The 123,942-nt window shown below is 37.9% G+C and overlaps 2 protein-coding genes across 2 annotated transcripts; both read right to left on the bottom strand.

Annotated features, from left to right (window-relative positions):
- Positions 1 to 4,020: 4,020 nt before the first annotated feature.
- On the bottom strand, positions 4,021 to 76,274 carry CYFIP2 (cytoplasmic FMR1 interacting protein 2). Its single transcript, XM_088133886.1, has 31 exons — positions 76,097 to 76,274; positions 58,593 to 58,733; positions 55,968 to 56,057; positions 55,781 to 55,858; positions 54,516 to 54,617; positions 52,478 to 52,659; positions 52,051 to 52,147; positions 50,684 to 50,812; positions 48,669 to 48,773; positions 47,843 to 47,934; positions 44,005 to 44,122; positions 42,525 to 42,644; positions 42,106 to 42,231; positions 41,627 to 41,793; positions 40,374 to 40,521; positions 38,449 to 38,602; positions 37,904 to 38,060; positions 37,068 to 37,164; positions 36,858 to 36,934; positions 35,915 to 36,023; positions 34,599 to 34,718; positions 33,819 to 34,018; positions 32,825 to 32,912; positions 29,099 to 29,242; positions 27,821 to 27,911; positions 25,311 to 25,441; positions 20,285 to 20,357; positions 19,811 to 19,905; positions 10,735 to 10,973; positions 10,345 to 10,492; positions 4,021 to 9,347 (listed from the first exon to the last, which is right to left on the bottom strand). The coding sequence occupies exons 2-31, from the start codon at positions 58,707 to 58,709 to the stop codon at positions 9,180 to 9,182; spliced, it is 3,762 nt and encodes a 1,253-aa protein (XP_087990012.1). The 5' UTR covers positions 58,710 to 58,733; positions 76,097 to 76,274; the 3' UTR covers positions 4,021 to 9,179.
- An 866-nt stretch (positions 76,275 to 77,140) lies between these two features.
- On the bottom strand, positions 77,141 to 119,240 carry ITK (IL2 inducible T cell kinase). Its single transcript, XM_007427902.3, has 17 exons — positions 119,013 to 119,240; positions 103,191 to 103,295; positions 101,652 to 101,733; positions 100,635 to 100,763; positions 99,328 to 99,359; positions 98,618 to 98,769; positions 98,175 to 98,240; positions 97,493 to 97,547; positions 96,408 to 96,487; positions 92,746 to 92,882; positions 92,023 to 92,097; positions 91,454 to 91,625; positions 89,992 to 90,208; positions 87,222 to 87,286; positions 85,912 to 86,030; positions 80,875 to 81,032; positions 77,141 to 79,591 (listed from the first exon to the last, which is right to left on the bottom strand). Exons 1-17 carry the CDS (start codon positions 119,148 to 119,150, stop codon positions 79,520 to 79,522), a joined length of 1,854 nt encoding a protein of 617 aa, XP_007427964.1. The 5' UTR covers positions 119,151 to 119,240; the 3' UTR covers positions 77,141 to 79,519.
- Positions 119,241 to 123,942: the final 4,702 nt, after the last annotated feature.

Raw genomic sequence — 123,942 nt, 5'->3', positions numbered from 1 at the left:
GAGCCAGTTTAAGAAGCTTGGCTGATAATTTAGAGAAGAAATTCCTGATCCGACTGGGCCACCAACAAAAGATTTCAACAAAGTGTGAATGCCTTGTAAAGTTGAAATACAGATGCCAAATGTTACCAAAGGCTCATTTTATAGTCTTGATTTCACATATTCCTTTATTTACATGTTTCTAATGCCCACCTGAGTATTTCCTTGGTGGCCTTAAATTTACTGGATGATTAGTCCATATCTCTTGAATTAAATAGGACTCCATTAAGAGTGAAACACTTTGAATTTTAATTCAACTCAAAATGTCAACATAGTCTGAAATGTTACATCTCACCTAGCCATAGAAAGGCAAAGCAGATGACACAAGTGTATGACTGGCATAATTAAGCTGTTGGGTTGGTTACAGCTGTGCCCATACATACACAAAATGTTTTCTTCTGTTTGTTCAGCAAATCAGGGTGAGTTCATCCCTTATACTTTTAGTGATACGAACCCCAAGGGAGGACAAGAAATAGGTGAAAATTTCTTTCATGCCTCAAATGTTCCTTTAATTAATAATAAATATAATAAATGTTCAAATATTCCTGTGAGCAGAATATAATTCATAATAACTCTGTCCTAATCTGTGATTTTGATAGATTTAAGTGCATGTAATTCTGGGTTGGTAGCACCTTTTCTGACTAATTTTATTAAAAGGCATCAGCTTTCATGAGCTGCAGTTCACTACAGTTCACTACATCACATTCACTACCAGACACCTGATTTTTGACATACTGCTACATAGTTTCATTTTTCCTTTATACAAAGCCAATCCCTGACTTTTGTAGTCTGTACTTTGTCCCTTTTTACTAAGTATTAGAGCATCTTATTTCTATACCCAGCACCTCCATCCAAGTCAGTCTACCTGAGAGTGGATTCGATTCAGCATTGCTCAAAGTTGAGGGGAAAAAAAAAAAAAAACACAACCCACACACAACCACACCAACTCGTTTAAGATCTTTTGAAATGGACTGATTTTAAAACTCCCTTTGAAGACACCCAATTAAATTTAATTAACTCTGACTTTAACTTCTTGAAAGGATGTAAAAGGCATTTACATAAAGTAATATAAACACTAGGTCTGATTGCACAATAGTTTTGAAATTAACATTGAGAGATTAAGACAGAATAAGGAGCTGTTACTTTTTCAATCTATGTAATTAGGGCGGCTGGTTCACATAAGCCTAGTAAGGTGCCCTTTTACTCAGCTTTTAGTCTTCCTAAAGCATTCTAAGTTCTTAGAATGCTCCAATTATGCTTGCTTACTCTCTGTCCCTTCCCTTCTTCGAAAATTTAATATAAGGTAATTAACGGTAAGTATTTTATGATTTATGACTTTGACTGTATAGATATACAGTGGTACCTCGGGTCACGAACGCTTCTGTTCACGACCAATTCGGGTCACAAACAGCACTGTTCGCAAAATTTTGCTTCCGTTCGCAAACGCCGGATCGGGTGACGAACAGGATCCGCGGCCATTTTCCCTGCCGTGACACGTGGTCGTGGCTTCCTGTAGGGAGAGGGACTCTCCCTCCAAGCAATAACCGCTTCCCCACCCGCCTTCCTGTCCTCCACGCCAGAAGTCGCGTCGAGCAAGGTTAGCGTTCTCTCTCTTCGTAATGTACTTTGTGTCATATTTTTGTGGTTTAAAAAAAAAAACATTGGTTCAGAACGGATTAACCCTATTTACATTGAACCTTATGGGAAAATTTGATTCGGGTCGCGACCAATTTGGGTCGCGACCAGAGTCGCGGAACAAATTAAGTTCGTGAACCGAGGTACCACTGTACAAGCCACATTATTAGTAAAGAAGTAGACAACCCATGACCCATTGGTCATTGTTTTAGAGATATTTCCTTACCTAAACAGAGAAACAGAATGACTAGGGGCAAAAAAGCAGTGGGAGTATGACCAAGTTACGACTTGCTACCGGCTTCCCCATTGTCTTTGCTTGTGGGAAGCTGGCAGGGAGCATCAGAAACAAACCTTCCTTCTTGAATATAAGGCAATTAACAATAAGTATTTTTTTAAAAAAAACCTTGCGAGAAGAATCTTATAGCAATGCCCAACTTTTTTTTTTTTTTTTTTTAAATCAGCTCTATTAGATATGCTGGTTGCACCACTTCTTGGAAAACTGGTCTAGCAAGTATCAAACACACTTTTGTAAGTACAGAGACTAATTATGTACAATGTGCTGTTTGTATGGTTTAGCTTGAAGACAATTTAGAGATTGGTGCTGAAGCAAAATGATAACATCTCAATAGTATGACTCAGAACATATAGTATATCCAGCCGCTATTTGTTTCCAAACACATTTTATGGTTGTTGGCTAGACTGGAGCTTAAAAAATATCCTGGAAAAAGGGTGGATATAGCCACAAAGTCAAGCTCAACTCGAGGGTATTTGTGAATGATCTTGGAACAAGGTTCTCCACAGCAATTATCTGGGAGAAAGTTTTCTTTATGAAAAGCAATTGTATTGACCTCGTTCATATTTTATCTAGCCAAGAAGTCTGTAAAAAAGCATAAAGTGTACTCCCAGTCTTGGGCCATTTCCTCAGAAAGAGATACTTCTTAAGTTTGTAAGAAGGCAAATAATTTCTTACTCTTAAATTAACATACTACAGTTTCATAAAAAGTATTTGATTTTCTGAATGCATGTATATGTTTTTCAATTAATGTAATCTCATCTGGCTACTAATATATGTATGCTGTATGAATGAAGAAGTAAAACAAAATTTGGGAGATATTGCATATTGGATAACTTTATGAAATAAAGAAACCTGCACAACATTCTGGTGATGATTTGTTCATTTATCAGGTAAATGAACAAATAATTTACCTGCATAAATGATTCAGGTTCATTTATGCACATAAAGCTCTGATAACATTCAGCAGCAAAGTTATGCAAAAGGTCAGGAAATCCAAAGAGGGGGAAGGCAAATACTTTTTCACAGAACTGCATTTTATTATCTAAAGTGCATTGGTTTGCTGTTCTTCTGTGGTCGCTGATGGAATTTTTGCAATACCGTTTGATTTCAGAAAGCAGCTTTATAGGATTGATTATAAACTGCAATTATTCTTTTTCTGTGTGTACTGAGCTAAAGGGCATATTGGGCCTTCAGAGTATTCCTGCTATTGTCAGAGCACTGGAGCATTTTTTTTTCCAAATAAAAGTTGACAATCAATAGTGGATAGATAAAAGAATTAACAAATGCCATTTTCAGTTTTCTGATCTTCCAGTCATACTCTCATACAATGTATCACACAGCAGAATTCTTCTTCACCATCAGTAGACCATTATCTGAGCATTAAAGAAAGTAGTTGTACTTCACTTACACTTCAAGGATGTACAATCTGAAGCCTGAGGGCCAGAGAAGGCCACCAAAAGCCTTCAAGGCTGCCCCTAAAACCTCCCCCATGGTTGTTAGTAAATTGCCTTAATGTGGCGCAAGCAAAATTAATGCATGTATTGGAAGTGATGCTAATAATGACACTAATTAACTAACTTAAATTCAAAAAATACTATTCTGCCACATTGATAATAAAAACTGCTATTTCCTAAACAGTGAACATCCTTGGTCAGGGCAACAATCATCCAGGTTTCACTCTTTTGTCATGTAATCACCCATGAAAAAGGATTGGATCATGGTCTTAAACTTGCCTAAGAGACACAGAGGTGTCTCCTGTAAAATTAGGAAAATGTGTTTATGGCCCTTCCCTACCACTGCTTTCTGTTGAAACAGAGACCTCCTGTTTATGCTCCCCTTCTTGGGAGCTGCAAGCTAACAGGCTTATAAGTGGCAATGTTTCAGCGTTGCAGATATAGCAGCTTTTACCTGGGGCATGAAACAGCAGCTGGAATACCCAGATTTATTTGTAGCATCAAGTGATTCTGAAATGCTCCAATTCAAGTAGATTCATCTTATACCCTAAATCACAGCCAAACCCATGTGCTACTGTCATTTCTGTACCCTTCTGCTCACACACATTTATTATTTCAAATGTCCCCCTCTTGCTAATAAGATTCATCCCAACTTTATTGTACACATTGTTTGAAACTGCAATACAGGTCATCATCATGTCATCGCACAAGGTATCTTATTATTAGAGAAGCATTTGGAACAGCAACAAAAACCTCTGTTGACCAATGATGAAAGAGCAAAAAATATAAAACAATATATACCATTTTCTGCTGTTTAGCAAATATGATTCAAACACTATAGCCAATCACTGCTGTAAACATACTGCACCATAAATTAATGTAGTCATTGTACAAAAAAACTTGGACAATTTTCATACAAACAGAATACATTTGGAAGAATTACACAAAGATTTTCCTTATATTTTCCTTTTAAAAAAAGATTGTATTTAAGTTCTCAAATATCCAAATACTAATGAAAAGCAGAGTAACACAGAAAAGCGGGGGAATTACTATGGGCATAATATATCTGACAAGTGCTGTTGGGGAAAGGAATAGGGTTGAAGTGCACGTCTCATTTCAAATCACTTATTTTTCATTTCGAATCTTTAAAACCAAAATGATAGCAGTCTAATAGAGCCAGAGGGAACCAAAACTTATTGAAGAGATCTCTGCTCTTTACTTTTCTTAGTTGGAGCACTTATAATGTATTTTTGTAGCTTGCTAATTCCCATGAGGAATGATTACCAACCAAATTACGTGTTAAATACGGTCGTATAGTTTAATGCAGCAAAACATTTTTCTTTTGGTCGAAAATTAACCTTAAAGGTTGGAAATAACTGGAAAATTGGTAGTTGAGGCCTCTCAATCCCAATTCTTCCTGCTGTTTGCCTATTGAAAATCATTTTTCCTTCTTACTCACAAGAAAAGGAAATAAATGGTTTTGTACTTAGATCAACATCAACCAAACTTCCAATAAGTGAAAAATACCATTTTGTATAAAAAAATAGGTGCACATTTGAACTTCAAAAACATGCTTCTAAACACTCCACAAAGGGAAGCAATTATGCTATATGTCTGTATGGGGACTAATGTAACATGGCAGAATGCTTGTGAAGTTACAGATAGCTTTATATTGCCTTTTTTTTTTTTTTTTTGAGACAGCAATTGTGTTCTCATGAACTTTGGAGTATCTGAGCATATAGTTTGGGATGAGTAACTTACATTTTAAAATTCTGTTATGTATCCGACAGCAGGGAAAACTAGAACAGCATTCTACAAAGTCCAATAAACACATGGCAAGTCATTCACAGAACAAAATCTCAGAGAAAAAACTTTCTAGCAGTTGGATCAATGTTGGGCAGTATTATTTAAACAAAAACCTGAGGGAAATATATTTGAACTTACTCTGAGGTTCTCTTACACTCAGTGACTAGACTGATTACCCTCAACTTAATCCTGCTTTTCTTTTCACTACCAGCACATACAGATATTTAGGATTTCCCCACAAATAGCACTGATTTTTTCAGGGACTGACTGAGAACTCTTTTGTAATAGTAGTACAAAAGTATAATCTGTGAGCAGACCTCGACAAACCTGAAAATGACTGAAAAAGCTCATTAGAATTACCCTCCTCTTGACACTTCTTCAGAAAACAAGATATACAATGCGGTACCATTCCTACAGCAGGTGCATTGGGATGACATTTGTTCTGAACATTCGTGGAAAATTTAGAACTGTAATACTATCCAGCTCTGATGGGTAACTGTATTTTTATTGATTTTATTATATTTAAGGAATATTGTAAGAACAATAAAAAAGAAACAAATGAGGAGCTGCCTATCTCATCAAGTGAATTCAAAATCAACCACAAGAATATATTCATGTTTGATGGGGTTTTGTAAGTTTGAAATCAAGGCTTACTACAGTAAAAACAGTGATGTAAAGGAACCTGGCAGTGCTGTACTTGCTTTCCATACAAATTACAAAACACCTGAACTGTTTCAGCAGAAATTTAGGATTGAATACAGTAGAGCATCCCCCCTCCCCTGAGCTCTTTTGTTCACCATTGCTGCCTGCGTAAGGCGTCTGCAGATTAATTCTATGAGCCTTTCATAATTCCATCAGTAGAAGAGAACCCTATTTAACCACCACAAACCCCTTGCATGAATGTTGAGGATAAGCCCAGCTCCAGCATCACACCTGGGATACTCAGACACCTGCATATACAATGTACTGTTTTGAAAAAGTTTTCATACATACAACCATGCACATGTTGACTTCTACTCAGCCTGGAATCTGGTATGGCAGGGCTTGAGCTCACATGAAAAGCAGCCTATCGACAGGTGACTGTGTGAAGATCTCCTCAGTCCCAATAAGCAAACTGTGTGTGTGAATATCTGCTTTGATGCTCTTGGGAAGAGGGCTTATTGTTGCTGATACTGTGGTTTTCTGTTGCATGAAAAACCTGAAATATCTTACTGTTTGAATAGCTGCCTCGGTACTTATAAATGGCAAACAGATATGATATGTGACAACAATATTCTATCAACCTCTGTATAAAGAGATGTCAATGTTTAGTGGAAAGAAGGCATTTGAGAAGGGCCATGTACTTAGCACTAATAATTTTATGCTGCTGCTGTTCTTAAGATGGAATGTTCTTCCAGGATTGAAGACAGAGAGCATTAAACTATTCTACTTCATGTATTTTTATCAAATAGAAAAATGTTAGTAGATTCTGGCTCAATAACACCTGGCACATTTGTGATGAACAGTAATCAAATATGTGTTTTATGAGAAAATAAAGAAGAAAAAGCACAGATGAACATTTCTGAGATCTAAACAATGGAAATAATCTTAGCCAGATTGCCCCAACTTGGCATCTTCCCATCAGGGCTGGGGCCAAAATTCTGGAGGGCAGCAGATTTGGCAAAACTGGTCTTGAACAAGATAAGGTCGAGAACCAACTGTTCTGGAAGAGGCTGGAACAACTGTTGAATGTTTTGGGAACGTCCAACACTGGAATAGCCTGGCTTTATTTTTTGCAGGCTAAAGATCAGGGAAATACTCCCACCTCCACCCCGAGAATTTCACAGATCATTACCTTAAGGTGGCACCAACAAAAAATTACCAGGATGTTCTACTGATCAAGCTTCCATGAGATGAATAGAACATAAGTATTGTCTTGCACTACTCTCATTCATTGTACATAGGGGAACATTTTAATGCACTGTACCCTTTGCAGTTCTCAACGAAGGAAAATGTACCAAATCTTTAATATTTTTGACCCTTAATTTTGAAACTGTAAGCAACTGTAGAGCAACTCATTGTATTTTCTTTGCAGAAATCTGAACCACTGAAATATTAGAGGACTTCAATTCTGAAATCCCTCTTTTTGCCCTCAAGTTACAGGGGAACTTGCTTGATGAATTTTATCAAGCCCTTATAGTATACCAAAAGAACTCAGAAATAAATTATTCTCTTTTAGAGATCTCCCTTTCCTTTTATAACTTGATACATGCTTGCACTTTGGTAATTAAACTACTTCTGCTTGGGTAATTAGACTTGCTCAACTCAGTGGTTTTTACCTTCAGAGTCTATTTTACTGTCGTATTTGGAGTCACAAAGATCTTCTCACCAGATAGAATAGTGGTGACTGATTTAATAGTTCTGTTTCTCTTTCATCATCCTTGCCTGATCTTGTCTCTCTAAGGCATTCCTTCTCCTATACACATCTCTTGTGGAAAGTATCTGACTTAGTGTTCTCTCATCCAAATTACCTGGACTTATCTCCTGGATGCACAGATGGTAAGGGATCTATTATGAAGTGAGGAGCACACATGTGTTCTCAAATTACTTGTCCCCTTCATTCTACAAGCTTATCAATTTTTTATCAACTATTGGAAATCCATATGTCACCGGAACCATACATATTAAAGGAAGACGAGCTGTTGCTTAGAACAAAGATTTGTTGCATGTATTCCTAAGAGTGTTTCCTTTTGATTACTAAACTTGGATATATAATCTTGAACCAGTTATCAACCATTTTCAGGAATACAGGTAGTCCCGATTTAAGAATGAGTTCCACTCCCAGGATCTGTTCTTAAGTCAAATTTGTATGTAATCCGGAACAGTATTATTGTATAATACTGTATAAGTAGTATTGTGTAATGAACTTGAATAACTGTGTATTTAAGTTGAATTTTGCTACAATAGGCTCTGTTCTTAACTATGGGTCATCTGTAACCTGGGCATTCTTAACCTGGGGACTACCTGTACAGAAATGTAATTATCTCATTCTTCTACTAAAGAAAAAAAGATGCTCAGCTCAATACATGTACCACATTTCCAATCAACTTTCCAAGAAGATGTAGCCTGTTAACTTCACTGAGGCCATTACAATGTTTATCATGTATAGACAATGACTGTCTGTAATACTAACATTAAGAAACAAATATTAGCTCAGATGTAATAATGCCAAGAAAGAGATTGAAAAGAAGGCATTACTTTGTTTTCCTCTGCTCCACAGCAAGCTCAATCAATGCAAAAACTGAGAAAATTTGTTTATTAATATTCCACTGCTAAACTAACTCCAAATTTGGCTTAGCAAAGTTAAATAAATCTAGAAGGAGAAATGATGATAATAGCAAAAACCTGCTAATTCCAGGTAGACAATTATATGCTATTCTGAGTCTAAAACAACACGATGCTTGCTCCATATCACCTGCAGTGGGAGAAACTCATTATTTCAAAATGTTTAAGCACTTATATCACAAAACCAAGGTTTTATCAAGCAAAACTATTGTTGTTTCACTGGGCACCAAGTGGAAGATTTGCAACATTTTGAAATGTGGGTTTCTTTAACTGGAATCTCCAAAATAATGATCATTTTAAGGAATGCAGATTTTTGTGCTTCATCAGGTGATTATGGGTTGTCATGAAAATAGAAGAAACCACAGGAGAAAAGCCACTTTCTGCTTCTTCTCACCAGTTTCAATACTATAGGTAAAGCCAACCAGAAAGATATAGAAGAACATGCATTCAAATGAGTCTTCTAGGAAATGCATCTTTGTCTACTGGATCCATCCACATCTGCTTTGTTGAGAGACCTGTGTTTGCAGCTGTTTGGCTTCCAGGTCTTTGCTGGAGTCCAACCACTTCTTTCTCACCAATATCCAGTGGAAAGACCCAAATCTCCACATTGTATTTCCAGGGCTGAAAAACTAACATGTTGTGGCCAAGGACTGATGGATGGGGGGCTGGAAGCAACGCACATGCTCAACTGTTGAACTGTCTGTTTCCACTGATTTCATGTATTTGTTCAGGATGGCAAAAATCTCATTGTTCAGAATTTGGTACTTCCTGATCCTGTCAGCCATTTTCTTAAGTGGCTGGAGATAAAAACAAAAAACAAACAAAAAACAAACAAAAAAACAGGGAATAAGAAAATATGAACACTATCACCACTAATTTTATAGCTATCCTGTTGTCAAAAGAACCAACAAGGCCACAGGATAAATAAATATCTAGAATAGTTCTCTCCTACCTCTAAATGGAAAAAATGTTTCAGACTCCCACTGACATAACTTGACCTATTTCTTAGGCATCATAAATATAACATCTCTCTTTATGCTTCCACAAATGAGCTGGAAGATAACACATTTGTCTTAAAATTAATAGGACCAAATATTTAGGCAAAGGGAATAGCTGCTCAACCTACAGCAACACTGCTCTTAAGAGAAGTGGCCCTATATCTGTTGACTTCCTCAAGTCCTTCTTTTCTTCTTTTTCATTCCCTCACTCCCAAACAGCTAAATGTATACAAATTCTTTCTAGCTTACCCCTCCTAGCACTTCTTTGTTTACTAATACAGGCCAGCAGACCCTGTATTTATTATAAAGCATCCACATCAGACATGACCCTGTTCAGTTGGGAAGGGCTATTTGCTGTTTTGCTGCTCCTTTATTTAATTCTCCTACATCAAAATGTAAAATCCCCAAAATACAGGTTGTACTAATCTGGTAGTTAATTGTCTGCTCTCCTTAGTATTAAAAAAAAAAAAAAGACAATTTCAGGAGAAAGTCCATAGCTTAGTGGTGAAGCAGATGCTTTGCACAAAGAATGTCAAAGGTTCAGAACTTTGTATCTTCATGGCTGGAAACTCATTTCACTAAAACTCTGGAAAACAGATTCAGTGCAGTGCAAAAGTTCTGAGCTGAAGTTTGACATAAAACAATTTTTAAGTTTCCACCTAGGATGTATAAAAATTCTGTTTAAGCTTTGGGGAACCACTGATGTCAGTGCATACAGTGTATACTCAGCTGGTGGAACAAATCCTACATCTGGTAAGATGGCAATCTATGTCCATATGCTCACTCTCACACTTACCACATTCTTTATGATTTCATCCTTCCCATCCTGTCTCTGCACTTTTAACAGGTGATAGCAGAAGTCAAAAAGATCAAAACGACGCTGTTGCCCCAGAAGAACTATGACTGAACAACCAGCCCAGTTTAAACCATCTCCAAAACACTGTCTAGAAGGAAAAGGAAGAGGGAAGACGTTATTTGGAAAATAATTTCTTCTTGCTTGATTCTGTGAAGAAGTAACATGTTCTGAGAGGTTCGTAGAACAGAAAGACAGGATTGTGGCCTTTGTTCAAGACTGGCCTCAAAGATATGGAGTCCAATTTCTAACAAAGTACCCATGTTGTTTTACATGTAATAAAATCTCAGCTATTTGCAGATTGGTTATAGCCTTCAGAACAGGCCTACTCACTCAGCAGTGAATTCATTTGTTCCAACAGGAATGCAGTACACAAACTGCATGGCGCTCCAGAGCCGGTGAAATTCAACACATTCATCAACATGCATGACGCCATTGGTTGGGGGAGGCCCACGCCAGATGGGGTCTTGGAGGTAGCTCCGAATGCGGGTCAGGATAACCTCAAACATGGACAGCCCACAGCACAACCTCTCCTTGGTCAGCAAGTCTCCTTCACGGGCTATGGCTATTTGCTGATGGAGAAGAAAAGCCGTATTATAAAATACCACTTTCTCCCAGAATCTCCATACTGATCTCCCCACCCAGCCCTCCAATAATGTTTGGAATCCGTTAAGATATTTAAGAAAGGGCTTAGCCTGGTTAGATTTAATTAAAATCTAGTAAAGTTTTGCTTGAGAACACTGAGTTTTGTTGCTTAGTTTAAGGAAGTAACTTTCTAACACATCTTTGAATATTTTATCCAAATACTTATTACTTTACTGATACTTTTGGAATGTTATGGTATTTTGGAAAGAGCCAAAATTTGCTTCTCTATTAGGATTTTTTAAAAAAATCAAGATTTTCTGCGTACGGTATTGTTCCTGCCAACTGAACTCCTGACAGTGAAATATTGGAGTGGTTCGCAATAATGGTTTCTTACTGTAGTAAATATTCAACTTCTATGAAGTGTAATTTGCATAAGATCATGTATTTTATATGTGCATTTGTTAGTGGTACCGGCTTATTATAAATTATTCATCCAGATCTGCATATCTATATGTATTTAGCATTTGCTGCTTAGGATGATCTTACATACATGATTACATGTTTAAGTTTAATCTTGACAATCTGTAATGCAAAATTCATGAGCAACTTAAAATGTGACAGGTAATAGAGAGATCCAAGAAAAAAAATATGCCACTGTTCCAGTAATTTTTCATTGTGTATTTTAGTTATGATGACAAGAGAAGAAGCATTTTTGAATCAACATAAGAAAAACAATTGTTTTTCTCTGCTTTGATCTGAAAAGACAAATTTTAAAGAAAAAGATTCCTTTTTCCACCCAATTTTGTAGAACTCAAAACAAGTGGTAAAATATAGTCAGAAAATAACATTTTACAATACCAATAACTCAATATTTTTGGAACTCTAAAAAGCGTGAGTCATTCGCACGCAGAAATGAATGAGGGTTATACATATTATTGCCCAGAGAACTGCACTTGTAAATTTTGTACAGTTTCACTTGAAAGAGAACAACATGATGAAAATACAGATATGTAGCACAGAAATGGGAGGCAGGATGGCAGAACGAGATGGATTAGCACAGTGAACAACTAAAGGAATTTCAGCCATCACAGAGCTATGCCATTTCAATCCTTTGATGATGCAGTTGCAATCACAAAAGAGCACAGCTGGACGGACTTTCCCTCTTTGCTTCACAAAGATGCTACAGCACCTTCATCAGGACACGCTGAGATACTCAAATATTGTTTATATTTTACATTCAAGAAGCTCCTATTAAAGATCTATCCATTACTTCTAGTGGGAATCTAAAGTGGAATATCTAGTATGCAGAGGAATAATAATGGACCAATCCATTTTTATACCTTCAGGCAGTGAAAGCTAAAAGGCGGTACAGAAAACGATGACTTTAGATACACTTTTCCAAGGAGTAAATCAATATATGCAGACGAGCTCATATTAGGAATCACTGAAAATAATTCCAACTCTATACATTGTAATTTTTTGCGTATTGAAGATTCTTAGATTGAGATTTTACACTGATTTCCTCTCAGGTAATTTCCCACTAAACTCAGTGTGAATTACTTGCGGATGGTATAACAGCAGTGGTCAAATATAGACTTGGGAATGGAGTTAAATACTTTTCATTACATAACAGTTGTGTCCTTAACTGATTTATTCAAATCAGATGTTGAGCAAGAGGTCATTTCTAGATATCAGATTTCTTAATTTATGTAGACATCATGTCTTTAAAGTTAAAGGAGCAGAACATCCTTTGAATATTGGCACAATAGTGGCTAGAACTTATTTTTTTTTCTTTTTCAAAAGCTATATTACCTCACTTATATTCCCAAATGCCAGCTGGGGCAATTGGAAAAAATAACAAGATTTCCTAGGATAATCTGATGCTTAATGACTAGACTACTAAAATATACAGTACTCTATACGTCTTCTGCTTTTGAAGACAACTCAGAAACTGCTGTTGGTCCAAAATACAGATGCCTAGTAGCTAACACCAATTAGTATAAGCACAATTAGCAGTACACCACCAATATTTTTGCCACTGCATTGGTTATCAACAGGTTTCCAAGTCCAATTCAAAGTATTGGAGATTACATATAAAACCCTACAAGACTCAGTCCCCACAGGTATCATCTTTCCTGGATATATTGTGCCTATCCTATGCATTTCTCTTCAGGAAGGATGCTTAGGATCCCTGCCTTATGTGAAGTGAAGGGGATGGTGGCCCAGAGGTGGTCTCTCAGTGGTAGCTCCACGTGAAGGGACCAATCATCCCCCTGAAGTTTATGAGGTCCCAATCTGCAGCCATCCAGAACTCTGTGAGGAGTATCCTGTTCTGTTAAGCACTTGGCTGCTAATAGTGGAGATGAGCCCTGATCTTGACAGGACTGTTGCTGCTGTTGTTGTTACATTACCTTTTATGGAGTATTTATTTGGATGGTGATTGTTCATGGTGGGATTGGCTTTATCATGCTGTTGCACTATAGATTTTATAAACTAGTGTCTTCACAGTGGACAGTATATAAATTGATGTACACATAAATGAACGTACAGCTCTTCAATGAGCAAAAGAATTAAAAGGGAATACAATATTTTAAGGCAAAACAAGAGAATAAAGTTCTTATCCTTATGGAAAGCTTATTTAAGAGTTTCTCAAAGTTTCTAAATAGATTTGTCAAGATTTTCCCCAGATGTTGGTGCTTTTCCTTCAACATCTTCTTTGTGCTACCCAGTGAATATACTTACATAATCAATGCACTACAAAAAAAAAAAAAAGCGCCTGTGTGGCATCTAGTCAATGACGGCTTGCATTCCCTGGAGAAAGAGCTATTGTGGGGTTAAACTAGCCAGTACATTTCCCCATTCATGCATGACAGAGATATGATTTTCCCCCCATATATCCTTCAGGGCACTGATGAAGGTGTCCTCTGATTTGGATCCATTGTGTATTTTCATTTATTATTTGGTCAATTTCTAAGGCTTGCTTGTCTCAGTCATCAGCCATACAGAACTCCCATATGAGCAGGGGATTCCTAATATATTACTGGGAACAATTTTGTGCAGGCACAGTGGGAAAGCTTGCAGATTTATCTACAACAGTAAAGCCAATGGAGAAACTTGTGATTGGGGATGAGTTGCAATTGGGTCACGAAGCCTGTACAAATTAGCGTTCCTCTCTTCTCTTCAGGGTTTTACTTTCAGGTTAATGTAGGAAGACTAATCTGAAATGAAGTGATATGCATAAGCAATGCTCATGTTATTTTATTTAAAGCAGGTAGTTGTTTCCTTAACTGACATTAGTGTTTTAGTCTCTTCTTTTTTTCTTCTTTTCTTCTCTTCTCAAATAATTTTAATGCAGATTATCGTCATCTAATATCAATAGCAACGCAATGTTTCTTGATAGTTTCAAAGAGTTGATTAGGAAAGACTAAGTCCAAATTTGTTTCAAGTGGCAAATTTGAGATTAGGAGTTCTACGGTTGTTATCTAAAGTACAGAGTGACAAGGACATTCTGAAGGGGAAGAAAATAACTCGCAGAGAAAATGCAAAGGAATGAAAATCAAACTATTGTATAGAGAGTTTATGTATTTTACATTTGGGAAGCTTTCCTAAACTTAACAACACAATTAAAGAAAAATAGTTATTTTATTGTTTTCTTGAGACTAACATGACATATCTCTTAGAACTACATTGCTTTGCGCCCTGCTGCTTTGGTGTTTCCCATAATAATCATACAGAGTGCTGAGATACACATGGTTCTCCACTAGTGTATATGCTTGAATATTAAGGAACGCCTATCTGTTTTTCAGAGAAAGGGCACAACGTGGTACAACTCAAAAGGAAATATTAACCTAGAAACAGAAGCAAACTCAGTGGGATCCCACCTAAATATGGATAGCTTCCCCAAAGCCACGACTGCCTCTGTTACTCAGAAGCAAACAATCAGAGAGCAACAAGGCCCATGGCTTTGCTGTGCTAGGAACAAGTGAACATCATCTGAGATCACTGAGAGTACAAGTGAGCGTGTGCTAACAACAGTGTGCATCTCACTCTGGGCTGGTTTATATCCTTTTCATCTCTAAAAGTACCACTTTCATACTGGATGTGAGACAGCTGACAATATATATAACTTGTGAAGTGGGAGCTTCATGTGGAAATCAATTTTCCATAATCTTTCCGATCAGGTGATTTGTTTGGTGGTAGGAATTATGGTGACAGGTATATATGGGAACTGATCCTCATGAAAGGACATACAGTGGCCTGAAAGGAAAAAATGTACTGTGATTTAGCTCTTTGAGAAAATATTACAAATATATCTATCACCTAACACTTAAGGTCAAGACACACTTGAGTCAAACTTGACTTCTGTGACTACATTGTTATGTTCATGCTGTTTGGCAACATATGATATACAGATAAAAAGAACAGATTGCACAACATACTATTATTTGGTTTTTGTGTTGGGTTCTTCAATGTCTCAAAACATTCTTACTATGTATATAGAGACTGGAAACATTTCTAGTCAATAGTGGTAAATGTTTTGGGAGTATCTGATAGTATATTACAGACACTGACTAGTGAGTAGTGTGCCTTCAAGTCAGTTTTTGACTCCTGGTGACTGCCTGGACAAGTCCCTGCAGTTTTAGTAACTCTGAGTTATTTGAAAAATGAGCAAGGTATATTAGGTAGTCAGCAAATATTAAATTCCAAGATTCAACCAGAAGAATCTACAATTTAACTTGACTTTCCAAATAGGATAGCTGATCCAGTTTGAATAATTGTATTAGAGGCATCCAAACAGATTCAACTTGAACCATTCAGATGCACATGAACATTTGTGTTTTTATAGTACTAATCAATCTGAACTGATTCAGTTGAATTTAAAACATCAGGAGCAATTTGCGCATCCATAGGATGTATAAGAAGACTGAATAAACTATCTCCTTAAGATGTAGAGTAAAATCTAAGTTGATAATGGGATGAGGAAGATTTGCAGTTGGAATCTGCTGTGGGGTTTGTTGCTGTTAATTTGTTAGCAGTTCATGCAGCTTCAGGCTAGTTATGAGGATTTAAAAAAGGGTTCAGCAAAGAGGGCTGAACATGCTAGCTCCCTTCAGCACTACCATGTGGGACTGCTAATTAGGTTTTTAATTTTTTTAGGAGAAATCTTAATTTTGAATTTCCTACCATGTCACATCTAGGTAGACTTTAAATTAAATGTTCTTGCGTGCCACTAACTGCAGCTAATACAGGCTTGCAAATCTCTCACTGAAATCAGCAGGAACAATGGAAGTAAACCAATTTATCTGGACTGTTGCTGTAGGACAACTGATCAGACTTGGGAACATGGATGTCCGACAAAGAGCAAAGCATTACATACAGAGAAGCCCCCAACCACAGAGACAGCACCTCCCAGCCTGGCACTCCCCAGCTGTGTAGGGACAGCAGCCTCCAGGATCTGGGAATTCTGTGCTGTCTTCACACATTTCCAGGGGGCTAGATTGGAGAAGGCAAATACTGATGAATACTTATCACAAACCTCCTTGTATTGCCTCATTTTGTCCTCAACAAGGGTAAGTTCAAAATGAGCCCATGAAATGAATTTATATTTAAATTTCATGATCCAGAACAACCATTGGAATGCTGGGACTCATAAGACAGACATAAAGCTCCTGCTATACTGGTATTCTGTCTTTTTTTAATTAAATGTCAACATGTGAGTGGTTTTTGAAGTCATAATCATAAAAGGAAAGAAAACTAGTGTAGCTGATTGCTTCAAGGCCAAGTCCTCTATTAAAAAGAATTAAATCATAAGCAAAGAGCAGGTGTGCAGCAAAAAAGGGCCTTGCCAAGCAGAAAGATCAAATAACTCATGCAAGTGAGCCAAGCCACAGAGTATAAAAGCGGGGAGGAAAACCAACACTTCTGGGATTGCAACCAGTCTGGCCTGGCCATTTTAAGCATACATCCAAAAATGTTTCATGTGTGTGTGTGTGTGTGTGTGTGTGTGCGCGCCTGAAAAAGAGACAAGTAATATAAATGTCAAAACATGTATTATCATTAGAGAGCCAGGATTGATTGCAGATTCTTGCGGGGGGGTGGGGTGTACACTAAGTGGCATGCAAAGCTTCTTGGTATGGAACCATATCCCCCTCTTTCCCCTTTCCTTCTCCTGATAAGTTGGGATGAGGATTTAGCCCCAGACAGGATTCAATATCTATGTTTTGGGGCACATATGGACCAACAATAGTGGTTTAAAAGTTTTATTGAACACATTGCTAAACAATCTAGTTTAAAATTCTAAACTGTTTAAAGTCACATTTGTAATGATAAAACAATGATTGGTAAAACGTGAACCCTTAAGTCTCTCTCTGGCTGCAAAAAGGAAGGAGAAGACCAGGGGGTCAGAAGGAAATTGAAGAATTCACTTGGGTTTACATAGTACCAAATCTTCAATTTAGTGCTATGTGCACCCATCTAAGGGCTGAAGCTCACAAGGGAGAACCAACCATGTTTGGGCAAGGCAGAACCATGGAATGGATATCTCCAACACTGAAGCCTGGGACAAGAATGAGCAACAGTCTATTGGTTCGAAAGGGTCAGATGAAAAGTTCTAGGATTTAAACCCAATGGTGAGATAGATACATATGAATCCTGTGTTCTGCACTAAGCAGATCTTCTGGTTATATATGACTTTCCTTTGATTGATTAACTGATTGAGTGCCATCAAGGCATTTTTGACTCCTAGTGACTACACAGACAGTTTTTCTCCATGACAACTTCTCTACTATCTGTAATAAAGCACATTATTGTTATCTGTTGAGTCTCTGAAGCTTTTGCTCTAAAGTTGTTACAGAAAGTGGGCTTGTTCTGGGAAATTCAAGATTTCCAATTAAATAAATAAGTCCCCTGTGATTGTTTTGTTATTTGCTTGGTAGCCATGTTATATTTGGTATTTATAAATTGCATTGCTTATTATTATGTGCTTTTTTCCTTTGATTTATTGTCTGTTTTTGTGCGGTACACTGCCCAGAGTGACACTGGTTGAGTTGGGCAGCTTTATAAATCAATCAATCAATCAATCAATCAATCAATCAATCAAATAAATAAATTGGCCAATGTCCTGAGCAAGCTAATGTTAACTGCAAACCAAGTCAAAGTGTGAAATAGTTCTGAAACTCAAGGTGCACCATCAGGAGTACACATTCTTAAAGATTTTAAGCATTCTGGGTGTCATTTTCAACTCATGAAGATGACAGTGACATGCTGTTACCTCTTAGACTACTGTAATTCACTCTACATGGGGCTGCCCTTAAAGGTGAACCAGAACTGCAGCTGGCACAGAACGCAGCTGCCTGCTTGCTGAGTGATGCTCGCTGGTTCAACAGAATCCTTATTTGATAGAACTGCAGTGGTTGCCAGTGGGTTTCCAGGCCTAATTCAAGGTGCTGGTCATTACCTATAAAGCCCCACATAGCCTGAGCCTTTGTTACCTTTGGGACACTCTTCTCCAGGTAGAAACTGCCTATCCTACACAGTCTAGCCAGGAGAAAATGGTGCAGGTGTCCACTCCCAGAGTGACTAAGGTTGGCAATACCCAGAAAATGGCACTGTCAGTTACAGCCCTCATTTTAGACCAGCATGCCCCCAGAGGTTCGGTTAGCTCCTGCTCCTTTATCCTTTAAGAAGCAGGCATAAATAATCCTCTTCCACAGGGCATTTGGTGAAGAAATTTTAAAAAGAGATACAGGTAGCCCTTGCTTGCTGACCCCTTGTTTAGCAACTGTTCGAAGTTACAACAGCAACAAAAAAATGAGATTTACAACTGGTCCTCAAAGTTGCAGCCGTTGCAGCGTCCCCATGATCACATGATTGTGATTTGGGTGCTTAGCAACTGGCATGCATTTATGATGGTTGCAGTGTCCTGCGGTCATGTGATCACCATTTGCGATTTTCACAGCAAGCTTCTGACAAGCAAAGTCAATGGGGAAGCTGGCAGTAAGCTGCAAGTCGCAATCACATGACATTGTGCTTAACGACTCCGTGGGATTCACTTCATGACTGCAGACAGAACTGACATTCTAAGTTGGCATGGTCATGATGACATTTCACTTTATGACTGTGTCACTTAGTGATGGAGTTGTCAGTCCCAATTGCAGTCGGCAAGTGAGGACTACCTCTATTGGTTTTATCACTGGACATTTTAACATATGAATATTGTTAGCTGCCTAGAGTTGTATGAGTGGGTGGTGTATAAATATCTGCAAACAAACAAACAAATAAATAAATAAATAAATTGATTCCCACAATTAATGTGATAACTGCAGCTGTGTATTGCAACAGAGTACCAGTGAAGATATAGAAAACTTGCCAGAGAGATTCTGGGATGGGTAGCCTGGTCTTATTCCTTCCCATGATAGATGCAAGGGAAGAAATACTGTAGCCAGGGTGTAGGATGCAAGTATGATTCCATGACCATTTTGAAACTTCAGGGTCTGTTTATGGGGACAAGTGAGTGCCTTGCCTGAAAGTTCTTGTGAATGAAAAAAGCACATAAAATAATTCAGATTCAGGCCAATAATGACAAACTGATTGTCTCTGAGGCACAGAATGATTATCAGGGACACAACTACATAAGTATCACATCAAATTTCACTAATTTTGCTCAGGCACGAGTGAAGTTTGTGTTGATATTCTGGGACGTAGAATTGAAATCCAGCAAAAAAACTAGAAAGGCTTCCTGGGCTCCAGGATAATCTGGGGAGGATCAGGGCTAGTGTGACATGTTGGGTCACCCAGTCAATGTGGGTTTCAATGTCATCCTTACCTGAGGAGTTCCCAGCCTCTCTATTAAGGGAACCAGGTGAAGTGGGGCATATTTGGCTTCGAGACGCTTCATGCGTACCTCCAAGCGTTCTCCTTCTGTTAAGCGAGCAGCAAACAGTGAAATGAGAAAGCAAAAAGAAAAAAAATCTAGCATTTCAGAGTCATCTCCCAACCATTATCCAACTCTGGGACAAGTATGACATAAAACCGTGGAAATGCACTGTGAGGAAGGGACTCTACTTACAACTGACACCAAATACGCTTGTAAGAGGATCTTGTTTTCAAAGCAAATATCTTGCTTTGGCTGACAGGGCACCCTTTCTTGTGGAGTGGCTGGTAGGGCCCCTGGTCAACTTCAGGCAATGAACAGGCGACTAGCTCTAAGATTCTTTGAAAGCTGAAATATCTGCAACTTCGAAGGTACTACATAGCTTGGGAATAATAACTGATATCTGCGCATCTCTTCACTCCTTACCTTTGATGTAGACCCTGGGCAAAATATTTTGGAAGGGAGCAGCATGCAGCAAATCACACACTTCTTCCTGGGACTGAGGCAGGAGGAAGAAAAATAAAAGGTGTTAAAAACTCCCTAAGGAACTGACTGTTCAGCTGTTAATAGACCTGGGAAGGGCAAAGTGATCTATTTGCTTTCAGAAGGATATTCAATTATAGCTCAATATCCAGGACCACAGAACTGGTAGACAATAACTTGTGTCAAAAATATGTTTATAATAATCTTGTTTTCTGTAAAATTTGGGGGTTCTAGTTTGTTACTTCTTCTGATTCAGCAGCAGGATTTCTTGAACCCTGCTGCTGAATGGTGTAATACTCTCCCTACAACCATAATAAGGTCTGCTGATAATTAACCAAGCTCCTCCTCCTCCTTTATGTGATCTGAAGTTGTCAGGTACTGCCAAGGACTGTGAGGGTCTGTGCTGGTGTATCTTGAATAGTTACCATTATCCCACACAAGTTTATCCACATACAGGCTGCTAACAGACATATTGAATTGACTTGTCCCCACCCACCCGCCATTGTTTCTTTTTTTCTTTTTTCTTTTTTTAAAATTTTTTTAAAAATCAGCCTTAAGAAGAATTCTCCAAGTGATTTGTTTAGATATGAACTATAAAGACACTCTGGAAATTTCATCCAGTTTCAATGGCAAAACATTTGGTATGTCTCGCACTAACAGGAAAAACTCCAGAATGTACCAGAAAGAGCTCTTCCATCATTTTTACCAGGTGGTGACCTTAATTATGATAGAACATCTGGACTTGGTACTGAACATCCCCATTACAAAAACTTACAGTGTTATGCACACATATGTGACAGACACTGGTTGCATTTAAGCCAGTAAATTCGAGCAATAAGCCAGAGCCTATGAGAGAAAATGGGCTTAGTTTATATTGCACCCACTTTGACAAGGCTTTACCTTGAAAAGTAGTAAGAAAATATAAATTAACTTAATATAGTGGGGTTATTATCTCAACTTGCCTTTTAAAGAGAAAAAGATGAAAATCTGCTCATCTCTGGCTATGTTAATTCTAAGTGTGCATCAACAAAGACTCAACATTTGGCAAACCAAAAGAACAGGATGGAAAGTAGCAAGGGCATAGCTATAGATAACTTTTTCACAGAGCCTTCCTTGGCCATGACGACAATGGGACAATTATTGGTCTAATAGATGTGCAGTCAGAATTTGGAAGTTGGAAAGGTTGATCTAACACCTGGGCGCCAAGTATTCAACTGCACTTGGAATAGTGTTGCAAACCATTTTATAACTTCTAAGCAAGATGTTAGCATCCTATGGGCCACATAGAGCTCCAGACTGAGCCCCAGAAGTGTGCTTCTAAAATTCAACAGCAAATCTCTGAATTATGGTTTCCTTCTTGTTGTTGTTTTTCACAAGTAAGTAATAAAATAAATGTATCAAGTACATCTGTTTTACTGAGGGAAATGCCCAAAAATATAAAAAAGGGGGTCTGAGAATTCTGGCACTGTCCACTCTGATGATGTCACCACAAAATGGCTCTTTGGCATCATTTGACAGAGGGTGTCTTCCCGGGTGTCTTCTTTTTTAATCAACTTCATTTGGAATCAATTGGTAGCAAATTAGAGATCCAAACTATAGTCTACAGGAAGCAGAAGAAGAACCAGACTGGGGGCCAAAGTTGACCCAACCCAAGATCTTCTACGTCAGGTTTCTTAGGAAGTTGTTGCTGTGTTTTTCACCTGAAAGCAGCCATGAGAGCTGTGTGACATTTGGTTCAGGACTGTGCTGCCGGGGAAGGAAGACTTAACTGATACCTACATGCCAAATGGGGAAAAATACAGGATGGCACAAAGGAAGGATCAACCTCCTGCTCATACAGACATAGGCCAGATCCAAATCTCCAGGACCTGCTCTTACTTTTAAAAACATGGGAAATCTTGATTGGCCTTCAGGCTCTAGGTAGCTCTAAGTATACAGTGTATAATACAGCTTTTCTATCCCTCCATGTATGTCCAAACCTAAGTTTCATAGTATTCAGAGAGGCTTGAGCCTTTTGCTGGGATATTTCCTGTGAATTTTTATTCACTGCATGTTTCTTGGTATGGACCACCCTAAAAAAAAGACTCTGTGATGTAAGTTGCATATTTTCCTGGGAATAAAGCCCCAGTGATCTCAGGTCAAGCTTATTTCCAAGTAGCCATACTTAGGACTGAGCTGGAGGAGGCTGAGAGAGGAACCACAAAATGAGAAGAAACTTGAAAACACACACAGAGATCCAGAGTTAATCTAAACTGCAGACACACAAAGAGGCAAGACCTCAGAAGCAGGAATGTTGGCAGAGACTTGAGAAATGGTTACAGCAAATTCTGCATGACTCTACATGGCGGTATAGCAACAGAGTAAGCCATGATAGCTGCATGCAAGGAGGCAAGACACTGCAAAAGGAGGCGGTATCGATACATCCCTGTGTGAAGACACGTTTGGAACGTTGTGATCAATTCTCCCATTTCTAGCCACGCGTTATATGGCCCAAAACATGAGCACCGGTCCCTTATCCAAGCCTCGGTGGTTTACACAACATCTGTACATCTTTGTAGAGGAGTCTTAAGTAGTTGGTGTCTTAACTTTTACTGCAATGTTTTATAGCAAGCAATGCATTATATAATTAGATATAACTGTTTCCTGTTTTATAAAAAAGCCCACATTTCATCCTTTGGAAGTCCAACATAGAGGGGAGGTTCTAGCTGCTGAATGCAGCAAAGGGATTTCCACCAGCATGTGAAACCAGAGTCCTCTTCAGGCATTCAAGAAAAAAAAAAAAAGGAGATATACTGTCCCACCCCATCTAATCTTTTTATGTGAGAAGAGAGTCTGTACCCACTATGGAAGTTCTGTATAATCAGGGACTGTGCTCTCATGGAGTCTTAGAACTATGGTCAGCCCAATGGAGCCATTCCTATAGCCAGATTTGCTCCCTCCTCATAAAGAAGCTAAAGGGAGAAGGAGCAGATTATCATTTTTTAAATGCCAGAAGATGGCTTTCTTCATACCTAGAAGGCAAGGAAAAGTGCACATCTTTTTTACTGCATGACAGTTTAGAAACATCCTAAACATCTACTTTAGTTAATACATTAGTACATTTGTAGATTATTTTGCCCTTGAAAAAGAATCAATATATATTACTATATAACTAACTAACTATATAGTTAGTTAGTTAGTTAGTTACATTATCATGTACAGGAAACCATAAATGTTGAAAGTCTTTGACAAAGACCATTCCATTGTGAGTTAACATCTCAATCCTCTGGACCTCTGATTTAGAATAAAATGTGCTGTTCTGAAACAGCCAACAGAAGAAAAATAAACTTATGTCAAAATGTTCTCTTTGAGTCACAAGCAAGAGACAGAGTCTCAATGAAGAAACATTTATAAATAATACAATGTCCTCAGTAAACCATATTCTGCATACAGGATGCTTATCTTTATGATCATCAAAATGAAGAAGAATTATTTTAAGTATGGAATCAAAATCTTCATTTAAGAACCGAAAACTGCCAGGGAAATTCAGTAATTTGGTTATGGATACAATAAATGCAGTTTCTGTTTTTCCCAGAGCACTTGTTCTTGGCATATGATTCAGAATGCTTACCTCCATTCCACCTTCGGCAGTCTTTCTACTGCAAATTATTATTGGCCCTACAGTATTGGCACAATAAATGATGGGCTATTATTATGTGAAGCAATTCAAAGAACAATATGCCCAATAAAAGAGAGAACCTATTGTGAACTTTCAAGTACAGTTTAGATACTATGCAAATTAGAAGGATTGGCCCAGCAACAATGGGAATAGGTAGTATTCAAGAGAGTCATTATACCTTTAAAATTGGCAACTATGTTTTTCATCTTAATGGAAGATGGGAAACATCAGAAAAGCTATAAACTGGTCCAAAGGTAGGCAACCTGTGGCACTCCAGAAGTTGCTGAACTACAATTCAGAGCATCCCTAAAATATATAGCAAATTATGAAGGATGCTAGGAATTGTAATTCAGCAACTGGAGTGCTATAGTTTGTCTATTCCTTGATTGGTTATTAAGATATATTCTGATAGAAGCTTCACAGCCTTTTCATTTGGAGCTGGATGTTATCCCAGGTATGCAGGAAGCAATATTGAGTGCTACCTTGATGAGCCAAGCTCTGTTTTTGCAGCTATTAAGACCAATTTTATGCAAAATCAACAGCATGCACTACAATCATTACTGCTGCCACACCTGAAGTGGGACTGACAGGCAAGGGGTCATTCCATATTTGAAAAAAATAAATCACATGCATCATGATATCGTGGTGTGCATGTTATTACTCTGATATTATTGTGGTTTGTTAGAGAGGCAGCTGACCACAGTCTGCAATGAAGTCTGAAGGCAACTGCGCTTTTTTGCAATAAGAAATGGAAATGCGAGCAAGTAAATAAACAAAACCTTATCAGCTCAAAACACACAAGTCCTTTTGGATTTGGAAATGAATCATAGCCCACCTGACTTCCCATTTGATTTCTATGTTTTTACATTCTGATGTAACGAAGCTCTCTTTAAGCACTCAGAATGCATCAGTGTGGACAAGCACCTCTGCTTCTGTCTTTGTCCCTCTGCTTCACTCTGCCAGGCCCTTGGCAAGCCACTGAAGAGGACTGGGACTAGTAAAGCCAATCTGCAGCACCCTTCTCAATCTGGGAGCCTTCTGGCTGTGCACTGAATTTCCTGGCCAGCATGGCTATTGCTGGACTCTGAGAGTTGACATCCACACATCTGGAGGGCATCCAGGTTGGAGAAGTCTGCTGTGCAGGACTGGGAATGCAAGAGTTCCTGAACTAGGATGTTCTATAACCAGCTTAAATAGATCACAACTAAATTTACATCTAGTTGAACACAGATAGCTCATTTGTTTGTTCCTTTGTTTCACATATAATGATTTAAAGTCAACTGTTTTTCCAAATAATTCATTTTAACTCACCAGGGCCTGTTCTATGAGAAGGCAGAAAAGAATGGCATTACCCACTTCTCTCAGACTTTGGAATACATCAGTCTTTAGTTCTGCATATTCAATTATGTCTTTCAGCTGGTGATGGAAAAACTCCAGGATTCCTAGGGAGAAGCAAGATATAGATAAAAAAGTGAAGTACAGTAGATGGCGTTAGGGTGGGACTTTCCCTGTCCCACCCCAGATCACACTGCATTCCAGACCATATTGCATGCCTCTTGATACAACTAGAGCAGTGTTTTTCCAACTTGGCAACTTTAAAATGTGTGGACTTCAACTCCCAGAATTTCCCAGCCAGCATGCTGGCTGGGGAATTCCGAGAATTGAAGTCCACACGTCTTAAAGTTGCCAAGTTGGAAAAACACTGACCCAGAGTGTTCAGATGCTTGTCTTTTAGGATTGCTTTTTCAGCCTTGACACTTCTTTTCTCTTTCAAGTAACCTATCTCTGGCTGTTTACTCAATCTCTCCACTGTTGCTTTATTTCAGTTTTTCCTCAAAGTCAACTCTCAGATGACTGGTGGTACAACTCTGGGACAGAGATCTTCAACTAGTTTTTAGCACAGCCATCTTGCGGGCCTTAACCTCATTAAGAAACCAAAGCTCTCAGACATCTCTTTGGCTGAAAATGGGTATTCAAGCTTCGGTATTTGTACATCAGGGCAAGTGTCAAATCCTTCGCTAGTACATGCTGTCCTTTGCTCTCTCAGATTATTGCCACTTGAACTAAATACTGAGTCCTTATAGCCAGCTGAAACTGTACCTCTTCAGAGAGGGAAAATTCTTACTATAATATAAACATGATATACAAGGCCAAACAAAGGTGAGGTTAGCACAAGCTATGATAAGAAAGAATGGCATAAACAATGATGAATAATTTGGCACTGACAGATGCCTTAGAAACTCTGTAATCCCAAATGGCAATCTAATACTCAGTCCTTATTTTCTATCAAGCAGCCTTGGTTTCTACATTGGGCAAACTACTCTACTCTACTCTTCTCCCCAATGATTTGCCTCCTAGTAGTGACTGCCGGCCAATGCAGGAATTCTCTCCAATGCCTCAAAGAGGGCCCCAAATACCTACACATACTGTGGCACACTGTGCTGTATTGTACTATAGCATTATTTAACTATTTTAATAATTATGTAATTATTCCCATATCCCTGGGCTGGACAATGACACAGTTCACTGAGCAAGACAACAGAGAGAGTTAACACTGGAGTACGGCAAGGGATTTTAAGACGGAATTCCTAACAAATTCTTTGTCAAGAGTTTGTCCTTGGTTAACCTAAGAGCCTAGAAGTGAGCAAGGGAAAAAAAAAAACCCTTTCAACTAGTGATTACCCTAATGATATTAAAAAGCATTCATCAGTGGCTGCTCATCAAACTGGAGAGAAATATTAAATAGGTGCCACAAGGTTCAGTCCTGGGTCTTCAATTCTTCAAATTTTTTATTAATGGGTAATAAAACTGAAAACAATCTGGGAAAGCTTGAAAATGGGCTGAAACAGAAATAAATTTAACAGAGACAAGTATAAAACTCTTCACTTAGATGTGAAATCAGATGCACAGGTACAGGATGGGGATTCTTAGCTTGGTAATAGTACTTGTTAAAAAGATCTTATAATAGCAGCTGATTGCAAACAGTGTGATATGGCTGCAAAAAAGGCAAAGACAATTTGTAGGCTGCATCAAAAGAAAAATATTTTCCAAGTCATGGGAAGTAACTGTTTCACTTTCTTCTGCTTTGATTAGATTCCATTTTAAATATTGTATCCCATTCTGAGTATCATATTTTAAGGATTCAGAGCAACTAGAATGGGTTTACAGTAGGGCAAAGAGAACGATCAGGGGACTGGAAACTAAGTCCTATGAGAAGAGACTGTAGGAGTGTGAACATTTAGCCTTGAGAAAAGATTGGAGTGGGTGGACTATTATAGCACTCTTTAAATACTTGAAAGGATGTCATATCATGGAAGCTTAAAAACGTTCTCTTCAATTTTGGAGTGCAGGAAGAATAGTAGTTTAATTTACACAAAAACTGAATCTGATTTAATGTTAGAAGAAAATTCCTAACAGGAAGTTTGTCAGTGGAACCAACAGCCCAGATAAATTATTGGGTGTGTCTGGAGTGCCTTAATTTGGATTCTGCACTGGGCTCAACTCTACGATTTACAGTAATTCTTACACAGTAACTAGGTTGTTTCTACAACTCTGTTAGTTGCTAGATTGAACCTCTAAAATATTAATTTTTAGAGTATATTTCTACATGTCTATAGCACAAATTGAGACCAAAGAAAATTGCTACGTGTGTGGATAAAATGGAGTGGGTACTGCAATGAAAACCTTAAAACAGTATAATTCAAAATAAGTCATTCTGGCGATTTTAGAGAAAGGACAAGAACACACAAATGTGATGAGTAAAGGTTCTGATTATGAAGAATCAATTTAAAATAATCTCATCGTGCAAACCAAGTACCGACCTGGAGATCCATACTCATGTCTTGGCAGGCGGCAAATCTTCGGCATCACTTCTATCAAGGTCTTCACATACTGAAGGATGGTTCCTTGCAACTATGAGAAGCAATGGGAGATGAATGTGAGCTCTGGAAAGTAGACTCAACATTTAAAGCTTCTTCATTTCTACAAAATGGCCTGGAACTGCAAATTTTGGCTCCCTTCAGCCAATGTATGCAGTCACCAGTAATCTTGATCCTTTCTCAGTTTAGAGGAGAAGGAAGCCTCAAGTGTAATGACTTATTAAACAAAAGTAAACAGACGTAGCAATGCCAGATGCTTCTTCTGAGTTCAACAGTCTGGAGGAAGAAGCTGAGGCGTTGGAAGTTCCAAAACCCAAAGGGAATCATTTGCCAAATTAAAACAGATGATTGAAATTGACAATTGGGTGTGCAAATTTCTGGGTCTCTGGAAGCCTCCCGTTGTCTTTCTGAGTTGGGATCCAAACAAGTACTTCATTGTTGTTGTGAACTGTCTTGAGAGTATTTATATTAAGAACCAAAACAGAAATTACTTTTAAGTGGACTCAAATATTTAGATAGATCCAAATGGCTGTTTAAAAGTCTTTTTCTTTGAAAAGGAATCCCCATCCCTATCACAAATGTTTACAACCCAAAATCTGTTTTTTAAAAAATGAATGCCTGCCAGGGGATGGGGTGGGACTGATGACTTCTGTCTAGGGAAATAAATAATAATCAGAACACGGTTTTAAAAGTTTATACGAACCCTACTAAAAGCCCCAAGCAGACTTTTTTGTATTTCAATGCAAAAAGTACTTTTGCTTTTTTCCTTTCGCTACTAAGAAGTCCATACATCTTAGTGACAGAGAAATTATGTACACTGACCTGATACTTTTGGTATATGGGTTTCTGAACACAGGTTTACTTCATCATGGGAGCTCCACTTCTGCCAGAATAATTACAGATTTGTAGCAGAATTACTGGCAGCTGTAAAAGGCTTCCTCAAATCCCATGCAGAAAGCCACATCTGGAAAATTGATTAAAATATGCCTTGCAATCTTGGGGCTATATCCGATGAGGCCTGAATCAACTTCTATTCACACAACATGAGTTTTCCTTCCTCTCTTCCTCAGCAGCCTACTTGCATCCCTCTCAAATCTTGTCCAGAAAGTCCCTCAAATTTCTGGAGCAGATTTTGGGAAACTATCAGGAGCTTTAGGGAGGAGGAAGAAAAGGAGAAGGAAGAGGAGGACTGCAACTAGTGGGTTTATTTATCCCCATTACCAAGCTTTTGACAATCTTCAGCAATTCTTCCATCACAACAGCAATCCCTTGGTATCCAAGGAGTCGGCAGATTGTCTTGAAGTGGGGAGGTCCCACAAAGTTTCGGTAGGAGCTATAAATGTGGCTGTACGCAATGTTGAGTGGCTGAGAATAACAGGAGTAAAACATTTATTTAATAAGAAGAGTAACATATTATGGTTAGGGTAAGGTCTATATGTTAATACTCTACCAATATTGGTAGATATTTTAATCTTTTCTCCTCTTTTGGTCTTAGCATCCAAAGAACTCGGTTCAGATTCTTTTTCCCTTTTATCAAGCTTCCAAAATGGGGCTGCACAGAAGCCCTTACCGTATTAACATTTTGGGGTAAGAATCTGTGCCCGGCTTAACATTAAATAAATAAAAAAATAAATAACTTAAAAGCAAACCTACTATCCCCATTTAGCCAACTAAAACTTAGCCAATGTCTTCCTTCCCTGCTTTCTACAAAGCCATATGTAACCATTTCCCTTATTGTAAGAACAAATATTCTGCCAGATTCTGCAATGGGAAAAAAAATTCAGAATGTATTGAATAGCTATGGAAATCACTTGAACTTTGCAGGTAACTAACTAAATTAAGTTACAGAACATAGTGCAGAATAAATTTCAGAAATGAAGAATAGGATAGCTTCTTCCCCTGAGATGAATTCAAGATATTGATCTGGTTTGTTTTTTTGGTGGCTAGTTAGGCAACTCCTATGCATGTACACTTCAAGTTGTTGGCCTAGAAACCAGGAGATGGTGAGTTCTAGTCCTGCCTTAGGCATAAAAAAACGGCTGGGTGACTTTGGGCCAGTCACTCTCTCTCAGCCCAACTCACCTCACAGGGTTGTTGTGAGGAAAACAGAAGGAGGAAGGAGTATTAGGTATGTTTGCTGCCTTGAATTGTATATGAAAAGAAAGGTGGGATAAAAATTAAAAAAAAAAAAAGAAGCAGCCCAAAGGAAGCACATGAGTTGACATGGGTTCTTTTTTAACAAGCTTCCTTTCCGGCTTTTGTTTAGGTCAATGCCCTGGTTTGCATATATTGGCTACAGAAACCAACCATGGCCAGATGGTTTCCAGCCACTGAGTACCTTAGCAATTAAACTGTTCTTCAGTGGCTATCCCAAATCAGCGCAGCCAGTATAAACCCACAACTACTTAATCTTCCTTTAATGATGCCCAACTGCCCCAGGAGTCAAGACCAACTAATATGCCAGACAGATTTCAAATAAGAAAACAAAGCATGGTGTCAAGGTAAGTAAAAGCACAGTTGTTGATGCTCAAGTCTCAGAAACAAGGTCCATGGACCCTTCGCACCGTGCATACATATGTACTGCTTCCCCCATCACTACTATAAATTCATGGTAGTTCATTTGCGGATTCTAAATTGTTTTGTTGATTTCAACCATGGTCTTCTTCTATCTTTCCTATTACAGAAATGTAGTGACAGTAGGTAGTTGGCTATTTAATTTTCTTTACAGAGCATAGGCTTCCGTTGGAAAGACTACTGCTATTTACTGTGGCCACCCTAAGGAGGCATCTGCACACTGATCCCCGTGGCAGCTTCCTACTATTGCAGATGAGTTCTTGTCATTGCTTTATATATGAAAAATCCTTATGACAGCGGCAGAGTAGCTTCAAAATTATCATTGATGTGGCACTGAGAGGTATAAAGACTTTGAGAAACAGAAAACAAATGCACTAAGTCTTATTATACATTATGTCAATTTTCCCCAATTTAGCACCTTGCAGCAATGTTGAACTACCCTAATTTCCAGTGTAACTTTCAGTCATACTTGGTAGGTATTATGGGAATTGCATTCCAACAAACAAGGGGGTGTCAAGATGGGAAAAGCTGTAGTAAACATTTTTCATTTTTTTCCAATAGATCTGTAGATGGAATCTTGTATGGATGAGATTTAGTATGAGCCAGAATTCATAGCATAATCTGTTACTTACTGCAAATAATTTGCGGGGGGGCGGTGTCTCTTTGAGTTAGTGGCAACTGCCTGACAGGTCTCTGCAGTTTTCTTGGCAAGATTTTGCCACTGGATATGGTTTGCCACTGCCTGCTTCATAGGGCTGAGAGGGTATGACTGGCCTAAGGTCCCCCAGCTGGCTTTGTGCCTAAGGCAGGTCTAGAACTCATGGTCTTCTGGTTTCTAGCCTGGTGCCTTAAGCACTACACCAAACTGGCTCTCAGAAATAAAATAGGGGCATCATTTTTTTAAAAAAATGGCATTTCAAACAGCTATAAAGGAATAGTGCATTGATTCACAAGCTTTACTTAAAGATAATCTAAACAGCCCTAGAAAGTGAATTTAGGATTACAGGGTAGAAGCTATAGTACTAGGGTTGCAATCTGAGCTTTGTTATTACTGCTGTAATATTTTCTGATGCCAAAAAGATAAGTTTAGTTCACTTTAGAAAGTTGCATGTCTCTCTAACAGTGGGAGCTGCTCCTAAAAACAGCAACAAAGCTCTGCTATGTACAATGTCTTGTGTGTGTATATAACATCTTGGGCTTCAGCATAATGTGACTCATTGATAACAGTGAAATATACGTTGGGGGGACATCTGACCTCTTAAAACTCCAGAGATACTTTGACACAGACAGAGAGAGCTACAGAACATGCACCAGTTTCCTTTTGCTCAGAGTTATTATTTGTTACACTACATTGCACTGGCATTATGTGGAGAATTCAAACTCCTTTATTCTGAAGTGATAAAAAAGCAGATTACATACTATTAATTATTCCTGCCAAGTGTTCTATAAAATCATGAGCATAGGAATTCAAAAAGCCATATCAGCTGTAAGGGGATCTAGATAGAAATTCTTTCAGTAGTAATAAATCAGCCGACCACTTCATGGCAAATTTGTTAAAAACAAACCTGCCCACAGGTTAAGTCAAACTGATACTAATAATGCACAAGTTATAAATGAGGCACGTCCTTCTGGTTTTCTAAACGGTGAGAGGATTGAACATAATAAATGACAACTAAGTCAGGGATCTGTAAGTAGCTTATCCATCCTAGTGTGGAATATAGCAGGATGGAATGCTTAAACTACTGACGAGGATTCCATAAAATTACTAAAATTATATGACATAGTATGTTTGCCAGAAACTTGGATCTCAGAAAACCAGACTGATACAATTTACTTAGCTGGTTTCAGATCATGGGTCATTCCAGCAAGGAAATTACATTCTATGGGCTGCCCTTTTGGGGGTTTGGCTATCTTGTTAAATAGGAAGTGGAATCTGGAGGCAGTGCAAATAAATCTGAATCTGTAATCCCTCTTTTCTTATAGTGAGATTTATGATAACGAATAAGATTACTCTTATTAAATGTTTATGTGCCTCCCAGAAGTGCTAAATCTCAAAATCAGGACCACTGTGCTACACTTGAAAATACAACTGAAGCTCTAGTGGACAAATTCCCACTAGATACTATTATCATAGTGGGCGATTTTAATGCAAAAATAGGGGGTGATAAACCAAAATAACAAAACAGTTGAAACTTGACACCGATGAACTTTATCTTACTTTTCCTTACTTTGAAGGACTTTAAAGTAAACCTGGAAGGGCTTAAACTTCTAAATTTACTTTACAAATTGAATTTTTAAATTCTGAATGGCTCTTGTCCCAGATATTCTCCTGGTATGGGGATCTATGAATAGCAAACATGACTTTTGACTCACCTTTGAGCCATAAAGATAATATGGCTGAACATTGGCTGGTTTATCTCTCTGGGGTTCTTGAGTGAATGGAATTGCTGTCCGCACAAATCTAATATTTGTAAAACAAAAAATGGGGAGGAGGGAGGAGAAGGGAGATGGAGAATATGGATTTGCCACACTCATTTTGAATCAGCTATGCCATGTTTTACATGCAAAACCTCATTCCTGTTGCTGAATTGACTAATTTTTTCTTTTAAAAAGTGGTTACTTTATTAACATTTTCAGTGGAAATAGTTTGCAAAATTGTTTCCACCTGCTAAATATTGTGGACCTTGAAACCTTTTATTTTACTTACTAAAAACAAGATTCCTAACAATAATATAATATGTTAGCATTTTCAGATTTTATTCTTATAAATGCTTGCGAAAAAGACAAATACTGTTTCATAGCTGAAACTGGAGGAGGAGGGCTATATTGGTCTTCCTATGCCACCTGTGCCACAAAATAGCTATGTTTCGATTAGCCACTACTTTCCGATTAACACTACTTACCTTCTGATCCTGACTGATTCAAGTAATATGTCTAACACTTTTGCATCTGTAGTAATCAGTTACATGGAATTCATTATATAATGCAACCTGATTTGGACCACAGAATAGAAAGGAGCCATTTAGGCCACTGAACCCAAAAGCATCTATTGCAGTATTTAAAAATTGCAGTAATTAAATTAAAATTTAATTTAAGTAAACAAATTAAAAAATGCAGTAATTAAAAATTAAATCATCCCAGACAGATGACTGTGTAACCTCTGTTTGAAGACATCCAGTGAAGGCCACTGTCTCTCTGGGCAATTAGTTTCACTGTCAAACCACTCCTTCTGTTAAGAAATATATTCTAGCATTTAGGAAGATCAAGGAACACAGGGCTGCAAAAATAATGCAGTTATTTACACCTAGCAGCTTAGTGATTTATATCTAGCCTTCAGAGAGGGAGATTTTTGACATTTTATTTGTACCTGTTAGTAGACCCATTGTAGCAGTAATTAGGTAGAAAGTCAAAGTTTAGCTCCCAGAAGACATGCAGTGTGATGCGCCCATAAGGAGCTGAAACATTATGATTGGCCTCGCGGAACATGGCATCAAAACTGTCCAAGGTCATGTGGTTGCACAAGAGTCTATGTGTCAAACGATTGATCTCCAAAAGCCATTCAAGTTCCTGCACCAAAAAAACCCAAAAACAAAAACAAAAAAACTGCTTTGTCAGGATCAAAACTGAAATTCCTTATATATCAACATTTATTTGTCCCATATTATTAAATTAAACCAAACACGAACAAATGCATTCCACCTATAAACTGCATTTGAGGAACAGAATACAGGGTTGAATCATCAAGCCCAATTTTTGCTTCTTTCCCAACCCAACATCCTGCCAATTTCTGGGAACCCGAATCTTGCACATATTTTTAATAAGTGTCAAAATGCTTGATAATTACAAGGTAATATTGATAATTCTTCCTTGTCTGGAAATAAAATCATTAAATGCGGGCAGTTGCCAAAAGTTGTATGCAGGATTGACATCACCTCAACATACTTGTGACCATAATAGAACTTACTGTAAACATACATACTGCAGATGCATTTTTTATTTTATTATCATATTGGTAGTAACACACTTTAATAGAGTTTGATAGAAAAGAACAGAATGTATTGATGGTTACAATTGTACTAGAGATGCAGTATTGTGTAGTTCTAAGTATTTCTCTTGATGCTGTTCCTTGTTTTAGTGCAATACTTACCACTATGGATGTCAGATCCTCACTTTCAAAGCGACTAATAGCCTGATCTAATGATTTGTACATCGCAGCTGAGATACGCTGGGTGATAAGTCTGTTCAAGTCAATTGACCTGCCCAGCAGCTGCAGAAGACACAAACAGGTAAAGCAAAGAAATTGATTATTAAAAAATAAGGCCAAATTCAAGTACCGAGCCAGAATGGTATAGTGGTTAAAGTTTTGGACTGGCACCAGGGGTGTCAAACCCCATGCAGATGAGCAAGACCAATGAAGCAAGAGCTACACAGCTTCCAGTAAGGTATCTTTAATGTTCACCTGGGGTAAATACAGAATCTTGAAAAATGTATCAGGAATTTCCCACCCTCATTTACAGTGAGTTAATTATGGCAAAGTCTCTTTGAATACTTTGAAATGCTTTTTTCCCAGATTTCTTCACACCTGGGCTGAGTTGTTCTTTATAAGATAAACTGCCAACTGACTTGGCCATCATCTCTTCCCTTCCCTCCCCAACCTTTCCACCATCTCTCATACAGGGAGACCCAGGGTCAAATCCACCCTCCAACATGGAAGCTCCCTGGGTGCCTTTAGACCAGTTATTTTCTCTCAGCAAAACCTACCTCACAGGAAAAAATGGGAGGGAGTAAGCCTCTTGGAGCTTCTGAACAAAAAGTGGGCTATCAACCTAACAAATATATACATAATAAAGTACAGAAAGAAATAATTTGGGTTCCAGGAATGGATGCTGGCTTATTGTTACCAAAAAGGCAATCTGGATTTTTGCTCATTCAATGGAAGAGAGCGATCCCTGTTTGCAGAGTAAAAAAATCAACTTGCTCTATTGTAGTGAAAAATGGCTGAGAGCAGAGGAACCTCAATGGAACTGCTGACTGGGGCATTCAAGTGTGTGAACAAGAAAAAGAAAGAGAAGAAGACAGACAGACAACTTCCATAGTTAAAATCATACCATAAACAAATTAGAAGAGAATATAAGAACTACTGTACAAAGAAACATCCAAACTTTGTGATTTCATTAGGGTTACAGACCATATTGAGAGCACTTTTTTGTATGTTCCAAAAATATGTCATATCTATGATGCCTTCTGCCATATACAGGAGCACAGGTGAAGCCACTACACATGTACCTTTTGCTAGTACGGTTATCTGAGATATGATCCTTACAAACAAGCATTTTAAGCCATGGAGGAGTATGCCATGCATACTAATTCCCCCAGACCCTGGCATGGAAAACAAATCTCTGAATTTGTCTTAAAGAACGGTCCATAAAAAAGACCAAAGAATTTGCTAAAATGAAGCTGTACCTGGACATGTCTTTGTTTGAGCAATGTTTCATAGCGGTTGGACGGTGGATAAGGGATAATCACTCCATAATTTTTACATTCAGCCCGGAAGCGTTTATCCAATAAAACACTGCAAATGAAAAATACTCATAAGAATCTTTACTTGATTGCCTCCTCACTAGCACAATTCATTTATTATCAAGACTTCAGTGAAAAGAAGAGCTATATAATAGGATCTAGTGCTTGCATTAGGGGTTAATGAAGAAAAAAATAAGAGAGAGAAGGCTTAAGTTAGAAATTGACACGGAAGCTACTCTTGCTTTCTCTTCACAAGTTTTCAGAATAAGGTTACAAGACCCCATATCTTATATTTTTTTCTACATGTTCTTCATACAGTGTTAATATGAGAAGCTGGACAGTCAGAAATATTATTACTATTATCATCATAATCAAAATCTGTAAACTTGAATTTCTGGTTGTGGAAAAACTGTTTCTAATGTCTAAGATAACTTGTTAAGCTATCTTGGGAAGGTATCTGTTGGTTAGCAGAAATCAAAACCAGTAATTCATCAAGACAATGTGAATTGCCATATTAATTACGTGAACCATCCATGGAAAGATAAAATATTCTGGAAGCAGCAGCTACCATTTTGATAGTAAAGGAGATTGATTTCCCTGATGCGAAACAGAGTTTAGGTGATATTATTCAACCAGATGATTTTCAATTGATGAAAAAGTATTGATCATTCAGTAATAAGCAATACTATGCACAGGTTTGCCATGAATAACTATTGTCATGTTTGAGTTTGAACAATCTTCTTCCATCATTTTCCAGTAATATCTACCTCTTGTGTTTTCATTACATGCACAAACCATATATTCTTCAGCTCAGGAACTAGTTTGTCCATATAAAAGTATACAATAGCTGATGGAACACTCCCAAAACCAAACAGAGCTCTCATACCTGCCGGCCATTGCTTTATAGTAAGCAAAGATTTGATCTGCCAGTTTATACACAAACTGATCAAAACACAAGTTCACCTGGTAGAAAAAGAATAAATAAATGGGCTTTAGAATAGCACGCATAAAAGTTGAAGTGATGTATAAATAAAATAAAATAAATAAAATCCTTAATATTGATTATTAACAAAAAAGTAACGCAGAGAGAACTCACTTCTGCTTCAATTTCATCATAGAGAAACTGCTTTTTAAACTTGGTCAAAGCATAGTATGCGCTATCGTTGTAGAGATCCAGTGGATAGAGCACATACCTGTAATTAATGAAATAGGTTCATTATGTTCCAGCACAGACGTCTTTGTGTAAACATCTGTCTTAGCTATTGTAGAAATACTAAAATACAACTTAATTAAAAATAACGTGTTTCAGGAAAGCGTGCATAAAAATTGATACAATATTAAAGCAAGCTTTCTTAATTTTGTGCATTAAGAATCAATATTTGCTCATAGTTAGAAATGCAGTACAGTATCTCTCTGGCTCTATACACAATTTCTTCATGTATAAAACTGGATTTCATAGGACTGCTTACAACAGAATCTCACCAATCCCACACTGCCATGAACTTTCATGAATTCATTCATTTGCAACATTTCTATCAGCACCTATCAAGCAAGTGCCCATCTACTATCCACTTCATAAATTATTTCCTATCATCGCTTTTTTCTTATATCCTTAAAAATCCAAAGGAAAAAATAAAGATGTTATACAAATCACTTCAGAATTCCTTGACACTGTGTGAAACAACTTGCCATTTAAGAACATCTTCAGCCCTTCACTCCTCTTTGTGAGGATACCACTAGACCATATGCAGTAAATGAAAGTAAGTTATCTTGCAAAAGAGGTTGGCAGATACAGAGCAGAATCTGATCGTGGAGAGTAATTACTGCTCCCTGTCACGAAGCAGAAAGCTGAATTTAAATCAAAACAAATTCCTTCAAGTATTATCACAAAGATATCCACAGATACATTTCATGTCCTACTGGAGCTCTTACTCCATCATGGAGGGTTCTTTGGTATCCAGGATGTGATCGGTTAGAATCCAGGGCATAGACATCTCAATGGGGAACTGGATTCGACGACCCATGGTCAACTCCAGAAAAAATTCTCGGAACCAAAGTTGGGACAGATCACAGCACTGTTGGAGGGCTTCTGAAAACACACAATATTTCCCCAATATAAAGTGCAAGAAAGGTTTAATGCATATAGCATAAAGAAATCTATTGCACAGTATGTCAATACAGCAATTCCATATTGTTTTATTAACATAAATTACAAAACATTATATAGAGAAAATATAACAGCATATTTGAATTGATAAAATTGAATATACAAAACCAAACTGTCCTTTTCTTACAACAATATGACCATAAATTATTAAACAATCTAAACAATCTAGGCTACCATTTCTTAAAAAGTTCACACCCAGTTCTAATAGTACTTTAATATAAATTACAGTGAACTGAACAGATGTCTGGCTAGTCTCGACATGCTAATTATGTCAATGTGTACTTATTTCAGACTTGAGTTTGCTACTTACCACTTATATTAAGAAGATGTGTAAAGAAGAAGGACTGTTTATGGAATTCTTCAATAGCCAGAACTATTGGTCCATCCAGACTGCTCCTGAGAGTCTTCTTTGAACCACTCTTGTCTGCAATGAGGGATTCTAGCATGGTTCTCACCATATAAAGCTGAAAAGACATGTTGATGATTGCTATTAGTCCTTTTATAAATAATAATAATGCATAAATATTACTTGTATAATAATACATAGTTCATGGCTCTGCTGCAGCTCAAGAATGAATTAAATTGTTGTTGTTGTTTAGTCGTTAAGTCGTGTCCGACTCTTCGTGACCCCATGAACCATATTGTGCCAGACCTTCCTGTCCTTCACTGCCTCCCTGAGTTTGCTCAGTTTCATGCTCATTGCTTCAGTGATGCTATCTAACCATCTCATCCTCTGCCGTCCTCTTCTCCTTTTGCCTTCAATCTTTCCCAGCATCAGGGTCTTCTCCAAAGAGATCTCTCTTCGCATTAGGTGACCAAAGTATCTGAGCTTGAGCTTCATTATCGATCCTTCCAATGAGCAATCAGGGTTGATTTCCTTTAAGATTGACTGGTTTGACCTCCTAGCAGTCCAGGGGACTCTCAAGAGTCTTCTCCAGCACCACAGTTCAAAGGCATCAATTCTTCGGCGCTCAGCCTTCTTTATGGTCCAGCTCTCACAGCCATACATTACTACTGGAAATTAAATTGTACTCTATCTTATATAAAATGCCTATAAACAAAAACCTTTTCAAAAACATTTAACACCTTCCCTGCATACAAGGTAAAAGATGAGGGAGGTCAATTTATCAGACTGTGCCTGCTTTGCAAGTGATTATGAAGGGGTACTTCAGAATGTGTGGCAGCATAGCGTCTCTTTAAATCAGCTGCTGTACATCTTCTCTCGCACTTCTTTGGGAGCCTTAAAAAAAGATGTGGCTGTTTTAATGCGTCCACACAGATCCTGCTGTGGAAAGGACAAAAATCCTGAGGCATATTGAGCATCTATGTCCTGCATGCAATACTTTAGTACTACTGATTGAATTTTCAGTGCATTAGCTCTGACGGGTGAAGGGGGTTAACCACATTACCAAAACTCCTAAGATGTGTGTAGTATTATGAGAGCTGACCAATGCTGAGACCTTATCTTATTATCCTATTATATATTCACATTCAGTGGAAACTGAGCAGAGAGGTGGTTATCAGTCCATATAAGATATTCCACAGGTGAGGGTGTACCATTGAGAAGGCCTGCTCAAAGGATCAGTGAAGATGGAACTCACTTGGAGATGGGAATTTCAGGAGGACTTCTCTCTTTGATCTCATTGGACAGGCAGATTGATTTTGGAGCAATCTGCCCAACAAGTAAGACCAGGGAGAGAAGGCCTGCTACTACTACAATTACAACAATCTCTTTTAAGGAGATAGGAAGCCCCTGATAGGTAAGCATGGATAAATAATAGAATAGTGCACACAAGACTATTTGCATCATGGCCAATGTGATCAGGACTGAACTGAAAGCCACAACATACAGCACGACAAATAATGCTTGAAACTGCAGTGTCCTACTCATGCAAATACTATAGTAAAAACTAGTGTGAAATATCTCAGAAGGTGGCAATGCCTCTTTGACCTTGTCTGTGCTTGGAAGCTAAGCAGGGTCAGGCCTTATTAGTGCTTGAATGGGGGACCTTCAAAGAATACCAAGGCTGTAGGCTAGACTGGAATAAAAAAAATCCCAGAAAAAAGCAATTACAAACCACTTCTGTACTGCTGCCAGGAAGTCACTGGGAGTTGAACTTCTTGGAGGAGACTTTACTTACTTTATTGGTGTGAACCTGAACAGTATAATAAAAAACTGTTCTAAACATTTGGTTGATAAATTAACCTGCATCTTCTTAATGAAGGAACACATACCTGTGTGCTTGAAGGCCCAACAGCTCGCCGTGGGACTTTGATATCAAAGCCACCTTTGGGATCTTTCTCCCCTCTCAGACAGGGATCATTTGGAGGCTCACGTCCTCCCTCCCAATCACAGATTGTCTTTCTAATTGCCTGAAGAACACTGGGAAGATGAAGAAATTTGACTCAGAACACCACTCTATCATTGAGCTGAGTTGCTGTCTTTACACTTAAGCCTAAATAGCTAATTTAAATATTAAGTGCAAACTTAACTATATAAATCCTGCGTGAGGCTTTATGGAGGAACAAAATGTTCTGATAGTTTATTAAATGCCAGCTGACAGAAGCTAGAGAAAAGTAAATGTCAAACTGCTCTCTTGAAGAGAGATCTTCAAGAACACTGAGATATAGCATACACAATTGAACTGGAACAGCTAAAGAGAGGAGAGTGTCCTTCCTTTGGAAACTTTATGCGAAGCGCCCCAGAATGTTTTGGAAAAGCAAGAGGAAATACAAAGTCTCCATGTACAGAGACAGCTAATGCTCTGTAGCCTAATTCTTAATCCTGCCAGTGTCCCACAACAGCAAGGGACTTTTTGGCTATGAGAGACATGACTGCAATCCATGTTCTATCTGGCACAATACCTTCTCTCTGAGAGCAATTACTGGCCAAAGGTCCAGCATATGTAGATGCCATCTGGAATGCTGATTTTCTAAATACAGATTCTTGGCGACAGTGAATATTGGAAAATGCCATGCCTTGCAGGCCACTATTGCTCCATCTAGCCTAGCACTGTTTATTCTTCCTCCAGTTTTCTACAATTGCAGCCTGAGTAGTTTCCAACCTTTCTGTCTTTTTTATTGGCAACACCAGGGATTCAGCCTGGCATTTTCTGTAAGCAATGCAGGTAGTCAATAACTGAGCTATAATCCTGGGAGCAGGTATACAGAAAAAAATATTAAGTCAGTGCATTTACAAAACTTCTAGGAAGTGACACTGAGTGAGATTAAGTTACTGTAACTATACAACCTTCCTCAGGATCATGATTCTACATACTCAGCAGCATTCCGGAGCACATGGGGCAAGATACTTTTGAAACATGGTAGCTTCAGAAGCAGATGATAAAAAGTTCTGTGTTCTGTTCTGCTGTTCTTAGCTGCCTTAGGAGCAAAACACTGGTGGACAGGGAGACTACACATTCATTTAAAAAAATCTTCTACCCCCTAGGGTACATGATGAGGTTTTGCTTTGAGAAGATCTGATTCACCTGATGAGGACATTTTTCTTCTTCCTGACCGCTTGCCTCAGCGGCTCTCTCAGGGTCACCTGAGCAAAGTCCTGTAGAGCAGCGTAGATCGTGTTCCTGATAGCCTGGTTGAAGACGCTCTCCATGCGGCCCATGAGTACTTGCAGGCCCTTGATCATAGCAATAACCTGAATAGTATAAAAACAGTCAATACACCTCTTTCAACTACACCGTGCCCACTCACATGCAATCCCAGGACTGAGAGTAAAAGTGCATCCAGATGGAGCTCTTCCAGTGCTATCCTGGAAGCCCTGGATTCTAGTGGATTTTCTCTGCTAAGAAAAACAATACAAGAACAAATGGAGAAAACAGGGCAGTTGTAAATGTAAGACAGCAATGTCTGGATCCTCCAATATTTCATTTCAACACAATGTTGTTTCAGTCACCCATTCAATATGATTTATCTACTCTGGGCAAAAATAAATGATTTAGCCACCTACCTCCACAAAAGCAAACTTTTCCTCACTGGTATAATTGTATCTTGTAGCTCTCTCATACTCTTCAGCAGTGCCTGGGCAATCTTTGTTACAGAACTTATCAGTGGGATGGACCAGCTTCCAAGAATACTTAAAGGAGAAAAGAAAAACAGAAAAATCCAGTTGCCAGCATACTGATTTCTTGAGAAAACTAAATTTGGCCTATAACATAATTTCTCCAGTATATGTAGAATCTGTTTTCTTTAAGCTAGGTTTCATAAACAGTACTCAAGGATGCACATCTCTAAATAGCACTTTGATTTTTGCCAGCTTTAGATGGAAAGTAAATTAAAACATATTCAAGACTATGGCTTATGCTGAAGGCAGGTTTGCCTTAAAAAGCAGCATGTAAATACTTGAAATCAGAAAAAAAAAATACTTACCACTTCCATCACATGTGCACTCCACTTGGACAAAAGTTGAAGTCCCCGTAAAGCCAGGTCAAAAAGTTCCCTGTATTCTTCATCTGACTTCTGGCTGTCCAGTCCTGAGCCAGTTACAACCTGGAAAAGGGCCATACAACTGTCTCTCTTAGGGATCCTTTTGTGCAGTTGCTTAATGTAGCAAATGCTACTATTTCCATTAACTGAGCAGGAAACTGTAAACATTAATCAACAAGAGTCCATTGAAGGACAGGGAACCAGGGAGAGAACTCAAGAGTTGCTGGGAAGTTGCTGAGATGCGATACACTGATGGCTGCCATCAAAATGACATGACCCGTCTAACTTAATTTCGTGTTCCAGTCCTTCACCAATGTATCCCAAACAATGTATTTCAAAGGTAGCACTCAACTATCTAAATTATCTAATCTGATCCACTTTCTTGCATGTTCAAATACAGCAAAGAAGATCTTCAAACAGAGAAAGATGCAGAAGTACAGAAGCCAGAATTTCTTTACAATTGCAACTTTCACTGAATTCTTTTGGAGACACTGTGACCAATAGTGAATATCTAGCTCATATGAAAGAGTAATTCAAGGATAAAAATCTCCTTTGGCTTCATATATGCAATTATATAGTATAGTGCCCTCTATCTTGCAGGAGATCGTCTGCCCACTGACTAATTGTGAATGTTTTTTAACTTCAGAGTGGTAAAGGCTGTAATCTATACAGGTAGTAGGCTGAAACAGTGTTGTGAGTCATCTGAAAGCACTAAAAGCATGACACAATTTGGAGTTTGGGAGGCCTATGAACTAAGGGTGCTTAATTGTTTTCAGAAGGAGGGTCATACTTATTCTTCAGTGGTATACTGGATCCACAATCCAAATAAGTAGATGGAGCTTGGACAAAGACTAAAATTGATTTGGTCTAACCAATATTTAAGTTTAGTTGAAATGAAATCCATTAAACAGAGTTACAAGGATTACTTTCAATGACAATAATTTTTCCCTACCATCTCATTTTAAAAAATCACAATTTAAAGGCAACCTTTGAAAAAGTTTAGAGGTAGCACTCTGGGCATTCCAGGGCTGCACGTGGCCATGAGACCTTGCATTATGCACCTTGCTATGCAAAACAGCAATTAAGAGTTGAATAAGAAGAACTGCAAGATATCCATGATATGGAAGAACAGAGAGAGCTTCATAGTTTTGAATGAGGAAAGTCTCAGTTTCAGTCAGCTAAAAGAATCCAGCAGGACTAGTAAAGAACCCTCTTTCCTGAGTCTCTGGATAGCTGCTGTTGGTCAGAATAGACAGAATTGGACATTCATCATCTGAATCTCGAAGAGGCAGGCTATGAGCATTCCAATGCCATAATCAGATGGAACACAGAATCAGAGTAATCATGACTTGTCCACAGAGCACACTCAACATTTCTTCTTTCATACATGCATTGGGCAGCATACGCCTCCATGGAAGCTTACCTCACTGTTGCTGTAGCGAGCAAGTTCAGAGATAAACCGGATATGATCGTCTCGGATCTGTACCATCTGCTCGCATATGTTATACTGTGGACTGATGCTGCTCTGAGTGCATGTCCACCTGGGCGGAAAACCAATGTCTTTAAGTTAACACTCATTCCTGAATCTATGGTTATTACTCAAGATAACTTTGCTCCACTGGTCTACTAATATCTCATTTTGCCCAATGTCTTTTAATACGATGCATCACCCAGTTACTGACATCTGAAAACTACAGTTGTTGGAGTAGACATGTTACTCACTCAGGATATCCATGTGTGTTTTTTTAATTTCATAATTTATCCTACACCTATGATGTATTTATTTTGCATTTGTGGTAAAAGTAGCAAATCCATAGACAGAAAACTGAATTATTTGCTCAGTAAGTGCATGATAGAACTCAAGGACTGGTCTTTAGGAACTAGTATATAAAAATGTCTAGAATCAAAAACTCAGGGTCTATTTAGCCTACATTTGTAACACTCTAGGCCTATGCCAATACAGAACAACAACAGCAAAAATGTTAAAAACTGAACTGGGAAATAATTGCAGGGACAAAAATGATTTGATCCATCTGGCAACCATAATAATAATAGCAAACCATAGTTTTCTTTTCCTGGGTCTCAGAGCAAGGTCTATAGCTACGATTCATCTATTCAAATAACACACAAAATCATAGTGAGTAACAAACTAACAAGTGGTTGATAAACCCTCCAAATGAGAATTTCTAATTCTGGTTGAGTACTTAGCTACATATTCATAGTTTCTCAATATAAGCATAAGATGACATCAATAATTACATATATTTAACATGGTTTTCCATGATGTTTGAACAAAGCCATTCACTCCTCCTTTTTTTACATGACTATGAATTATTCTCAAATGTAGCAAATAAACTTGTTTTCTAGGTAAATGTCAGTCTGAAGTGCCGACTTTGCTATTCAAAATCTGCTGCTTATATTGTATGTGAAGGAGTAGGATATTTTAAAATCTCATTTCTGGGACTAGATTTCCTTGGTAATATTGAAGTAGACACAATTCTCTTAATTATGTTGACCATGATGATTAGGTCCTATTATATCTCCAGATGTCCAGAAATCCAATACTTCACTCTTACCCTTTCAGTGTACTGCTTTCCCCAAAGGAATCGACAGGTTATCAGTGATGATCAGACATTTTGCTGTGCTAGCCCAGCCTGCCACATACAATCTACTCCATTACACAAAGTTAAAAGGCCATACAAGAAAAAAACATAGTTAATTGCATCTCACCACAAGGATGGAAATGAATTAGGGAGACGAAAAGGAAAAGAAGGGGATGAATGTGCAGGAACATAAAAAACCCCACAATTGTTGTGCAGCCAAGCTAGCGTTCAAAATCTCTTCTCCAAGGAAGGAGAGAGAGGCACAGGATGCGATACTGTTCTGTTTAGAAACTGAATAAGAAAATAACTGTTAGTAAGTAAAGATGACAGGAAGAAATAGTTCACAGTTTGTTTACTGGAATGGAATAGGATAGATTAGAAATGGGATTAAACACACACTTCGTTAAATAGTTTCTGTCAATGGAGGGTTGTTCTAGCTTCCATGGACTGAGACGAGTTTAAAATCCAACATATTTTGGCAGTAGAAAGTAAAGGTTAGAACGATTAGTGAGAAACGTATTATACATTTATGTTAGCATAGAAGCCATTAGTCAGTTACCAAAAAATGAAATAAATATGCACCCAAGGGACACCATGAACCCTATGAGTCAAGTTCAGTTATAACCTTATTTCTTTTTTGCAACAGTGACTGTTTATTAGCAATAATTCTGCAACTGCTGGCCTTCTGATCTAAATCTGAGCAGCACCAGCCATTTACTTGGTTTGCATCTGGGCAATTCGCAAGTATCACCAAATAAAACCACCAAGTTGTACAGTGAAATGGAAACTGAAGGTGCTACCTGAGAGGCGTGGAGCAATGCCTTCATCAAGCTGTGACCTTGGCATAGTTGAGCCACCTTGGAATGGGTCTTGCAATAGAACTGCAACACTTACCCTTCATGCCTAGAAATAGCTACAGGGGTGGCTGCCTGAAATACCGTTGGGCAACTCTGGTTCCTAGGATTCCACATCAAGAAAGGTGGCCATAATTTAATCCTTAACTGTGTCTCCATTGACAAGGATCCTCTCTCAGCTACCACTGAAAAGGTTCCCCAAGATCCGTATTAGTCCCTATGAACAATTCCATTGAAAACAATTCTAGTTTGAAATAACTGGAGTTTATCCTACATATCTTTTGCTGTCCTGCCTAAAAACCCTATTGGAGAATCCTTCTGGACAGATAGAGTGCTGTGTTCATGCTCTGGAGGATTTTCTATCCAGTTGAAAAATGTGGATAAAAACTACCCAGAGCAGGCACACTCAGTCACATTCATGTTCACAGCACGAGCATTCATACCTACATTCACAGCTGCCAAGCATGAAAACGTAACACATAACAGCCAACATACAAGTACAGACACTGAATTTAATATATGCAAATATATTCCCAATGTATATTATCACTCCTATATAGTAACACCCGTATCCATTTTTCTGTCATGTAAGCGTACTTTACATGTACATATTTGCACGGATCCAACCACTCATTCATTTCCATCCTCATGAAGACCTATCAGTCAGACATACTTCCTTGTACACACAGGCATTCACATATTGGCCACCATGCATACACATAACCTCTCAATGCAAATTACTGATCTGCGCTCAGTTCTAGCAGTCATCTCCCTATATCCCCAAAGACACATCTTAATGGCTCTAAGTTATGAACAATTTGCTATTTAGAGGTATTCAGCCAAGCCTGACTGGTTCAGAAAGCATTCAGTTTGAGGGAAATAATCTACATCCTGCTTGGAGTAAACAGAGCCTCTAATGACAGAGCATCTCTCACTAGCAGAAGGTTTGGATGAGGTTTTAAGCTGAAATTAAGAGGGAAATAGCAAGGAATAGGTAGGAATGTTGAAGAAGTCAGGAACAAAATCTGCCTGGCCTAAGGGAAAACTCTAGAAATGCAGGAATTTTGAATGGTAGCCAGAGCTCACTGAGCTTAAAAAGTGTCGGTCAGTTGTAAGACAGAAAAGTCTTCAATGGGTGCATCCCTGGATTTGCTATCAGATGGCAGTATCTCTGAGCAGTCAAGCAGAGAGAGATCCTAAAGGATCTGAACGGTCACCTCAACGGCAGAATAAGACATCTGGTTTAATTGCACCCTCAGAGCAACTCTGGAGTTATTCTATCTTGAATTGATCCTTTGGTAAATAGAAGAAATAGGGGCTTTTAGGCACTCAGTCAATTCAGAATCACAGCCTGAGATGTTGGGATGTCTAAGAACTGGGAAATACCAGGGAAGGGAGATTAAGGCTAAAGAACAGTTAATTCCAAAGATGGCAGTACTTGAAATCAACATTAAAAAACAGCACTCTGTATGATTTATCTTTCCATTTCATTTTTGGGGGGCTTACTGGGAGAACTGCCTGGGGATCAATGAAAAAGGACAATCACCCATTTATTTCAGGGAGCTAAAGTACACTTAACTGTACAGAATTGGTTGAATCAGTGTCTTTCAAGGTACAGAAAATAAAAAAAGAAAATAAGAAATCATGTTCTGACATACCTACTAACCAAAAGCACTCATCCATATGCTCAGTCATGCAATCACTTGGACACAGGCTCACAGGCAGTCATGCAGAGAGCTTACACACGAGTGGAAGAGTTGACCAAGACACACCAAAGCCAAGAGACATTATGGCAGGCACTCACTTGGATTTGTTCTCCTCATAGTGAGCACTGGTCTTAATGTATCTGGCCAGCTCTATCTGCATATCGCCGAATAAAGGAACCACCTGCAGCTGCTGGAAGAAAAAACAAGAAATGGTTTAAATGAGGTAACGAGGCTTCCTTTGGCATGATTGCGATACATGGAGTAAAGGAGTATTTAACCACCAGAGGGGGCCAAATGTCTGGGAAAGTATTCCTAACAAAATTGGATGAGCAAAAAGCTTTGTGAACTTCCACTGTGAAGCCGAGAAATATGTGTTATTACGATGATTAGAATCAAGTCAGCACAATTTTTTAGCTTGCAATTTCATTATCATTTTATATGGGCATCAGTCCTGAAAACTACCTTTGCAAGATTTCTGCGTGCTATGTCTATTTGAAAACCATACCTTCTCTTACCGCACAGTACACTGGAACTCGCAGGAATCACTAAATGGGAGGGACGCGTTGAAAAAGAGATACTAATTGATGGTCTTGAGAAGGTTAATCCTTCTCAATGATATATACTAGAGAGAAGCAGCCATGTTCCACATGGTCTAGTGTGAGGAATAGTACTGTACTATCATGTGAAAACAAAACAGTAGCTCTAAATTGTCTGGCAATTTAATTTAAACTGTCTGGCACACAGAATAAAACCCCTGAATTGCTTAATTTTCAGTAAAATATTCAGATTTTTGTGATTCAACCACACCTTTGGTTCCAGCATGTCACTTCTTCTGTGCTTGCTTTATCCCTAGACAGTACCAATACAGATAGCTTTGGCTTCCTCTGGAAATAATCACGAGCCAGAGCAAAGCCAGACACTGACCTTGAAGAATTTATCAATTTTACTGAGGTTGATTCTCTTCTTGGCATCTAATTTGTAAATATTACTGACATTTCCATCCATCAGATACAGACCAAAACCCATCACCTAAAAGAAAAACATGAGCACCATCTGAAAGTTAGTCACAATCATTTAATAGTTACTGCTTGAAAGGAGGAAAAAAGTTATCTTTCATGCACAATTTTATTTTCAAGACTCTTAAGAGAAACTAATCCTACATAATGTTTAAGACTACATTTGCTTTGTGATTAACCATAACATACTTCTGACTTCTGAAATGTACGAACAATTATAGATAGCTCCCTTAAAGTGGTTCAAACTATTTGTTCAGTTGACTCAATATTTTCCACTCAAGACTGGCAGCAGTTCTCCCAGGACACTAGCACAGAAAGGTATTTTACCTTGGCTTGCTTATACATCATCCATGTACATTGGAAATGCCAAATACTGGATCATGTGCTTTCTATATACCAAGCCTGTAATTTATAATTGAGCAATGCTTTCTCTACTAATCAGATTTGGTCTCTGTGATGAAGATTCTTCCTATATATAAACAAATAAGTGATGTACAACTGCATTAAAGTGCTCTAACGTTTACCTACATAAAGGTATTTCTATGTGGAGCTTTGCCACTGTTCTGGGAATAGCACCACACCATTCCCATGCTAGTCTTGTCTTTGGGAAGACTAGGTCATTTTTCTTTCTCCTCAGCTACCTAAAATCTTGATCTCCGTGGAACTTGAGAACAGGCAGATTTCCCACTGGTGGGACTATGGTCAACATCTATGGCTCTCCTCTTCCCACCACTGAAAAGAACTCTGAATCTGCCATTTTAACTGTAGAATTGCCATTGGTTAACTGAAGCTGGGTTGGGGGAATCATATATGAATTGTATGTATTGATGTTATCACTTCATTGTTATACTGTAAACAGGCACAGAGTTGCAATCCCAAACCCATCCCTTTTGTAAATGTGTGAGACACAGCTACAAAAGGGGTAGGACTTAAATTACATTGCTGCACTTACTATTTTTCAGATTTTATCCTTCCCCTCATCACTGACTATAAAGCACTGGAGGTCTTTTGAGGAGCCCAGTGCTAAATAAACACCCTAAGGAAGGAAGGAAGATCTGGCCAGGCCTATTTTAGTCCAACACTTTCTTTCTCACAGTAGCCAACCAGATACCTCTGGGATGCTTACAAGCAAATGGTGGAGACATAGGCCTCTCCCACCATTGATCTCCTGCCACTAGTATTTGGAGGAAGCTGCTCCCCACCCAGAGGTAACACTGAGTCTTCAAGGCTAATAGCTGTTGACAAACCTGTCTTCCATAAGTTTGTCTTAACGACCATGGGTGTGAGATGGAGTATTTAGTAGACATAAACAGGCAACTCTTTTAGAAATCCCTGGCTGCACTTAAAAAAAAAAAAAAATAGATGAGGGCCACAGTCATGGTATTCACACAGTGATATCACCTTACAAGACACAGCTGAATATCTGGTCTGTTTTTGAGGGTTTGGGTATATTTTAAATAAAACATAACTCTTTTGAAGGGTTATTTTGGTTATTTACAATTTTTTTAAAATATGGAAAATTGTGCTGCTGAACTGCAGCATTCTGCTGCTGAATTAGGCCAGCATTATCTGCAACACTTTGTAGAATGCATAAAAAAAGGAGTGGGGGCTTTCTATGGCCCACAGGCTTCCCACCCCTCATATAAAGAAAGAAAGATTTTCAAGCTGACTCTGAAAGACTTGCAGGGGTTTTTTAATGTATGTTTTCTTTCTTTTAATAATTTTAAATCTTTCTTTTAATAATCCAGAAGTTGTCTTTTCATGGAGAGGTTAAAAATTAAATCTGTACAATGTAAAAAGAGAAAAGATGCAAGAAAAATGACAACACCAGGGCATGCATCTTGAAAACAGGTATTGCAAAGTAATTGGGAAAAACTGAAAGTTGGATAAAACAGATATTTGTGGACAGTTGAAAGATGTTACCTTCAAGAGCATATGCTTCTCGCTGGGTGTCAAGTACATCTTGTTTTCATAGTAATCCACACAGATGTTGACAATATCAGCCAACAGTTCTTCATAACCAGGGATCACTTCCAGCTGCTGGTGCAGGCACTAAAAAAAAATTCCCACAAGACCTTCACTAATTTTCAATGGGAACAAAATGAAAAGTTGTAAAGCTTATTTTAGCATCTTCAGCGTATAGGCAAGGAATTAATTTAAGTAAGTATTGCTTACATCAGCAATGCCTTTGCTCTTAAAGTTGTACGCAGTGCTGGACAGTATAAGAACATCTAGAGGCATGAGCACATATCTAGGCAGGTGCAAATGTATATAAGTGAGGATGAGCCTTGAACTCCCCTGCAGCAACCTCAAAAGCATCAAGATTGCTAGAGACGGGAGCTGCATTTCCCCCAGGAGTCTCAAAGCAACTAAGCTGGTATAGAAAAGTTAAACCTCTCCTTTCCTATAGCTATCCTATTACCTGCCTGTACCTGAGGTACTTCTGCTGCAAACCTCCTTTTTTAAAAGGCAATGCTTTTGACTTCTGCACTAGACAATTCTACACTTACTATCTTGCAAAAGATAGTTGCTAACAATGGCTGCAAAAACAGTAATTTAAGGGTTAGGGTAAAGAAGTGGAATAGAGCGGAGTTCTTGGTGCTCTGGGTTTCCCCATCCCCCATCAAGCACGCCCCCCCCAAAAAACTGGCAGAGCAAGCTACTATACATAAAGAGGCAACAAACCCCACATTCACTTGCACTGATGATGTTACCTAGTTGGGTAATGAAATGTCTGCAAGCAAACAACCAAGCTCAGAGAGCACCAAGGACTCCACAGTTCAACCCTGAGCTACAGATATTCTCTACTGAAATGGAACAGACAGGGGAATCAGCAGATTATGCCAAAAGATTAGCAGGGCTTATACCTGACTCTATGTGTGTGTATATATATATGTGTATGTGTTTGTGTGTGTATGATGCGATATGATATGATGTGAACTCATCTGTTATATAGAATAAAAATCCACAGCATTTGGTTGCTAGGGGAATGTGATTAAAAGCCTTGCACAGTGTTTGCTATTTCATAGAATTGTACATAGTTGTACAAGTTCCACCATTATTTCATAATGCCTAGTGCTTCATAAACAGTCAAGCTGACTGATTTCCTAGATAACAACTTGCATTTAGTAGGACCAAAAGTCCCAAATACAGATTAAAGCTTTATGGTGGTAAATATTCCTTATGATGACTGTGTCCTCAAAACTGGAGTCCAAAGCATACATGTTAGGTCAAAGTAAATGTATTTACATATCATAATATATAAGAAAAGATAAAAGAGAATATTCTACCTGGGTGATCCTATTATGGTTTGCCAGAAACATGGAGAGGTTCTGTGATTCCTGAATAGACTGAGGATCAGCCATTTTTCTTAAAAACTGGGCTGCTCTGAAAAACAACAGTAACCCAATTGCGTCAGTATATTGGAACACCATGCCAGTATATGACTGAGTAACAGAGACTTATAAAAGGCGCCAGTGCCACAAAATGAATATAGAAATGCTGTTTCATTAACTTTATTCTACTGGAAATATATTTTGACACAAACAGGATTTAGAAGCCTTTGTTCCAGGACTAAATACTATTAATTCCAGGTAAAGCACTGGCCACATTTTCAAGGATCCCAGCAATTCTGTCAGCTAATAACAGAACTAGAGGAAGGCTGTGACTGGTATGGCCATAAACCCTATAAAATACATCCATACATATTAATCTCACCTTTTGTAAGCAGAATGGTCATTTTTGACACTGCACTTCATGTTCTTCAGTTCATCCAAGACCGCAAACATGTTGATAAACTTTCCCAATGTCAGTAGATATGCTTCTGAAACAAAGTCTTTCCTTCTCTCTGCATGGCACAAACGCTTGACCTCACTACAGAATCGTTCAATGGCTTTTCTCTAAGAAATAGCAAGACATCAATAATTTAAAGAAGAGGTAAAAGGGGAAGCATTGCCAGTAATTGCTGAGAAGTGAGTTTTTATTAGGATCATGGGACTCCACCAACTCTTGGCCAAACTTGAAGCTGCCTTATTTCCACCTCCTGAAGAGTCAAGGGAAGTTGATGTTTATTTACCCAGTTGATCCGGTATCCTCAACATAACTGGCCCCGTGAAGCATTCTAAGAAACTAAAAATGGAGATTGGCCCAATGTGACATCCAGAAAACAATCAAAACAAGCTGGGGAAGTACTAGGAAGCATCCTAGGACTCTGGAGGAAGGAAAAAGAAGGGACTCTTTTGGCTGTGCCAAATGTATCATTGCGACGTATTTGTTTTTGTATACCAGGTCTTATGTCTGGTTTTTCTGCATGGATGTGTGTGTGGTGGCTGACTTGCATCTTTTCCTGGTTTTGCTTTTGGCATGATGCATATTTTGCTTTCTTTGTTTCTATTTTGGTAGAGAGTATATGTTCTAAAGAAAAGAGATATTTTCTTTAGCATCAACCGTTAGTCGGCTGTCCCCACACTGTGGGGATGAATTTACATTTAACATAAGGAGCTTTGGCCTTGATTCTGCTTTTTTCCTTTTTGGTAGTTGGAAGATTTGCTTTTTTTTTAGCCTCACCAAATTATCTGTTAGAAAACAGGCATTTTGTTACTCACCATGCCTCTAGAGAATGTGAGTAAGAAAATGCCCTCCTCAACTTCCACCTCGTGAAAGTGTCCATGACACGCTGTCAAACTTTCAAGTAGACCCACCAACCCAAAAGCTTTGGGGACACCTGCATTTTCTCCTCTGAGAGAAAAATAACTGAATGGTGCCTTTCTACCTGGCAGTCGCACACATACTTTCATTTCCTGATAATTATACTAAAAGAACAGCTGGATTCAAGTGATGAGGGAGATTCAGGAAAAAATCTGTATTCTCTTTTTATTTCTTTTAAAACCTGTCTGTTTTCAGATATGCTAACGGATAAACAGACATAAATTAGAAACGAAAATGAACCCATATCTGAGCAGGATAGGACTTCATGTGGCATAATTAAACAATCAGTGGCCACCACACTTGACCATAATATCTCTATTCTATTGTATTCCCTAATTGTGTGTTTATGTACTTTGAACAGACCACAGCTATGATGTTGTTAAGTTTTAAGTATTTCCACTGTTACTTTTAGCTTAGTCTGATTCTATCATATTATCTTCCACCTCAGAAGGCTCTCATTATCTGGGGTCATGTCCTCTGGCTTGCTGATTTGGACTATGATTTGTGGTGCAGTTAAACATCTTTCAAAACCTACCACAATGAACCTCACATTAGACTAGAGAACAGTTTTCCCACATCTGTGTAACTAGTCTTTTTAGGCAAGCAGAAAGAAAGGTCAGCCAATATTGACAAGAGCTTGAGTACTGTCTGTGTTGCATCCAATAACATTCATTTGTGGGCAAAATGACAAGTGGACTGAATGCTTACTTTTCCCTGACACTATCAAATCTACCTCTGGAGAATAGAGATGTCTTTCAAAACAAGCTTGGGAGGTGCACAGATATATGTGGGTGGGGATGGGTGCAGTCTGCAGAAATTTGTTCATATAATTTTAGATACTGCCCTCTGTTATAAATCAAATCAAAACAAGATACCATGTGGGGGACAAGAACAACGTTAAGCACTTAGCAAAGCCAACTTACTGAGGTAAGTCTACCACAAAAAATGGTACAGTAAACTAAGAAACAGCAGAAGACATATTTTCAACAATAATGGGTGAAGGGAACCAGAGTGAAGCATAGGAATTTGGAGCATATCTAACACCTACCTGAAAATACATGAACTTCATGAGCTTTGTGACTTCTGGCTCTAAGACTTCCACTGTCTTCTCATAAATCTCTACTCGGTTTGGCTGCTCATTACACTTTACCTGAAAGTCAACATAACCATTTGGTATTAATAGTCCTCATGGACACCTAAAGGAGTAGTTGTCTGCTGTAGCAAGAACAGAGAATCTTGAGGCACTTTACAGATGAACCCAATTTAGTATGGGATGGACTTTCATGGACAAATGAAGTATCATCGTTTGTCAGCTATAAGGCTTCTAAATGAGAAAAATATAAAGATTGTCAGAAAGTAATTAGTACCAGGAATGATATTCCACCACATACATGATCATCCTCTTACTCAATTTGGTCTCAAAATCAGAATGAACCAATGCTTACTTCATTTATTAAATTAATTTACATGTCACCTTTCTTGCCAAAGAATGGCATTCATGAGCTCTTCAGATGCCAAATACTTTTATTTCTTTTATATTTAGCTTGCTGAAAACCCATCTCTTCATTCCAGCCTTCTTGATATGAATGTTGTGTGTGAAAATATTAGCAATGCATTTAACTTACTATAATTGTTTTTCTTACATATTTTATTAACTATGCATATTATTCTGGATACACGGAACACTATAACACAACATAAAAATAGATGATGATGATGATGATGATGATACCACCAATGATTATCCTGAGCCAATCAATTGCAGGATGAAAGCCTCTTTACTAAAAAATTATGGAGTGTAATCTATACACTGGTCCAGTGTGAGTTTGTAGAGAAATGTTTTTCAACTTCCCAGTCTAGGGATGACTGGCCCAAAGTCACCCATCCAGATTCTGTGCTGAAGTGTAACTAGAACCTGTGTCTTTGCACTCCTAATCCAGCACCACACTGGCTCTGTAATCTAAAAATAGGTTAGATAAGAAATAAAATAATAATTTGGGTGAATGCTCATTTGCCAGTGATTTGTTCCTTTGGACGTTCTGGTAGTCGAAAGCTGGTCATAGTGACCCAGGATGGCACTAACATAACTTGATTATTATTCCTTGGGTGCTATAAGTTATTAGGAATTTGCTGAGAAAAAGAAGAGAAGCTTATAGCATTCTTAGAGTATCCTGGGACCCATATCAAAACTCCTTATTCCAAGACTTTATTCTCAGTTTTCTACCATTTTCTTCGTTCTTTCAATTTCTTCTTGCTAGCAGACAGAAATTTCTCTCTGACTGAAGTAGATTACAATTCAACTGCACATCTTACCTGGGGAATAGCTCTGGAGCAGCTCCTCCAAGTATAAAGCATTACTGCATATTCATGCCCTTCCTCCAACATCTCATTCTGAAACACATTGGGACAATATAACAGTGCTAGTTGTCACATAAAAGTACTTAGAATTCCACAGTATCCCGTGTCCCCTTCAATCAGCTGTGGATCATCTGATACCTACCATGCTAGAATGCACTGTTGCTTGTTCAATGTACCTAGCAATGCCAGTTACAAAAGCATTTCGGTCTTCAAAATTAGTATCAAAGTTGGCCTGAGAACAAATAAAGACATAGTCAGACATTCCTTTTATTTAGATTTTCATTTCATTTGTTTTCAGAAATTTTCCACTGTCCTATAGTAAGAGTTAATTTAGCAATGTGCAATCAGTTAAAACAGAGAAAAATAAAACTTTATAGAAATAAAGCAGAAACAAATTAAGCAGGTATAAAACAGTTATCAGGTTATAGAAAGTAAAGATCGATCTATCTATCTATCTATCTATCTATCTATCTATCTATCTATCTATCTATCTATCTCAATATTAAAAAAAACTTTCAGAGTAAACAGCACTACTTACACTTACAGAGTAAACAGCAATACTGTTAGAAGATAAAATCAGAACCAAGAATAAAAATGGCAATAAATATTAGCATAAGAGTGATTTAGTGATTTAGCTTCTCAGAATTTTGGCTAAGATCAAGTGTATATTACACTATTCATATGGTAACTGCACATATCATTTGATCACTTGGGCATATACATAACTACAAAACCACCTTTTTAATCCCTCTATGCAGGTAGTCAACGCAGGACGCAGAGGGGAAAGTTTTAAAAAACTGTCTGATGTGGTAATTCACTATGGGATGGCTGATGCAAAAATTTGGGATTGTGAATTTATGCTTCTTAGATCTCTGTTGTGGTGAGAATGCAACTCTGTCAGCAAAATATATTTTAATACAGAATGAACAGGGCAGCCAAAGAGTCAGGGCTGCCTATGAAGGATAGTCAGTGAATGAGAATCTGGCTAGAACTTGAAATACAGGGAAGTGATTCATAGAATGCAATGAGAAAAAAGTTGTGAAAGGGAACTGCTGAAAATTATATAAAGGACTTATCTGTTGTAAACTCTCTTCCACCCCAGTTAAATACACAATCTAAATAGTAGTCCTAAATGGTAGAAATAAAAATAACATATGGCATAAGACTAATTTTTTCTTATCCTTTCTCCTCATCACTTCAGCCTCCTGCTTAGTTGTAAATATTACAGAAATGGAAACCCTAATTTTCTTATGAAAGAAAAAACTGGCCCATAGCACTTACAGGATAAGAATCTTTTATAAAATTTGGGTGGTATAAACATCGACTAGTGCAGCATTGGCAGCTTGCTGTAGAAGTATACACAATGTTTGAATGAAATTTGGTAAGAGGGGTGAACCGAATTATGTTGCTTCATGAGCTGGCAAAATATTATTTTTTGTTTCTAAATTTACTTTTTTCCATAAAAGAATCAGGGGTTCTGATAGATCAATGTTTCTTAAACTTTTTTCTCTCAGGACCCCTTCCTGCTTTTAAAAATTATGGAGGATCCCAAACGACCTTTCATTTCTATGGATTATATTTATTGATATTTACCTTATTAAACATTAAAATGGATGCATTTGCTGCCACTACCACTTCTCACAGTTGTTTGATGGGATTTGAATACTGTATTATTTTCCAGTATAGGCCGCAAATAATTTTGATTTCGTTAACTCCTGAGAGGGTCTTGGGGAATCCCCAGGGGTCCTAGGACCACACTTTAAGAAGCACTGCTATGGATTATATTAATATACACATTTTGCTGAACTTGAAGAAACAATATAACTGTTTCACAGTTTGTAACAATATAAAGTATGGGTTGGGTTTATCATAACACTAAAAAAATATTTTGACATTAGGAGCATACAGTAAGTTTAGCCAAGCTTGTATACCTCTTATAATTCCATTGTGAAACAACCAAGGGATCAGAGGCTTTTTTGAAAGTACAGTGTCTACACTGTGGTTAATTTTAACTGATTTGTCAAAAGAAGCCAATTCATATAATGTGGCTTATTTCCACTAATCTTTCTAAAGATACTGTTTGTCCAGATTCAACCAAGATAGCCTCATGCTAAATTAAAAAAGAAAAGAAAAGAAAAGAAGCAAAAACTTCCAGACTCCTGAAGGAGGGAAAATATGAGTGCAAGGAAAAATTAACTTGTTCCCATGCCACTAAATGATGATACAGCTTTATAGCCAAACTATCCCTTGATTAGTATTCTCTTCCTGCTCCTTTACTTGTCCTCTTCCACATTATTCTATCTGTCTCTTGGGACTGTCCTCTATTTTCCCCATTGACAAACTTTCTTATCTTCAAAACATGATTGATGAGTTACTCTAAGAAAGTGACGGCCAACCTTTGGGGCTTGGCATGTCAAAAATTCAGAAAATGCCTAACTTGACTCTGCTGGTGTGTCACACCACCATGCCCCCCGAACAAAAGAGAAACAATTCTTTACCTATTCACTTATTAAAAAAAAAATACAGTCCAATCATGGGTGGTGCTATACTGTATATTATATAAAGAAACGTCAAATAATTACAAAAATGAAATATGAGTAAAACAAATTCAGTTTCTTTTCAGTAACTCAAACAGGGAGAATAGTTGTTGTCGGGTGTTGGTGAATGCTGGCATGTCACCTAAAATGTGGTGTGTCACCTTTCACACACATGTCATAGGTTCACCATCACTGCTCTAAGGTATGATGTCTAAGGAAGTATTGGTTACCTGGTACATAATGGATGATGGAGGCGGCTCGATGCATGGCTGCTGATCTGGTAATGGCAGCTCCTCCAGCAGGTCCACATTGGACAGAGCATCCTCCAGTGTTACGTGAGTTGTCATGATTCTCAGCTTTTAGACTCGCCACTAAAACAATAACAACCACAAATGCTTATGTTATAGAACTGAAATAGAAATACAGAACCTCAGAATGACTACTGAAGGAAATCAAGCAACAGCAACATGCAATTGTGTTTCTGCTTAAAATCAGTGGGAATTAAGTATGAGGTAAGTATTATATTACAGCATTAAGAACATATTAATGTGTGCATATATTTAGGAGTAAGTTCCAGTGGTTCAAGCTGTACAACCTTAGTCATATGACTGAAGAGGAAGAACGATAAGATATTCTTTAGTAATTAGACAGTACAGGTAGTCCCCAGTTTAAGAACGAGTTCCGTTTCCAAGGTCTGTCCTTAAGTCAGATTTGTATGTAAGCCGGGACAGTATTATTGTGTAATTAACTCAAACCATTGTGTCCCAAACCATTAACTCGAATCATTGTGCATATAACTCAAATTTTGCAACAATGGGCTCTATTCTTAACTATGGGTCATCCGTAAATCGGGCTTTCTTAGCCCTGGGACTACTGTATTACTAATGGTTCATGCTTTTATATGTTTGTTTATTGATCATGCACAGGATATTGCTGATTAAATTCACTAAACTAGGATAATGCTGATTGAAGCCACATGACAATACTCCAAAGTTCTTCTCTGATACTCTTCCCTAAGATGTCCATCTCCACAGAATATAGCCTTCTCCAGTTGGGTGCCTTCCAGATATGTGTGGTTTTCAACCTCCAGTTATGGGAACCATAACGCATCACATTTCAAAGTCACCAGGTTTGGGAAGACTGTTATAATACACTAAAGTAATGGTCATATATACATATATAAATTGTTTAGGGTTATTAGAGAGTGTTCCTGTACATAATTCATCCATCTCAGTCTGGCTTTATTAAAAATAGATAAGTATTAGATAATTTACTGTATGTTTATTAATAAGCATTTTGAATATAGCTCAAAAAAGATTGACTTTACTGTACTAATATCTTCAGATGCTGAAAAAGCTTTTGATATGATTCAGAATAATTTTTCATAACAAGTTATGTTGGGATATGAATGCCTACTTTCTTTTATTAACTAGATTAAATGTACTATTTGCAACCAACAGCAAGAGTAAAAACTAATTTCTGGACCAATTGAGTTATAGTGTGGCACTCATCAGGGTTGTCTATCTTCTCCATTGCTCTTTGACTTAATTCTTGAACCATTAGCAGTTTGTGTTAGGCAAGCTCATGATACCATTTAGGACAACAAAAGCCTTCAGAGAGAAACTGATTAAGGTCTGGTCAGTTTCAGGCAGCAGAGAGAGCCAGCCCAGGCTTCATTACTTCTAATCAACTAATGAAGATCACAGAGCTGAACTTGTTAATTTTCCCTTAGCATTTTTTAGGGAAGCCCTGTGCTGGGGAGAAAAGCAGCTCAGGAAAAGATACAGTAGCTTGTTTAAGCAATCTTCCACCCTGCAAGGGGGCAAAAAAAAAAAAAAAGGAAAAAAACAGATCAGGCATGGGACACTGTATGAGAGGACTTTATCTGAATGAGATGGCAGCAACCAATGATCTTCTCAGCATCTCTCTCTCAGTCACACATTCACTTAGCAACCATTTCTCTTAACAACCAAGTGAACAGAACTCAGTCACTAAATGAGGAGAGGGTGTAAACTAAACTACTAATAAAAAAGAAAGAGCAAATATACAAATCCAAAGGCTTATACCAAGACTTTATCTCCACCCGATTATGCACTTGATAATAACTGTAAACAGATAATCTAAGAATTGAGATAATTTATGTGATGTGCTTTGAGCTTTTAGAAAAAGTGCTGTATAAATGCTATTTTGATGATTATTTTATTATATATATAAAAGCAATAGACAGAAGGGAACACAACGATACATGGAAACTAGGTGGACAAATGTGCTTGTCCACAGAAAGGGGACAAAGATCCAAAGATGAAGTTTCTAAAACAATTTAATTGTACTTCTCAAACTATGCCAAAATGTTTCAAATCAGCATGAATCCCACGCAATTATACATTTGTGCCAAGGGTGTCAATCTGCAGTGCTTCACAGACTGAAAATTCTACAATGTACTGAAAGGCTTCCAAAAAAAGGAGTCTTCCCCACTGCAATTTGCAGCAACAAACTAACCTTTGGTGATCTTGAAAGAAGCTAAGCAAGATCAGGACTAGTTAATACTTGGATGGGAGATTACCTGGAAGTCCCAAGGCAATAGACTGGGAAATCAGGAAAAAAAAAATCCCCAAAGAAAGCAACACAAACCACTTCCTTCCTATTGCCAAGAAATATACAGTAATGTATCCAGACACAGGAGAGACTGCCTATAGAAATCACTTGTTTTTTCTTTTCCCCCCTCCTTGCAGAGTGGAGAGATCGCATAAACGGGGGGGGGGGAGGAGAAAAAAACCCAAGGAATTTCTGTGCCTGACCTGTTTTTTTCTCCCTCCCCCTCCCACAGAGCAGAGAGATTGGAGAGGAAGGGATTACAAGAGAATAAGCAGGTACACAATAGGGAATACACCAGGCTGCTTGCATAGTGTGCTCCTGGCAGCTGTGCCACCACATTGCTTTCAATGTGTATTCCCCACCGTGTGCCTGCTTACTGTCTTGTAATCCTTTCCTCTCCAATGAATGTAAATACAAACATTAATTCCCTTCTTGCTGGCTATCCCAGCATGAGGTGAGCATTCCAAAGGTGGGGGGAGTGGTTAGGAGGCAAACAAAAGGGGAAGGTATGAAACTGATTAGTTCTATCAGTTTCAACTGGCTAACCTAGTGCCAGGGTGAGCATCCAAAGGGTGGGGGAGTGGGGAAAAGGAAAGCATAGTGGCAGACACATGATTTCCCACTTAATGACTGCTTCACTTAACAACAGAGCTGCTGGTCCCAACTGTGGTTGCTAAATGAGGACTACCTGTACTTTTTACCCATTTGGTACTGGAAGGAATTTATTCACTAAAGATGTATTCACAAATAACATTAATAAAACATTTTCCCACTGCAAGGTGGCTTTTTATATCGTTCTCGCTACCTTTTACTATTTTGAAATTCACATCAGAAAAATAAATAAGCATAAATTCTGTAAAGTGATAATCTGCAAATCTGAACCTTGAAGCAATCAGTACAAACTCTGCAAAGCAAACAAATATACATCAATTACTCAATAAATTTAGGTGAAAGGGGCATTCCTGTCTTGTCTTTTAAATTCTCTTTCACCAATTCATCATGTAGCTACTATCGATGTAGAATGAAGGTCCACATTGCCAGGAAATCTTACAATATTTTCATAATAGCTTGTGAAGATCTGCATGCTTCTGAAGAGCTTTTTAGACTTAATCAAATAACATGTTATATTGCTCTTTTAAGGGCAATTTCACACCATGAAATCTTGTGAACAGAGTATAAAATATATGGAAAAACATTAATGGTAAGGAGGGGATTGTGAAGTATGCACATGTATCAGATTAATATCACATACCAAGATGCATCTCTTTTTCTGTATCTCTCAGTGGTTGGTGGCACCTGGAAAAGTGATGCATTCTCAGAGGCCCTGTGTGCTATAAGCTAAGGTCCAGAAAAGATGACAGATGGACTCAAAAATCAGATGAGGTAATTCTCCAAAGATTTCTATGACAAGTGTGATAAACAACCATGAGAGCAAAGCAGCTGCTTACCTAGCTTCATGAACATAATAGCACAGAGTAAGAGAGTTTTAGGAAGATGACATATGGGTTCCCTCTAATTTTGTGTGAAAGGACTTAATTTGAAAGTTCTTGCACATCGATAGAACCTAAAACCTTGAATTTCACTGCCAAGGTAGCAACCTTAAATATAAGACCGCAATTACCTTGAAGAATTACCTCCATTATACTAATATTTCCTCAAAGGTAATGAATTGATGTTTATCTCACAGCAATCTTATCTTATGCATTACAGGGGGTTTGTACTTGCAGATGTGCAAATTAATGTGGAAACTGCATTCACAGAAAAGCAGTCTCTTTCAACTGATATGTGAGGTAATATACAAGCTCTACTATTTTACTGCATCTTAGATATTAAGGGTAAGCAGTTCAAAGAGCTCAGCTGTTTCATCAAAAGGAAAGTTACAATGCTTGACATGATCTACACGCATACATCTCCACAATATATGGAGGGTTTGGAAACAAACAGAGAAGTCTCCAGAGGGTGGGTGGGTGCCAAAAAAGTCAAGATAGTGGCCATCACAGTGCAGCCAGAGCCCTGACCCTCTTCATGTGTTGCATGTAAAATATTGTCCTCAAATATTATTGTTTGCAAAAGCATACTAAAATTGGAGTTGGGAAAAATACACTTTTTCTTTCTCAAACTTCACAACAGAATTCTGATCTCATGTATTCTTTTCTCATACAAAATTGTTTTTTAAAGAAACAGTGAAAGAAAATAGACACAACATCCATAATTGGAGGTGTCAGCTTTTTTTCCCCCACTAGCCTCCTTAAAGTTTTAACAATTTTAAAGACATACAAAAATGTATTGGTGGAACTTTACAAGTTTCTTATCCTCTGCATCAGAAGTTTTCCTTCTACGTTATTCCCACAAGGAAGCTGTGTTCAAGGCACAGGGACATGGACACGAAACACACACTCACACTTGGCAGTCCAACAACCCTAATAAAGAAACAAATCAGATATCAGAATCTACAAGTTTCTACTGATTAGACTAATAATTTTATCGTTGTCTTCCCAATTCTTGATTTCTAAAAAGCAACTGAGTTGCTGTAGCAGTAGATCTACCCAGCTTTCTCATATGAATCAAGAACATCTGCCGGTTAACGTTAGAGTCATTATCACAAGCAATCCAAGCCAAAGAAATTTCCCTTTTTGCAAAGCTACAGCAGTGGGTTCATGGGGTCACTGATCAAAAGGTCAGCATGAAATATTAGCCAAGAGAAACCATCTGTGCCTCCTCCTAGGCCTAAACCTGGCAGGATTGACTGAAGTGAGAGCTCCAAAATGAAAAAAACAGGATGGTGGGGGAGGGGGGATTGAGGAAAGGCAAATAAGCTGTTCGTCTGTGGTTCATATATAAGTGCAACACTTCCTGCATCATCACGCCTAAGGGACAGCAGTTGCAACACCAGATTCTCAAGATGTAACTGCTGGATACCAGAGGTGGATTATTCAATATCAACAAACTTGAAAGAGGGACTTTTGAAAACCAGGCTGTTCTACCTTTTATACAGGAAATACAAAAACACAGAAAGCTCTATCTCTGTACAATCTGGAATGATTTATTGCTTCATTCATTAAAAAACAAATCCATGGCCATTTTTCACCTTTTTTTTCGTAGAGATAAACATGTATGCATTTCCAGCCACCACAAGACAAATGAAATCAGTAATATGCTAGGATCTCTGGAATGAATTTGCTCCCTGATGAACACAGAAGAGCTAGTTAATTGATTTGGGATCCTTTCTTTCCTAAATGTACAGTTACTATCTTCTGGAGATTCACAGAATACGTAGCTCAGATGTACTTCAGATATTAATCTAAGACAGCAGCATCTTCAGTGAAAAAATACCTTAAACTGGCTTGGTGACATCTGAAAAGAACTATATGGGTCTGGAAAATCTGAATGCTTACATATTCATTTGCAGATTTTGGTTGGTCATAATAAAAGAAGTACCCAATTGTATGGAACTCATAATTTGATTATGTGATTCAAAAGCTGAATCTGTTATTGATTTGGGATTCTCCAGGTTATTTTTATTTATTTATATATTTTTCTTAATTGGAGCATGGAAAGGCTAGGGGCATAAGGGAAAAAAAAGTCAGAAAGAGTCTGGTAGCACATTTTCTAACTAAGAAATATTATTAAAAGGCATAAGCTTTTGTGGGGATTTTTGGGGGAGGTATGGTGAACTGAAGATGGCTCTGCAAAAGCAGAGCTGATGACTGCGGCAAAAACCAAGGAACCAGCGAGTAAACCGGTTCCTTGAAACCTCTCCAGATAAGGAGAGGATGGGAGATTGCCCACATGTGCTCCAGATAGCTGCCCCCTGCAAGGAGACCACAGGACAGCAGTTTTCCATGGGTTTGAGCACCGGGAGACAACAGGATTAATCATCTTGCTCGAAACCGCGGCGGAGACTTTTCAAGGACACTAAGTTCGCAAACTGTTTAATCACTTTTGGAAATTGCTCATTAACTACTTCTAAGCTATTAGAGACATTCAGAATGACAATTTTGAAAATGTCAGGTGAATCTGCCTTTAATCCTGAATGAAAGAAAACTTTAATTATAAGCTTAAGAATTTAAAGAATCTGAAATAAACAGCAAAAAACTAAGTAAGATTTTGATCTTAGAAAGTTATAAACAGATCAAGAGTCCAGATAAAATTGGACTATTGAAACTTTTCAATAATATTTTGGAATTGGGCTGCCTGAGTGATGCTGTGGATGTCCTATCCCAGTGCCTGGAGGCTGTAGGGGCCTGGATGGGGCTTTGGCTCAACCCAAGCAAGACTGAGCAAGACTGAGTGGCTTTGGGTACTTGGGCATTTTGGTGTCAAGGTTTTTCCACATTTGGTCCTGGATGGGATGGCACTGCCTCAGTTGGACCCAGTATGCAATCTGGGGGTCCTTCTGGACTCACAACTCCTGCTGGAAGAGCAGGTGGTACCTGTGGCTAAGAGGGCATTTGCACACCTCAGGTTGTGCACCAGTTGCACCCATTCCTGGACCAGGAGGCTTTGCTCACTGTCACTCATGCCCTTGTGACCTTCCGTCTGGATTACTGCAATGTGCTCTATGTGAGGCTGCCCTTGAAGAGCACTCAGGAGCTTCAGCTGGTGCAGAATGCAGCTGCATGGGTAGTAAATGGTGTTGGGTACTCAGGACATGTAACACTATTGCTTCATGAGCTTCACTGATTGCCAGTGTCTTTCTGTGTGCAAATCAAGGTACTGGTTGTCACCTTTAAAGCCATTCATGGCTTGGGACTGGATAATCTGAGGGACTATTTTCTCCCAGTTGTTTATACCCATCCAATCGAGTCTGGCAGGATGGCATGCACCAGATCCTGTCAGCCAAGGAATGTCAGCTGGCGGGAACTAAGAGGCATGCCATTTCTGCCGTAGTACCTGCCCTCTGGAACACTCTCCTTCCAGAGATTAGAATGGCCCCGACCTTGTTGGCCTTTCATAAGGCCTTGAAGACCTGGCTATGTGCCTGGGTTTGGGGTCCCGAGTGTGTGAAGGGCCCCATTTCCTGGTTATGTTAACATTTATGGATTTTAATTTTCTCAGGTGCTGTATTTATTTATTTTTCTTTTTGTATTGTGATTGTAATTTGATTTTAATTGATTTTATGATTGTTCGTCACCCAGAATCACTTGTTTGAGATGGGTTGCCAAATAAAATGAATGAATGAATGAATGAATGAATGAATGAATGAATAGTTTAGGCAGAGGAAAGATATATAGGCCTGCAAGATGGTTATGTCAGTAAAAATACTGAAGGAGACTTCTGAAGAATGGAATCAGAAAATAGTAGCCACTATATCAACAGTGTCAGTAATGATGTCTGCTTCTATGGACATACTATGTCCAAAAGAGGTTACTGAACTGAAAATGTCAGATACAGAACAATTTTTAGCTGACAAGATAGAGATGGTATCAAAAGTGGATTTACAACTGAAAGGCAAGAGAATTATTTAGAAAAGGATGTTTCACTGGATGTACAAAAGAAATTGGCTGAGGTTTTAAAATTTAAGAGACTGTGGTAGATAATTTTTTCCTAGTGGGTTTCCAAAATAGGCTTGTTAAAGCCTTGAAGAACTGTGCGATGGGACAAAGAAGAAATGAAGAGAAATCAAATCCTACAATATTTCAATGGACTAAAGATTAAGACTGTTAGAAATAAAAGGAAGGAATATAAAGTTGATTTATTTGATCAAGGTTAAAATAAGATATGTTGTTACTTCTGGCTACCCCTTTTGGACTTTCTACTGATACCTGGACTGAAAAGATGACGTTTTATGGATTTGTTTATAGCTAAGAGATGGGATATGGGAAGAAGAAATAAATGTTTATAATTTTAGAGAGGGTGAAGAATTACTACATTTGTTTATACTTGTGATGAAAGTTGGAAGTTGCTTCTTTATATATCTCTTTTCTTTATTATATTCTTACTTTTCTCTTTCTTCTCTTTTTCTTTTTTTTCTTTTTCCTTACACTTTTTACTCCTCTCTATTCTCTTTTTTTAATTTAGTTTGTATTATTTTGATTTATTATCATAATCAAAATTTTTAATAAAAATTATATATAATATATATCTTGAATATATTCATCTTGAATATTTTTAGTTTTTTATGTATAGGGTTTGTTTTATATAGCCTGACTTTTTAATTAATTAATGTGGGTGTTTATTTTTTTAACAGTTTTTGAGTTTAACTCTAATTGTGAGCCACCCAGAGTCACCCTCTGGGGAGATGGGCGGAATACAAATTTAATAAATAAGCTTTCGTGAGCTGCAGCTCACTTCATCAGGTGCATAGAATAGCTAGATTGATAGGAAAGTGTATGTTTACATGATTGTTTATTCATTTATTTATTTACAGAATGTATATGCCTACTCATCACACTGAGTAGATAGGTGATACAGGTAGGGTGAAAAGGTGCATGTGGAATTATAGATAGTGGGATGAAGATCATGAGACAGAGCAAGTGAAGACGAAAGACTGAATAACAGTTGGATTATACCTGGCAGCATGAGGAAGCAATGGATTTTGGAAGAATTGCAGCCTGTAGTTGGCAAGAAGCAAGAGAGGTGAACAAGAATAGTGCATAGTGAGATCTTTGGCAGTGCCGTGTCTGTGGTCAGTGAAGACAGGCTTATTTCATGGCAGCTGCCATTGGAGAGCTGGTTGGAAGAATGTCAACAATGAGAGAGTGGACTTGGTGAGGTGGTGGAAGATTGAATGGGCACCAGGCCACAATGCAACCTCAACTAACTTGGCAAATTGCTGGAAGTGACAGTTGTAGTCGGCTGTTCAGGTTGCCAGGAAGGACTGATAAGTAGTGGCATCAGTAGAAGACAGAGGTAGAGGGACCAGGACTTGAAAGAGTACCTGGAAGTTCACTGGATGAATTCTGCAGCCTAGGGAGGTTACCAATGACCACAGGTGTCTGGTGGACTGGTGAGAACCTATTCACTGCCAAGGAAAGTTCACTGGTTGGTTTATTATTGGGGAGAATCAACAATAGCCAGGCCATATCCTAGGCCCTGGTCATAGGAGCAGAGTGACTGCCTGAGTGACCAGGAAGGATAAGTGGCATGGTGTGATGGGAGTGTGATAGGATGGTTATGTAATGGGTGAAATAGGAGGGAGTTACCAGATGTGGAGGAAGTGTTGAGGGGGTTACTCCAATGATGGGAGAGGGAGTATGGGAGTCTCAGGAACCTAATAACAGGGTGGAATATATTCCCACTGCCACGGTCTGTGGGAAATGTGACAGGAGGCTTTGCTGAGCCATTCCAGAAGAAGGAAGATCAGCAATTTTAATGCAGGTCCTAGCTTTCAACCTCATCCCTCAGGCCAGGGGGCAGGATTACTAGGCACCATAGCCTCAGACTGCTTTTGGGGAACACCACATTGGTGTGCAAAAAGACCTAATTCCTCCACAACATTGTGGAAAACAAAAATGTGGATCTGACTTGTACCACAGGACTGGATCTGACTTGCATCACAAGACACGGTTGGGTGAGGACAGGGATGTAACCATGCAAGCCTCAAAACTCTTTCTAAAAGCCATACAGAATTATTACCTTTTCTGATCTAGAGAACAATCCTTCCCAACCCAACCATCTCTCATGGACATGAGCATTATATTGCTACCATCTTCCATGACAAAGGGAGTTTTACTTGGATATAAATTTTGTCCACTCTGACCTTTGTTGCCACTGCCCTTCTTATCATACAGGAAGACCAGGAAGGGGGAAACAAGATATGGAAAAACATAAGGAGAGGGGAACTACTATACATCACTCATACAGTCCACAACTATGACATTAGAACAGAGACCACAAAATCAACTTTCTACTGGTCTTGGATAATAATAATATAGAAATAAGAGATGCAATCAATTAGAAAAGCAGAGAAAAGCATTACAGATTTTAAATTGTACACTTAGGTAATCTTAAATATGTTCAATTAAAAATAAATCACACTGTGTCATATGGGGTTTACTCCTAGATAAGCAGCATAGGAGTGTCATCCAAATATGTTTAAAATGAGAACTAAGTCTTTGCACATTCTTTTTCAAGAAGTATCATGATTAAATACTTATGAAACTATTCTAAGTTTCTCAGTCCCTACAAAGTCAATTTTGCCTTTGGAATTTGTCTTTCCTTTTAATTTCTGATTTGTTAACATGAATAATACCTGGAATTTTGTTAAAGTTACATATAACTAAGACCTGAGAGAAAGAGGCTTCATCAAACTTGATTTTCCAATTAATTTCTCAGTTGCTGAAATATTCTAAGTTAATATATAAATGGAAGAAGTAATTTATTGCTATTCCACCTATCTATCTATTCTAAGATAGCAACATGACATCCATGCCTCTTGTCACCTCCCTTCTATAGCTAAGACACCCCAATCTTGCAAGGTGTTATGGAAGAATGCCAGTTCAGCAGTCTCTAGGGCACCAGCAGCCATGGGGGGTGGGGGGGTGTCAGAAAAGACAAGACAATATGGCAATTGCAGGAGCATGATCAAAATCTCACCCCATTCTATACCTGTGTGACATTGACACACCTACAAGAGGGGTTAGGACCACTCTGCACTGCCTACCACCTTGCCTTTTTTGATCGCCACTGTGGGTGCCAGTGCTTTGTCATTTGTTATGGCCCCTGGGGTCTAGCGAGGTGGTTGTCCCTTGATCTACTTAAAAGAATCCTGTTCCTTCCTTGACTGAGCTCAGGATAGTTTACATGCAATTTCCTTCCTTTGACCGCAATTTCGTGCACACTTGTTTCAGACTAGAACTTACTGAATTCATATTCTTCTTTCTTACTGTATAGTTCTAAACTGAGCGTACGAAATTCATTTAAAATTCAGCTTTTCATAAACTTTGGAGGCTATATGGCTTTTATTCTTATTGAATTAACTGTTACTGAATAGATTGTTATTGTGGCTTTGTTGCCCAGCTTTTGAGTATGTTTACTTTGAACTGTGTGGTTCTACTCTAAACAAATGCATTTATTATTTCTCTATCACTTGCTATACATAATGCCATTCCTTGGGTCCCACTACCTCTCAGACACAGTCCAAAAACTCTCACCCATCTACTCCAATTCTTTTAATTGCTTTCAAGAACAAATATTGGCTATTATCAAATTCCAGTGGGAAAACATTTTCTTACATTTGAAGAAGAAATATTTGAGATGGAAATGAAAAAGAGCTTTGCACAAAAGCCTCAGGGAGCTGCATGCCTTTTCCTGTAGTGAGTTATAGTGCCACTGAGTTGGCAAAAAACACTCATATGAATTTACCAATCTTTTTCCTGCCTCAGTTGTCTCTGTTCCTAGTCACCTGACTTGCCTCTAAGGTAATGGGTGAGAAAATCTAATCGATTGTATATATCTTGAGGCTGCCCTTGGATAGTGTTGGGAAAAGGAGGAAAGTACAACTAGTACAGTGCTGTAAAACTAAGGACAACCTGCCTCATTCATGAGTTGGGGACAAAATAAAGACAATGTTATATGGCAGAAAAAAGATGCTGTCAAGGGATGTACAAGGAGGGACACTGCCACAGAAAAGCCATTGCCAATTTGGTGACCTCCCAATGTATGCTGACTGTAGCTCCCAAAATTGCATCCAGCACAGCCAAAGATCTGTTGCCAAGTAATTCTGGTAGTTATTGTTTCAATATGTGTGGAGAACAGGATGAGAAAGTTTAATAAAGGTAGTCCTCACTTAACAACTGCCCTCTTTAGCGACCATTCAAAGTTATGATGGTGCTGAAAAAGTAACTTTACAACCAGTCCTCGCACTTATGACTGTCACAGCATCCGCACGGTCACATGGTCAAGATGTGCAGGGACTTTGCAACTGGCGGGCATTTACGACCATCAGAGCATCCTGTAGTTACCATTTGCACGCTTCACAGCCAGCTTCCAACAAGCAGGGTCAATGGGGAAGCCGGCAGTAAAATCACAAGTCATGATCACATGATGTCTCACTTAACAACTGCATCACTTAGCAACTGAGTTTTTGGTCCTAACTGTGGTTGTTAAGCAAGGACTACTTATAGACAGTGAGCTGACACGCTGCAAAACAAAGTGTCAGACTTCAGAGTCACCTTTTGAACTCCAAATGGATCCTATGAGTTTATTGATGGTCAGGGCCCAACACTTCATCAACAAGTGTGCCTACTTGCTCAGAGAAAACACACAGATAAACTGGGGTGGTATGGAGGGGTGATGCATAAGTCTTTTAACTGGCTACTCACCCCCGGGAAGTTATTTTGCAAATGGACAAGGCTCCCCAACAAGCATTTTGTAAGTTTTCTTAACATTTTCTTAACATTTTACATATGCCTAAGAAGACACTATATTCCTAAAGAATGGAGTACTATTTTAAAAAAATCTTGTTATGAATAAAATCAGATGTTAGAAAATAAAAGTAAAAGTACTTCCTCTATAAAAGTTCATACGGTCTATAAAGAAAAAAACTTTCTCAATCAGGACAACTGAAAATTACTAAACATTAGCCAAACTATTTGGTTATATACTTTGCTGGTAGGTACAAGGTTTAACAATATTTTTTTCATAGCAAAGAACAAATTTATCAAAGACAAATATATTACAATGAAAAATCCAACAGATGTCTAAAAACATATTCCATTAACCATCTTCAGGTTTCTGAGTCAACTTTCCTCTCTTCTCTATGTAGCTGCAAGAAAGAGAATACAGAGGTAGTCCTCAACTTGTGACGGCAATTGGGACTGGGATTTCTGTCACTAAGTGATGCAGTTATAAAGCACAACTGCATCGCTTAGCAATGGCAATCCCTGCAGTCCCAGTTGCCATCATTTTCTTGCTGGTTAGGCAAGGCAAATTCCTGCCAGCTTCCCATAACTAAAGTCAGTGGAAAAGCCAGCAGGAAGTTGCAGATCCTAGGCCCACAGGCAAGTAAATGGCTGCTGCCAGGTGGGGGAAGAGCAAGGGGGTGCACAGGGGTACGGGTTAGGGTATGATAGGGTGCACAAGAGGCACAGTGTGGCACAGGGAGGGTATGCAAAGGTGTGAGGGAGGGTTGGGGAGGGTGCAAGGATGTGTGTGAGAGGTGTGGGACTCCTCAGGGTGGGTCAGGGAGGGTGTGGGGGTGTGTGAGGGTGCAAGGAGGGTGCAAGAAGCTCAGCACAGGTTGGGAGGGTGTGCGACAGGCACTGTACAGGTTGGGGAGGGTGTGCAGGGGTGCAGCACAGGTGAGAAGGGTGCATGGGGATGTGAGAGTAGATGATGTGGTGTGAATGCAGAGGGGCTGGGGGATGGTGTGCAGGTGGGGAGACTTACCCCAACAACTTGCATCCTTCCCTGCTGGCTTCCCCACTGACTTTCTGGGGAAGCCGGCATGGAAAGTTGCAAATGGCGATTGTGATCGTGGGGCACTTGGCAACTGGTCGTAAGTATAAATGGGTTGCCAAGCTCCCAGATCACAATCATGTGACCACGGCGGTGCTGAGATGGCCAGAACCTCGAGGACTTGTTGTAACCACCATTTGTTCAGCGCCATCATAACTTGGAATGGTTGCTGACCAAATAGTTGTAGGTCAAGGACTACCTATATTTCCATAAATAAAATTATTCATTTTTCTAGGTTCATTTTACACTATACTGTAAAATATTTTATTCTTATGCAATAACCCACTAATTATGGGTATGTAAATCCACTTTTTATAACTATTATGTATGAACTAGTCATTATGGCTTATTCACTGTCAACTTGTTCCATTAGTCCTCTTTAGTCAAAGGGGCAAAAAGAACTTTCAATTATATCATAATTCCCAGGCCTTTTTTCTCTTCCCCTCATCCTTTTAAAATTGCTTTTTTATCACTGCTGAGATTGAGTTGAGTCTTCAATGTTGTTGCATGTATTTGTACTTTTCTTTTGTTGACTTGTTCAGTGTCAGCAAAACAAAACTTAAAAACTATGAAAAAATTAAAGTCCGCCATATATTTGAATACAGACTGTTTAGTCTTAATCATGGTTTAGGAAAGCAAAACAAAATCAAATTGTGATGTATAATCCTGGTTTGTTCATGATTCAGAAAAGCAAGACTGAAGTAAGAGTTTAATCTCTTCCTCAAGGCCATGCCAGAGAAGGCAGGGAACAAGCCTAAGGTTAAACCACAGTTTAATACAATTTCCAAACCAAATCAATGATTCATCTTTCTTTGATGTTTCTCCTATATCAAATGTTAGCTATAAGCTTCGTTCGGCAGAGCCCTGTCCTTTTATATTCTGTAAACCTCCAAGCACAAAAATGAACTATATATAATAACAATCCAGTTTGGCACAATGAACCTCCTTATGGTGGATTCAATGAAAATTTATTTTAAAACTTACTATAGATCTCTTTCTATGTGCTATCAAGATAACTTTGACATCCATATAGTTAGAGTAATCATGCAGCAAGTTTTTAGTCATATGAATTTACCCCCTAAGAAAGCGACTTGAGAAAATGTGGCTGTACACCAAACAGTTCCGTGTGTGTGTGTGTATATACACACACATATATAAACATAGTATTTTGCATACTACAGTATATATAATTTTCAGTGTGTGTGTGTGTGTATACACACATATATATAAACATAGATTTTGCATACTATGGTATATACAATTTCCCATTCTGATTTTGATTCCCACTTGGAGCCACACTAAAGGGTTTTCAACTTTTAGAAGTGGCTTTTAACTCTTGACCTAATATAAACCTGATCTTTTTATCAATGTTTTCTCACAAGGAAGAACCACTGATAAACGTGTACAGTCTGTAGATAAAACTGAGTTTTTGGCTCTTGTAGTGAAATTTAATTTCACATCTATTTTTTATTCATTATAGTATAAAAAAATATCTTTGGGGCTTTCCTGATTGTTTTTAATTATTGGAAGTAGCCTTGGAGGTCAGCTTGGCCCCAAATTAGGGTAAAATATATAAAATCAAAAAGAGACAGAGAGTTACTTAAAAGTAAATCTTCCTGAATTCAGTGAGTACGATGTAAATATGAATAGGTCTGCAGCCTAAAATGGCAAAGAAAAGCATTCATGGGCAAATAAAAGAGATTCCAAGAAAGCAAAACTGACTTGAAGAAAAAGGTGCTTATATAGTATACACAAACGCACACACTGAAAATTAAGTTTAATTGCACTAATCTGGAAGAATGTCGTTGGTAGGTTGGTTATTTTCTTGGCCACTGGGTTGAAGAATTTCTTTTTCTTTGAGAGCTGGTATTAGCTGAAGCTTTATTTCAACATAGATTAGAGTCAGCTGATTTTTTGTATTACACCAGCCAAAAACACTTTATATCCACAAAGGTCCAATGTTTCTTCTAATGAAACAGCCTAGGAATAACACCAGATCTCTGCGTGCCTTTCTTTCCATTTCCTGTAGTTAATTCAATCTCATTACTTGAGATTTTTGTGATGTGAAATCCCTGAGCCACCATAGTGACAGCAGCAGATGGCTCAGGGGGCCCTTCAGTTTCACTAACAGCAATGTCTTTTTCACCTGCAAGCTCCAAAGTCTGGATTGTTAACTTTCACGAGGCCCATCTTAAAACCAGCCCAATGAAACTCCACTAGGCCATCTCTTTCTATCTGTCCTTCTCCTTTTGAACCCAGAGTTCTCAGCTGTCAACACAATTCTCTGCAAACCCTATTTAGCTAGTGCTTGGCACTAGGAAATAGCTAACTGATTTCCAACCCACTCACACTTTATAGGCAGAAAAGTTTGCCTCAGACGCTTGATGCTATATAGTATTATTTAAGGCATCCTCAAGGATGGAATATGGATGCTGATTTAGATGACATATAGAAGAGGAGGGCTGAAAAATTAGCTTTGGTTTATTATTGTTTAATCTGAATTAGCCACATTTCGGATTCCAAAGCTGAAATTCTAATCCATAATTCCTAGTTAGTCTAACCCTTTCTTTCAAGAATCCATTAGGACTAAGGTGGTAGAAAAACTGCCCAAATAAGTATGACTTAGACAAAAGATATATATTTTGCATATTTAACCACACAACCATCTTTTTGTATTTTTCCAGTTGATGTGCACTTGCTGTGATTCCATTTCCTTTTGAGCATTTTCTATTCACCACCCACACCCAGATGTTTGTTCCTATGCAGTTCCTATGCATCACACCTTTTAGTTTGAAAGAAAGAGAGAGAGAGAGAGAGAGAGAGAGAGAGAGAGAGAGAGAGAGAACCTCTTCTTACTAAAGTAGTGGTCATCTCCCTAAATGTATGAGAACTAGAATTTAATCCCCAAAGCCATCACTTAATTCAATCTGAGGTGTGTGTTCACAAAGATCCAATAAGCATTTCATTGCATGGAAACCCGGAGGCTGATCACATATGTTTTTCATGCAAGACATCAATGAAAAGCTTGATCGCACGGCAGTTGCTTGATGCACTCTAACAAACAAGGAGGCCTCAATGCACAGCATAGGTATCTCTAAGCATTCTGGGATATCGCCTGCAAGGTCCTTCCCCGGGCCAAGCAGGGCCCGCTCTCGCGGCAGAACGTCAGCCGCACCTGCTCGTGCCGCCCTCCCCCTCGCCCTCGCCCTCGCCCTCGCCCTCCCCGCGAGCCGGGGTCTGGCTAAGAGCCTGTTGCAGAAGGGCTTGAATGAGGGCAGCGCTCCGCCGCTCAGGCTGAGCCGCCCCGCAGCGGCAAAGCTGTCACCGCCAGCTCTTGGAGGCAGCCGCCTCCTCCTCCTCCTCCCTCGCACCCGTCAACCCACCCGAGGCCGACCGAGCCCAGCGATCGGAAGAGTTGCGGACGAGGCCACAGGCGGATTAACGAAGGGTGGGCGGAGGAGCGGAGGGAGAGTCCCGGTTCCAGCGCCCGGCTCCTGAAAGCTACACCTGCGGCTTTGCCCCTCGCTTTAGCGCCGCCCCCCCCTTCAGGCATTCGCCCCTTCCCCCGCTCCCAGCCGGGCTGCAAGCGTGTCTCCCGCCTTTCATCAGCCCGAGGAGCACCCGGCTTGCCCGCCGCTGCCGCCGCCGGAGCAGCACTCCCGACCCCTCCGCCTCGTGCTCGATGGTGGCTCCCCAAGCCCTCGTTACCCCAGAACGGCGAGGAGCCCCCGCTGCTTACCTGGCGGGAGAGGAGAGGATGCTCCCGGCCTCTGCGGCGGGCTCAGCGCTGGATACAGCGGCGAAGGAGGCAGGGATGCTACAGCGTCGACGCCGCGGCCACCGCTGCTGCCACCACTCGGCAGTCTCCACCTCCGCCGCCGCCGCCTCCCCCTCCCTTTATCGCTGCTGCTTGAATCTATTTGTGTCTCTCCCGCACACGCAGAGCAAGAGCCGACGGGGCCGTAGCCCGTGCTGACTTCCTGAGCTCTTGCGCTAAAACGACTCCTGCCCCCGCCCGCCGAGGGAAGGAAACCCTCCGTCCGCCTGCTGCACGCCCCGCCAAGCAGCGACGCTCCCCTCCCCTCCCCTCCCCTCCCAGCCGAGCAGTTTGCACCTGTTAGTCAGGCGGCAAGGATTCGCTCGTACTTCTTTTTTTTTAAATACATATGCATATACATACACACACCATTGCCTAACTAGTGGAAAATCTTCGGGCTTCCCCGTCCTCGAATTAAAAAGAATTTAAGAAGAGAGTTACCCAGATTGGCTGATCCTTGTCATTCCTACACCGAGCAGACTTGTATTTTACATGTGGGAGATGAGCTGACTGCCCTCTTTAAAACTGGCAAAAGTCCCCCCCCCTTCCTTAATATAATTGTTTCTCTTCTCTATTCCTTTAACCAAGCATGTTATAATTACTACTTTGGAAGGAAATTGGTTCTGAAACTCTGTCTGAAAAAAGCTGAAACTGCAGCGTCTCTATGACTACTGGACAGGGGGAACCATGGTGCTCCAGTCCGATGTCTTCCAGAGATGGGCTGTGACTGCAATCCCCAACCATAACCTTCTGCTATGTTGGAAGGGGTTTATGGGAACTGAAGTTCAACATATCTGAAAGGCATAAGTTGGTGGACTACTTCAGTGGGTTGTGCACAGAATTCTCTCCGAGGACATGACGGGAATTGCAACTGGATGAGTGATGTAACACGGATGAATCAGGAACATTTTAATTAACAATGCACACAGCACAAACACTTTAGGTACACAGTCAGCTTGTACATCACATCATTTATTTTAAAATGCTTATTTTAGGGTTATTCATCAACATAGAATTAAAGGAAACTTTATACAGATGACTTTAAGTGCCCATCTATACTGTCACATTTTATAAATATATATAAAACGATTACCAAGGAATCGCTGTTACTGCTCAACAGTTAGCAGCCTATAAATATTTGTTCTTATCTCTATCAGTATTTTCTTTTCTTTTGTTTTCATTATTTATTTCCTGACCTTTAAAAAAAATCCATATTTTACATTCTAGCAATGCTCAAAGTTTTTAAAATGTAAGCACAATATAAAACATAATCACAGCAGTTATCTACAAAATCCTTCAGTAGCAATGCCTTTCAAATACAGTTCAATCATTTTAAACCATCACTAAAATAACTAGGATAAATAAGTGTACATCGCCTATCAAATGGTTACTAAACAAAGAGCTTTAGTAGACCTATTTTGGCACAGAGTTATATCAGGTTGATGCCACTAAGGAAAAGTCCTTTACTGATAAATATAGTATTTTATGAAGCAGCGACAATACTATCAAATATACCTGCATGGAACTAACTTGGAAAAATAATGCATAGTGCAATTAGCCTTTATAGATAGATATAATGGGCACCTTGACATCATTAAGCAAATAACATGACACAAAGTATGTAATTTATACTTTGCTTGATGACATCATGATGCATGTGACATCACTTGCTCCCCTGTGGACACCCATGCCTTTATAACTGATTAGTGGGAACTGGAATTGTCTATTTTCCAGCCTGCAACAAGAAAACCAGAAGTGTATAGAAAGTGGACTAGACTTCTTCCATTATGTTTATCTAACCTTTAAATACATCAAGCAATTTATTCTATTCTGGAACAAAATACTTTTCCATCTAATGGTCAGGTTTCTTCAAGCTCAGGGTCTAGGACAGTTGTCCTGAGAAATGGAGGCACAACCTGAGAAGCGCTTTTCACAACTTTATTTCTTTGGAATGTTAATGTTCTACAAACATTGCAATTAATTCCTTTCACTGTGTGCTGATATATGTGTGTGTGGTGGAAATTAAATCTTAATTCAGAAATCCAAAGATTTATGTGGTCCACAATCTCCAATGGTTTTCACCTTGAAAGAGTGAGAAGTAGCGTACTCCAGAGAAGATGAATTCAGCCAGATTTCAGGCCCATAAGTGATTTACACTAGGCAAAGTTACATACTGCTTATTTTTTAAAGAAATTGTTGAAAATATTTTCAATATATTTCTGGCAAAAAAAATGAATTAAATTTGCAGGCCCAAACAGATCAGACCTACCTACCAAGTTGCATAAGAATAGTTCAGAATTACTTCACAAAAGCAATCTTTACACTTGGGGCAATTCCACAAAAAGATGATTGGATGCCTTTATATATTCATAGCAACTTTTAAAGAAAATGAGAAAAAGCATAGCAATAACCTTAGCTTAATGAACTAAATTTGTGTTCAGAAAAATACATACAATATTTTTGTGGGAGTTTTCAACACTTTTTTTTTTTGCATCAAACAATGGTGATTAGCCCTAGAAAAATGTAGTTTTTAAAAAGACCTGGCTAAAATCTTTAATTGTTGATTGAAAGGTGAAACTATCAGTCATTCACTTACAATCACCTTCCTCCTTCTCTTCTCTCTCACACCTCTCTGTCTTTCAAAATATCCAAATTGATAAAGCTTCAAGTGGCCTCAGATAATGGATTCAACTGTACTTCAGTTCAGATATCTCCTGAATCTGTCTATAATAGTGTAATCTGGAGCTGAACAAAGGATCAGGTGTATCTGATGCAAGGCCTAAATAATTTCTTTCACCGCATCCAAATTAGGATGAAGATCTAAGAGTGTCTATTCCATTCTCTCAATCTATTACTTACGACTAGAAGCAAATGTTCTACTCCTTAAGTTTCAGAACAAATAACCAGCATTCCTAACCTTCCTATTGTTGTATTTTGTCTCACCAATTAATCCATGCAATCTGTTGTTGAAATTGTTCATTTACAAATAAGCTGAATATTTTCTTTCAGCTTTAAACAAGCTTGGAGGATCTGTGTCATAGATTCATGAAATATTTTCCTGTGTCAGGCTCTAACAGATCTCTTCATCTTATGTACTGCTATTGTTATCATTATCATCTCTATCATCACAATTCCATTATTTGAAATGGAAATAGGCTCCGGAACAGCATATCAGACTACTAGATACAGTTCTGTATCTTGTACTATCCACTTTCTTGGTTCACAATTCTCTCAGAAGGCCAAGAGTCTTCTTAGTATCTCAGTTACAGCTTGGTTAGTCCTTCAAAATATAGATAATGATCACAAAAATATATATTTTTCATATCTTCTCAAATCCATTAATCCTTACAGATCAGATTCAGAAATTTCATTGAGATGGTAGAGCAGGTGGGAGAACGATGGTCTGTCATTTTGCTTCTGAAGAAGAAAAAACAAGGGAAGAGAATTAAGTGCTAACTTGTGAATCCACTAGAATGGCAATAATGAAAAACAGTCTATAACAAAATAACATTGTTTAGGTGAGCATAGCGTATTCATGAATGAGGTCTTCCAATGGCAAATTTATTGATAATTTCCTCCCTCCTGGAGGTGAAGCCATTTGAAACTGATGGGAAAAGTCAGAAGGGAAATCTGTAACAAAGCACTGTGCTACTAGATGAATGGTTCAACTTTACAAGAAAAATATTTAACCCTATTTTTAAATAAGGATAATTTTAAATCCAAATATAAAATGGCACATTCTAAATAATGTTTATTTTTAAAAAAAAAATGGTGGGCCATGGTTATAATATCTTCACGTTGAAAGTGAAGGTGAATATTTGCATCCTTTGGGCATTTCCCCACTGATGGAAACTCTTTTGACAAGGGATCACAGATTCTTGTGATTTAGATACTAAATAGTAACATTATACATGATCCTCATACCTTAGTATGTACAGTTGAATAATTACATTTTTTCCAGTAATAAAACTTTCAGACAAGCCAGTCATGTCCTAAAAAAGCTCTTGGTAATATCAGCTAATGCTCTTAAATAGAGATATTCTGCCTATGCAAAGGTCCACCTGGTGCTGTGATCTGACAATTGTTTTTGTTTATTTTTAGGGGAAAGTAACACATTGAAGCCTTGTATTCAGGTATCACTGAACATCTTCAAGGGTAGGGCAACTTAAGGAATCTTGATGGGTATCCTATGCTGTTACTGTAATTCCACTCCAGTTTAGCTTTATATTTGTCTGCTCTGCCTCAAGCTCCAGTAAAATTATATTTTGCAAACAAAATGTTATAGATTTTTAAAACTTCTATTATATTTGACTAATTAAAAATTCAATATGCAGGCTGTTTTTCTTAGAAGTATAAAATACACTTTAATCTTCAAGTTAATTGATTTCCCCCCCACATTTTCCAGTAGTGCTATTTAGAACCTCTTTGAAGAGCAGCTTTCTAGGTGGCAGCTCCTAGCCAGTTCTAAAAGCTAAGCTCAGTTAAATTCTCTGGGTTGCATGAGAAACAACTAGAGAAATACCAAGGCTATAGGCTAGATGGGAAGTCAAAAAACGCATCTTTTGAGAAACCTTTTCTCTACTGATGTCAAGAAAACTCCAAGGACAGGTCCATGAAGTCACCAAAAGTTGGGTTTAACTCAATGAAGAATATATTACTTCTTTCTTACATCTGTCTTGCATGAAATAAGCTGCACTAACCTCATTCCAACAATGTTGCATAAGTTTATAAATGTTATTGGAAGCAAGTCTGGGTTTATACAAACGGAGGCCAGCACTGACTTCTTCTACCACCTCAGCATTTGTCCGATTCTCATAAGGAGTTTTGCCTTCAGTGAATACCTCCCACATCAACACTCCTGAAATAAAGCAAGATATATAATTTATAAAGATAGTATAACGATGTCCACTGCTCTGTCTTTCTCAAATATCTTCATGTTCTGATCCATTGCTTAAAACAGAGATTTTTTTTTCAGTGAGATTCACAATATAATCCTATATTCTCTATATGACTAGAGAAAGTTGCATTAAGTTTAAAGGGACTTCCTCCAAGATTAAGATGTAAGATTGCGGTACTGGTTAGTCATCCTATTGAAATAACATTAGCAGGCTACAGATTGTCAACAGATTGTGAGTTTGCTTCTGACTATATATTTGTATGTTGTTTGTTCACTGTCACTTACTATTACTACACTCTCTCCCCCCAAATCCTGTTGCTCTGCCTCATTGTGGTGGAAGCAGGGGGGTGTTCCTGGGTGGGATGAGTGAAGAATGCTGGGATTGTATGCCAAAAATATATAATCCTAGAAGGGTCATCCAAGGCATGGGGGTCATCCTGGCTGCCCTGCTAAAGCAAGCCCGCCCCTATATTGGGCAGCAGTGATATACGAAGATGCTAGAAGCAGATGATCACTTTAATGACAACAGCAAAGGTATCATTTCATACTGGTGGGAAAAGGCAATTATAAACCACTCGTGCATTTTATCAAGAAAACTACATGGGTAGACACTATAAAGTGGTTGACAATATAGTGCTGAACAATGGGCCCCTCAAGTCAGATGGCACTCAACACACTATTGAGGAAGAGCTGAGGGCCTTTCAGAGTACTAATGACTAGATTCAGAACATTTAGTTGCTGATATTTTCATGCAAGAAAATAAAATCTGAAGCTGCAAAGACAGAATTACAATGGGAACATGAAACGTAAGAAGCATGAACATGGGAAGGCTGCACATAGTGAAGGATGAAATGAATCAATTACATACTGACATTTTAAGTATCAGCAAATTGACACTTTCAGTCAAAAGATTATACTACAGGTAGTCCTTGTTTAGTGACTGCCTCATTTAGCAACTGTTCACAGTTACAATGGTAATGAAAAAGTAACTTTGTGACCAGTTGTCACACTTAACAACCTTTGCAGGTCTGTAAAGCAAAGGAAAGCTGAACTAAGATTTTAAAATTGTGATGTTTCACTTAGCGACTGCTTTGCTTAATGACCGAGTTGCCAGTCCCAATTGTAGTCACTAAACAAGGATTACCTGTATTTATAATTTTTCAGGACACAAAAAAGAAAGAAGAAATGGCATTGCTTTCATAGTCAGGAAGGAACTAGCAAGAACAGTACTTGGCTACAGTGCAATCAATGACTGGATAATATCAATAAGATTCCATGTTCAACCTTTCAGCGTGACATTATCCAAGTTGATGTTCCAACCACTGATGCAGAAGAAGAAGAGTTGATCAGTCTTAAGGTCAAGTTCAATTTGAAATCAACAGAACATGCAAACAAAATATGATGCTTGTAGCTAGAGACTGGAATACTAAAGTTGAAAATATTGAGGAAAACATAGTTTGACTGTATGGCCTAGGAAACCAATGTGAAGCAGGAGAATGACTTATTAGTTTCTGCCAATCCAATGATTGCTGCTAACACAGTCTTCAAACAACCAAAATGAAGCCTACTGTGTATATATGTACACCACCAAATGGAGTGCAATCAAACTGGGTATATTAATGGTAGAAGGAGGTGGAAGACCTCAGCAAAGATGTGGCTAGGGGATGACTATGGAACAGATAGAAACTCTTCATGTTCAAGTTCCAAGTTAAGCTAAAGTGGAAGAAGAAAGCCAACCAGTTTCCACTATATGATCTTGACTATATACCCACCATTTTCAAGGAGAACATCAGGAATCACTTTGAAGTCCTAAACCTCATTGATAAGGAACCATAGGAACTGTGGAATGAAATCAAAGAAGTTGTTAAGGAAGAATATGAAAAGAGACTGCCAAAGACCAAGAAACAAGAAAAGAAAAGAAAAAGCAAACTGGATGTTAGAACAAACAGTGAAAACTGCCAAGAAGAGAAGAGAAGACAAAACCAAGACAGACAAAGATCTCAGGAAGGAACTTAACAAAAACTTTCAGAAAGCTGTTAGAAGAGACAAGGAGCAGAATTACAACAATATCTGTAAAGACACTAAAGATGGAAACAGATATGGAAAAACAAGGAAAGCCTTCCAAAAGATCTCTGAACTCAGGAGGTTCCAACTTGAATTGGTATGATAAAAGACACCAACAGACAGACAGTAACTGATTCCAAGAAGGTCAAACAAAAAAGGAAGGAGTATACTGAAGTTCTGTACAGTAGAGATGTCAACATCCAAGATATCTAAGAAAATATTCTGTACCTCTAGTATTAGAAGATGAAGTTAGATCAGCACTCTGCTCATTATCAGTTTGGAAGGCTACAGGAATTGATGGAATATCTATAGAAATCCGGCAAAAACAGAAAAAGATGTGGTAAAGGTTCTAATCAAACTACATCAGCAAATCTGGAGAATGACACAGTGGTCAACAGATTGGAAGAGGTCAATCTTTATACCAATACTAAAGAAAGGAGACTTAACAGAGTGTGCAAAGTATTATACACTATCCTTAACTTCACATCCTAGCAAAATAATGCTTAGGATCATCCAATGAAGATTAGAGCCCTACATGGAAAAGGAGATGCCACATGCTCAAACTGGCTTTAGAAAAAGCTGAGGAACATGAGACATTATTAGATAATTGAGAAAGCCAAAAAATATCAACAAGAAGTCAATATGAATTTAAATTGAATTTATGAGATTATAGAAAGGCTGTTCATTGTGTTGATCATGTCAAGCTGTAGAATGTGCTTGGAAAAATGGAAATCCCAAAACAACCCCTTGCCCTCATGCAAAACCTATACAAAGGTCAGGAAGCCATAGTACTGGCAGACTAGCTTCAGGTTGGCAAAAGAGAGAGACAAAGGTATATACTCTTCCCTTATTTATTCAACCTATATGCTGAATATGTATTGAGGGAAGCTGGATTGGAAGAAGATGAACATGGGTTTAACAGTGGAGGAAGAAACATCAGTAACCTACACTATGCTGATGACACTAGTTTGACAGCTGAAAATGCAAATGATCTGCAAGTTCTAGTAATGAAACTAAAGGAGCACAATGAAAACATGGGGTTAAGATTAAATATAAAGATGGCCAAACTAATGACAACAGGTACAATTGACAATGAAGATACTGAAGTGGTGGATAGTTTACACCCTAGACTAGCACTTGGTAGAATAGAAATGAAGGCCTGGAAGATATTCAGATGCTGTGATGTGTCTATACCTACAAAGATCAGAATTGTGCAGGAAATGTTTTTCCCTGTGACATTCTATGAAAGTGAAAGTTGGACTCTGAAAATACAGGACAGAAAGAGTATTGATATTATGAACTTTGGTGTTGAAGAAGACTTTTGAGAATACTACAGATAGCCAAGAAAACAAACAAATGGGTCATTGAACAAATCAATCCCAGAGTTCTCACTCAAGGCACAAATGAACAGGCTCAATTTGTCATACTTTGGACATATTATGCAAAGATCTAGCTCTCTGGAGAAGTCTATAATTCTGAGTGAATTGGAAGGAAAGAGAGGAAAAGGCAACCAGCAGCAAAGATGGATGGACTCAATTACAATGGCAATGGAAGCACCATTGGAAAACCTGATGGATTAGATTGGGGACAGATTTTTTTCTTCTTCCTAGCATTTTTCCCGCATGTGCAGGGTCCGCTTTTTTCAGATCAACCAAATGTTGATCCATTGGTTGTGACAGGATTTAACCTGTCGCCTGACTTGTTGCCCGAGCTTGACGTTGGGAGTTTGGGGACAGATCATCCTGGAGAAAATCAATCACTCACTATCACTACTATCATAATTTTAGAGAAGTACAAAATAATAGCACTGATTCACCTGAACAATCTTCTGTGTACTTTTCTTAACTTGAATCAAAACCTGTCAATCTGAATCAATCTGCTAAATGACTGGCTTCAAAAGGGCTTGTCAAAAGGAGGAAAGGTGGAAGAAAATGAGAAGGAGAAAGAATGAATCTGACACCATCCTTGACATGTAAAATGCTGATCTTCCGTATGACTGGAAATAACAAACCAGATTTGTTATTTGATATTTGGGATCCTTTCAAACCTAGCAAAGCTGACTTCATTTTCAATTTCTTTAACAAAAATCTTAATTGCAATAGAAAATGAGGAACCTGTTTCCCTCTATATATTGCTGAACTAACACTCCCTGCATACCTTACCACTGATTATGACAAGAGATCCCAAATCCTCACTCCCTGTGCTAAACAATACTAGCTTTTAACCAAAGGAATGGTTTTGTGATTCAGTTATTGTAAACGTATTTATATGTTCCATCCAAGATTCCTTTTTAGCTGTTTTGAGTTGTTCAAAAAAAAAAAAATTAATAGTCTTAGATAGTTAGATAGTTAATAACTTTTTTTGAGTTGTTCAAAAAAAAGTTAATAGTCTTAGATATATGCTCATTTTTATTTCTGGATTATTCTGATGGTTGATTGGTTTGACAATCCAGTAAAGGATATGAAACGGGCTGAGAATGGCAAAGCAGAAAAGCTCCTTTTATGCAAATCATGTGATGTGGAGTGATAATAAACTAGGGACAGCTCTGATGTTTTGCCAATTTTTTGTCGTCCTATGCTGTTACAAAATTCTAAAGTTAAATATGGCTTCAAATACTTTACACTTTAAAAATGATGTTCAAATATCTTTAGAGATCATCTAAGCCAAAAACATGGTCAAATTTCTTGTCTTGTTAAGATGAACAACGAACAACTTTTTAACCATAAGAATTTGAAGCAATTGTGTGACTAGGATATTTGTTGTTCATGACTCTTACCAAATGACCATACATCAGACTTGGTGCTGTAGCGGTTATAGGAAAAAACCTCTGGTGCTGACCACCTGATGGGGAATTTAGTACCCATGGAGCTGGTATATTGATCATCAAGCACATACCTAAAACAGATAAACTTGTTTAAGGTCATTAACCAGTAATTCTAGTGTTATAGCTTATGCATGGCAAACAAAAGATTCAGGTCTCAGAATCTTATTGAATCATTAATTTGAAACCATCTGTTATAATGATACAGTCAGATGTACCTTTTCATATACCTGGTCCACCAGTACTAATAAAACAGGAATATGTACCCAGATTGGAAGTTACACAGCTTCACTTTCATTCCACATTATCAAACACTGTAACCATTCTATAGACATATTACTGTTTAACTGTCAGTCCTATGGAAGTGATTGAAATAAGATAGACAGTTTTTTGTTATGCTACAACCAATGCCTTCACTGATATTATGAGTACCATTATTCTTTCACCTCCTGTTCTTTAGAAAAGCAGTAATGTCTGTGGAAAGGGACTGACTTCAGAAGGCCAATAAAACACAGTTGGAGGTGTGTTATATGTCTGCCTGGTAAGTGGTAGAAAGGTGTCTGCAAAGTAGGAAATGATCCTAGAAAGTTATGCATGATGGGATGTTGGGTGTTTCTATGAAAGGAACATTTAGTAGGTGAACTCCAATAACATCCTATTGAAGAACTTCTACCAGCATAACTATGAGCAGGTAATTTCTCTTCTGTTATGAAGTTCCTTGGGTACCTTCAAAATCTGCTCTGCAAGGTTTAAGGGGAAAGAAATTGCAGGGCAGAACTGAGGAGGTAACAGTCCCATTGAGCAAGCAGAGCTGTTGTATGATATAGCACTCCAAGTATGGGCTATAGCTGCCTTCTCCAATATAGTAGTGCCCTGCAGATGGGTTTGGCTTGGAATGTTGGGAGTTACAGTCCTAACCCATCTGAAGAGTGCCTGGTTGGGAAAGGCTATACTATAGACCTTACTGTCTTCATTCATACTATTTACAGGTTTGCATAGTACTTCAAAATCCAATAAAATCTATTTGATTGGAGGTGAATAATGGGAAAATACAAATGATAAACACATACAAAAATGCATCAAGATCCTTTAGTTCTCTTAAACTGGCTGTCAAGGAAGAAGTAGATAAAAGAAATTGTAGCAGAAATAGAGCAGAGGTGAGTTTTTGCCACTACAATAAGTTTGAGTTGGATACAATTCAAAAACTTTAGTGGATTTCCACTTATCAACTAAATAGCTAATAATGTATAAGAGACCTCTATTACCGTGACATTCCAAAATCTGACACTTTGACAACTTGAAGTTCTCCCACCAAACAGTTCCGAGCAGCCTATGGGAAAGGAAAGACAAATATATTTGTAGAGCTAATTACAAATTACTTGGACATATGGGTGAAGATCTATGGCAGACTAGACATTCCCGAAGGAGCAGGATGGCATTGCGGTGGAGATTGGCAGCCAGATGGTGAATTCTGGCCGGTGCAGTCTTTCTGGACAAGGAGAGATCATGAGATCGCCCACTTGCACTCCAGAGAGCTGCTCCTCATGAGGAAACTGCAGGAACTGAGGTTTTTGCAGTTGACTTATGAGTCGAGCAGCTGGGAATTGAGGGATTTCAATCAAGCTCACAGTCGTAATGCAGCCTATATGGACACAAGTTCGTATAAGCCTCATTTTCTTAACCACTTTTGGATGTAATCAATTTACAGCTAAAGAGAGATTTTCTGAGTGGCAGGATAAGAGAAATCCACTTGATGAGTCAACGTTCTTTCTGGATTAAAAAAGGAAAAAAAGGGTGGGCTTCAAAGATTTAAAAACTTTTAGCAAAAAACTTAACAAGGATTGGATATAAGAAAGTTTAAAATGGATATAGGGGATAGTAATTTTGAAAGATTAATTTTATGGTGCTTTTGAACAATTTGGAATTAAAACAGACAAACAGACTGGACCTTTGTGAGAATGTTACTCGTTTACTATTAAAGAGTGCAGAGAATTGGTGGAGTTTACAAAACAAAAGCTAAAGGTAACATGAGCCAGACTGTACAATATCTATGTTTATTGCTGACTGGAAACCCCTTATGGACTTTTTGCATAAAACAGAAAAAAATGAACTTATGATTTATGGTTTTGATGATTAGATAGGATAGATTATAGAAAGAAGAGAGTCATGATGTAACTGTATGCATAACTGCTGTAAGGAAGATTGGAAGCCACTTCTTTGTATCTTTTTTCTTTCTTTTCTATTTTATTTTCTCTATTTCTTGCACTTTTAGCTCTCTGATTTCCTTCTTTTTCTTTCTTCTTCCTTACTCTATATTAGTTTGTATTAGTTTTTCCCTTTGTTTTTGAAACTTTATATCTATCTATCTATCTATCTATCTATCTATCTATCTATCTATCCATCCATCCATCCATCCATCCATCCATCCATCCATCCATCCATCCATTGTTTTTTCAGGAATATTTTTAGTTATTTTGGAAAATAAAGGCTTGTCTTACTCTTTTGACAACTTTACAGAAAGAGCTATGAAATTTTTGGCTATTCTTTTATATGTTCCAAACTTCTCTGTTCCTCTCTTTCTTCTTCACAACTATCTGCCATCACAAAAACTAAGTAATGGTCAGTTTGTTCTTCGCATTAGCTGGGATTATGAATGTGATGGATCCATGAAATTCTGTTCTCATTCTCATTTGATGTTTTCTTTCACTACTTTTATCATGGAGCAAATGTGATTGGCTACAGAGTCATCTATACATATACACATATGATAATTCCCTAGCCAATCATCCTTAGGTCAATCTCTAGCCTTGATTGGCCAAAGCCATGATAGGTGGGAAAGAGTCAATATTTATGAGCCCATGTGGTGAGGTTAGCTAGATAATGATTTATTTTTTTAATATTTTATTTAATTTCCTGAGCCCTCACTCAACACACAACTCAGGGCAGTATACATCATTAAATAACAATAATAAATTCCATGAAATCCATTATAAAAGTGTTTGGGAAAAAAAAGAAAAACAACCCTCATCTAATAGGTTATACTGCTCCCAGACCCAATGCCTAAGGAAAAAAGCAGTCTTTTAATAACTTGCAAAAGGCAGGCAGGGTTAGAGCCAGCCAGATCTCTGGGTGTGGTGGGGGGATGCTGTTCCAAAGGGTGGAATAACAACAGAGAAGACAGATCTGAGTCCTGCCAGATGATATAGCCTAAGCAATGTGACCTGGAACATACCATCAGATCTTACTGGGCAGGCAGAAATAATTGGAGATAGGTGGTCCCACAAGTAGCCTGGTCCTATTCCATGAAGGGCTTTATAGGTAAGAACCAGATCCTTGAATTACACCCAGAAGTGAACTGGTAACCAGTGCAGCTTACAAAGTAAAGGTGTTACATGGACATATCAAGATGCATCCATAACTACTCATACTGCTGTATCTGGACCAGCTGAAGTTTCTATCAAGAGCAGCCCCATATAGAATATGTTGCAATTGTTCAATCACGAATGACCAGGACATGAGTGACCATAAGCAGGGCATCCTGATCCAGGAGCAGGTAAGATTCTGCTTTTTGAGCAGCAGCCATGAGTCTAGAAGATTCTCTAAACTGAGCACTGGCTTTGTTTGGGGCAATGTTATCCCATTCAGAACCAAAGATGGAAAATCTCTGGATCCAGGAAGTCCCATAATCCACAGCCAGTTTTATGAGGGTTGACTCTGAGCCTGTTCTCCTCCATCCAGTCCTTTATAGTCTCCTCCATCCATTCCTACAGACAGAACCTTGGTGTGATATGATATATTATCATACCCAATAACAATAAGAAGATAGCAAACCATGAGGACATTAAATCTTCTTCACACAGAAGACTACTGGGCACTACAAGATGAAACAAAATCTAAAAAAGATTAATACTCTGACATAGAAGGATTAATCAGAAATATATTGCACAATCCCCATTGCTGGTCCAGATACTGAAAGACTTCTCATACAATGTTACAGATTTCTTTGCAGGGAAACCAGATGTGATCCAGACATACCAGATCTCTATGAATGACAGATGCCTCCTCCAGATAAGCCATTCCATCACACACATCTTGACACATTCCAAGGAGCTCTTCCTTTGATAAGCTTCCACGTTGCCTCTTCAGATAATCAGATAAACATCCAAATTCCATGAACTCGAATACAAGGTATATAGGAGAACTTTGCATGCATACCCCATGCAGTTGGACTAATTTGGGATGAGATAGTTTCCTGATGATACAAAAAGATAAATCAGTGTTGACAGATAGCATATTCAACAGAAAATAAGGTAAACTATACAAAACAAGAAACCCAGATATAGGAATGGTATACTAAGAAATAAAGAAAAAGGGGGAAAAAATGTTGTTCTTGGAAAATACCATGCAACATTTCCCTCATTTACTGTGAATAATTCTTGAAATGGAAACCAATTCTGAAGTTACTTCTTTCACACATATACAACATTTCACTGACATTTTTTTCTGTTTGCTGAAAAATAAGAATCTTGTTAAATATGTGTCCATAGAGTCACCAGTAATAAAGTTCACCTCAAGGAAGAGTAATATTTTTAAAACCTCAGTTAAAAACAAGGGTGAAGAATCAGCGCTTGTGCTGTTTCCCCAGCAAAGCTTGTTTCATATCTTTGTAATTCAGTATCAGAGATCAGATTTTGTAGAACTTCTAGCAATACGGCTTTTTCAACCAAGATCCCTATGGTTTAGTGCCTGATCATGCCAGTCATGTTTAGGAGACAGTCATGTTTGTGAGACACAACAAAACAGTGTAAATAAGATTTTTTTTAACCACAAGGTGGTCATGTCTTTAATGTTTCTTTGTGAGCATCAGGGATAGGAACTATTTACTACTTCAAAAATAATATATAGCAAACATTCTGAAGACATCTAAAAGGAACACTAAACCAAACCAAAAATTGACTACCATTCTTTAATGCATATTGTTTTAGAAGCTTTATGCCATTAGAATTGCCTAATGTTAAAAATGCCTGTTGTCAGCTTGAGACTAAAGAGCACTATGAGTTTGCTGATACTCATTCATATAAACATGTGTATATAAATGTAAAATACCCCCATTCATTTGATAACTCTAATTCTTCCAGTAAATATTCATTATATGAATGCAGAAGAGATGCAGAAGAGAAAGTTGATCACATAGGTCCCATATTTTATAATTTCATCCTTGATGCACAACATTCAGTACAGTTTTGAACAAACAAGCTAGAAGAAGATTCTGAGTTTAATTACAAAAATAATCCAAAAGTCTGTGTGGTCCAGCTTATGGAAATTATTTAAAAGCTGAGCTACATAAAGTGATTAAAGCTCATGTTACTGCCTTATTCTCTACATCGTATATAAGAAAATGGGAGTTAAGTTTTATACAATGTTATGTTCACAAAACAGTGCTTTGAACTTTACATTTGATACAATGTAGATGTCAGTAGGTATTTACACTGCTTACATCATGACTTGGGCCTCTTCAATAAAGTCTTCTTCTGACATTGCTCCTGTGCGAATTGTCTTTATGGCCACTTTCTTCCGATCAAGCCAGTAGCCAAGGTGAACCACCCCAAACTCACCAACACCAATCTCCCGCTCAAATGTTAGCTCTTGAGGATTAATAATCCATTTGCCTAGGAAAAAGCAGAAGAAAAGCAACCTGATAATTGCTGTTGTCCAATGAATAATAATTGTTATCCAATCAATAGTGCCTTGGGGATGGTGGAAAGAACCTGAGTAAGAATCTTTAATTTAATCATTTCCTCCTGTCATACTCCCCTCTCTATATCCGATTTACAAAAACAAGAAGAAACTTTGTGATTACCTTACCTACCCTTATTTACATTTTAAGGAAAGGAACTATGAGTTGCTTTCTTACTTTTCTTCCTACGCTGAACTCCCAACAGTTAGCTTCACTATTGGTTCCATCATTATTCCTTGCCACCTCTTCCATTTTTGCTACAAATTTCATTCTGTCTCAAACCCAAAAAATTACAAGCCCCTTTAGCAAAACATCTACAGTTTATTTACCATAACTTAATCCAGCTGTAACAGGAGCTTTTTCTCTCCAGGAGGACACAGCATACCGCAACCGAGTAACAAGACCTGTGTTTTGGAGAAATAATATATAAATACATACAGACAAAAAGAAAAAAAAAAACCTCAAAAAATAAGTGCCTGTTTTTGCAAGCCTAGAAAAAATGATGGGCCAGGAAACTAGAATTATGGAGATGTACTGTAAGAATGTACCTTAGGGTCAAATTTCAATACAGAAATAGCAAGTTACAATTTTGTCACTCTCATACAGTATAGCAATACTGTTTCCCTATTAACTGAAACTCTTCAGGAAGTTCAATAAAGTTTTGATAACACAATACAGACACGTTAACCATCTACCTGAAGATGCTGAGCATTTGAATATATTAAATTTCTCCCAGAATATTCAGGAAGGCAAAGAATTCTTCTTCATTTATATAGAGCTTTTCTCTTCAGCGTAATTCAAAATTACACTTAATAGGGGCACATATAAAGAGAAGGCAAATACAGGCCTCCTGCAGAAGAGATGCAGAATTCAGGAAACTTTCAGCATTTCATGATACTAAGTAAAGTGATGTTCGTTTATCATAACAGCTTTGATAATAAGGAACTCTTTAGATGTCAAGATCATTTTTCCTTCCTGTTTTTTAGTACATTAGAATCTTGGAATTATTACTAAGTTATCTTCAACTTCTTACCTTTCTTGCCTGAACTTACCTCCTGCATTATACTGATGATAATGGATCATTTCTGGGATACAATCAAAAACATGTTTCTCTGCCAAGTAGTACCTCTTGGGCTTGTCACTGGTCTCCTTGATGTGATAGTGCTTTATAACTGGGCTATTGTCAATGCTGAAAAGACAGCAAATATTCCTCTTCAAAACAACATACGGGCAACTAAAATTCCCAAGTAGAGCAAAGTGAGCGATGATTTGCCAAGCTTCAATCAAACGGGAGATAAAGTATGTGCCATAGGATAAATACTATGAACAATTAATTGGAGTCCTGCTACCTGTGCAATAACAATATTTTTCTTTCTTTCTTGTGTTGTGTTGTGTTTGGAGAGTCTAGCAGTACATAATGCAATCCTTTTTTTCATTACTGAAAAGTTTGAAGGATGCTTGTTCCACCTCATCTTCCTAGCCCTTGACTACTCCTCTCCTCCCAATACATGGATATCAGTGTTTCCCAGCTGCTGGAGAAGGCATCTTCATAAGAAATAACAGTGCCAACTACGTGATGCCTTTTGCTCTCCTACTGAAATCATGCTGTGCTGGCTCACACATCACTGCAGTCATACCAAAACAGGCAGGGAATAAAATGCATTGTCAGACAGATATAACTAATAAATGGATAGGACTGACTCTCCTACTTGGCACTTTGTCTATTTATTTATTTAATTTAAAAGTTTCCCCCAACTCCATAGTGCCTCTGGGAGGCATACAATCAAATCATTAATAAAATACAAGTAGAAAAGCAGCAGCAGCCATTCTAAAATTGTACAATTCACAGAACCCCCCACTCAATCTAACCCAAGGGCTAGTTAAAGACAGTCAGAGTTGGGGGCAAATGAATCTGAGGGGAATGGTGCTCCAGAGGGCAGGTGCTGAAATAGACACTTAGGTCCTGTCAGATGACATTGCTTAATGGAGGGGACCATGAGCATGCCAACTCTGCCTGATTATACAAGATGGGCAGAACGGTAGGTCTCTTTTGGAAATCTGTAATTCATTTGGCAAAGGGAAGTAGAAATGCACTTTAATATTCTGATCTACATCTTGTCTCTAAAGACGTGTATTTTAATTTTAACAGGGCAGTTTGGGTGCCAATTTCTCTGGATACATTTGCTTAGTTCTGTGAACTGCAGTCCATTAAAATTATATGGATGTTGTTCAATCAAATTTGTTCAGTCAAGTCTACAATCACTTATTCAAAAATATATTCATATGCCCAATATGCCTTGTAAATAATACAGAAATGTTGCAACTGAAACATTCTTCCCTTACTCATGCAAAAAAGAAAAATATGCAAGAAACAATTGCTTTGTTCATACAAGATAATCCAAATGTGTTAAATATCTAGCAGCTGTATTTCCAAAGCTTAGTTACTTTTAATCTTTAAAAAAAAATTTTTTTTGTTTTTCCCATTGTGTGAATCCAACCCATTTTGTTAATTAATGGTTCAATGCATTGTTCAAACCCAAAAAACCTGTAACCAAGTTAAGCAAGGTTTGATAACACAGCCATTAAGACATATTTTCATTTTTAATCAATATTTATCATTTATCTGCAAATTTAAGGGGAAAGGCTCATAGGAGCATGTATATCAAATGTATCCAAGTAAGTGAATCACTGTAAGCTTTCCTATTTTTCAAACATTACCAGTTTCCTTAACTAAAAAAATCCTAACTTACTGGCATTTTTAAACAAAAGAGAACCCATACTTAAATATAAAAATATTGTAACTAAAAATCTCAAAAGGAAAAGGAGGATTTCCTAATACAATGATATATTCTATAGCTTTCCAGCTAAAACATACTGTCTCTATTATATAATGATCAATTTTAAAAATGATAAAGATGAAAGAATCACATTTATATAGTCAATACCTCAATGCAGTCATATTTCACAAGAGATTAGATTTAAAATGGCATGAAGAGGAACTGCAAAATCATTTTTTTGGAGTGTACTGTTGAAATTTCACAAAAGTGACACTAAAAATTAACACCATATCCTTCCCCATTAATGTCCTTTATAGGACCTTTATACGACATTAATCTTTTCTGAAGAATTTAAAGACAGTACAAAGAAATGAAAATAGGCAAATCATTGTAGATTAAAAAAACTGTTTCATAAATGGAGGAATAATATGTAATATGGAGATAGGTCATAGGTCTAATATTTTAGGACTAAACTGGCTAGGATATAAATAAGTTCTATCATTCCTTCAAAATGAAGATGTAAAACAAAATAGCTTTTTACTTTTTTCTTTGATTTTGAAAGAATAATTCTTGAATTAGGGGAAAATACCAAAGGATCTGTGTTGAAAATCTATCCTGCATTATTAAAAGTCTCTGAAAAGCAAGGCTTTGCAAATATGGGAAAATGAAAAAAATACTGAAAATAAAAACGGTAATTCTTTATCTAGGCTGAAACTACTAAGAGTGGACTCTGGAAGGATTAAAGAACGTTCACTGAAATTAATGCATCAGTGGTATCATATCCCCCCCCCTTTTTTAGCAAAATAATTGAGGGCTATATCTATAAGTTGTTGGAAGAGACATAGCAACATATCATCATGTTAGGTGAGATTATTATTTAAGGAGCCAATAATTCTGAAAACCAGTTTTTAGGAAAATAAGTAAGTTACTAATGTTGCAGCAACACCAAAATTATGCCTTGTGTTATTGTTGAGAAAATAATATTAAAACAAAGATCTGGTTATCTGAGGGATCACCTCCTATATTCATCTACCAGTCAGTCAGATCAAATGGGGTTAACTCTCTTCAGGTGCCATCACTACAGGATTGTCACCTGATGAGGCCTTGGAAGCGGGACATTGACCATTGCCAAAATGGAATTCCAAAAGAGTTGCCATTGACACTCTTTTGGAATTCCTCTTTGGCAGGCTTGGTCACCTTTATCCATCTTGAGCTTTAGGAAATTGTGAAAAAAACTACCTGGTCCATGTGTTGCAATTGCAAGTATGGTTCACAGGTCCAGGACATTTGTATGTTTTGGGTTTTATCTTTCCTGTTCTTTTTATTTTTATATGCATTTGGGATTTGGGGGTCATTATTTCATATGTTAACATTGTTAGCTGCCCAGAGCCTTGGGGAATGAGCAGCAGATAAGGGAAGGGAAGGGAAGGGAAGGGAAGGGAAGGGAAGGGAAGGGAAGGGAAGGGAAGGGAAGGGAAGGGAAGGGATAAATAAATAAATAAATAAATAAATAAATAAATAAATAAATGATCAATCCAGATGGCAGCAAGAATACCTATAGCCCAGAAATGGAATAGTATTTGAACTGTAGACCTTCATCAATTATTAGAAAAAGTATTAATTTAAAAAACCCTCAAGATATTAGATATAACAATTCTTTTTACCTTATTTGGAAATATTAAATTAAATCTTTGCTAAAAGACATTTCTCACAATAATGACGTAAATTAAGTGGGATGCAGATGAATTACTATTTTGAAGGGGAGGAACTCCAAAGGGTATCATGAATCAGCTATACTGTATATTATAGTTACAGTAGATTCTTTTTTATTGAATTATTTCAAATCCCTGACAAAGTTTATTCAAATCTATTGTTTTCACATTTCTTTATTAAAATAAAATTTTAAACAAATGCAAATTTCCTAAGATCTGGCTTACTTTAATGCTTTTGTGAAGACAGAGACTGTATAGGTACCAGGCTGCCTTGAGTCTCTCACCATGAAAGCTCCTTCTTTATCCTGCAGAAAGATGAAGTACAATGGATTCATAAAGGAGTCTGTAAAAAGACCAGTTTTAATGTCTGAAACTCTACATCAACTTACGTACATTACTTTATGTATATATGTATGTATTTATGCATGCATGCATGCATGGCTTCAGGTCAGTCTTGAGTCCTGGCAACTCCTGGACAAGTCCGTGCAATATTTTGGCAACATTTTTTCAGAATTGGTTTGCTATAGCCTTCTGCTAGGTGGGAGTGACTGACCCAAAGCCACCCCGCTGTCTTTGTGCCTAAGGCAGGACTAGAATTTGGATTTTCCTGCTGCTAGTCCAGCACTTTAACCACTAGACCAAATTGGTTCACAGTGACCAAATGTATCCATTGCTAGTCATGTACTGTAATAAAGGCATTTATAACTCATGCTTGCATACATACATACACAATTTGCCTATGGGGAAGAAAAACAAAACAAAAATGCAATGGAAGCAAGAAAACGAGAAGAAGCCTAACAAGAAGCAGACCATACACCCCCCAAATTAGGGAGAATGAACAGAGATGCAGCAATGTCAGTTTAATGTGAACCATCAGGCTGCTTTGGTTTCCCAAAGTATACAGATAAACCTGCTGAAAGCTGGAATTTGGCTTCTGTTTTAGTTGTGCAAGACATCTGATTCCTTCCTGCTTGTTCTGTATTGATATCTCGTGTTTTTCAATACCAGCCTTCCTCCAAAGGAAATCAATAGGTGGTGATTTTGCCTAAATTTTATATGCTGAGCAATCATATGAGGGAAGCAGGCAGGCTGAGGAACAATGAGTGGGAATTATAATTTACAAACAATTAAGCACCATAATCAACCAATTCAAATTAAAGGTAGGATAGTGCTGGCTTTTAAAATGAATACTCAATTCCTTCATTGCACCACTGAATTTTAGTTTCCTGTATGCTCAGGTAAGTGAAGCAGGACAAACACTGATCCAAGTACAGTAAAATGTGATCATTACCTAAAGGGATTTCCCTTACCTCTTCCCTGAGCAATGTTTCTGCTTTGGTTCTGCTGATGTTCTTGTTGTACCACCTGCCATGGTTAAGTACAAAGCAAAGCATGTTGTATGTAAAATGGAACCAATTCATAAACATTAATGCTTGGTATCATTACAAATAAATAAGATTCTTTGTAGGTACAAGCAGTCCTTGATTTATGACACTAATTGGGACCGGAATTTCCATTGGTAAGTGATGCAGTCATAAAGCACAATGTCACATGACCATATCGCTTAGTGATGGAAATCCCGGCAGTCATTAACCAAATCCCACTGGTTGTTAGGCAAAGATCCACCCTGATCCAAGCCATTCCCAGCTTTTGGAAAGCCTCATCAGCAGCGGGCGGAAGAAGACGGTGAAGGTCAGTTGGGCCTGACTAGGATCGCATCTGGCAAAAGAAAAGGGGGACTGAGATTTCCATTTCTTTCTGTACTCTCAAAAAAGAAGGACATTAATTAAACCTAACATTGTGTGAGAGTTCTGACTGGTTAATATTTTTCTATATGCTTTGAATGCTGATTATCAGTTTATTTTTGCAAAGAAAAACTGAATTAATTTACATCTTAATGTTAAGAATTAAAAACTACATAGTTCAAAGTTTCAGTAACAAACTTAGTCTCTTGGTAATGATATTATATATAAAGAAGCAAAAGATTCTTACCCATATATTTGAAGATTATCTGGTGATTTTTCTACTATGTAGCTGCTTGGCACATATCCTCCATGACTGCAACAAATAAGTTGTCTTGCTATTAAAAGATGAGAAACTTCAGCATTTTCTAATTATATGATTTGATTAAAATTGTCTATTAGAGCAGAATATGTGATAGCAAACCTTCTGCTAAAAGAATTAATGAATAGATGGCACCATCTCTCACTGGATACAGAAAATAATTTTTCACATTACTTCAAAACATAAATAATTGCATCATGGACTATATCTAATGTATGTATCTTCGTTGCATCGTATGGTACAATAATACAAGACAGGAAAGCAAAATGAATAAGAAACTATACAGCACATGGGAAAAATGTAATGTAGGAAGGATTTAGAACATACATTTTTAAAAAAGAAAGTCTCTTCTTTCTAAAGGGTACACCTACCCATTCTTATCTTGAACCAACCACCAATGGACTTCAGAGTTATCAATAACATAATATTCTTCGTTGCATCGTAATGTCAGCTCCTGGGGATTCTGAGCAATATAATCATAAATGGCAACTACTGAAGATTCCTTGGTGTCTAGTATTGATTTCTGTTTTTTAAAAAGAAAGACATATTAAATGCAGAAAATGACTTATGACTTAAATGACTTAATTTAATATGACTACATATATAGTATGTCAGCTTTGTCATATCTTCATATATTTCAAAACAGGGAGATTTCTGTATCTATAATATTAATAGGCATATCAACCTTTTGTCTATGAATGGACACTGCACTTACACACTTGAATGAATGAGCCCTATATTTTTTAACCAATTTGGGGTTTAGTTGCTGTATTCTTAGAAAGTAAAAAAAGTAGAAAGCATCATATGAGAATATCCAAATGATGGCTTTGGAATATGGTCACCAAAAAGTACATGCCTATTATTAAATATGGTCACCAAAAATTACATGCCTATTACTAAAATGTATGACTAGAGATGCTACACACACAAATTATAGTATAAGAAAACTTTGCAATCATTAAGCCACATTTTAGATGCAAAATTTGATATAACATTTCAGAATTGAACTTCGGACCTCATGACATCAATACCACAAATATTATATCTCATCCATATATACTACCCACATCTTGATGCTCACCTCTGGAGTAGGTGGAAGAGGTTTATTGGAGACTAGGGAAAGAAAAACATATAAAATCAACATAACTCATGTGCATGCCAAACCGGGGGGGGGGGGGGGAAGGAAAGTGGGACATTTATTAACCTGGGTGTTTTCAAGAACTACAGAATGGCTCCATTTTTATTGTTTCTTATGGTTTTTAATCATGGGATGAAGTAGCACATCTCCAGTGACCCAGAGACTGGGTAAGGTACTGTATCAAATGTCATGGCTAGAAACTATGAGTAAACAGATGTCAGTGTTTGCTAAGAAGTAATTTTGTAGTAAATGAACATTTGACTTCATCCAAACTATATCTGCAAGCCCTGCCAAACTTACAAGTATGCCAATATAAATAGAAGAGAAATACAATTTATGGATAGAAATACAATTCACAACAATTGTAAATATTTTCCCCAGTTTTGTTTCTCAGAGCTATACTTTTCTTGGATCCAGTGTTCTTTTTTCTTTACAGTAGGTGTGATTCAGTGGTGTTATGATAAAGATTTCATGTATACATGTAAGAAGATCTTTCTTTGCTCAAAATACCTAAAGTACATTGCTATACAATGTGTAGAGAAATCACCTTTGCTAAATGGGTGGCCATTTATTTGGAGTAGGATCTGGCCATGGCCATAGTAACAGTCCACAATCAGGACACAGTGGTGATAAAAGAGTAAGCGTATTGCCCTTAAACACAGAGCCCAGAGCAAAGGAGGTGAGGTTTGTGCACCTGAAAGTAAAAAACCACTGACAGATCCTGGTGAATCCAAGAGTGAATCTTGTGCTTAAAGAAGGCAATCTGCAGTATATATTTGGCTTATTTAACATGTATAATTAATGCATAGGCCCATATATTGCATGCCAGCTAACAGTACCATCCATATGTGTTCTAGATGGTGATGCATCACAAACACAGGGCAAGAGCAAGAACAGGAGAGAACTCTAGGTGGGTTATCTGGCATCACACATTGCTTTGCACCATATTATGGAGAAGTTAAGCATTTAGACATTTTTTGGTTTTATAGACGGGCAACACTGAGCCTGGGAACCTTCAATCCCAAGAGAAATGAATAAATCCACATTACAGATTCAAACCATATGGTGAGCCAAACCACAAAGCAGTCAAGCCACTATATAAAAACAACAGAAATTAAATATAAATCCATACTGTACTTTTCTCATACACATTTTACAGATGTCCTATGGCTCTTTATATAACAGTACTTTATATGCTGACTTATTCTTTAAGTCTTGATGGAGGAGAGTTTTTCAAAAGAATTCCCTACCAGTATTGGCTGGAATATACTCCACACAGCCTGTTGCCATCTTTTCTAGCTGAGCACAACATCTCCATCGTCCATCTATCCAGAAATTTGGGTGAAACTTTGACACCAAAGTGTTGTTGTTCCTAGTTTCTAAAACGGGGGGGGGGGGGGGGAAATATCAGATACTCTTAGCAGAGCAATCTGGATAATGGCAAACAGGTTTTACAATAGACCTTCCCCATCTGATACCCTGCAAGTGTACTGAGGTTGCCATTCCCCAAATTCTTAGCCAGTCATTTTTATCATTACATTTGATGGGAAAGAATTGCTTCCATTATACCCCCCACCCCATGAAACAGAAGACAGCAGGCATTGATGTAATTCTAAAACATCCTGACCATGAGACAGAAGAGTAGAAGCTACTTTCACTGGGGAAAAACACTTCTGAAGATTGGAAAACAGATTTCACCATGACATTATGAACAGATGATGTACATGCCATTGTGCTTACTACAAATACTAAAAGAATACGCTGTGCCATTGTAATAAGGGCTGATCTTGTCTTTATTTTAATATGCCATTGGAGTTGTTGATGTAGTGTCTTATTTATTTAATTAGATATGTAGATAAATGCACATCTCTATCATCCTTAAACTTCATTCCCAGGATATGGAGGAGAAATAAATTTGTCCCAGTCAAAATGGTAATTTAATATATGTTTTATATTATTATTAATTTTTATACCACAGGCTAACATCACATTTCTGCTCATAAATCAATGAGTCTGTGACCAGCTTAATTTCTGAAATGTAAGTTTCCCTTCCTGTTTGCCATCAATTTTATTTTTTAAAAAGCGATACCAGAGTAATTAAAGGCTGCAGCAGGAAACAGGAATATAAAAATCACTTCAAAGGCTCTGATCTACAAAAGCTTATGGCGGCTATATATTGTTAGCCTTTAATGTTATCTTGACACTAACACTGAATTTCAAATGAGGAGTTGACCTGAGAAGTTATAGTGTGATGAGTTACAAGTTACCTTCTTTCAGAGTCAGGACCCATTTTTGGCAGCTCGCTAGGTTGGGAGCAAAGATGTAGAGCATATAGCTGTCATGAAAAATCTGTGATGAGAGGAAAAAGGGATTAGAGTAAATTCTAAACCAAACAGGAACAGCCCTCTCTGAATATTTTCTGAAATGCTGTTAGAAGGAAAAAATGAACTTGTATTAATAAATAATAAATAATCTAATTTATTGCCAGATTATCAACAGCTCTATTACTTTAAACATTTTGCCAAGTGAACATTATACTAGTTCTTGTTCTGATCTATCTATCTATCTATCTATCTATCTATCTATCTATCTATCTATCTATCTATCTATGTGTGTGTGTGTGTAATGAATATATGACATACATTTGCGCAGAATGGATAAAACATAATAAAAAGCACTGAAGACCCATTACTAGGTCTTATGCTCAGCAAAATTTTAACAGATTTCCACAGACTGTGATAGAATCTTGCTTTTTAAATAAATAAATAATAAACCAACCTAGCTGAGGTTCTAAAAGTCCTAATGCTCCATCAAAGATTCACATCTGTACCTGTCCTGTAAGAAACAGGAACCACAAACTGCCTCTATTCTGATCTGTATCACTAGGCTCAAACAAATGGTTTTCTTGATGTTACTATATTTATAGCACATGGTGGATTTTTCATCCCACTGACAAACAGGAAGCTAACATTTCGGCTGCAGCTAAGAAGAAATTAATTTCACATGCCTTTCACATTATTACATGTCTGGCTTGTTTCGCTGCTACCCACTCAAAAGAACTCCCATATTTCTCAGAAGAAAGCAAAGGGTTTCTCCCCCAGTCAATTACCTGTGATTAGGGATGGGGTGGGGAAGGGAAAACTTTCTTTCTAGAGCAAAATGCTATTGGAGGTATGCAAAGTAGTGGCTGTGATGGAATGGAATTATGAAGGCCAGGCTCATGGAGATAAGCATTTTCTTAGCTCGCCAGAAGAGCATGGGAGGAACAAGAGGATGAGACTGGCACCTCCCTGAGGAATTCACACTGTTGTGGCTGACTGACTTGGGAGCTGGGGTTTCAATCTGGGAAGATTCTTGCTAGAGGTTGTGGTTAATAAATTTAGCTGGACTGAATTGGCATGGTCTCTTGGAGTTCCGTGGGCTAGGCCTGACATCGGCAGATGAAAATAATGGAAGCAAGTGGCTGGAGCAGAGAAAGGAAGTTGGAAGAAGACAATGGATACCCTAATCCCTGCCTCCATGTAGAGTCTGTGTATAAAACTAAGTCTGATATACTACTCTAAATTTTGGTCAGAAAGGGGTCGTACAAAGCGGCAGGATCCTTTTTAAAAATAAATATTAGCATCAAAAATAGAAACAATTCTGAAAATGCTGGAAGCTGCTTTTGGTGTAATTTCCCTCTCGCCCCCTATACAATTTTTATCCCTTAAATCTTTTGACCAGTTAAAAAGTATTAAGCTTGACCTATAAATTAGATACAGTGGTTGTGTTTAGGGTAATTGTAATGGCATGTGTACATTACTTACCTGGAAAGGGTATTTATAGTGACATGGAACTGGGATGTCACTTTTCACAAGTTCTACACATTTAATCTTGGATAGTTCAACTGAACCCTTTAGAATTCTTTTTTTCTAAGAGAAAAAAGGAAAAGAAAATACAACGTACAATTAGGGTCCATGATCATTGCCTATTTGGTGTTGACATTACATTATTAAATCTTCAAATATTTGTGTGTGGAAAGTATTTAGCAAGGGAAGTGAAAACAATCTATGACATGTTATGATTTTTGGTAAAAAACAACAAAAAAAGAGAAGATCTGGAGAGAAAGAAATCTCCAGGGAAATGTCTAATTAAATTTCTGAACATGCAGCTGACTTATTTCCTGAGAAACAGTTTTTTTCCCCTCTCTTTTTCCTTGGTGGATCAAGGAAGCATCAATGGATTGGCTTGTATATTTTGTTATAAAAGCTGCATTGAATAGGAAGCCAAAAACCAACAACTATAATAACTCTGCTGTCCATTAATGCCTTGCTTTGAATGATTCTCAACCCTCTTTGAAAGTAAGTAATTTCCTGCTCTGATTCTTCTACAGATGAGATGGAACACTTTTTGCTATTCATTTCAGAGAGAGCTTAAATCTGGACTTTTAGGCATAATTCTCATAATGCGACAAACAATAGACAGGGAGGTAAAATTCACTTTGGGGTTACGCAAGATGGGGGCTACCATGTTTAGATGTGTTCTATAAAAATAAAATCTATCACGTAGAAAGCTACTATACCACAAAAAAGACTGGCCTAGAAAATGTGGATGACCATTAGATGGAAGCTATTTATTTATTTGTTTGTTTGATTACCAATGCTTTTATGCCTCTTCAGTCAAAAACAAATCTAAGCAGCTTACAAAAATGATACATAATTAATTATGCAATTCCTAAGGAATGACATTATCATACAATCACAAGAAGACCACATCATTAGCAGCACCCGCACACATTCTAGGTACCTTTGTCTTCCATGTCTCATCTTCTATAGACTAGCAACGAGGATGCCAGTCTTATTTCTGGGGGAAGCCAACTGCACAGAAGAGTACTCCAGCAGAGAATACTTGCTTCCAAGTCCCCCCATGGGGCCTCATGAAGTGGGGCAAGGACTCAGCATAGTTTTCTAATGGCACACTTTGGATGGCAGATTCTAGAGTTAGGTATAACATCTACTTTTCTAAGTTTGGTGAAAGATTTTAGTATGGAGGTATAATCAAATCATGATATCCTCCATTTGGTTCTTTTTTTACTGGCACCTTCTTCATTTCAATTATTCTGATTATTTTAAGGAGCATACTGGGCTCTCATATTTTCACAAATGGCAAATGAAGATGTAAGCCTACTTTGAGGCTGTTCTTCTGGATATTGCAGATAGCTCAGGTTCAGAATAGGTTTACCCTGACCTTACCTGCCATATTATGTATTTATTACAATTATTTGTATGCTGCCTACTCAAGAGGCTCTAGGAAGATTACAATAATACATTAAAATTATCTATAAAATTCAAAATACTAAAAACATTACACCTTAATATAAGGTAAAGGGTAAGTTAAATTGTGAGAATTCAGCAAGAACGTTTAATAATATTATGGGTGGGATATGCTAAATACTATTCCCCTGCCCTCACCAGCATCTCCAAACATCCAGATAGAATGAGGTACCATCATAGGTTCTCCAGTCAGCCCCTACCACATATAATCAGATATACAGTATTCTCTGGTCCTTAATAATCCACTGACATTTCAAAAACAAAAGTTTCATGGGTGGCTGGTAGCTTCTTGAATTGTACCTTAGTTACAAGGTGTCTGAGAGTGTCTTTCATTCTACAACTATCTCATCAGCAGCCTAGAGCATCTCTGTTTTCTAACACTTTAATTAATTCCAAAGAAAATATATCCCATGGGAATCTGTTATTACACATCAAATATCCTTATGTTTATTTTCTCTAAGCCGTGAATAAGAATAATCACTACTTTAACTTTTAAATTTACCAAAATCCTTTCTCTAGCCTTTATATGTTTTTGTCTTTTATTGCTGAACTATGTATTTTGTTTTGTTTTGTTCTGTTTTGTTTTGTTTTATTTTTAATATTTATTCTTTACTTCCTGGTTCTTATTGTAGCATTTTCTTTGCTTTTATTACTTGCTTTTGTCTACCTATCGCCCTGGTATTTCCTGCTTTTTTATTGTTAATATAGTGAAATACAAAAGAAAAAAGTCTACACTGAATAGTGATAATATGTACAGTGAAGAAAAAAACCCTAAATATATTATAAAGATTAAATGAACTAGACAACAAAAACAAATGATCCATATAAAAATCATAAATACCTATATGGAATTAATTCAAATGTTGAGCTTATCATTAAATCTGGACTATATCGAAACCTAATGTCATCTTCTCGTTTTTAGAGCACAAACACTTTTCAAAAATAGATTACAAGTTCAAAACCTGGATCCGTTCCTTAAAAGACGGAGAATAATTTTTAATTGACATAGAATTATTCCCTTTGTTGCACCCCAAGGTCTCTAAAAAGAAAGGCCTTTATAATATGACCAATTCCATATTTTAGGAATACAATTCAACATTACATTGAGATACTTAAATATACAATTTCTTCCCAAAATTATATTAATATATGTATAATTTGAAATAAAAAGCTATAGTAGAACCAGACCAAATCATGTGAATTAAAGAATCTTCAAATTTCTTACATCACTAACATAAGAAGTTATAATATCTATCCATTTTTAAACATTCATTGAGGGTTCAAATATACTTGAAATACTATTGTCTGATGAATTAATTTCATTTTTAAATCATAAGAAGTATATTTCACTATTTTAAACAGCTGGACCCACTGATTTTCCAAAATTGGTTATTTTAATTCTTCTTTCCACAGTTACATAAGAAATATTTTCATTTACCTTTTTTATATCTTTTAAAATTGAATTGTTGGTTTCTATTTAAGTGCAGCATCTCTTAAAGAAGCCAAAAGTCCATGTGCCTTAGAAGCTATTAGCACATCCAGGTCATACTGTTTAGTTGGTACATGTTGTATATATTGCCAAGTGTATACTGAAAGCAAGTCAAACTCAAAAGACAATCTTTCAAAATCTTCACAAAAACCATTAAAAAATCAACTGGTTTAAAGTATTTCAATAAAATATCTTCCCCACTATTTTCACATTTAGCCCTGATATTTCCTGATGATTCAAGTACTTATCTCGCTTGACACAATTTAGCTCCTGAGTCCAGATAAGATTGACCAATGCTGTTGCCAGCTGAAATATCACACAATATTTTGTACTAATTCAGGCTCCCCCAGCATTCCCAACCTTTTAAAAACTACAATAGCCTGGATGCTTTTATCTATGCTCTGGGAACAACTAGATTAATCTTTTGCAATAAATTGTAAAGCAGGGTGCCTTTGAAGTTTGTTTTTGCAACTCATGTAAGATGCAGCAAAAAGAGTTCTAACCTGGTCAGATAATAAGTTACCTGTTGTAGTATAGCTGTTGTGGTTTCATGTTAATTTCCAGGAAAAACACAAGTGGCCATTTTTAAGCTTTCAGGCTACATGCAGCTTGTGACTTGGGTTCTTAACATCCTTTCATATGAACCTACTGGCCTGTTAGGTTTGGCATTACAGTAAAGGCCTTTTCAGAAATCCTTGCAAATACTCTCCTTAGGAGGATCTGCCTGAAGCCTAGTATGATATGTTTTAAAGATAGTTGGTTTTTTTGTAAGTGTCCAGAGCTTTAACAAATGTATACTGTGCTTAGGTATCGATTTTGTTGATATTTTTATTTGATTTATTTTTTATAGCTCATTATTATAATAGCTCTTTATATGTCATCTTAAACTATTTATAAGCCACCTTGAATGTCTAGATTTAAACTAAACTAAACAAAGATGGCCTATGAAAAAAATATCCAAATCATCCAACCAGGATGACAAAATACAAAAAGTAGGGGATGAGGAATAACTAGAAACGTTGGCCTGATATAGTCACCTTAACATCTGTAGTTTAAAATCAATCTCATGACAGATTGAAGACTGAATGCAGTTGTCAAAAATAAAAGCTGCATTTGCAGGTATTAAACTATAATTGCCAATAACTATTCCGAGACAAAGAAATTAGAGCTGAACCTCCAGCCCATGAAAATACAAGACCAGCTGAATCTCAGTCTTTTCAGTAGTAAATCACAGTGGAGCCCAGCTGTTGCTGTGTCAATATAAGAATTCCCCCTGGGAGGATTTGTTGTTTAGATTTGCTTTACTACCTTATTAGGTTTGCTGCTGGTTACTAAATTTGTGGCTATCTGGCTACAGGAATCTACCAGCCAAAATTAAAGCTGGACTGTGACATGAACACACCTCCCTGAAAAGTGGTTGTACGGGAAGGTTATAAATATTACCCACCCTGTTGATGTGACCAGAGTAGGACATTTAAGGAGGTACCATTTGATGGTACGGAACACAATAAATTAAGCTGCATAAATCATGATCTTGGCACAAAAAAGTCAAATGATAGGAGCCTAGGAATATAATTTATATAGCCAGGATGTTTTGTAAACAACTAAAGAAGAAAGTCTCTCTAGTAAAGCAAGCAGTAAAAACAGCAAAGGGGGAAAAAAATGACAGTTTTTAAATATCTCCCTTGTACTTCACTTTTCTCTTCCCCATTCCATAGCCAAACGTAATCCTTCATAATTGTAGAAAGGTATCTACTGTGTGTGAGAGAGAATAAATACAGAATTTATTTATTTAGGAGCCTTTCCCCACTGCTGAGTTAATTTCCGTCTTTGAGTTGGCACAAAACTATACCAGTATAACATCTGTAGCACCCATGGCTGATTTCTATTCATAGAGGACATAAGGAATGGCCTTGAAGACTGGAGGAAGAGCCACTACCAAGGCAATGGTCAGATAAGCAGGGCTTGAGTCCAGGCCAAGAAAATAACTAGAGAAAACTGCCTCAGGCCCTCTCTAGTTCACACAAAGATAAAGTAAGGGAGGGAGAAGCACGTTCAGACTTGCAAGATTCTGTTCCTGTAGCTGTTCAAGTAAAAATAGTCCTGACCTACATGGTATTGGTTTCTTAGTCTGGTCTACCTTATAGGGCTGACACTTGCTTCAGCTGATTCTGTTCTGAATCACTGCACACACTTGACTTCTCTCCAGAGTAATGGGTGACAACACCTAATAGATTTTATACACCTTGAAAATGACTTTGGAGAGTCGGAATTGGAGGAAAAGTACTATTTCATTGCTGATATAGCTAAGTTTGCCTAAGCCTGTCACGCATGGTAGTCTGGGGATGAGATGACGGCAAAGTCACGGGGCCATGGCAAATAGTGTCTGGGCATATTTCTGCAATGCTTGTGCCAACAGTGATTGGCCCTTAATCAGACATATGAGGGAGGGAAATTTCAATAATGTCAGGCTTTCAATATGTTTTTAAGTTCAGATAAGCAGGCAACATTAGCAGGATCGAGGAGGCTAATTTTTCTGAAGGATTAACAGTATCCTGTACAGCTGAAAGAGTTTGCTTCTAGTGGGGTTCCTATAGACTTTCTCTCACACACAGAGAACAGTAAATATAGACCTACGCAATAGGATTATGATGATTCTATCAGGTTCCCCCAGTGATCGAGTGATCATTGCTAGAAACAATAGAAGGGCCCACTGATCAATGTCTTTAACTACTTATGATACTAGAGGACCCAGTGGGGGAGACGGGCGGCATACAAATGTAATAAGTAAGTATGTAAATAAATAAATAAATTTTAGCCAGAGAGCAGGGAGCAGAATGCATATAAATTGGCTGAGGGCTGCAAACAGTCACAGAGTGCCCATATGTATGCCTTAGATGTGCACAATTAGCTCCCTAGTTTTTGTGAGTATACCAAAAAACCCCTGCAAGTTATCTATTCTGAACTACAGCCATCTTAGCAGTGGAAAACTGGAGCAAATAAACATGCAGGTGCTGTCTTGAAAGATCCAAAAAGCATACTGATTCCTTCACAGTGGATTTTGACAGTACATTGATATGAAATTGAACGCACTGGGTGAATTGCAAGATGGCACTCTGAGTTCCTTGCTCGCTGCACTTTGCTTTCTACATGTTTTGGTAGCTTTGCCCTAATTCAGGGCTCCAGTAAATAGAACCTAGAATAGATTAGTTTCTAGACGCCACAGTAAAATCCACAGAACTACAGCAGGTAACCTGGTGCCCTTCCAGTGTTTTGGAATTCAACTCCTGTCAACCTTAGCTAAACAAGGTTACTGGGAAGGACTGTGGAAGTGATTAAGGCACCAAGCTAGAAAGCAGGAGATGGTGAGTTCTAGTTCCGCCTTAGGCATGAAAGCCGGCTGGGTAACTTTGGGCCAGTCACTCTCTCTCAGCCTGACTCACCTCACAGGGTTGTTGTTGTGGGGAAAATAGCAGGAGGAAGGAGTATTAGGTACACTCGCTGCCTTGCATTATTTATAAAAATAAGAAAGGCAGGATAAAAAAAAAATCTAAAAAACAAACAAACAAACCCTAATCCAGGACATCTTTAGGGGACCCATTTCCCTATCCATGTGCTGGAGCAACAGACGTTGATTATAAAAAGTGACCCTATAAAGACCCAAAATCTCATATTTATGGCTATCTGCTGTGCTTCAAGGTATGGATAGTAGGACAGGAGCTGCAGCAGCAAGATCTCTCCGTCTCTCCCACATGGTGGTTTTAACTCTGAAAAACCACAAGATACAACTCAGAGTAACAAAGGCGAGACAACAAGTTAAAACACCTATTGCACCTGCGTGCTGCTAACTTGCACTGCATGTGATAAAAGTCTCTATTCTCTATATACATAAAATGCAAGAAAAGCACATTGATAACGTTGGCAGATAACATGAGAAGCAACTTTGCAGACTGGTTTAAAGCTGCAGACACATTAGCTTACTAGAATCAGGCTTGAGCTGTGCACGATATATCTTCTATTATAATAACATAAAGAAGATAACGTTCTCCTTCACGTGAAACACAATTCCTGGTGAGTTCATAATACATGTCTCTGCAGTTTTACTGGCAGCAGTATGGAAGGATTTGCCACTGCCTTCTTCCTGGATTTTTTTTCTCAACCTTCCAATCCAGCCTGAAGCCCTAATATTCCCTGAATATGAAATAGCTTACCAGACCTGATCTAAGCCTAGAGGCCGTAGTTGCCTCTTATTTTATTTTTTAAGAATTGTCATGTTTGTTCATACTTAAGATTGTATCAAAAAGAAGAAAAACCTCCCTCAAATGGCCTCAAGTAGCCTGAAAAAATAAAGAGTTCATTTAAAAGATGACACAATAAATAAATTATTCTTGGGGTGTTTTGATTTATCATTTAAGCCTCTGAATGTTAAAAAAAAAAAAAGTAAAGACTCTCTTGAGCCTTTCTCAGCTGGGAAATTAAACAACAACAAATGCTGGAAGAAGCAGGGATGGGCCAAGGGAACCACTCAAAGTTGACATCTCCCACCCAGATAGTAACCAGATCCAGCCCTACTCAGCTTTTGTGGGGAATAAGTCAAATTTGACCTGGTGCTCCCTCTGGGTAAGTGGACCACCTCCTTCACAGATGATGATGAGCAGGAGAGTGCTCCATTCATATCTGCCAGCAGGCTTCACCAAAGGAGTCTACTTGGCTAGTCTGGAATGGAGTACTAGAGAGGCCTTTCTTGTCTTATGTTATGGCAAAGCAATGCTTGCCTAAATCTGTAGCTGATGTTCAGCAGATACTAAATATGTCCTCTTGGTTTTCTGTTCTGCAACCCTAAGATATGTCAGATCAATAATGATAGCCCAATCTTATTCATCTACTCCAAAGTAAATTGCACTGAGTTCAAAAAGATCTGCTATCAGGTAAATGTACAAAAATGTGCAGTCTCATAGTAACAAGGAAATTTAAGCCCAGTAATCCTATACTTGTTCCTTTAGAATTAAACTCATAGAGTTTGTAACATATTTTTAAACAGCTTTTACAGAAATGCATGTGAATTTTCTGCTCACTTAAACATATTTCAATAGAAGCTATTTAAATCTAGAACGAATCTCCCTAACAAGTATCAACCAATCATATAGATTAGCTTATTTATGAAGTAAGATTGTTTTTAATCTGATGCCACCAAAAATCTAGTTTCAAGGCATTGTATAAAAATATGACTGAGGGAAAGACACAGAACAGCAGAGCAAATGATCAAAATGTCTTAGCATTAATTCTTGCAAAACTACTGCCTATCATCTTAGGTACACACTTCCTAATTAAGCCTGACAGGTAAGAAATAAGATTGAAAAGAAACCTAACTGATGGCTTAATGCCTCTATGGTTTGCCACCCTTACAATGTAAATGCTACCTTGTTCACACATCTCTCACCTATATATACCATTGGCTATGTTGCCTCTCTCTTGCCATAGTCCAGCATTCCCCAAGTTAGGTGTCCTCAGGATGTATGAACTTTGACTCTCATTATTCCACAGTAAGCATGATTATCATCATGATTTCTAGGAGTTAAGATCTGGAAGGCATTGCGGCTGGGAAGTCTCCCCTTCCTTCTAAATCTGGCTTGACTGTGCCTTATCCCATGTCGTACGATTCAGCCATCACACCTGATTCTGTGGCACCATCGTTTGAATAACATGTGTGCCACTAGTTTTTGGCAGGTCATCTTAGGAAAGCAACTTTTTCTCAGACTCAGCCTGGCGCATGTACAAAATGTAGCTAAACACATCAGACTCTTGTGAACATCATGACACAATAACATACATAAAGGATATTGAATATTTATAAAAGGTATATAAATGCTAAATATACTTCATTTGCAAGACAGAGGTGTATATGTGCATGTATATACATTGATACAAATGTTGAAAACTGAGTTGGATCAGCAAGAAAACGGGGAAAGATTAACAAGCTACAGACTTTCAGGAGAAAATTATGGAACTTCTGAAAACCTGGTCAGCTGTAGGCCTTTTTCAAGGCCTTTATTAAGGAATGAAGAAGTGGTTTATAGCACAATTGCCAAATCTAAAATTTAGTAATAGATTGTATATTACTAAAGAATAATAAGAAAATATTTTGTATTTTTAAAGCATTTTTTAAATTAAAAACTACTTTCCCATAAGGTTTATGATGCAGTTGATTTCCTAATTCAATCTGGATCCAACCAATTATCAAGCAGGACAGAAGGAATCCTAAGCCATAAGTGCTTGCTTCTTACTGATTGTGGTTTCAGTACTGACATACTAGTTTGCTAGATTACCGTGATGAGACAATGAATCCAAGCAATGATTTAAGAAAAATAAAAAAAAATGATACCAAAAAAAAAAAAAAATCAGTTATTCCTGGTGGTCCACGTGTCTTCTTTAGAACAGTGAGAAGTGCCATCAGGCAAGTGCTCCCCGGCTGATGGAATGAATATACCACAATTTTTATCAACACAGTGCCTTTCAAATGAGTTGGATTTAAAATTCATGGGCTCTGCTAGCCGGACATTATGAATGTTTGTATTAACAAGTCATGACAATGTGAAGGCTAATATGGAGAGATGGACCCTGGATGAAATCATGCAATATGCTAGAAAAAAAACCTGGAGTAGTAGAATCCTGTATTTTTTATAGCATCTAATTCCTCATCCCACACACCGTAGCTAGGCTTTGAATACCTTTTCTTTAGCATCAGCAATAAACACTTTATAAATGCAGCTGTTCCGTGTCTCTGTAATTCAGCTATGGCCATTTCTGAATCTACTGTTCTTTTTTTTTTTTTTAAGTTTCTTTTTATAAGGCAGCTGTTGCTGTTTTGAAATGCATTGTCAGTTAAATGGCTCAAATGTTACCGTCAATTTTTCCAAAGAAAACTTGTATAAAATATTATGAAGTAACCCTAACATGACCAAATGAGGCTGAATCCCCAAAATTTATTGCTATCAAGGACCCCACCACCACCAAATTACACTGAAGTTACATTTTTGCACTGGAATTGAATGTAATTTTATATTCTCTAAATGTAGAATATGCTTATCATTCAGAAGTCGCTTAGAATTTTGGAACAGCCCAACATACATCTACCTCCAATGAAAAAGTTCACAGAGTTCTTTTATACATCCTTTTTTTAAAAGAAGGAAAAGATAAAATGACTTTAGCATGGAAGAGTTCTATTATCAGAGACCCTAATTCAGCTACCATCTTCTAAAAGGACTAATACAGTTATAATCTTCTTTCAGGAAGCCTTGCCATGACTTTTTAAATTGTAACTCTCATCCCTGGCACAGAAAGACCTTTCTCCTCTTGTGTTTAGCACGTAATCGCCATTAACATTAATGAAAGGTTTGTATGTAATCAGGGGAAGAATTAACCCCAGAAAAACGATTAACAATAAGCATCTGTGTCTTCCAAAATTCATTATACAGTGCACAATGAGGACCTATCTCACCATGAAGGAAAGCGCTCATAATGGATATGTGTTTCCAAGCTTGACTCTCTGCATAAGTCCACCAGCATCTCATAACTGGCTTCCTTATTATAAAATGTAAATTACTCTTACAGACAAAACGTTTCCCCCCCTCTGAAAATCTGACCTTGCATATACTGACGTATGCATGCAAACTATGCATATGCCTGCAGACTAATTGGCAAACAGCCTGGCCCTGAGCAAAATTCTCATGTAAATTACAGAAGTACAAGTGTTCCCAATCTTTTCAGGCTTGCTGGTTTTTAAAATTAGGATGCTGCCTTTTTGTAAACTGCACTCAAGGCAGACCTACAAACATTATATAAAAATAGAACCTAAAACCACAAATCACAAAGATTGTAACAGCAGACAAATTGAAACACATTAAAACATAGCCATGTTTCATAGCCCTGGAGCCACCAGAACTGGAACCCAAAGAAAACCAATGAATTTAATTGACAAAGGCCAAAAGAAATCAGTGTCTGCCAACAGTAGCTTTCTCTGGAAGGGAACTGCTGTCGTGGCACAACCGAAGAACAGCCTTCACCACAGGTAGCCTCAGTAGGCAGAGGTATTCAGAGATGGGAGTCCAAGAGATCTTACTGTAGGTGTCAGAAGAGTCATATGGGCATAAGTGGTCCTTCAGTAACTGGCCTCAGTTACTCACTGAGGCACTTTACTCCCGTCTTAACAAAAAACAGCATGCCAATCTGGTTTAAAGAAACTCCAGTATTAACGGCCCTTGCTCCCAGGCCAAATTTTCAAAGCCAGGGCAATATAATATTCTTTGCCTACAAACTGCACCACATAAACCATTAAGGTTTTTTTTAGCTTATTTTACACAATAGTCTGTTTTTTCATAATCATATACTGGTTACAAAAGCTTCTCTTCTTGCCGCTTGGATTCTGAGAGTTGATAAGCACTGATTGTATCAATTTAAATTCATTTTTGCAAGCGTAAGGTTCAGCGCTTTACTAGGTAACTAAACAAATGCTGCAGTTCTGGTGGTGAGAACAAGACATTGTATGACACATGTTGAATTTTACACTTTTGCCATCAGAGTAGTTTTGATAACGTAAGTCAGAAATTAGTATAGGTCAGCCAATGAAATAACAGTGAGGGTTTTAAAAAAAATTTTAAATTCCCTTGGGGATTTTTTTGGTTGTATATTATCACCACTAAGGGTGGAGTTTTAAGTGGAAGATTAATATGGGGGGAAAAGGTCTCTGTTTCCTCTTGTGCCACTTTTCCATTCAAAACGGTTTCCTTTCCAAGCTGCTTAGTCTCTCCTCTCAGTTGAAAGAGACCTATAAAGAAGTTGCAGGCAGGAAAAAAGTATGCATGATCAGGGGAATCAATGGGAGGAGGGGTATCAAAAAAGTCAAGATGGCAGTTGTGATCGTGGCCCCATGCAAAAAAGGGACCAGGTTACCAGCCAGTCATACTCATGGCACATGCAGTATTCCCTGCAGGAACAGCAGTGCTATTAAGCTTGGCACATTTGGGCTAGTATTGTACAACTGTAAAAAGAGCCCAGGTTTACCCCAAGGATGCTCACATTATTTTACATAAGCTATGCAATCTAGAGACTCAAAGCTCAAAACATTCTTAAGGACCCATCCCACCCGGGACATTCTTGTTTTTGAACTATTACCATCTGGCAGACGGTACAGGATAATGAAAACAAGGACAAATAGGCTGAAGAATAGCTTTTATCTTAGAGCTGTAACTATACTGAACTCTACTGTATAGTGCAGGGTGGCATTTAATTTCGTTGTACAAGTAGTACAATGACAATAAAGATTACTTTGACTTTGACTACCTTACAAGCCAAAATACTGTTGCCTACATTCCACTGACTAGGGAGGAAATGCAGTGTACTGACACTCAATCAGGATGCAGGTAACGTATCTTGATGAGTAATTTTCCATGACCTTACTTTTTCATGCTGAGGGCCACACTTGGCACATGAGTGGGTGTACCAAGGTGCATTCCATAAAGAGAATGGGACCATGCTCCCCCAAATGAATATAATTTAATTAAATATATTATGTTCTATTTTAAAAATAATTTTGCTGCATTAAATTTTACAACTTTTGGAGGAGCTTTGGAGGCTACCCTTAAGCTGTTCATTTTTGTTGTATTTATATTTATACCCCACCTTTTCTTTCAGGAGTTTGCTGCCCTGCACAGCAGTCCCATCTCCAAGTTTATTCACATGACAACCTTGTGAGGTAGGTGGGGCAGAGGGAGTGGTTGGCTCAAAGTCACCCAGAGAGCTTCTAGAGCTAGGAGTGAACCTGAACCTGACTCACTCTGGCCTGTAGCACAGTTAAAGATTTGAGTGGCTCATATTGTGCACCTGTCTTAAATTATACCACACCCACTCTTAAAGCAGCCCTGATTTGTACAGGTCATTCAGGCTGATTATATATGCATGGACTGTATACAGAAGATGTTAAATACAGAAGTAAAAATGAATTATTAGTTTACAGAGACATACCAATAAATACAGATATTTTTATTTGCTGCAAAACAGGTTATCAGGTTCCATGGATCAAGAGATCCAGTGGAGAAGATGCAAAATATTTACATCCAACCACCAGATATCTCCTTTAACTTAAAACCAGTAATGTGGAAGTCTACTGTAAACTGGTTGAACGTATTGCATGAGGAGATATTGTTCAGGCAAGAGCCCCTTCACCAACCTTTGAGGCAAATAGCATCAGTGTGTGCATAATGTTATTTTGGTTGGGAACTGGAATAGAGCCCAATGCAAATCAGAAGCACATTTCAGAGCAGGACTCCCAAAATGTTTTTTCTTTAAAAAAAAATGCAAAGTTTCTGAACATTTATATGTAACTTAGTGGCGAATTTTTGGGGTGGCAAAGCAATACATAAATATCTACATAAAACTTTTAAATCACTGGCAAAATATATATTTAATCAAATTTCTATGTTTTCTTTTTTTAAGTGTTCAATAAATCACTTTTCAAACTATTATTAGGACTGTAAAAATATCATGCTTTCAATATCGGGAGCTAAGATGGGAAAAAACACAGGAGAGATGGTTGAAAAAAAAATTCTGGATGCTGTGGCCACAATCCCATCTAATTCTTCCTGAGATGCTAAAATACCAGAAGAGATCTCACCTGTTGCTGATCTCACCTTATATTTTCAGAACATAATTTAACTTTTTAAGCAGAGAGGTGTTCATCTCAGAATTTAATTAATATTGTACTTTATTTCACCACTTTTCTGTTTTTTGAGATTTAACCCTCAGTGTTATATGTGGGAAAATGTGTGGGAAACGGGGGCTATTGTCCTTGGTCTCACTCAAAAGAAGGTTTAAATGAATCAAATACTGTTTTTATTCAAGGCAGTAAAGCAATCAGTTAAAATATAAATAACCCCAAGGGCTGTTTCATTATTCATTTCCAATCAGCCTGCCTCACAGACAGAATTTCATGAGAGATCTAGACATAATCTTCCACTTGTAACTCCTTTTCTTCTCAGTACTGTACAGTGGTTCTCTTATTTACCTCTCTTAAAACAAAAGCATTTACGGGGAATAGAATGGCCACACAAAACCTTTTTACTGGTAATATCTGTCAAGAAGCAGATATGTTCCCAGACAAGGCTTTTATCATGCAATTGCCCTGTCTTGTCCACAGAATTTTACAAAGGGATCAAACATGTCCATATTCCATTTGGCAACCCTCTATTTTTTCTCTGCTATTTTTCCCCCTTATACTCTTTTCTTACTAAAAAAGAAAATACTGAGCTGGAAGAGCCACACTGTCTTTTGACTGGTAATACAAGGAGCCTTCTGGAAGCATTCAGGGATAACCCCAGTATTCAGTCTCTTCTTTTCTGAATCTTTACAGCCTCAAGAAGTGATCAGACAAGACTACTGATAACGTAAGAAAAGCATCCACACTCGGATTGACAGTTCCCACCTTTGGCACTAGATGTTGCCCTTTACCTGCCTAGCTGGACAAAGAAGAGGGCAGCTGTTCTTCCTGTTCAAAATCTGTCCCTTCCTATCATCCATTACCACCTCTAATCTGTGGTATTAAAAAACATATTGGGAGCAGGAGGTGGAAGAAAACTAATGACAGGACTTTAAGAACAATGAGCCAGAAAAACTACATTTGTCTTTCATCTCACTTTCATGAGAGATGTAAAGGAAGCAAGTCCAGCTTCTATGGAAAGACAAAGCAATAAAATGGTAGCAATTTGATCTTAACCATTCGTACAGGACTATCTGCAAAAAATGGTTTTCAAGAGTATCTGAGAATGGATCCTAAATTCAGAACTGTTTCAGAAATAAATAAATAAATATACCACACAATCATAAAGCGGCAAAGAGGAAACAACCACTTTGGAATACTTAAGATTTCAGCAGTGGCTTCCAAACTGGTTAGCTAAACTTGAGGTGTTTAGCTGATAGTGGTTACCTCTCAAGTGTTCAGAGAGTTGGCTGATGGACTTCCCTAAGCTGGAGCTCTGAAGAATTATAGTCTACATTTCATTTCACTAGGTATTTGGAGAAACAACATGAGGCATATTAATTTCCTTTGAGAATATCTATACATTAGAAATCACAGTACTATCCGAACAGTCCACTTTCCTTGAATAAGGTGCATGGAACAGATTTTAACTGGCATGTTGCATATGTGTCTGTATGCACATGTAAGACATTGGTTCTGTATGGTCCTGCAGGGTTTGAGTAATCAAGGTTTGATTTCAATAAGAAATCGGGACCCTGATAAACCTTTCAGATTGTAGTTAAGACTGTCCTTGAGAACCCTCAAGCTGATGATCAAACTCTTGAGATTCAACATTTTTATATATACATCAGTTTGGGTAAACTGAAGACACAGACAACATGGGCAAAAAACACAGGGCTATTTGTATTACCATTGTGGCTAAGCTAAAGCATTTCTCTGCAAAAGGATAAGCATCATATGCCTTTATGCTGTTCCCTCAAATGCACAGGATAAAGTGTTAATTTGCAAATTAATTAATTTGCATATCATACATTATTATTCTGACGAAAAGCTTTGTTCTGTCCAGGTAAGCCATGGGAAGTCACTAGCCTTGTTTACAAAATAACTGTGATGCTATGGAGCAAGTACTATGAATTCATTATATGTAGAATAAACAGAAAGAACTTCGAATCCTCGCTCTACAGAAATCAGCAGTAAAATAATCCAATAAGACCTCAAATATCACTCATTTTCTCCCATGCTTCTGTATCTTTTGAGTGACAGAGCTAGAAAACTTCATGGAAAATAACACACATACCCCAGGCCGACGTTCAAAATATGCCAATCTTGATTTTGTTAAGACGAAGAATCGAACTTTAAAGTTGGAGGGGGAGGTCCTTCTCTTTTGCTGAGATTTTTTTATCAGTTCTTCTTCCAGAAGAACACAGTTATTCATTGTCCAGCAAGTAATGATCCAAATTCCAAGATGAAAAGGTACCTGCTCTTACACTCCACACATGAGACCAGGAAAATGAAACTAGGAGACAAAGAGTGGACTGTCTCAAATGTGGATGCAAAAAACAGTGTAGGTGCTTTATCTTTCCATCTGTCATCCAGGCAGTGCTGTTCTCTAGCTTCCTTTGTGATATAAAACCGTAACCACATCCTTTCAAACACACTGCACACTACATTGTAATTTATGTTAAACATGCATGGGAAGGAAAAAGACAATCGAAAGGTAACTCAAAAGGTTGAATGACAACTGCTTGCTGCTCATCTAAAAAATAAATGCTTAGGTGAAAACACTTGGTTGATGGAGCCATATTTTCCTTATGAACCAAAAAATTCAATAAAACTATCTGTTTGCTTTTGTTTTGTTCTACCATTCAGCTTTAGGAAGGATTTGAATGAATTAAGCTTTTTTAATGCTTGATGATTTTTTTTTAACTTGGTTCCAAAATTCAACTGCAGTTCAGATTTTTAATTAGCCCACAGTTATTGATATGCTTGTGTGTGTGGGGGTGTCTATTCATTTCAAAAAGTCTTAGATATGCTTAATTTCTGTGATATTTATGACAGTTATTGTAGAAAATATATACATATTTGATAGACAGACAGACAGATAGATAGATAGATAGATACCATTGAATTTAAGCAATTATTTTCCAGATACAAACAAAACCACCACCAAAATAGATCAACCATCAAAACAGAGAACTAAATAAATGAATGAAATCATTTGACACAGATCATAGTTTTAGACTGATGGTGACTGCACAAAATTATAGTTGCTTATATTTTTTAGGTAGTTTGAATGATTTTCCTATCTATGGGCCCATTCCCTTACCTACTCATTATCTTTTCCATTTACTATGTGCTCATATGGTTTTCTTCCTATTTTGTTCAGTTGTTCAATCAAGAGAATTATGATGGTGTCCACGCTCAGTTTCAGTGGAATTTATGGATTTGCAACTGCTCTGAAATAGTTGTTTCATTGTTTTGGCTTCTACATATTAAGAAAAGCATACAAGGTGTGTGGAAGAATATGGGTTATCCCTGACTGCTTGACTGATGCCTTTACTGGCTGATTAAATCAGCTAGCATGTGACTGATACCATGCATAATGGAGGAAGTCAATATCTCCTTGCAGGAGGGATGTGTTCCCCCTGCTTAATGGAGACAATAATAAGCTTTCTACTGAAGAATCCTCCTTTAACCAAGGAGATCTGCACAATTAGAGGCCAGTTTTAAATATTCTATTCCTGGAAAAAGAAGATGATAGCCTTACAGGTGCAAACTCATCTGAATGATATTGATTTGTTTAACCTATTTGAATCAGGATTTCAGCAAGATACGGTACTGAAGTTGCTAGATGGTATTCAGGGATTATATTTTCTAGAAACTGCCTGGGGGAAACTGCCTTGGTCATTCTCCTGAACCTCTCAGCAGTTTTAGTATCCTTGACCACTGCATTCCTTTGAACTGCCAGTCAGGACTGAGCCTTGGCTGCACTATTTTACAGTAGTCCAGTCCTTCCTTTAGGGCTATGTGATACAGAAGATGACGCTGATGGACTACGACTGACCTACAGTGCCATTGACCTAGTGTCCTGCAGGATTCCATATTGGGCCCGCCTACATGAATCTGTTGGCAAAGGTTGAAATGAAGTGTCAGCATGCTGATGACATCCAGTTCAATTGCTCCTTACCATCCATCTCCAACATAACAATTGATATCCAAAATCTTTGCCAAAGTTCAGTACTGTAATGAGATAGACAAGAGAGAACGGCTGAATTTAAATCCAGAGATGATGGAAGTAAAGAGGAAGCTGGATTGGAGAATTAAAAGTCAGCCTGACTGCACTCCCCTTAGAAGAGGAGGTTTATAGTCTGGAAGTGGTCCTTTATACTCATCTGTCATTGGATTAGTACCTGGAAGCTGTGACAAAAACTGCCTTTACACAATTATGTCTAGTCTACCACTTGTTACTCCTATTAAACTGTTAGATTTTCTGAAGGTATCCAGACCTTGGTTGTATCCCATCTGGACTCCTGGGAAGTACTCTATGCAGAACTGCACTGAAAAGTGTCTGGAAGTTGCATCTGTTGCAAAATGAAGCAACTAGGCTGTAACCTGTGCAACATACCGATGTTATAGGATGTCTGGACTGAAATAGCTATACTGGTTGCCAAATGCTTAATGCCCCTGCTGCTAAAAATCTATCTCCTCCAAAAGGCTTTGTACGTGGCTTTCAGGTTATAGAATTCACCTCCTCACTTCAGTTCTTAGAGAATCTCTAAAGATGTATCTCTTTTTCCAGGTTTTCAATTCTTTTACTGCCTGCTTTAGTATTAAATTTTGCATGTGTTTTAAACTTTTTATATCCTGTTTTTGCTTTTAAAACATTATTAGACTCTTCGGGTACTCATCAGAGCAGGGGAGTGGATTATAAGCAAAAGGAGCAATCTTTTCCACAACTTTGCTTGGCAAAAGCTAATGGCAAAAATATCGGCACTGTTCATCATATAAGTTCTCATCATCTTTCCCCCACATTTGGAGAAAGGGCTTCCCATGTTGTGTTCAGGACATACTATGTGTTCTTTGCGGAAGCTACTGCCAAACGGGAGGCACATTAGCCAAACCTGTGCTCTTACTTTCCATTGATTATCTGTATACATTGAAACTCCTGAAACATGATGCTGTGCTCCTCTGCTATTGATGCTTCTGTTGTTCTCTATCATTGTCTGCCCTATAGGACAGTAAACTAGGTAGCAATAATATACTACATAGCACACACTAAGCACTCCTGAGTAGGAAGAATGTACAAAAATTGTACTATAGGCTTTCTCTTTTGATTGACATTCAAAGATTTCTGAATGATTTTTGAAAATATTATTTTGCATTTAAAAGACCATAGATTATATGCAAGATTTGTAACTGAAAAAAGTCCTTTTCACTCAAAGCATTCACTCAAGGGTGAAATGTTAATCTGATTCAAAAAGAGACCCTTGGGTAGGGATTGTTGATTTCTCCATATTGTTTTCCAAACCTAAACCATCCTCCAAAGCTGTTACTTGCCTTCTTCAAAGCAAAAGACTGTTCTCTTCCTTATAAAGCATGACAAAACACATCTCTTTTAATCCAAAAGTATGTTTAGTGCTTTCTATAGTCCAATCTTATTTCATAAAACTAAACAAAAAAGACAGTTCATCTCATGCCACAATTACTGCTGCTCTCTGCTGCCTAAGTGTGGCATAACACAAAGGCAAACAAATGTAATAAAGTGGACCACAGAATAATAAATAACATTCTTTGCTGCTTTCATTTGATCCATTGATAATGTCTTTTTCATGTGAAATGTATGTGGCAGTAAAAATTCATTTAGAACACTATAGAGGTAGAAACACATTGGTAATTTTATACATATAGCATAATATGTATTCCATGAAATTGATTATATTTATGTTACAAATAGAGGATATCTCCTTTCATATTTATTTTATATAGCTGCCCATCTCACATATGTGACTCCTGGCAGTGTACAAAGTTAAAAAACACACACAAAAATACAACAAAATAACCCAAAACATAACAAAAACAAAACAATCTGCAGGAGAGTGCACTCAGTTTCCCTAGTAATATAGGCACTTTACAAGCTCCATACCCATGTTCCCAGATCTCCAGGCCAGATGACAAAACTGTGTATTCAGGCCCTTCTAGAAGGCCAACAAGGTTGGAGCCAATCTGACGTAAGGGGAAATGATGTTCCAAAGGACAGGTGCCACGGCAAAAAAGGCTGTCCTCCTGGGTTCCATCAGATGACATTCCTTTGTGGTCAGGACCGCAACATGCCCTTCCTGCTAGACCTGATGGGATGGATTGATGTGATTAGGGGAGGCAGTCCCTCAAATAACACACCCCCATGCCATGTAGGGCTTTATACGTCATTACCAGCACCTTGAACTGAAGCTGGAAACAAACTGGTAACCAATGTAACCTACAGAGCAGAGGTGTAACGTGCACTGATCTAGGTACACATATCACTACCCGTGCTGCTGCATTTTGTACTAGCTGAACCTTCCAGATGTGAGGAAGTGAGGTTCTACAATGAGGAATACCCCATTAAAGTTCAACTGGCAGCATGTGGGTGTAGTATATGGGAGCTCAGGAAAATCTACCTCTCACAATTTTAAAAGTTGGCCTTGTTTTATCTAACAATATCTTATATTTTGCATTATTAAAAAGGGACAAGAAAATATGAACATCATAACATAGTTCCTGCATAAATCTCAGTTACAATTTCCCAAGCACAGTGATCAATATAGGAACCCACACAGATTTTCCTGATGGTATAAAAGCAGGCACATCAGGATAGAAGGGCATCTTCTGTGGGAGCATAAGCTACAACTACTGAAAAATCTCTCTTCCACCCAGTTACTTATGCAGGAGTGCTGCCCAATATTGTATCTAGCAACTATTTTACCCTGGAGCCACCAAAGAACACTAAGTAAATCCAGGTGATAAAACAAGACGCCAGTAGCTTAGACAGCAGAGATAAATACCCACAACACTACATGAACCATACACATACAAGGGTAAATCTACATTTGAATTTTTAATGGTCAAGAAATCTAACAGCTAGTTTTAAAACAAGCAAAAATATTTTTATTTTTCCAACATGTTTTATAGGGCCTCCCTGAAACATTTTATTGAGCTGAATACAGTAAAATGCTATTCAATATTCCATG

This window comes from Python bivittatus, unplaced genomic scaffold (genome assembly GCF_059951505.1).
Source record: "Python bivittatus isolate LINGU-HERP-01145 unplaced genomic scaffold, Pbiv_v1 ctg000080_np1212, whole genome shotgun sequence".
Lineage (NCBI taxonomy): Eukaryota > Metazoa > Chordata > Lepidosauria > Squamata > Pythonidae > Python > Python bivittatus.
The sequence above is the reverse complement of the archived record's forward strand: the minus strand, read 5'-3'. Positions and strand labels throughout refer to the sequence as shown.

Bases quoted from the DNA above. Each gene is read 5' to 3' on its own strand.
- CYFIP2 (XM_088133886.1), bottom strand. From the start codon at position 58,709: ATGACAACTCACGTAACACTGGAGGATGCTCTGTCCAATGTGGACCTG. The intron at 56,058-58,592 runs GTAACCAATACT...ATTTGTTCTCAG, and splicing joins CATCATCCATTATGTACCAG to GCCAACTTTGATACTAATTT. The intron at 36,024-36,857 runs GTATGAGAGCTC...TTTCATTTGCAG, and splicing joins TATAAAGCAATGGCCGGCAG to TGTTTTATTGGATAAACGCT.
- ITK (XM_007427902.3), bottom strand. From the start codon at position 119,150: ATGAATAACTGTGTTCTTCTGGAAGAAGAACTGATAAAAAAATCTCAG. The intron at 103,296-119,012 runs GTATGTGTGTTA...TTTTTCTCTTAG, and splicing joins ATTTTGAACGTCGGCCTGGG to AAAAAAAGAATTCTAAAGGG. The intron at 79,592-80,874 runs GTTAGTGCAGCT...TTTCTTCTTCAG, and splicing joins TGCAACATTGTTGGAATGAG to AAGCAAAATGACAGACCATC.